We start from the raw sequence: 144,179 nt of genomic DNA, 5'->3' as shown, positions 1-144,179 counted from the left end.
AACCCCAGTGAGTGAGAGGTGCAAAGGGGTGCATCATGTACTAGTCCAACTCTGGCAGGAAAGTGTGGGGAGGAGGAACCTCCCCCAACCCCCACACTACATGGGATTTTTGTGGGTAGGGAATGGATGGACCCTATAACAGAAACTGAGATGAACACCCTGAGGGCAAGATGGGGCAGAGGCCAAGGAGAGCTCTGGGGAAGAAACACCTTTCCCTTGAGAAAGGAGGGAACATATGTAACAGTGCTGAGGGCTAGCAGTTGAGCCAGCACTTGGGTCGCTAGGACCTGTTTGGTTCCCCTAGAGAGGGCCTAATTGGAGGCGCACCTGATTGCCAGGCTAGGGCCAGTGAGCCCCGTAAGAGGGAAGGTGTACAAAAGGGCACAGGAAGGAGTGTTGCTGGGATGAGAAGGAGAGACACAGAAGGCTAGGAGAGCCTGGCAAAGGGGGTCCTCTGACTAGATACCTTACTCCCCTGACTGCCATTTGGAGAAGGGGCTAGAATCTCCCATTGAGGTCTGAGGGCAGTCCAAGGGAGTCAGGAGGGCAGGATCAGCCCTTTAACAGAAGCTCCTAATGTGATCACTGCACGGTGCATTTACCTGTGATCTAGTGGAACGCTTAATCCCTACGGTATGCTCTTCTCCCTGTAGTTTAATTCTGCTCAAGGATGGCTCCAAAGCAAAGCTCCAAGGATGCTGGACCAGAGGACAGGACTTGTTGTGTTCCATGATGAATTCCTACTGTGCTACGGAAGCAAAGTTTTTATGTAACAGTCTTGTATCCTAGCGAGAAGGATGAATTTTAAGTTTTGCAAAACTTCTTCCATCGGTGCTGAGTTACAGGAGCACCATTTCCTCACACTGGTGCTAGTGCAAGTCCCTGTTCTCCCCCGTGACAATCATTCAGACTACGTGGGCAGTGCGTCACTTCCTTTGCTCCAGGCAGCTCCCCTCATCTCCGCGTTATTTCACTGCATGACAGCTTTCACCAGAATATGCTCAGTACTGAGTGTGCCAGCAGGTTGTGGAAAGTTGATTGTGGAAGAGGTGTTTAGCTTATTCATGACCAGGGCCAGGCAGTAATACAATTACAGGCATGATCTGCTGCAGTATGCAGGAAGAAAAGCATGCAGTGGTGATCATTTACATTTTTATCAGCATTTTGCTGTAGGTCACATTGCACACCATTGCATGATAGTTAGATGATGTAGCTAATCTGCAGCAGAAGTGAACAGGAAAATCTCACAAACTGATTCATATACTGTATTGTTCGTGAATTATCTGTTCACACATTAGAGGTGGTTGGGAATTTTCCATCAAAATCTGTGTTTTTTTGGGATGGAAAATGTAGTTTCCTTAAATTTGAAATTTTTCTGCAGAAAACTTCATTGTTGCACAAAAATTTCAAAATTGAAATGATATTTTAGTTTGGGATGTGTCAGCATTAATCTCTGTCTGTCCTGGAGCAGTGCTTCATGGGAGCTGTAGTCCAGTCTCCCATCTGATTGAACCAGCACAGTGCACCCTTGAAGTCCCATGTTTGTGGTGCATTGTGGGAGATCCAGTCCAGCCAGTCCTGTGGGGAAAATAACATGTGGTCATGAGATAGTCTTTAATTACCTAATGCACAAGGGGTAGGAGTGGAGGGCGAGTTAAGGTTGCACAATCAACCTTAATTCTGGCATTTCCTAATTTTTGAGCGCCTGACTTTGCAACCTGAATATTATTTTAATGTACCTCTTCCGTAGATGTGATGGGGTGTGTAAACCCTACCCTGAAGCGACCACATAGGGTTTAATGAACAGTTGCTTCCCCAGCAATGACTGAGTAGTTGACTAGCAACAACCAGGATAAAGGCTGCAGCTCCGGCAGAGCAGGGCAGCTGCTAGAGACTAGCCCAAGCAGGTTCCTCGGCGGTAACCTGGCAAGAAGCCATCGAAGGACAGAGCCAGAGGTCTGCCAAGGGCAAAGGGGATAAGACTACTGGTTAATAGAGGGACATTTCTTTCCCTACTACCTTATGAAGGTGGGAGAGGGGGCCAGGCTTCTGGAGGCCCGTGTTGTCAGGCCTCGGAGAGGCTATTATAGGGTGAAGGAGTATCTGGCAGAGACCAGGAAACTGGTCCCTGGAGGAATTCTGCCTAGAAAACTTATGCAGACCATGGTCTCTGCAGCTGTACTTCCCCCGTTCACCAACAGATGGGAGAAGAAAGCTGCTCGCCTAGAGCATCTGTGGACAGGGGTTACAGTTAGAAGGAATGAGAGAGGCTCCGGCCACTGACTGGCCTGCCTCTCTAGGGAAAGAGAGAGGAATGCAGACAGTCTGAACTGGGGTCTGGGTGAAGAAGATGCACAGCAAAGAAAAAAAGGAGAGAATTCTGTTTCAGTGGATTTGTGACCTGTATTTACAATCCCCTGGTTCTGGGATATAAGTGGATGCCTTTGTTATGGAGAAACCCTGCATTCTTCTATCTGACTGCAGCATTTCCCATGTAAAGTCGGTTTCCTGGGCCCTGTATCTCTCAGTACGAAGCACTCGGCTCAGACTTAAGCACTCAGTTACTTAAACTGTTAGTCTCTAAGGTGCCACAAGTCCTCCTTTTCTTTTTGCGACTAACACAGCTGCTACTCTGAAACCTACTTAAACTTTGTCACTCTCAATTGTGTGTGTGTCTGTTTCTACTCAAAAGCAGACACAACTTCCATTATATTTAATCTGCCTTAAACCTGCAAGGCAGACGTACCATCACTCTGCATTAACCTAGTGCCTTGCACAGGCACAAGGGCCTGAATTCTAATGGCAAGTTGAAAGACATGGCTGCAGTAAGGAGGATGTCTGGATTACCGACTGAAGACAGGGGTGGCTTGCTGGTAGATTAGACAATCACGCAGGTGATCCCAAAGCAGCAGTCACTTCACTCCTGCATGGATGTTTAAAACAAAAATTAAATAGTGGATCAGCTATCCATGTGCAGTAAAGAAGAACTCGGTCTAGGCATTGAGTGGATGATAAAGCTTATAGCCACCCTACGATCTCTGTTCTGTGGCACAAAATCGCCTAGTCTCCTATGGACTACAATACTTTGTGGTGTTGGGTTGGGTGTGCGGATGCTGGGTGGTGTGGGTGGCTTGTGATATACAAGAGGTCAAACGAGATGATCTGATGGTTCCTTCTGACCTTAAACTCTAGGACTCTAGGCTGTAAAAGCACCGTAATAAAAACAGTGTTACTGCTAAGTTGTAATCAGAATGGAGCTCTGCTAGAATAAACGCTAATTCATTCATGTCTGTAAAGTTCTCTGGAGATTCCCTCAGGGCAGGTGTAGCTACTGCTGCTGATTATTGCTATCATACAGCAGTGATGGGGCATCCCCCCCGTCCCCCTCCCCACTCTAGCCTTGGAGGGGTTAATACAGGCAAGAGAGGCTAGTCAGCCATAGGCTGTCCCTGGAGGGGAGCGAGGAGGCTGAATGGGGGATGAAGCTCACCTGGGCAGGCACAGAGGGTGTGTCTGTAAAGTTGGGAGCTGGCAGCAGGGAAGGGGGCCCGCAGTGAGGACGCTGCAGACACCCTCCCTGGTACGAGGGGGGAGAGTGGGAGCCTGTCCCAGGAGTGTGGGGAGCAGTCCAGGGAAGGAGCAGTTAAGGGCTGGGAGAGGGTCCCTGGATTGGAGCCCGGTGTAGAGAGCAGGCCCATGTGTTTCCCCTACAAGCCACTGCAGGAGCAGGGCAGCCTGGCGGTGGGGGTGCCAGGGATAGTTTGGAAGGAGACTTTGATAATACCCTGGAGGGGGGGACTTGAGTGTGACTTGGGCAGAGGGCTAAGCCCCGAAGAGGAAAGCGCTGCAGCTCCGGGAGCACAAGAGCAGGCACAGGGTGAGCGAGTTGGACAACGGGCTGAGTAACTGCAGCAAGGGGCGTCAGACTGTGTGGGGAGCTAAGCCCCAGATGGGCCCTGTTACACCACCTTTCTCGGGTTTGTATATGTATGGGGGGCTCCTCGGGGGAGGTCTCTATCTGAACAAAAAGAGAGCAGGGTATGGGCTCGGAGAACAGATGATTACGCCCAAGAGATGACTTTCACACTGCAAATATCATTTGGATTCAGCAGAACCTGGTGCAACAGATGATTTATAAAGGACAGACCTTGTGTTACGAGGCTGACTTGGATCCAGTCTCTCTTCCCTGAGCGTTCAACTTCAGAAACGTCATTCCCTCTCTCCCATGGTGCCAACGTTGTATTGAGCGCCAGTGCATATAACAAGCAAAGATCCAGCGAGACCCTCTCTCTGCAGCAATTTCCAGAGCAGGGCCAATGAGGGACTGGAGTAGCTGAACACGCTGTCCTATGTCAGCCAACTCTCACAGTGACTGAAACAGGAACCCCCCCCGCCCTCCCAGAACAAGCACCACAGCTCAGCGTATACGCCATTGGCCATGGCCATATGACTGTCTAAATAAAAACGTGATATGCTGAGCAGCAAAAGATAAGAGTTGATCTGTGAGTTCCTCAGGGTATGGGCCATTCCTTCCTGTGAGTCTGGAAGTGCCCAGCATGCTGGGTGAGGGCCTGCCATCAATACACAAATAACAATCATTGGAACATGGCCACCAGTGACCTGTCCAATGGGCCGCGTGCAGTGATTTCAGTGGCAGTATCCTGATTTATGCCAGTGAAGGATCTTGTCCAGGGTGTCATCCTAAAGCTAAGCAATCACTGGACAATCAGCAGGTTCCATTTCCAAGATTTAAAAAACAGCTTGTAACATCAAAGGCTGATGCCTTGCCCAATCGGGTGATAAAGGCAGGACGACCGCCCCGTTTGAACCAGGATGTGAAGCAGCTAGTGATGGTCACCATCAGCATAGCAATAACTCATTCCACCATAAAGCCCCGAGATAAGGTGGGTTCCTGTGGGATGCATGGACAGGTGAGCTGTATGCCAGAGGAGCTTCCATCCCGATCCTGGATTTTCCCAAGAGCTTGCGGTGGCCCCAAAGCCTGGACAGGTCCTCTAGTCCAGTCCCTTGCACTCAGGGCAGGACTAAGTAATAACTACACTGTTCCCCTCAGGTCTTTGTCTAACCTGCTCTTAACGACATCCAGTGACGAAGATTCCACATCTCCCTGGGCAATTTAAACATTAGAACAACCACCCTGACAGCACGGGATGTTTTCCTAATGTCCAAACTAAACTGAAATTTTGCTGCAATTTAAGCCCATTGCTTCTTGTCCTAGCCTCAGAGGTTAAGGAGAAAAATTTTTCACCCTCCTCCTTGTAACAACCTTTTATGTACTTAAAAACGGTTATGTCCATACAAGGTTGTTACTTCCACTTCACCTTGCCAGGGAGGTGTAAAGGGACCTTAGTGTAAATGAGAATCAGCCCCTAGTTTCCAAGAGAGTCAGTAAATATTTGGAGGACTGTGTCCTGTGGGATATAACCACTAACTCGAGGACGGGCTGGTTCTCAGTGGAAATTCGCAATGCCCCCTGACTCATGCCTTGGAACAGAGTGTGCATTCCCAGGTTCTCTTCCGTGGTGGATGGAAGAAGTCCAGATGGAGACAGGTCACCTGAATGTAAACACTGATAAAACAGCATAAAGGGAAAATATTTGACAACCGTAGAAGGGCGTCCATCGGTGGATGCACACTCTGTGCCTTCCTCAAGCAGCTCAGAGTGTGTGTTCTGAGTCACAGGCTAGGGCACAGCTGGGTATATTTCATTAACTGCAGCACTGACTGGGAGATTTACTTAACTGCTGTTGTGGCAAAGAGAGATGGATGTATCCTAGAGAACAGTTAAGGGTTGATTTAAAGATTTCCTTTTCCAAGCAATCACTCTCATGGTGTGGCACACAGCGCACCGCGATGGATAACACTGGATGCTGAAATCCTTCACAGACAAAAGAGAAGAGCTTCAGGTGAGCTTGCTGGGATCAGACGTGCTCTTTGGTAGCCCAAGACGACCTTCAAAATCGCAGACAAGCCAATGGTTCAATGCAAACACAGGGTGATGTGTTAGCTAGAGTGAACAGTGAGCTTGAAAGATGAGCTAGGACAACATGGAGTGAATGGAACTATGCTGATTTACACCAGCTGAGGATCTGTCCTTAAAGCTAATTATAAAGCCATGTTCCTGGTCATTATAAAGTACTTGACAGGCAGACTGGATTGTAAAGAGCACCACACGCTGTGTGCCTTTTGTGTGAGAGAACAATCAGCTTTGCAGAAATGGCCATAGAAACATAGCAGAACACAAGGCTGCAAGGGACCTCTGGGGTCAGGGAGTCCACTCCCTACTTGTCAGGCTGCCTGACCGTGAGTGCCAATGTCAGGGCAGACTGTCAGAAAGAGGGCTGACACCCCAAACTGGTGGTGTGTCCTATAATTAGATTTCACCAAGCCAGTAACGAAGTGAACTCCTGGATCACTATAGCAGTGTTACCATGGAGTCAGACAGTCTCCTTAGACTCTCCAGTCTGTCTTGCCACCCAGGCAAACTGGACTTAGTGATAAGGGGTCACACCAAAAATCACACCACGTTCAGATTGTTTTCAGTCCCAAGAGACCAGTCAGTCACTTACCCCAGATCAATTGGTACTCGAGATCTTACACCAAAGACAGCGCCTACAGCCAATCCTGTAATAAACTAGCCAAGGTTTATTAACTAGGAAGAAGGAAGAAGAGTCAGGCCCTGTCTACACTGGCACTTTACAGCGCTGCAACTTTCTCACGCAGGGGTGTGAACCCCCCCCCCCCCCCCGACCACTGCAAGTTTCAGCGCTGTAAAGTGCCAGCATAGGCACTGCCCTGGCGCTGAGAGCTATTCCCCTCCTGGGGGTGGGGGTTGGTTTTTTACAGGGCTGGGAGACGACACAGCCATTCTTCTTTACAGGTGAAAGCCAGCAAACATACACGCCCCAATGCGTTACCATCTCAATCCTGAGTGCCAGACCTGTGGTGATCTGTCCACGCAAAGTGTCTTTCAGGGCAGCCCCAGGAGGCAGCCCCTGGGGATCTCTGGCTTCAGTTTAGAGTCTCTGGCCCTTCAGAGTTCAAACAGCCAACAAGATAAAAAAATCTTCACATCAATTATTTTTATTCTCCTCTTCCAGCATTCAAAGCGATGGAACGAGGCCTTCTGCACGCTCCCGGGGGTGCCAGAGGGCCGTTAACCAACCCTTTACATTGCAATGATCCTTGATGGCCCATCTGCTGTCGATGATCCTTCTGGACAGGCAGGGGGAGCATCCCTATGCCTGGGCTCACAAGTTCAGCGCAAACGTTTCTGAGTTATAAAGCCAAACGTGCATTTTCCCTACCGCCGGGAACAGCGACATTACACGTGAGATTAGTGCCGGCAGGAACTTACGAGTATTTCAGAGTCTGAACACTAAATACAGTCTTCTACAAGTAACGTCCAGGGGACGCGCTCTGGGCTCCACCTGCGAGGGTGTCAGTTCTCAGCTAATGCCTGCAGCCTGGGCTAGAGCTGGCATCTGGCATCTAGAGCTAGACATGGCTGCCTCCCCCACCATCTTCTGCAATCCGCTGGAACACCTTCCTTGTCCTGATACCGGGAGATCTTGCTACCAGCCTGGGCTAGAGCTGGCATCTGGCCTGTGAGTGTCACAAGCCGCCCCGGCCTATGGTCCCATTCATAAACTTAGCAAGCTCCATCTTAAAGCTAGTTATGCTGTTCACCCCTCCTGTTGGGGACTGTTCCAGACCCTCACTCCTCTGATGGCTGGAACCCTCCTTTTAATTTCCAGCCTCAGTTTACCCAGGCCAGTTGGTACGCATTTGTTCTTGTGCCAACACTGTCTTTCCACTTCAGTAGCCCTTCACCCTCCCTGGCGCTTCTCCCTCCCTCCCCCCATCTATTTACAGAGAGCGTCCGATCCCCTCTCCGCCTTCCAGTGCCTGTGCAATGGCATTAACGCTTCCCTCTCTCTGCTGGAAATGCCTCGCCTGACGCATCCCAGGCTTGCGTTAGCCTTCCTCACAGCCGCAGCACGCTGGTGGCTCATAGCCCTCCTGTGACTGACTCATACACCCAGCCCCCTTGGCTGCGGTCAGGCCACTCTGTAGCCTGTACTTTAAGGCCACCTGTGTATGTTTCGGTGCAGCAGGGGGCGGTTACGAGGCGGATGGCGTGGCTGGCACGTCTTCGCTGCGTGCGGCCCTTGTTCTGGGCTGCGGCTGCGGGGATGGCTAGTGAGCCAGCCGCATGGCTCTCTACCCGCAGCCGTGTACAGCACAACCGAGTCCCCAGGGCACAAGGTCCCTGCCTTGCGCTGCTCAGCCTCTGCCTCCTTGCAGTGAGTTAGGGGTCTGCTCCCGCTTGAATCTCCTCCAAGGTCCTGCTCTGTAAAGATGGGCTGCCCTCATTTTAACTCAGGCCACAAAGAGACGTCAAATCAGGGACAGGCTCCGCTTGTTCTGGGGGCAGATAAAACAACCCAGCCGGCATTCCGGGGGCGGGGAGCTAGGAGCCTTGTGCTGATCCCAGGAATGACCTGCCCCCGCTGTGCCGGCGCCATGAGACTGTTCTCAGGCGGGAGCCCAGCTGGTGCCAGTCCAGACTCTGCTGGGGCTCTCGGGGCCCAGCGGGGCTGGCAGATGCAGTGAGAGCGGGCGCTCTGGTGGGGCGGTTTCTGTTCTGAGTGCGAGACTTAGCGCCTCGCCCCGGCTCAGCACACGCAGGGCCAGGGCTGGGCCGGGAGGAGGGCTGTCCTGGACGATCAGCCTCCTGTTAGCAGGTGAAACCACACGCAGATCTGCCCTTGGCTCTTGGCAGGTCAGTAAAGAGGGAAATGACTTTGAAGTAGCTTGGGTTTAGTATGTATTGATTTTGTACATTTCAGTGCCATGAATATCAGATCTTAACGACTTGGTTTCCTAAACAGTATCTTAAATGTGGATAAAGGATTTTAATAGTAAAGCCCGGATAGTTTACATTGCCACGAATAGCGTCTGTCCTGTTGTTAATGGTGCAACTTAGCATGACCTGGTTAGTGTGGAGTGGGCATTTCCAATAGCAGTAATACCCTTCCGTTACCGCCAGCTGGTTCTAGGGAGCAGGTCGCCCACGTCTTGTGAGCAGTGATGTCCTGCGGCCCGCTGCCACTTAGACTGATTGATTGCAATGAGAGATTATCTCAAGCACTGAGATCTTACCCTGAACATTTAACAAAACGCGTTTCTTGTCCTTTCCCTCTCTGGCTATGTGGGCAGATCAGCTAACTGTTTACAGGAAGAATAATTACCCCAGCATGGTCCTGAGCTAATGTTATTCTAGCCTTGCCAAGTTTTCCACTTCCCTAGATCATGCCTTTTCCCTTGAAAAATGATCAGATATCACTAACACCACCAGTAAAGAAAAAACCCATAAATAGCGCAGGTGCGTTTGGCATGAATGAATTACAGCCCTAACACCATCATGGCTGCCGCCCTCATCATTTCCCTGGTGCTCGTTGGCTCTGCACTGTTGACTTGCTGGCAGTGAGCTGTGCTGCAGTTCAGGGACCAGCCAGCTTTAACCTCAGCTTTATTTTTCTGTTTTTTATCTCTGGTCCTTCTGAAGCAGTTTCTCCTGGCCTTTAGCAGGATCCTGAGTCCTCCTGCCATTGTTATCAGTGGCATGTTCAAAACACCCTGGGTACAATGCAATGCAACGCAAAGATACATCTCCGAAACAAGTCCATTGAGCAAATATTCCCAAGCGCTGACTTGGGTTTCCGCTGTCCCTTTCTAACCCTAATTATGAACAGGGACCGGGGGGAGAATTTCAAAGGCACGTGGGGGAGCTGGGAGCCCAGTGCCTGTGGGAGCTGGCCTCCTGACTGCCCTTTCTGTCTTTGACACTCTTCCCCATTAGAGCCCTTCAGAGACCATTCAGTGAAACAAAGCAAGCCTGCCAGGCCGTATCTACGCTACCGGCTTGGGGTGTGATCCCCCTGCTTGTGCACACGCCGGTGGAGAGCTAGCGCAAGTCACAGGGTGGCTGCAGGGGCAGGGCTAGCCGCAGCGGGGGCAGAGCTGAGCCGGGCCCAGGATTTACTCGCTGGAAACTGGTGAGTGAGTGCTTGGCACGACTCAGCCGTGTCTCCGCAGCCACCACTCGTGCTGCTGCAGCCAGACGGCTACTCATCCTCAGGGTATCTCGCTGAGAGCCAGCACCAGTGCGTGCGTGTGAGCAGGGGAACCGCACCCTTTGCTGGCCTTGTCGACGTAGCTGAAGGGACAGTGCCCCCATGCTCAGGGTCCCCTGCTGATCTCACGCTGTTCCCTCCATCTGCCTTCTCTCGCTCCCTCCAAACGCTCCACTGGGCGAGAGCCTTCTGCACTTGGGAAGAGGCTGTTTAGAGTCAAGTTACAGTAGGTAGATTTACTGGTGACCTTCATTCTTCTGGTTCTCTGACAGGAGCTATAAGGCAGATGGCCAAATGTCTGCACTAAGCCAAAGGATATGATTATATATATATAGCATGTCAGCTCTTTGGAGCAGGGAGCATGTGTTTGTACAGCGCCTAGCGCAGTGGGGTCCTGGGCCATGACGGGGGCTCCTAGGCACTACCACAATAAACATAAAACACATTAAATACCCAACACAGTACGTGCCAGGTGTTATTGCTTTCCTAACTCAAAATAATTATAACCATTTCATAGGGAAAACACAGTTTTAAATTATCGAAACATATCTATTTTTAAGTTCTTATATTTTTTCCACTTTTTAAGGAATAAGGAAAGTCCCACAGATTCTGAGGATCATTCCATGAGTCTTGTCCTTCGAGGATCTGGGCCTGCAGCCCTAGCACGTGTAAGTACTCCTTATTCATGCAAATAATCCCGTTGGGGTGAGTAAACGCTGCTACTCACTTAAGTAAGGGGTTGCCATGTCAGGCGTATCCTCAGCTACTGACTGTCAGCTCCTGTTTCAAACAATGAACCAGGGAGAACAAATTACATGAAAGTTTTAAACCATCAGCACTTTAACATTTATTATAGTTTTACTGACTCTGCGTCCGTTTGCCCTGGAAAGCAGAACTCGAGACAGTCATCAGCTGAGAGTCAGAAGCTGGTTATTAATTTAAGATGCTGCGTGCTTGTAGACATGAAAGTATCATTCTCCAAAACGTCCCTAAGGTCTGGACTATAGAGAAGAAGAAGAAAATGTAGCCTGGAAAGCCTTGTTAAATCCTTTTGGTTGTTCCCTTTTCAAAGAGCTTAAAGGACAGAATCTTTTATTAAAGGTTCTTAAACATGCCCCTTATGACTAAACCCGCTACCTCTCTTGGAGCCTTTCCTGTTGGGTGAATGAATTTAAAAGCGATTTTCAGGCATGCATTATTTACTTAAAAAATTAACATTTCATGTCACTGCATTAGATAGGATGGGCCGGCGTAACCAGGATACAGATGGGCATGGCTGAAAACTGTACACAAGTTTCAAGAATTCATATATTATTCATTTAAAGGGTTAGAAAATTAGCAGTAACCAGCATTGGGACTTTACTCTTAGTTTTATACACAACTACTCACTAAGGGCTAAAGCTGGTCAAAATGTTTCCAATGGAAAGGCTGATGTCAAAATCGAAATGTTCCATGGGAATGTGGCAATTCTGATAAAATTTTGTTTAAAAAAACTCCCAGAACGAAGCCCTTTGATACGGTTGATTAAAACCTTACCAGAGCAGAACGTTTCAATTTTTCATTTCAGTCATATATTTTTACTTTTGTATTTTATATTAGTATTTTGTAAAGGATCCAAAATACAATTTTAAAATATCTAATACAGTAAATATACAAATAAAACAATGTCAAAATCAAAACAAAACCAAAAGACTGATCCTGATTGCCTAACGGTCAGATGAGCTGCAATTTTCCTTTCTATTTGTCTGTACTGTAACCCTACAGCCTCAAGGGAGGAGAGGACTGACCCAAGAGAACTCAAACCCCTTTAACCATATGGAACACAGTCTGATGGACAGTTCACTTGTCTTGAGGGTTATGTATCACTCTGTGCAAACAGAGACTGGGAGAAGTTCAAGCCATTATTTTTCAGGCCCTTCCTATTTATCATGATGGCCAAGGCTAAGGCAAGGTAGAAGCAGAGTGTATTGTTTTTGCAGGAAGTATGAGATTTGTTGACAGTGGACCTGCCTCATCAGCCTGAGAGGTTTCATACCAGATTAAAATCAAATGATTGTTTATTGGGTTTGAAGATTAATGTTAAAGTCATTTACTGTAATATGTACTAAAGCCCCAGGGTATAATGGCTGGCATGCTCCTCGATACATGACAATATGCTTTTCAGTGAGATGGATAACTAGGCTACAGTATTTATTACCCTCAGTGGCAGGGTCACCAAAGTACATTAATTAAATGAGCTTCCAGCTAAAACGTCTCTGCTTCAAAACCTGCCTCATTATCCACTAAGAGATTTTTCAAATTCCTCCTATCGGAAATGAATCTGCCAAAAATTCCACTATGCAGGGATCAATATATTTGTAATGGAAACGACCTTGATATCCCTGCAGGATAACAGCAATCGCGTGCACACATTCACACACTTCCTTGCAGTGAAAGATCGCTTTTCAGTTGTCTCTGCAGCACACAACTGAAGGATTTAATTCAAACTGCCTGCAGGGCATGGCTGGAGGTGCTCTTACGTAATTCAAAGCATACCAAATTAGGTCCCAATCCTGCCGACAGCTATGTGCCTGCCTATCTTCATGTGTGAATAGCCCCAGTGAAGTCAGTGCAAGAACGATTCAAGGTCAGGGAAACATGCCTTACAATGAGAGAGTAGAACAGCTCTGTGTATTTAGATTCGTGAAGAGAAGGTTAAAACAAGAGGCAGCTTGATCACAGTCTGTAATTACCTACGCTGGAAGAAAATTGCTGACGGTGCAGGGCTATTTATCTGGCACGCAAAGACATAACAGGATCCAGTCCGTCCGTCATCCCTTGGCGTGTTCATCGGCCTTCCCCGCTGCAGCGGCATGGACCAAAGACATGTACGCTCGGACCACCTTCTGCATGCAGTGATATACCTCCACCTCCCACCCCCATCCTCGCCCTCCACTCCGCCTCTCTCAGGCCACCGCTCCCAGCCCCCACCGATCCCCCACTGTGTTGCTCTGCTCTCTCGGGGGGGTACCCGGCCCACCTGCTCAATGCCTTCCCTGCCGCCAGACCCACATTGGACAGGTAGATTAGCAAAGGGACTCACCCGCAAGTGGCCAGTGAGCAGGGCGCTCCCAGGGGAGGGGGAGCCAGGAGCTGAGCAGCTATGTGAGACAAAAGCCTCTGGAGCTAGGGCGATTGAGTAGGCCGCAGAGCCCCCTGGTCTTGGGCCCAAAATGTCCTGCACCAGCAGCCGAACACGAGCACTGGGTAACAGCTGCCTTGTGACCGGGCTGTATGAGGTGGGTGAATGGGGCTGTTTAAAACGTTGAGCTTGAGTCATTTCCAGCAAACAAGGGGGTTGTTCCATGACAGGTGCGTACGCTGAGGGTTTTCACGTTAGGTTGCCCCGTCCGTCCCATTCGCGCGGCATTGTCTGGCCGAGGGGATTTCTTCAAAGCAGACAAGACACAAATCACTGTGGCAGAACAATCAGGCAGCATCGTCTGTAGTGTCTGGGAACAGCAGGGCAGACAGAGAATGACACAGTCTGTTTTCTTCACCAAAGAACGAGCAACAGGGATAGATAAACATGCAAGATCTATATGCACAGCTGTCTCTGTCCCTGTGGTTAGAGACCCAGGGATGTCTCATGGAAAATGTTGAAAGACTCTTCACTTGTATTGCCTACTGACTGCACTTTGCTAACCCCTCCTTTTGTTACGATGATATTTGCACGAACACAGCTTCTTTATTTTGGAGAGTATCTCGGATCCTTTTGGTTATAGGCCTCTGTGATGCCGACATCTCACGTGGCAGAGGGCGACTTGCAGCTCGGGGTACGCAGCAGGAGCCGGGGAACTCAGACAAGCATTGAGACTTCACGGTTCCCGCCTGCGCTGGTTGCAGAGTGGAATCTGGAGGGGACAAACGTCTCTGGGGGAGCTCAGGCCAGTAGCATTCCCTGAGGTACTGGGTGTGCTGGGGGGCCTTGTCCCACAACCTCCCCTTGGAGCCATGCCCCTCTGGGATGGCGAAGGCAGCAGGGAAGTGCTGGGATCGCTGCTGATGGAGATTGTCCCTGCTTCCCGTCGATAGGAGCGGGCATCAGCATCACCCAAGGGAGCAGTTGTGTGGTGGTTGCTCAAGGTGGCAGCAGGTGCGGCTGGTGGCCTGGCTAACTGTCACCCGGAATCCGCCCTCGGTTCCTGGCTCAGCCTGTACAGAGAGTGCTCACGGCAGAGTACCCAGAGGCCCAAGCTGGCCTTGGCCCGCCAGGCTGGCTCCAGCGCTGGGCGTGGCACAGGGGTGCTGGGGGAGGATCTCCGGGTGACGGATGGAGGCCAGATCTCCCTGCTGATGCTGTCAGGCCCCTCGGCAGCGCTGGGCATGAGGCGCTGGTGAGTTGCCCACAGCTGGCGTGGGACGGGCTGCTCGTTGCTGGTGCTGCTTTGCCCCCGAGAGGGGAGGCGGTGGGCAGGTCGCTCCTCCTCCCTCGGGTGCTGGCAGGTGGGGTTCTGCGGGACCCGGCCTCTCTCCCCTTCTGGACACCGGGTACCTAGGCAGCTCGGAGGCATGGGCTGCCAGGGAGCTGATGTCGCTCAGCTCTGCACCCCGTCGCCCATGCCCCAGCCAGCGGCCATGCAGGAACGCCTGGCCACAACTGCAGTGTGCCTGGGGCGTGGATTCGGGCGCGCGGGCTGATGCTCAGTCCAGGCGTGGCGGAGGTGATGCTGGCCAGAAGAGATGGGCATGCCGAGGTTTCTCTTTCCAGCCATTTGTCACTCACGTTGGTACGCGGGGGTTGTGCTGCATCTCCACGCTGCTGTTCAGCAATCACAGAGCAGCAGCATCGCCCATCTGCACCAGACGAGGCAGCTGGGACCATTTCCTTCGGTTCATGGCCATGCAAGATTTCTAGCAGCGAGGCAGAGCTGGTCCTTGGCGCTGGCCCGGGGCCACTCAGAAGGGACACTATAACACCCTGAGGCCCTTCAATGCTTCTGCTCAGCCATGGGGGTGCTGTTGATGGTGGTAGAATAACACCCACCTACTTGTTCTGGGGGCAGGGGAATATCATCTCTCTGGCCCACGGGACAAGCAGGAAGCCACTGGCCTGTGCATGCTCCGTGGTAGCCGGCACATTGCAAAAATACAGAATAAAGTACAGTGCAATGCGAGAAATGAGATCCTGGCAACGTACGTGGACACCTGACTCTGAAACACCAGGGCTTCTTTCTGGCCTGAGGGCAGGGGACGGGACCCACTGAACACCAAACCACATCCATATGTCGGCTGAGAGCATTCAGGGTTCCAGGGACTCTCGCCATGTGCCCTGCAGAGAGCCATGCCAACAGCAGCTGTGCGAAAGCAGCAGTCCAGCTGCGGGAAGGGGCTTCGGGAGAGCCTGGAGGCCTTTGGCCGTGGCAGCTTTGTCCCCAGCTTCCAGGATTCAGCTGGGCGAGGGCTCCACCACTGGTAACCAGCAGAACAGCCCTGGCTGTCCTGGCAGCATAAGAGTGACATGGCTGGTCCTGCTTCAGTCGTCTCCCTAGAGCATGCAGAGAAGATTGTCACCACTGCAATCCTGCCGTGGTAGGGCAGTGGGTTGGGCTGTACTTTTAAAGGTGCCTCAATCAGTGTTTCCATGTTTTCCCCTCTGTTTTGGGTGATCCATCCTCTACTTTCCCATCTGGAGGCTGTTTGCCAAAATCTGTCCCAGCTGCTCTCTTGCAACCTCTTGCATAGCTCTAGTCATGATGATGTTGAATACTAATAAAGGCCTCCAGGTAGCTTAAAACCCTGGGGGCTGCCAGGGCACCATGATCAATTATTATTATAGTTATCCTTGGACTCCGAAGAAACCCAGTTATTTGGCAGCTGAGACCCAGGAGAGGTTTTTAATCATTTTATAAAAAGATCAGCATATTTTCTGACTGTGGAGATTCAACAACTGCCGTGTGTTACCAATATAATCAGAAGCATATTCCACCTCGCTTACTGAGCATCTAATCTGTCTGACTGATACTCAGTCTGTCTGGTATCTTGTGACTCATTCAGAAAAGCATGCAAATGCTCTGCTTATAAAGTCTGAATGTATCATTCTATTTTCTGCTCAATAAATGCACTTGATTTTTTCAAAGTTCTTTGTTGGAGCTCTGTGTAAATGTCGGGTTTTTTTTTTTTCATTTCTCAAGTGAACTTTACCAACACCAACAAACATAAAATCATAGGAATGCAGGGCTGGAAGGGACCTCAAGAGGTCACCTACACTACACCATCCCCCTGTGCTGAGTGCGTTCTGTGTACACACTGATCTCTGTGGCACACCACCTTCCTCTGTTGTACGTCGGGAAAACAGTTCCTCCGGCAGAATTATTTTTGAAAAGAACTAACATGCCCCATGTCTTCAGACACAGCTTTCTTACCCTCATCATGAAGAGCGCTTGAGTTGAATTGTTCAGCAGCGATGGACAAGCCTCCAAGACCTAGTGCATTTGTAAATTGATCAAACATTTTTGTAGCAAGCAAATTCTGCTTTATGGTCCTCTGGCCAAGCTGCTATGGCTCACATGTGGCTAAAAGCAATGAATGCTGATGTTGCAACCTAACATCTGACTTGATTATCGGAATAATTCCTCTTCCCCCAGTAGTCCTGGCATCAGAATTATCACCTGCTCAAACCCCGCCCCCCCTTATTAGCTCCAGATAGTGATGAGAAAACTGGTTTAGCAATTCCCATCCAGGACAGGGGTGTTAGTGGCGCTCCTTGCTCGCCCCCTCCTCACCACCCCCCATACCTTTCCTATCACCCTCTCGCTGCATTCAGATTCCATGACTGGCCCAAAGCAGAGCACAAGTCTCTTTTCAGAATCCGCCCACTGCCAAAATATCCCGGCTCTCCTTGTGTCACTTCTCTTACCCCAGAGGGACAAGGCGGGGGAGGTGATATCCCTTGTTGGACCAACTTCTGCTGGTGAGAGAGACGAGCTTTTGAGCTTACGCAGAGCTCTTCCGGGGAAGGAGCTCCCAGCGTCACAGCTAAATGCCAGGTGGAAGGGATTGTGTAGCACATGTTCTACGGGACCATTCAAGGAGGAGTGGCCCATTAACACCACTGCAGTTATGGGACAAAAGGGGGGGTTAGTGGGTTACAGGTCGTTGTAATACTCCATAAATCCGGGGTCTCTGTTCAGTCCATGATTTTTAGCATCTAGCAGAGTAATAAATTTAAGCTCCCAGGCTTGTCTTTTGAAAGTGCTGTGCGGATGAGCCTGTCATATCCGGCGAGGTCCTGCAGGGGTCAGTCCTGGGTCGGGTACTAGTCAATATTTTCACTAATTACGTGGATGATTGAGTGGAGAGTATGCTTATAACATTTTGGGATGACACCAAGCTGGGAGAGGTTGCAAGCACTGTGGAGGACAGGATTAGAGGGTTGGCGGATCAGTCTGATGTCAACAAGATGGAATTCAATAGAGACAAGTACAAAGCACTACTCGCAGGAAGGACACATCAAATGCACAAATACAAAATGGGGACGAAGTGGCTTGGCAGTCGTACTCCTTAAAGGGTCTGGGTTCCAGGAGCAGGCCGACGGGCTCCTGGGTCTTCCACCTCCCAAATGAGTGCCCCGGACACCAGCCTGCAGAGTCATTCGCACCCGGTCCCTGCCCCAGTGACTCCTGAAATGGTTCTGCTGTGAATAAATAGCTGGCAGGCCAGAGGGCGTCCCCCATCAGAGTAGCCCCTAGGCCTCAGGCAGAGGCAGGTACTGAGGGTGGGTTTCCTACATCCCAGGCAAGTGCCCGAACCACTGGACTAGAAGTTATAAGGTGGCCCCTCCCTCTCCCACCTCCTCCCCTGGCTGTTTTCTGTGGAGCGAGGCAGGCACCGAAGCCGCCTGGCCCCAGGAGAGAGCTCCCCGCCTCTTGGATCATGGGCAGAGATGGGCACCTCCTGGCAGCCTGGATTTGGAGCCCTGCTCCGTCAGAGGAGCAGGATTGAGGACACTGCCCTCTCGTCGGCATCTCCTGTTGGCTAGCATGAGCAGCTTCCCTCGAGCACGCTGATTTTTGTGGATCACACCTGTAGGCGCCTATTTCCCCCAGTCACTGTACGGGAGCCCAGGCCCTGAGCCTAGGCTCTGTGGATCACAGCAGTGTTCCTGTGACTTTCTAGGCAGCTAACAGGCATTGAACCCCTACGTCCCTTTGTGGAGCTGGGCCACAGCCTCCAGTGAGATCAGTGGGAGCTGTGGGGCTATATCCCCTCGCAGGGTTGAGCACCTCTGCCTCCAAGGATTTTTAAGTCGACATGTAGGGCTGTGAACCCAGCCTCTCAAAGGCATTTAGGCGCCTTACTCTGAGGAGCTGGGCCGTGCCGGAGTATTTAGGTCCCAGTGCACAGGCGTGGCAGGGAGCATGGCCCAGCAAACGCTACCTAGGTCTGGGAGTCGGGACACCTGGGTTCTATCCCCCCCTCTGTCCTGGTTTGCTGTGAGGTTGGGCTAAGCTGGGTCTCGGTTTCCTCACTTGTAGGTGGGTCTCTGTGTGCAGTGGGAGCTAGTTTGGCTTCTCTCGGTCGGGTGCAAGCAGCGCAGCTGGTGTACAGGGCTGCGATGCCATGGGCCGGTGGCAGCATCCTGCTGGGGCTCTGAGGAGAGCAGGAGAAACGGGAGCTTTGTCAGAGCATATGTTTGTGCTCTCCGGAAGACTGCCTGACTTGTTCGTAGGTGCCCACACCAGCCTCTGCAGCTCTGAATCCCTCCTGAGGTCTCTCTGCGCCTCCCAGGGGGACAGATCCTGCGCTAGGCCTGGCCCTCCAGGAGCCCCTCCACACCCTCCCCGGGCCTGTGTGCTGGGGAGGCAGGCTGAGGTATTTCCCCTCTTTTCCACGGGGGGCGGGGGAGGACAAGGGCTTTATTCTCCATTGGGCTCCCTGCGTGGAGTTCCAGGCACCCTTGGGATCTAAGGCTGCAGATGGGGATATAGACATTGCCCATCCATCTTCCTAGGAGCAGCTTTCGCTGCAACTAGCAAAGCTGGGTTCGCAGTGCGCCCTGGAGGCTGCACACCAGTCACAAGAGTAATTAGTTGAACAATTCACATTAATGAAACTGACTCTGGGAGCCTTAAAGAGAATGGCTACCGTGGTGTCCGTCAGAACGTTTTAGGAGCCAAAAGACCCATTTCCCCAGCAGCAATTGCCCTGAACTAGACCAGTGATATTATTAAAGTTTGCCCAGAGAATATTTTAGCAGCTCATTAAACATAGCTGTATATTATATGCAGCATTAAAGCAATCCACTTAGTAATTAACCAAATGTGTGATAAGCCTTTTCGACTAACGTTGCTTATAGTGTGTCTGCCATTAATCATGCATCTCAATCTCACATTGTTATACACTCAGCGTAGAGATGGAGGGATTTCCCCAGCACCTGTTAGCCCACGGGGTAAATCTACTAGCCGCGATGAAAGTAGCTGTGCTGTCACTCCCCACAGAGTCGGGGCCCTGACGTATGGAGGAGCTGCCCTCCTTAACTCCAGCACCCGCAAGCAGCTGTCACGCATGCAGCTGGCCAGACGCTGCGCTTCATCCCCTCCCTTCTTCTCCCCTCTTCTCCTCTCCCTCAAACACAAATCATGGGGCTTTCCGGCTTGTGCCTTCACTCCCCCGCTGCCCACTTAGAACCTCCCCACTTCCTTCCCAGCGCTGAGTTCCGCTCCCCGCCTTCTCCCTCCCTCTCCTCCCACTTCCCCCTAAAGATCTGGCTCTCTCTGCCCCTCGCTCATTTTTAGTGCATCCTCCCCCTTGTGTACCCACCAATGCTGGGCACCTGCCACTCGCAGGCACCCGCCAATTGCCGCGTGCACCCCTTGCTCTCACACCCAGACTCAGGTTCAGCCTGGCACGGCGCTCTCTGGGATTCTCCTGCACCCTCCACGGGGTCCCTGCTCCTCCTCCCCTCCTGTGGTGGTACCCTGGCTGCTCTGCTGCCAGATTCCCCCTTCCTGCCTCTGAAAGGGCCCCTGGCCCTTGGGCTGCTCTGCTCCCAGGTTGTTCCCTCCCCTTGCTACTGAACCTGTCTCAGACCCACCCCATGGCCCCACAGGCGTCCCCGGCTCTTCCACAGCTGCCCCATCACAGCCAGAGGCGTTGCTGGCGCCCGGAGACGAGCAGACATGACGTAAGCGCGACCCCAGCGACTGCTGCGTGTGCCTGTCGAAGCCCAGAGACGGAGGGACTTGGCCCAGCTCCAGCCTCATCTGCAGAATAACAGCTCTTCTCCCGCTATCCCTGTCCCTCTTTTACTGTCCTGTCTTGTGTTTCTACCTCCTTGACACATGTTCTTTCAGTGCTTTTCCCCTTTGCCTCCCTCATTCCCCTTCTTCCTTTCCCTGCCTGTCTCAGCTGCTGTGGGAAGGTAGGAGAGGGAGACGAGGTTACACACCAGGAATCTTTGAGCAGTGACCAGGCAGACCCCTTGCGCAGGGAGATTTTTCAGGAGCACAGACAGCAGGTCAGCAGCAGAGCTGTCCAATGGCCCCGTTTCTAATTTCTCAGATAATCCTACTCATCTCCAACTGCTGGCATGGGCTTTAGTTTCTAAGCCATCCGTCCTAGCTAACATGGATTTATTGAACATTCATTAATGCACAGAGCTTTCCCTCCAAGCTCCAGGTCACCTCAGTAACTCTGACATCTGAGGTTTGTGGTTCATCCTCTTCAGGCTCCGTTTTCTTGGCCATATCAGTGATGAAGTTTTTGCATTGAATCACACCTGCCCCGTTCTCAGACTGCAGCATCTCAGAGAAATGCTAGAAAACTAGAGTCAGTACCACAAGAGATTATCAATATCCAGGCCCAGAATGTGGCTGGAAGATGCTCTCTTTAGACATCTTGCCGTGTAATAGCCCAGTGATGGAGACGTTTCTAGGGTTTGTGGTCCCACATAGATGACTTTTAAAGGCATTCCTCAGTTTCTTCCCCGCATGGTGTCACTCACAGGTCAGAATTAAGGTGCCTTAACAGCGGCAATTGCCCGTACACTGTCTGTAGCCTGTAGATTCATAACCATTAGAAAAAAATTCACACTTAGCTGAACTAAGTTGAGTTCTTCAAATGTAGCCTAGGCATAAGATTTCAATCAATTTCAACTATATTGAAACTGTCTTAATTCATTACTGAGACCTGACACAGATGCTAATTTCTTAAAGGACCCATTTTTAAATTAATTTTCACTCAGAGGCTAATCAATGGATTTACTTGTAAACTCTTAGACAGTTCATTCTGTCCTCAGAGAGTCAGTGCTATACATTTGGGAGGGACCTGCTTTTATTGTTTGTACATTACAAAGAGTGTAACTTTTACTTGCACCTAGCTATGGATCTCCATAATAAAGAGAAGTTCTTGCTTTTTAATGTCATTTTTATTGTTCATAAATTATCCTCCATTGGTTTAATTCATTCTAAACAGATGTGTGATCCGGGGGTTACCATTTCAAAAATGGAATATTATATTGTACCACAATATCCACCTTTCCTGCAGTATTGCTGGTGTTCCCTGTACTTACATTGGAAAACCCCCAAGGCACCGTGCTGAACGTACCCATGTGGGTAGTAATACCCACCTGTGCTGGCTCCCATTGTGTACTGTTCAACGTTAATAGGGGAGTGTAGCTGATACACAAGATTCTACGCTCTGGTTATTAGGGCTGAGCAGAGAAGTTTTTTTTCCACCCCTCAGGAAAATGTTCAAGATTTTGAAGAATGTTCCCAACCAGAATCAGGACAAAAAGTTGAAATCTCGAAAATTTTCATGACCCAACAAACTGAAGGGAAAAACAATCAGTTTGGGCCACATTTTGTTTTTATAATTTCAAACCGTCGTGTTTCAACGTTGACCTTTCTTTGTCTCTTTCTCTTTTTTTTTAAACTTAATTTATATTTAAAAAAAGTTAAAATTCAAAACAAAAAGTCACTTTTCAGTTAGGCAGTGTCAAAACACCCTGGTCTGACAGTCTGAAACCTATTTTCCAACATTTTTCCAGCTGGGAAATCTGTCGAAGTCAACCCCCCAGGTTTGGAAAACATCAACATTCTTCAGCAAAAAGACATTTTGACAGACGATTCCTAGCCAGCTCTGAGGGCTGCACTACTGTGAATCCAGGGTAGCCCCACTGGATTTAATGCAGTTTTAGGGCCCCCTTTCACTCTTTCCCAGCACCTTGTACAATCATTTACACCACGGTAAAGTGTGTGGAAACAGTCCCAGAGCAGAATGGTAGCATTGTACACACACTTTACGATGATGCAAATGCCTACACAAGGTGTAGGGCAATGGTGACTCAAAGACCCGCAGATTGATGCCACTGTATCAGAGGTCAGAATCTGAGCTGGTACTTCACAGTTTTGTTGAGCCTAAGTTCCCATAATAAACTTGGTAGTTTAGCAATTATTGTTTTAGGCCGCTGGCATGTGTTTTTCCTGTAATGAAGACATTCTACAAAGTTCAGAATTTAGTAAATACAGTAACAGAGCAAGACTCGGAGCTTTTTATGACAAAAGTCTTAAGTGTTTAATACCATTTGGTTGCTAGCCTTTAGCTTTCTTCTGTTTGATTCACGCATGGTAATGATAAGTGGTACTATCCACTAAGAAGCACTTAGATGCGGATAAGTCATTACTTATATGGGTTAATGTTCTGTTGGGTATTAAGCTATGAAAATGGCGCCCTATTAACTTTCCAGGCACTGACAGCACCATATTACCAGTGAACTGTTGTCGAGCCATTTTTTAAAGACTCTGAGTCAAGATCCAACATGCAAACATAAAGATTCTAGGAAGTGTCATTCTAAGAATCATCATTAGCAGCCCTCATTTACTAACCAGTTGATGAAATGTCACTATATTTGATTGTGAGTGGGCAAACTGGATTGTATGAATATTAATAACTATCATTTATTTCAGCTCATCCCAAGGTTTGATTTTTCTCTCTTGTTAAATGTACGAAATGTAATGTGTAACTATGGAAACCTTCAAACCACGGATTGCAAGTTCCTGGGGGAGAGAAAAGGATGGAATTATACCGGCCTGCAGATTTCTCACAGCTCACAAATGCTGGGACAACTTTCCAGGGAAGACCGTTTTACTGGTGACTTTTGTTTATTTTTAAATTGACATAAAATGTCTGCCCATGCCTGAACCCTGCTTCCGTTCAAAGCGTAGGCTGGTGACTACAAATGAATCATGACAGGTCAAACCCTGCCTCCTCTCCTGCGTAAGAACCTCCATTGGAGCACACCACGTGCTCTTTTATGGAGATACTTCGTTTTACCCTGTGCACTTCACCAGCAACTTGTATATAGTCAGTTTCACTATCTTCTTCTTATGAATTATTTGTATTACAGCAATGCCTAGAGGTCCTAACAGAGATCAAGGGCGCTTTGTGCTAGGTGCTGTACATACACGTAGTAACAGGCAACCCTTGCCCTATAGAGCTTACGCCCGGATCCACAACGGGACGTGGGATGCTGAGCATTGTGCTGCCTGACTTTTAGGCACCTAGAAAATCCCAGGAATAACACTGGGATCCACAAAGCCTGAGCTGGGCACCTGGGCTCCCTATACAATGTATGGGGAGAGAGAGGTGCCTGAGGCTGTAATTCACAAAGATGGGGAGCCACTGGGAGCTACTGATGAGAGGGGTGAGATGGAGATAGGGGGTTCCCTGCAGCCTGCCCTCAGGTGCCTATCTCTGATAGCAATCCACAACCCAGGGGAAGATAGAAGCTCCTCCAGCCAGGGCATGGGCAGGGCCCAATCTGCTAGGTGAACTCAGAGGCTGCCTAGCTCCCTATAAAACAGCCAGGAGAGGGGGGAAAGAAGGACTCTCCCTTATAGCCCAATGGCAAGGGTAGTCACTTGGGAGATCCCCATACCACTCCCCGCTCTGCCTGAGGGGAAGAAGGGATTTGAACAGGGATCTGCCACCTCTCAGGTGTGTGCCCCGGCCACTGGGCTGCACAGTGACTCTCCTACTGTCTGGCCCAATTCATGTGCCATTCGTCAATTAAAATGAAACAAGTTCAGCAGGAGAGACTGAGGCAGCCCCAAACCAACCTGTTCCCATAGCCCTTGTGAAATCCCTTCTCCTCCTCAGGGAGCGGGGTATTTGAACTAGGGTCTCCCCTAGCCCAGGTGGTACCATAACCCCTGGGCTATAAGGGAGTGCGCCCACCCCTCATTTTGGCTGTTTTGTGTAGTGCTAGATGGCCTCGGCCATGCCAACTGCATCGGGGCCTCCCAGCCCCTGTCATCCCCTGGTTCTTGGATTACTCTTGGCCTTAGGCAGGAGATAGGACTCCAGACTCCTAGAGGGAGGCAGCAGTGTGCATGCTCAGAGGGAGAAACGCAGACAGGGAGGGGACTTTTCCTGAAAACCTTAGTTGCCGAGTGAGGTTAGGTGCCCACAGGGTGAGGTGGCAGCCGAACGGAAGTTTTGTGGATTACAGTGGTGCCTAAAAATGGGACATAGGCACCTAAAGCTAAGTAACGTTGTGGAGCCAGTCCCTACAGGCTAACAAGACAGCCAGAAAAAGATGGTGATAGGGAATGAATAGAAGTGATCTTGCAGGGTGGCTGGCCCTTTAAAGGAAGCAGGCCCAGTGACCTGGGCCAGGACAGGTGCTCACAGTTTGGCCAATTAAGAGGGCAGGGCTGGCAGCACCTGGTGCTATGCAGGATCAGGGAGCCTGAGCAAGGAGGAGGCCCCTGGGGAAGGCAGAAGGTAAGTGAGGGGTTTGTGGGGTGACCTCCCTAAACTGGAGGGCCAGGATTGGGCTGAGTTGAAAGCAGCAGAGAGAGTTGCCTGCTGGCTTCCAAGCCAGAGAGGGCTAAATGCAGGACTTATTGCTGGCCTCTCCACACTGGAGAGCTGGAGTGGGCTGAGGGGCAGGGTCCGCTGGACTGAGCTGAGAGGCACAGCAGGAGTGAGGGGTGCTCCCCGTCTGAGGAAGAACTGCCAGCAGAGCAGCTGGGGGGTTCCTGCTGGGAAGGGCAGGGATGTGCTCCAGGTGGAGGGGCTGGCTGGGCTGGGCTGGGTGTCCTGATAAAAGGCCAGGAGAGGATTGGAGAAGAGCCGGGGGTTGAAGATGCTGGAGTGTGATATATGCCATGGCAGAGGCTCTCAAACTATGGTCTGCGAGCTCCATTCAGGTGGTCCGTGGATAGTTCTCTCTAAGCTGTACGTCTGGGTGGCCACACATGAGAGAATAAAGGGCCACCCACCTAATTAGTGGAGCCACGCAGGCATGGCTCTGTTAATTAGGTGCCTGGACCCTGGAGAAGATGGACATGGGGAGAATCTAGGGTAGGTGGGAGGGGGCAGTGGAGTGAGAATAGGGGTTGGGGGGAATTTGGGACGTGCAGGGCTGTGGCGGCCAGAGGAAAAAGGTGACTTTCCCCAGCTCCAGGGCTGCCGCTGCTGGGGAGAGACACCCTCCTACCCCCTTTCCCAGCCCTAGCTCAGGGGCTGTTGCAGCGGGGGAGAGAGGGAAAGACCCCCCCCCCACTCCTTCCCAGTCCAGCTTGGGGACTGCTGCAGCGGGGGAGAAAGGGCACATCCATCACATTAGAAAGGCAGGACTACTGATATTAAAATATGAGTTGTGTGCTTTTATTTGTAGAATAAAAAAAGTTAATTAGTATTAAGGTTTTTTTTTATATAGCGCTTTTATCCAAAGAGCTTTACAATATTTAGCTAATGGTACAAACAACATTTGGAAAGATCATTAAGTGGTCCACTGAGACCCTCAGTAATTTTCAAGTGGTCCGTGGAAGAAAAGTTTGAGCGCCATGGTGCTCTGGTGACAGACTGCACACTGAAGGTTATATGCGCTGGGTGTGATAGATGGACAGGATGTTTTGAGGCTCTTGCCGTGGACTCTTTGCACTAGGTTTTGATACAAATTATCCCCAAGCAAGGGTTTTATTGTGTTAACGGGACTTGTCATGGCGTCCTTAGGGGCCTGAGCGGGAAGTGGGGTGGTAACCCTGGTGTTAGGGTGCCCAGCTGCAAGGGGTGCTTGGGAGGAATTGTTGACAAGCACAGAGATGGGTGATGTGCCAAGCAAGTCAGTTGCAGAAGCCAGAAGCTGAACCCAGGTCTCCTGACTCCCAGCTCAGTGTGCTATCTATGGGATCATGCTGTGTCTCTGCTGACAGAATATCAGACAGGAAATGCAATTGGCTGCCATGGTCACCTTGCTCTCTCACATGTCCTCGGTGGGGTGCTCTCATGCATGTTCTTTCCACCTGCAAGATACTGCAGCATAAAGCTGAAGCTGAGCAAGCCATCACAAGGCTATGGGACACTTTCATGATGGAAAACGCAGCAGGTACTGTGATGCTCAGTGTGGTGGGATTACCTGGATTGAAAATAGGACCTAGTGACTTCGTTCTTTTATAGTCTGGCTCCCTTTCTTTGAATCAGAAAAAACACCTGTTACATCATCTTCTAAAGGAGCAGAGGACTACCAGAGTTTTATTAACTGTTAAATACAGTTCTCAATCGCTATACAAAGGAGGGTGGGCTTATGCTGCTTCCTCCTTAGTCTTCTTCCAGTGGCACTGTACTGCCTCTTTAAGGATGTCTGCCTGATATTTGCTTTTTGGTGGTGTCTGGGTTTCCATGGAGATCATATTTTGCTTTCTTATGAGAAGCTCTTGCTGGGTGACAGTGGGAAGCCTGGCTAGGGTATCTGCAAAATCGCTTTGCATCTTTTTTCCTTCTTTAATGGGGTTAAGTCTGGCTTGGATCCCTGCAGGGAGGGAGGTAATGCAGCTCTGCTAATGCACACCTGAAAGGGAAAGAGCCAGTGTGGTTCAAAGCTGCTTCTGGAGCTGAGAGAAATTTTCTTTCCTGTCCATGCTGCTTCCCCAGTGGCCAGGGAACTGCTTGGAATTGTTTTTCCTTCACTCTGAAGAGTTTGTGTTTTCACTGTACCCTGAGTAACAGGAGATCCCATCTGTGCTACGCCAAAGACCTGGAGTTAGTCTGACTTTCTGAGGGAGGGAACTCTGTAGCTTAGTTGCTTACACCCAAATCCTCTTCCTTGAAGGCAGGATCATACCCAGGCTGTTCTCAGGACTTCCTCCTCCCTGAGCTGCAGGCCATACCTCCCGACTGACCATCCGGAAGTTGGTGGGGAGCTCCCCCACTATGGCTGACTAGTGAGAATGTTAAAGAACAGATGGCACAGAAAGCAACTCTGCAATAAACTGCTCCAGGCTTAGAACCCTGCTGTAGGGTGGGGGAATGTGAACCCCGGAAAGCTGCAGCTCCCTTGTTCTGCAAGCTGCTCAGAGTAGCCTCAAAGCCCATCCCATGTGGTGCTGAGGCCAACTCTGGCAGCCCTGGACCAGGAACTCAAGTAGTTCAAGATCTGAAAAAGAACCTCCCCTGGGTTCTTTCCCCAGGAAGGGACGCTGCAGGGGGAAAGTGCAGGGGCCCTGGCACCAAGAGTCCTGCACTGTCAAATGGCTTTCCTTCGCGTGGTAAGTCCTAGGGATCCGCATTACTGGAGGGCTGGAGCCACCCTCGGAAACCAGAAAGCTGGAACAGAGACATCCCTGGTGGTGATTCCTCCTCCTCTGCCACAGCACTGAGCGCCTCGGCATGGAGAGAGACTCGGAGCGCCCTGTCCTCTTACCGCTGTGCTCCAGGGAAGGGCCGTGAAGAATTAAGGATTCTGCAAAGACTGGGCCCGGCTGAGACCCAGCAAGTGCACTGATAGTAACGCACAAGGTATTACACCTTCCCCCCCAGCCACCTGCGGAGAAACAGAATATACAGACAGGGCTTCTTCCTTTTCTGGGGGAAACACAGGAAAGCAAATACAAACCCTTCCAGGGTGTTGGATACAAATCTCTGAGTTTCCCCCGTGTTTATGGCATGCAGTGCTGATTGCACGGCCGTCAGAATGACACAACGCTGACTTCATTGGAGGAAGTCATATTGGAAGAGAAGATTGAAGGTCTGGAGCAACAGATAACGACCCTGCGTTGCATACGAGAATCCGAGGATTTTCTGGACAAAAGTCAGGATATGCTTCTCTGGGCACAAAGCTCTAAAGATTTAGAGCAGGTTGCACAGCGGAGCCAAGAGGCCAGTGAAGAAGCTTGGCAACATGTGACCTCCAGAAGAAGGGGGAATGTCCGGGTTCCAGCAACGCGGACACAGGTAACTAACCGCTTTCATGTTCTCTCCACAGGTACCATTGCGGAGAGTGGACCAGATGATACGTCTTGGGGGAGAAAGCAGAAGGAGATTCCGCTGGTTGGAAGGCATGAGATGCACTGTCCTGAGGTTGGGGGTTCCACGACCACCACTCCCAAGAGAAGGAGGCGGGTGGTGGTGGTCGGGGACTCTCTCCTCTGGGGGACTGAGTCATCTATCTGCCGCCCTGACCGGGAAAACCGAGAAGTCTGCTGCTTGCCAGGGGCTAAGATTCACGATGTGACGGAGAGACTGCCGAGACTCATCAAGCCCTCAGATAGCTACCCCTTCCTGCTTCTCCACGTGGGCACCAATGATACTGCCAAGAATGACCTTGAGCGGATCACTGCAGACTACGTGGCTCTGGGAAGAAGGATAAAGGAGTTTGAGGCGCAAGTGGTGGTCTCGTCCATCCTCCCCGTGGAAGGAAAAGGCCTGGGTAGGGACCGTCGAATCGTGGAAGTCAACGAATGGCTACGCAGGTGGTGTCAGAGAGAAGGCTTTGGATTCTTTGACCATGGGATGGTGTTCCATGAAGGAGGAGTGCTGGGCAGAGACGGGCTCCATCTTACGAAGAGAGGGAAGAGCATCTTTGCGAGCAGGCTGGCTAACCTAGTGAGGAGGGCTTTAAACTAGGTTCACCGGGGGAAGGAGACCAAAGCCCTGAGGTAAGTGGGGAAGCGGGATACCGGGAGGAAATACAGGCAGGAACGTCTGTGAGGGGAGGGCTCCTGCCTCATACTGGGAATGAGGGGCGATCAACAGGTTATCTCAAGTGCTTATATACAAATGCACAAAGCCTTGGAAACAAGCAGGGAGAACTGGAGGTCCTGGTGATGTCAAGGAATTATGACGTGATTGGAATAACAGAGACTTGGTGGGATAACTCACATGACTGGAGTACTGTCATGGATGGTTATAAACTGTTCAGGAAGGACAGGCAGGGCAGAAAAGGTGGAGGAGTAGCACTGTATGTAAGGGAGCAGTATGACTGCTCAGAGCTCCGGTACGAAACTGCAGAAAAACCTGAGTATCTCTGGATTAAGTTTAGAAGTGTGAGCAACAAGAGTGATGTAGTGGTGGGAGTCTGCTATAGACCACCGGACCAGGGGGATGAGGTGGACGAGGCTTTCTTCCGGCAACTCGCAGAAGCTACTAGATCGCATGCCCTGGTTCTCATGGGTGACTTTAATTTTCCTGATATCTGCTGGGAGAGCAATACAGCGGTGCATAGACAATCCAGGAAGTTTTTGGAAAACGTAGGGGACAATTTCCTGGTGCAAGTGCTAGAGGAGCCAACTGGGGGGGAGCTTTTCTTGACCTGCTGCTCACAAACCAGGAAGAATTAGTGGGGGAAGCAAAAATGGATGGGAATTTGGGAGGCAGTGACCATGAGTTGGTTGAGTTCAGGATCCTGACACAGGGAAGAAAGGTAAGCAGCAGGATACGGACCCTGGACTTCAGGAAAGCAGACTTTGACTCCCTCAGGGAACGGATGGGTAGGATCCCCTGGGGGACTAACATGAAGGGGAAAGGAATCCAGGAGAGCTGGCTGTATTTCAAGGAATCCCTGTTGAGGTTACAGGGACAAACAATCCCAATGTGTCAAAAGAATAGTAAATATGGCAGGCGACCAGCTTGGCTTAAAGGTGAAATCCTAGCGGATCTTAAACATAAAAAAGAAGCTTACAAGAAGTGGAAGGGTGGACAAATGACCAGGGAAGAGTATAAAAATATTGCTCGGGCATGTAGGAATGAAATCAGGAGGGCCAAATCGCACCTGGAGCTGCAGCTAGCAAGAGATGTTAAGAGTAACAAGAAGGGTTTCTTCAGGTATGTTGGCAACAAGAAGAAAGCCAAGGAAAGTGTGGGCCCCTTACTGAATGAGGGAGGCAACCTAGTGACAGAGGATGTGGAAAAAGCAAATGTACTCAATGCTTTTTTTGCCTCTGTCTTCACAAACAAGGTCAGCTCCCAGACTGCTGCACTGGGCATCACAGCATGGGGAGTAGATGGCCAGCCCTCTGTGGAGAAAGAGGTGGTTAGGGACTATTTAGAAAAGCTGGACGTGCACAAGTCCATGGGGCTGGACGAGTTGCATCCGAGAGTGCTAAAGGAATTGGCGGCTGTGATTGCAGAGCCATTGGCCATTATCTTTGAAAACTTGTGGCGAACGGGGGAAGTCCCAGATGACTGGAAAAAGGCTAATGTAGTGCCCATCTTTTAAAAAAGGGAAGGAGGAGGATCCTGGGAACTACAGGCCAGTCAGCCTCACCTCAGTCCCTGGAAAAATCATGGAGCAGGTCCTCAAAGAATCAATCCTGAAGCACTTACATGAGAGGAAAGTGATCAGGAACAGTCAGCATGGATTCACCAAGGGCAAGTCATGCCTGACTAATCTAATCGCCTTCTATGATGAGATTACTGGTTCTGTGGATGAAGGGAAAGCAGTGGATGTGTTGTTCCTTGACTTTAGCAAAGCTTTTGACACGGTCTCCCACAGTATTCTTGTCAGCAAGTTAAAGAAGTATGGGCTGGATGAATGGACTATAAGGTGGATAGAAAGTTGGCTAGATTGTCGGGCTCAATGGGTAGTGATCAATGGCTCCATGTCTAGTTGGCAGCCGGTGTCAAGTGGAGTGCCCCAGGGGTCGGTCCTGGGGCCGGTTTTGTTCAATATCTTCATAAATGATCTGGAGGATGGTGTGGATTGCGCTCTCAGCAAATTTGCGGATGATACTAAACTAGGAGGAGTGGTAGATACGCTGGAGGGCAGGGATAGGATACAGAGGGACCTAGACAAATTGGAGGATTGGGCCAAAAGAAATCTGATGAGGTTCAACAAGGACAAGTGCAGAGTCCTGCACTTAGGATGGAAGAATCCAATGCACCGCTACAGACTAGGGACCAAATGGCTAGGCAGCAGTTCTGCGGAAAAGGACCTAGGGGTGACAGTGGACGAGAAGCTGGATATGAGTCAGCAGTTTGCCCTTGTTGCCAAGAAGGCCAATGGCATTTTGGGATGTATAAGTAGGGGCATAGCCAGCAGATGGAGGGACATGATCGTCCCCCTCTATTCGACATTGGTGAGGCCTCATCTGGAGTACTGTGTCCAGTTTTGGGCCCCACACTACAAGAAGGATGTGGATAAATTGGAGAGAGTCCAGCGAAGGGCAACAAAAATGATTAGGGGTCTGGAACACATGACTTGTGAGGAGAGGCTGAGGGAACTGGGATTGTTTAGTCTGCGGAAGAGAAGAATGAGGGGGGATTTGATAGCTGCTTTCAACTACCTGAGAGGTGGTTCCAGAGAGGATGGTTCTAGACTATTCTCAGTGGTAGAAGAGGACAGGACAAGGAGTAATGGTCTCAAGTTGCAGTGGGGAAGGTTTAGGTTGGATATTAGGAAAAACTTTTTCACTAGGAGGGTGGTGAAACACTGGAATGCGTTACCTAGGGAGGTGGTAGAATCTCCTTCCTTAGAAGTTTTTAAGGTCTGGCTTGACAAAGCCCTGGCTGGGATGATTTAATTGGGGATTGGTCCTGCTTAGAGCAGGGGGTTGGACTAGATGACCTCCTGAGGTCCCTTCCAACCCTGATATTCTATGATTCTCCATCTACCCAAATGCTTCCCCATCTGTAAAAACCAAAATCCTGAAAACAACCCCACCCAACAAGAGGTTCTACACCGGACGCACAGAAGCGCCAGAGCCTCCATGAAGTCCATTAGGGACTTCCCTATTGCTTTTGAGTTTATATGGAAGGCACTCAGACGCTCTCGTGGCAGGCAGCAGTATAAATCCTAAGACGGATGTCAATGTCTTTAAAAATTGTGACCTGAAAGACCTGTTTACTAATCACTTCTTAGCATTCCCTGAAGTGTATGTATCCGCCACAGATAGAAAACCTGTCTGAGCTGAAATCATTTTGTTGTCAGGGTGGGTACGGGGGGACCTTTTGGTTGGGCTGGATCCAGGGCCACAAAGTAGGATGTTAATCAGCTCTGACCACCTTCTTATACTTCTTTCATTGTAGGTGCCAGAATGACATTGAGTGACACTTACACAGCCCCTCCGCTGACTTCCCCCCCCTGCCCCAAGCTCTCTGGCACTGTTGGCTCAGGCAGAGTCCCAGGGGAAGTAAGAGATAATAGTATAAAATTCAGATTTGGCACAGGCATGTGTCTGGCTTGGTGGACACTTTTCTAGGACCGGGGCTTGCTTGCCATCTAAACGTACAGGGATCCATTCACCCACCAGTGAAGTGCATCCACCTCTGAGTGGGAAGGTGGCATCTATTTAGGGGGAGACAGCAACCCTACACAGCCGTTCCAAACGGAATGTGAAAAATACCGAATTTAACAGAATATGGGGGGAATGCTGTGTAGGTCAGTAGAACATAATCAGCCCTCTGGAATTTTTGCCAGAATATAAGAAGAAAAACCCTGTGTTTTTAGGCAAAAAAAAAAAAAAAAAAAAAACCTTGAAATTCTAAATAGCTGCAAAGAATTACACAAGTTTCATGTCTCAGCATCACCAGGAATACAGTGCTCGTTAGTACCGCTGCCGTAGTAGTGGCTGTAACCAAGGTCCTGGTAACCCATGGCCACTAAAATGCTGTTAGTTTTTGCAGGAAATCCACCGTTGGCTGCAGTATCTTGATACCAGTCCAGTTCAGTGGCCATACTGTGCCACTGATTATTCCCCCCAACAGAACTCCCCACTGAGATCTATGTGGGATTTCTGCTTAAAAATTGATGGTGCCACATGGGGTTGCCAGAGCTCCAGGACTGCCCTGGTCTCCAGAAATTAAAAATTAATCTTTAATTAAAGATTGTCATGTGATGAAACCTCCAGGAATATGTCCAACCAAAACTGGCAACCCTAGTGCCACATGGTCCCAGGTAACTACATTATATCTACTAAAAATGTCCCTGTCACTTTGATTAGATTTTTTAGGAAGGTATTGAAGAACAATTTATCAGCAGTGCTGCTGGAGCAGAGGTAGCTGAGTTTCAGTCATTGGAGGGTCACCAGCTCACGCTGACAGATGGAACCTTCTTCCAAACCCGCAACAATGCTCTAAACGGAATGCTCAGCATAGGTAAGCATGGAATCTGCCTCCTTGCCTTTGCCTTGATGTTGAGAGCAATGCTTAGGTGTTACAAGACCCCTAAATTTCTTTCCTAGATGGTAACCCTAATGTTTATCTATTGAGCCATTCTATAAGCCTTTATGGCAATGAAAGAGAGTCAAGAAAAACTGATGTGGAAACAAAAACCAACAAACTTTCAAAGCATTCCTGCTTGATCCGGCAACTTTCCCTAGGAAGAAAGAAATAGAACCTTCCCTCATCCCCATCTAAAGTCCTAAGGGCCTGATCCAAAGCCCGTTGGAGTCAATGGGAGTATATGTTAGCCCAAGCCCTGGTTTAGAGATACCACATTCCTTCTTGCACATCTTAAATTGCTATTAAGGAAAAACAAAGGCAGCATAATGCATCTAGTTTGCAATACAATTATTATAACAGAAAAGTGTTCTTCAGGAAATAGCTTTAAAACAACATACAGATTTACAGACAATATACAATACAAATGAGCATTAATGTTAGCAGTTGTCAAAAAAATTACCATATTGCCAGAACAAAGAGCAGAGAGAGAAACACTTGAGTTAAGAAATACAAAAACCTAATCCAAATTACACTGAATATTGTGTGTGCTGGCATTACAAATTCCACTCTTCATCCTTCAATGGAAAAGACAGGCTGTCTTTGAATGTTTTTCTAACTCCATTATCACACTCTGTTGTGAGGAATACAATTCACACATCAGTCATTAATACTATTTTAAATTGGCATAGCACTTCAATTTTCATGCTAAAAAAAATTAGATCAAACTAAACTGCAAAAGTTATATGCCCAGACAACAACCTTACTGTAACTGATTTAGTTTTTCATACTGTCGGGTCATCAACTGTAATTGAATCTCCATCTATCAGGCTACTGAAAATAAATAGCTGATAACATAATTGTGCTAACACTGTTTCAATATTCACCAGACAAAAGGATGGAGATAGGGTTGGTGCCAAACATCCCCAGCTTCTCTTTGTGCCTTACAGGTGTATCTGCATATCAGAGAGCTCTGACTGCAAATCTGCCCTCTCCTTCCACAGCCCCACCTTTTGATGTTTGGAGGTGGCTCTCTCATCCAGTCAAATAGAAAGTTAATCAGCCCAGTTAGACCAGTAAGAGGCTGACATTCCTGAAGCCAAGAGACAGGTATTTGAGGGGGGGAGGGGACAATAATTGGGTGGTCATGGATGAGAGAGTGCAGGCATATTGAGCTTTTCTGATTTCCCCATAATAATCACAAGTTCCCCACGCTCCCCATGTTGGAGATTCTGTTCTTATAATGGGGACTGAATGCTTCTCAGGGTCCCCCCCACCGCCCTGCCCTGCCCTGACAGCATCAGAGTGTTCAGCAGGCCTCCCCAGGGATAGAAGCTATACTTCTACTCTTTGCCATTTATATGGACATGAAATGGAACCAGTTATACTGCTCCCCATCCCCCAGGTGTGGTTCTGCAGGGTTAGTCAGGTGAACCTAACCTTTCCCCTAGGCCAGTGGTTCCCAAACTTTAACAACCTGTGAACCCCTTTCACTGAAATGTCAAGTCTCGCAAACCCCCTCCTAAAAATGAATATTTCCAGGGATTTTCTCCTTTACCTGAGTATAAATTATAAAAGCAGGGATCTTGGAAATATAAAATTAGTTTTTATGACATGCTTATTACACACTATTTATTATTAATTAATTATTATTACAGTATTTTTATTTATGAAAATGGCAACACGCTTCCAAGATCTCACTTTCGTAGCTTGTATCACTTTGAATAAGCCTGTTATAAGACAAGGCTCCTAGGTTTCATCAAAGAGCATCAGATGTGAAACAGCATGAAGGTGTTTAAGAAGCCAACTCAGAGTTCCTCCTACACAAGCATTCAGGTCTTGAGCAGTCCAGGCAAACAACACATGTTACAAGGAAGCTTAAACTTGTTCTTCATAATAATTTTACAAACAATACTAGCTGCCTAATTAATTTTAAAAACAGCAAAAAATATCCACCTCCATTTCTTATAAGGAGTCTTGAAGTTTAAATCTCCTCCGTATGAGAAAGAGATGCTTGCTTTGATCTGCGTAGCTCTTGGAAGTCCAGGGGCTCCGTGCTGCTGGCCCCATGCTGCCTGGGGTCCCTAGGTTCAGCTCTGTCCGCCATTAGGGAATTTTTTCCCAAGAACCCCCTGTAACATTTTGCAAACCCCCAGGGGTTCATGAATCCCAGTTTGGGAACCACTGCCCTAGGCTACAGAGTAACAGCCGTGTTAGTCTGTATTCGCAAAAAGAAAAGGAGGACTTGTGGCACCTTAGAGACTAACCAATTTATTTGAGCATAAGCTTTCGTGAGCTACAGCTCACTTCATCGGATGCATACTGTGGAAGCTGCAGAAGACATTATATACACAGACACCATGAAACAAAACTTCCTCCCACCCCACTCTCCTGCTGGTAATAGCTTATCTAAAGTGATCATCAAGTTGGGCCATTTCCAGCACGAATCCAGGTTTTCTCACCCTCCGCCCCCCCCACAAACTCACTCTCCTGCGGGTAACAGCCCATCCAAACTGACCACTCTCCCCACACTGTGCATGACAATCAAGGTGGGCCATTTCCAGCATGAATCCAAGTTTAACCAGAACATCTGGGGGGGGGGGAGGAAAAAACAAGGGGAAATAGGCTACCTTGCAGGGGGGCAGGAAAGCAGGATCCCAGGGCCCCACAGAGCCAGGGGCCCAGAGCGCAGCCCCGCCCCCAATGAGAGCCCGGGGGCGGGGACTGAGCCTGCCCCACAATCCCCTCCCCCAATGAGAGGCCGGGGGCGGGGTGGAGCGAGCCCCCGCCCGCGCCGTCTTCCTTCGGCAACCTGTGGGGGTCACGTGATTGAGCCGGCGGCTGCGGGGGGTCACGTGGAAGCAGGTTAACCATCCTCTGTGCGGGGCTGGTGGGGTCCTGATGCAAGGCCCCAAGGAGGGCTGTCCGGCCCGCTGCCTGTAGCCCTCGTGCGGGCACTGTCAGGGGAGGAGGCGGGCCGTTGTTTAACCCGTTTGTCTTTCCCCGGTCGCGGGCACAGTTCGCTGCGACGCACATCCGCTTCCCCCCCGCCGAGGTGCCTCTCCTGTCAGGCCCTGGGTGGGCCACTGCGTACGGCGGCCGAGCCGGGCGGGAGATGGCGGCGAGCTGGCTGTGTGGCTCCGGGGGCCTGAGAGCTGTGTGGAGAGGTGAGGCCCCTCGGGCCGCGCCCTGGCGGGGTGGCAGCGGCTCCCGGCCCGGCGTCGCCCGCACAGGCCGCCCGAGCGCGGAGCCGGTGTGGGTGCGGGGCTCGGGGACCGGGACCGGGCCCGCCTGGGGGCTGCCCCGGCGCGGCGCTGCCCTGCGGGCTGTGGGTGGCCCGGGCTGAGCGCGGCCGGCGGCGGCCTGTCCCCAGCGGCTGCGGGGCGGACCCTGCCCGGATCCTGCTCTCGCGCGGGGCCGCTTGGCGGGGGGTGCAACGGGCCCGCCGTGGACGGGACCGCGGCTGGGTGCGCTTCGCCCGCCCTGGTGCCCCCGCCCTGCCTGTCCTGGTGCCCCCCTGCCCGGTGCCCCCGCCCTAGTGCCAGCCTGTTGCCCTGCCTGCCTGTTCCTCTGCCCTAGTGCCCCAGCTCTGTGCCCCAGCCTTGCCCGCCTGCCCGCCCGCCTTAGTGCCCCCCTGCGCTCCAGCTCTGTTCTCCTTCCCATCTGCGCCCCAGCCCTGCCCCCCAGCCCTGCGCCCCAACTCTGTTCTCCTGCCCGCCTGCCGCCCTGTCCGCTTGCCCCCCTAGTCCTGCCCGCCTGTGCCCCAGCCCTGTTCTTCTGCCTGTCTGCTCCCCAACCCTGCGCCCTGCGCCCCAGCCCTGCCCGCCTGTGCCCCAGCGCTGCGCCCCAGCACAGTGCCCCCCGTGCCACAGCAGTGCCTGCCTGCGCCCCAGCCCTTCCCCCCAGCACAGTGCCCGCCTGCGCCCCAGCCCCGCCTGCCTGCACCCTAGCCCTGCGCCCCAGCGGTGCCTGCCTGTGCCTCAGTGCTGCACCCCAGCACAGTGCCCCCCTGTGCCACAGCAGTGCCCGCCTGTGCCCCAGCACTGCGCCCGCAGTGTGCCTGCACTGCCCACCTGCGGCCCAGTCCTGTGCCCGCCTGTACTCCAGCTTAGGTTGGTGTGCACTCCAGAGTTCTCCAGACTTGCACTGTTTGAGTGACCGACATAGAGAAGTGCCCGCCACTGTTTTAATTCGGTCCTGTGTTTTTAACCTGCTTTCTCAGCCTTTTATTACTGGGGCTGAAATGCTTGAGTCCTGATGCTGGAAGTAATCCATACAGGTGGAGCCCCTTTGACTGCTATGGCACGCTGTACATGTGCACCCTGCCTTGAAGGATCAGCTCCTTAGACTTCATCCGTGTTTCATTACGAGTGGCTGAGGAGACATCGTCTCTACTTGAATTAAATTCATAGAAAAAAAAAATCAGATTTTTTTCCATGCATCTTAACCTTTGAAACTTCAAATCTAGTCATAAAGGAATCCTTTCAAAGAACAATGACCCAGAACCTGCAGTGAATTCCATGTGGGCAAAAGGGTCCGCCTGCACTGATCTCAGTAGAGGATCAAGGCCTTGGCTAATCCTAAAAGGAAATTGGTGTGATATGCTAGTTACTATAGTCTAAGGCCTGGTGTACACTACAGCATTAGGTCAACGTAAGGCAGCTGCTTTAGTGTGGAGACAAAGACAAAAATGTCTTCACCCAGCACCCAGAAAAGATTGTGAGGAAGAGAAAGCAGAAACATAGGCATAGTTTGACTGCTATATTTGGGGGGGCAACGCGTGGGCACACATGCACGCACGCACACACACCCACATGTGCACACTGAAGCCTGTTCCCTTGGCTCCCTGACTGCAACTAGAGACCATTAGTCCTTGTTCTGTCACTTGCTACCACTGAGAACAGCCTAGATCCATCCTCTTTAGAACCCCCTTTCAGGTAGTTGAAAGTAGCTATCAAATCCCCCCTCATTCTTCTCTTCTGCAGGCTAAACAATCCCAGTTCCCTCAGCCTCTCCTCATAAGTCATAGGCTCCAACCCCCTAATCATTTTTGTTGCCCTCCGCCAGACTCTTTCCAATTTTTCCACATCCTTCTTGTAGTGTGGGGCCCAAAACTGGACACAGTAAGATGGGGCTTCACCAGTGCCAAATAGAGGGGAATGGTCACATCCCACGATCTGCTGGCAATGCTCCTACTTATACAATCCAAAATGCTGTTAGCTTTCTTGGCAACAAGGGCACACTGTTGACTCATATCCAGCTTCTCGTCCACTGTAACCCCTAGGTCCTTTTCTGCAGAACTGCTGCCGAGCCATTCGGTCCCTAGTCTGTAGCAGTGCATGGGATTCTTCCATCCTGAGTGCAGAACTCTGCACTTGTCCTTGTTGAACCTCATCAGATTTCTTTTGTGCCAATCCTCTAATTTGTATCTACTTAGTATCTTAAAGGAATGCCTGTTAACATTCTTTACTTCGATTTTTATCTAGAGTCCTACTACATGAAAGTTAATACATGTACATTTTGTGGGGAAAAGGTTGCACCTTTTGCATAGTGATAGTACTGCCAGACACTGAGACTAAGGCTATGCCTATGCTGCCACTGAAGTCGGGATAATTTACATCGCTCAGGGGTGTGAATAAGCCACCTCCCTGAGCAACATAAGTTACACCAACCTAAGCACCGGTGTGGACAGCGCTTTGTTGGCAGGAGAGCTTCTCTCACTGACAGCTGCTGCCGCTCATTGGGGTGGATTAATTAAATTGACGGGAGAGCTCTCTCCCGTCAGCTTAAAGTGGCTACACTAGAGATCTTACAGCAGCACAGCTGCATTGGTGCAGCTGCGCTGCTGAAAGCTCTCTAGAGTAGCCCTAGCCTTAGTCCCAGCTGAATCCTAAAAGCCAAATAAAGAGGGGAAGCACGCAAGAAAGCATTATCAAAGTTATTTTAAACAGTGTTTCGATTTGTTGTTGTTCTTTGAAAGGGAGAGCCTTGAGGGGAGGCTCCAGCACACCTTTCTCTCTGGCGTCCCGCTTTGGACTCGGAAAGCTGGGCAACCAGTGGGTACTTTCCTGCCTTTCTGAGAGTGCTTCCTCCCCCTCTTCAAAGGCAAAGTAAAGTTTTCAACTAGTTTGGCTACAGCCATAGTTCTTTGGAAGCTTCCAACAAAATGAAACAAGGCTGTTAGTGAATTGCTGCTCTTTCTTCATCAGAACTGTGTACAATAAAGTAATGCCAATCCTGTAGCGAAGCTGGAAATGATCGCAAATCCACCAGGGGACTTGCAATCAGGCCAACTGTGTTTCCTTCGTTGGGGCAAACCTTCCCTCTCATCTGGTCACACTGGGTTGCTCATCCATTTGTAGGAACAGACCTCTTCCTTAGAGGTAGTCTGGGAAGGCTGAATGGCTTCAGCTGCTTCCTAGATCTGCTGATTAACGCTTGCCTCCTCATTGTGGAGCTTCAGGGTTTTCTGACCTGACCATCCTACTGTCCCCTTGAGGCCCCACACAGGTGGTGTACTCTGTCACATGCTTGTGTTTTAAACTTGCATTTCCTAAGGAGAAGGCAAATTGCTCAAGTTTCATCATAAAAGTTCACGTTCTTAATTAAAAGGAAGAGTTTGTACCAGTGGGCTTCAAAGCTTCACATTCATTGAGCACTTGTGACTTTCTGGAGGGTATGAGATGATGTAAAAAACTGCAAGTTATTGTGAAATAACTGCACAGTTGTGGATAACTGCACTGGGCGTTACTTTGGGACTTCGGTGCTTAGTGTATTCTTTGTGTTCAAAACACAACAGTGTGCGTCTTGGTTTCTGTGCAGATGAGATATGGTAGATAGTTTCAAAATAACTATGTTGGAATTTGATCAGTACATTAACTTCTTGAACACTGGAGTTATTTCAGACTGGAGCTTTCCATTCAGAACCCTGGAATAACACCTAGCCAATTTTAACTAAGCAATAAAAATCTTGATAGCTCTTTGAAAAATAAATCTTACCAATGGAGATCGTGCTGCTTAAACCAGCTTCATGCAGTCTTTCTTCTTACAAGGACAGACTTCGTTAAGAATGGTTTTCTGTATTTAATTTGTGTAGAAAATAATTAAAGCAGCAGAGGGGATTATTAGACTGCTGCTGACTATAAAAATTAATTAGTGCTCAGATTCTGCAGAACACCACATTCCATAGTGAAATAAATTTCCTGAATGTTGAATACATTTGCTCTCAAGAATATATTGAGATTCTAGTTAGAATGAAAAGCGATTTACAGCCTGCAGACATTACATAATCCTTATGACCAAATTCCTGGATCCTAAGTATTAAACAGATGTACTGTTAAAGTAAAGGCCGATATTACATAGCTCAGGGGTTCTCAAACTTTTTCTTTCTCAGGGTCCCACAACATGCTATAAAAATTCCACAGCCCGCCTGTCCCACAGCAACTGTTCTTCTGCGTATCCAGTAGATTAAAAGCCAGGGCTAGCATTAAGAGGTAGCAAGCAGGGCAGTTGCCCACAGCCCCACACCATGGGCTGGGGCCCGCAAAACTACATTGCTTAGACTTTGGCTTTAGCCCCAGGTGGCAGGGCTTGGGCTTTGGCTTTCCGCCCTGGGCCCTAGCAAGTATAACCCTGGCCCTGCTCTCTGGTGTATTTGGTGGACCCCCTGAAATCTGCTTATGGCCCCCTGTGGGGGCCCTGGACCCCCTGGTTGAGAGCTGCTGCCATAGCTTACAAGGAAGTGGGTGTGGAGGTAAAACAGCCTTTCATCAGAAAGACAGCTTGTGTTACAAAGCGGATTCTTGTGGATGTCACTTTGCATAAATAATAGTTATTTTCTGTATGTTTTCCCTTATCCAGATCAGAATATTTTTATTCATCTTTAATTTTACTCATGTTTGTACATATCTTGAGACTAGATTTTCAGCCACTGCTGTTACTTTTGGGGGAGAAAAATTGAGTAGCAGTGCTTTTATTAAGATCATTTTTAGCCTGGAATGCTTTTTCTACTAAGGAATCATGGTGCATAAGGGCTTGTCTTCACTGCATTGTTAGCCTGACCCATACAAGATTTTCCCATAACCTGATTCCCGTCCACACATAAAAGTCTGTAGCTCAAGTTAAGTGATGCTTCAAGCTCGAGTTACCTGGCTCATAAGGGGGTATGGGTTGAAGCGGAAGTGCTGCTGACACTGAAGTTTACAGTGCACTGCGGATGCAGTAACTTGAGTTACAATTCATCAGCTGCTAATACAAACGCTGTGGGTATGTCTACACAGCATAAGAATATAAGAATGGCCATACTGGGTCAGACTAGTGGTCCATCTAGCCCAATATCTTGTCTTCCAACAGTGGCCGGTGCCAGATGCTCTATAGGGAACGAACAGAACAGAGCAACTATCTAGTGATCCATCCTCTGTCATCTAGTCCCAGCATCTGGCAGTCAGAGGCTTAGGGATACCCAGAGCATGGGGTTACCTCCCTGACTGTCTTGGCTAATAGCCGCTGATGCACCTGTCCTCCAGGAATGTATCTAATTCTTTTTTTGAATTCAGTTATAGTTTTGGCCCTCACAACATCCCCTGACGAGTTACACTGGTTGACTCTGTGTTGTGTGAAGAAGACCTTCCTTTCATTTGTTTTAAACCTGCTGCCTATTAATTTCATTGGGTGACTCCTTGTTCTTGTGTTATGTGAAGGGACAAATAACACGTCCTTATTCATTTTCTCCATCCTTTTCATGATTGTACAGACCTCTGTCATATTTCCCCTTAGTCATCTCTTTTCCAGGCTGAACAGTCCCAGTCCTTTTAATCTCTCCTCATGCGGAAACTGTTCCATGCTCCTAATCAATCATTTTTGTTGTCCTTCTCTGTACCTTTTCCAATTCTAATATATCTTTTTTGAGTTGGGGTGACCAGAACTGCACACTATTTAAGATATGGGAGCAGTATGGGTTTATATAGTGGCATTTTGATATCTACTGTTTTATCTGTCCCTTTTTTACTGATTGCCAACGTTCTGTTTGCTTTTTTGACTGCCACTGCACATTGAGTGGATGTTTTCAGAGAATTATCCACAATGACTCCAAGATCTTTCTTGAGTGGTAATGGCTAATGTAGACCCCATCATTTTGTATGCATAGTTGGGATTATGTTTTCCAATGTGCATCACTTTGCATTTATAAACACTGAATTTTGTCGGCCATTTTGTTGCCCAGTCACCCAGTTTTGTGAGATCCCTTTTGTAACTCTTCACGGTCAGCTTTGGATTTAACTGTCTTGAGTAAATTTGTATTGGCTGCAAACATTGCCACCTCACTGTTTACTCCCTTTTCCAGAACATTTATGAATATGTTGAACAGTACTGGTCCCAGTACACATCCTTGGGGGGACCTCGCTATTTACCTCGCTCCATTGTGAAAACTGACCATTTATTCCTACCCTTTGTTTCCTAACTTTTAACAAGTTACTTATCCAGGAGAGGACTTTTCCTCTTATCCCATGACAGATTACTTTGCTTAAGAACCTTTGGTGTGAGGGACCTTGTCAAAGGCTTTCTGAAGGTCCAAGTACACTGTATCCGCTGGATCATCCTTGTCCTCATGTTTGTTGACACTCCACCCCCAAAGAATTTTAATAGATTGATGAGGCATGATTTCCCTTTACAAAAGTCATGTTGACTCTTCCCCAACATATTGTGTTCATCTGTGTCTGATAATTCTGTTCTTTACTGTAGTTTCAAACTGTTGGCATGATACTGAAATTAGGTATACTGGCCTGTAATTGCCAGGATCCCCTCTGGAGCGTGTTTTAAAAATTGGCATCACATTAGCTGTCCTCCAGTCATCTGGTACAGAGGCTGATTTAAGTGATAGGTTATGTACTGCACTTTGTAGTTCTGCAGTTTCGTATTTGAGTTCCTTCATAGTTCTTGGGCGAATACCATGTGGTTCTGGTGACTTATTACTGTTTAATGTATCAATTTGTTCCAAAACCTCCACTGTTGACAACTCATTCTGGGACAGAGCCTCAGATTTGTCACCTAAAAAGAATGGCTCAGGTGTGGGAGTTTCCTTCACATCCTCTATATCAGTGAAGACCAATACCAAGAATTCATTTAGCTTCCCTGCAATGGCCTTGTCTTCCTTGAGTGCTCCTTTAGCATCTCTGTCGTCCAGAGGCTTCATTGATTGGTTGGCAGGCTTCCTGCTTCAGATGTATGTAAAAAAACTTTTTTTGTGAATTTTTGTGTCTTTTGCTAGTTGCTCTTCAAATTCTTCTTTGGGCTGCCTATTTATGCTGTTACACTTGACTTGTCAGAGTTTATGCTTCTTTCTGTTTACCTCACTAAGATGTTACTTACAATTTGTAAAGGATATCTTTTTGACTCTAACTGCCTCTTTTTATTCTGTTGTTCAGCCTTGGTGGCATTTTTTGTTGTTGGGTTTTTTTGGTCCTCTCTCTACTTTTTTTATTGTGGGTATACATTTAATTTGAGCCTCTGTTACGGTGTTTTTAAAGTTTCCATGCGGCTAGCAGGCATTTCACTTTTGTAACTGTTCCTTTCTGTTTCACTAGCTTCCTCATTTTTGTGTAGTTCCCCTTTTTTGAAGTTGAATGTGTTACGAATTACACCTGGTAGGACACGCACACCAATGCTGCGAATTACACCTGGTAGGACACGCACAGTTCGAATCTAGGCTGAGGCACAGAAATAAAGTCCACAACTGCAGAGTTCCCAAAAGACACTAAGTTTATTACGCTTGAGTGTGGTACCCCCCCTGCTAGCCAGGAGGGGACCCTGAATACAGATTATACAAAGGTTATATACTTTTTAGCAAAGCATGTTGCCCTCGTGCATTGGAAACCTTAGCCAATAAACAAACCCTTGTCTTATCTACCACCTATCCCTGCTTGGTGCATTCTTCGTGCTATACCAGTATGTTAATTACACAGCATGGTCCTAAAGCCATGCATCAGTAACCTTTATTATCAGGATGGGAGGCCTCACATCAAGGCCAAGAGACAGGGAGTTAGAGACTGACAAAAAACAGATACTGGGAGTCAAGGCAGGCTGGAGACAAGGAGGAGGATTTTTACAGGGATTCAGTATCTAAGGATCACTCCTCCTGGTGTATGATGTGCTGGCATTTAAACAATGGTGGGCCCCAAACCAAAATGGAGTCACATGTGCTAACGTTTCCTTAACAAATGCTACTGTGGTGGACTTCTTTGGTATCCCACCCCCAGGAATGTTAAATTTGATTAAATTATGGTTTCTATTACTGAGCAGTTCAGCTATATTCACCTCTTGCACCAGATCCTGCGCTAAATCAAAAGTTACCTCTCCCCTTGTGGGTTCCAGGACTCACTGCTCCAAAAAGCCGTTATTAATGGTATCTAGAAATTTTATCTCTGCCTCCTGTCCTGAGGTGACATGTTCCCAGTCAACTTGGGGATATTTTGATCCCGTATTATTATTGTTTTTTATTTTTGTAGCCTCTCTAATCTCTGTGAGCATTTCACAGACACCATCCTGGTCAGGTGATCGGTAGTACATTCTTAGTGCTCTGCTCTTACTATTCAAGAATGGAATTGCTATCCATAGAGATTCTATGGTACCGTTTGATTCATTTAAGATATTTAGTATATTTGACTTTGTGCTTTCTTTCCCATAGTGCCACTCCCTCACCAGCACAACTACTCTGTCATTGCTATATATTTTGTACCCTGACATTACTATGTCCCGTTGATTATCATTGTTCCACTAAGGTTCTGTGAAACTTTTTAGACCAATATCTTCATTTGATAGGAGGCACTCAAATTCACCCATCTTAGTATGTAGACTTCTAGCATTTGTATACAAGCACTTATAAAATGTGTCAATATTTAGTAAGTGCTTGTATACTAATACTAGAAATCTAAATACTACCATGGGTGAATTTAAGTGCCTGGCAGGATGCTTCCCAGCGCCAGTAAACGTACATGCACTATTCTGCTTGAGGAAGTGGCCTAAAAACAGCAGTGTGGTCGCGGTACCTTGGGCTAGCCACGCGAGAACATGGCAAGGTGGGATCATGCGCGGGTGGCTAGCCTGAGCCACTGCAGCCATATTTGCTGCTTTTAGCACCCTAGCACAAGCAGAGCTAGCACGTGTCTGCCTGCCCACGCTGGGAACACGAACCCTAGAATTGTTTTGTCGTGTGGTCACTTTTTCACTCACTAGGCTAGTTCCAGTGGACTAACAAGAGCAGGGCGTTATTTTTTTGTCAAGTTCCACATTTCCTAGTCAAGGTCCAGACTCCAGAGACACATTTTTCACACTGCAATAACAGTAGTGATGATGATAAGTAAATAAAAAGATTTCACGGTCTGTTCAAAAGCATCTGGCAGTCTGGCTTTGGCCCCTGATCTAGCGAATACTAACTTGCACTAACTGTTGCTGTGAAGACAGGCCTTAAGATTAGTGCACAACCTTAGCTGCTGTATATTATGTTTACAATCTAGAAGTATGCAGTGACAGCATGTTTTTTGGCTTTTTTTATTATAGAGCAGAAAACCCATCAAGTATGCATTCCTTTCTGCTCTGACTTGTTCTCTGCTGGTTAAAAGCAAAGTGTTGCTTTCTTGACATGTGTCTCCTTTGTCTCAAGAGAGCCAGGGTCCCAATTAAATGCTGAATAGTTTGACCATGCGTAGGAAATGCTTTAGTCTGAAAGAATTTTTAAAAAAAATAAATCCAGACATAGGTGCTGCCCTTTTGAAAAGTTACAGGAAGTAGTGTGTACGACATGGCAACTAATGTGTATAACTGCATTTCAAAATGTTTTTATATAGAGATGTGACTTTCCAAACTATTTCCCCTGCACAAATATTTTTCCTGTTTTGTCTCTGCTTTTTAAAATGTCTGTTCTCTCGGTGGGAGTATGTGCACAGCAGTGTGTGGGTATATTAAATACCAGCATTCAGAGATTCAGGACGTGGGAATGATGCTTTTCTGCTGTATCGTCCTCTGTTCCACTGCAGTTCAGAGACCAAAATATTCTGAATATTGTCATCAAAGCCACTTTGGGTCCCTAGATACCTAATTTTGATTTTCAACGCAAGGCCAGAATTCTCTAGATGTAAGGGCTTGTCTACGTTTACAGTGCTGCATCGGCGCAGCTGTGCTGCTGTAGCACTTGATGCAGATGCTACCTATGTTGACAGGAGAAGGCCAGCCGTCCACATAGTACTGTCTGCACCAGGGGTTAAGTCGGTATAACTACGTTGCTCAGGGGGGTGGATTTTCTACACACCTGGAGCGACTTGTTATACCGACATAAGTTCCTAGTGTAGACCAGGCTTAGTTATCATAAATTGCACCCTGGTAGCTAGCTGCCTCTGTACGAAGCATTCGGGGGTGAAATCATGTCCACATTCAAGACAATAAGAGTTTTGACATTGATTTTAGGGGAGCCAGAATTTCACCCAAGATGCTTAAAAGTGCTGCTAGGGGTAGGGAGGGCCAAGAATAGTACCTTCTCTCCCCTGGCAGCTGGCTCCCGATCACCAGGCCTCCTGAGACCAATCAGACTTCTCCCATGTCCAGTTTCCTTTTATTGCTATGATGCCAGTGTTCATCTGGTTTCTTTTCTTCCCTCTTTTGAGGCTTGACTGACTTTCTACTCATCTGCATCCTCCTGCTCTCATCCTAGCTGAATTCAGTTTCCATATTGATCACCCATCTGGGTCCACTGCCTGCTGCTTTCCCTTGCTAATCTAGTTTTTGAGATTCGTTTTTGGGCTACCTCCCCTGTTCACTTTTAATCCTTCTTGAACTGTTTTTTGTTTGTTTGCTTTTAACCAAGCACTGTTATTCCCTGATCTCATTGTCTTTGCATTCACTTTCTTTGACTACCATGAGCCCTTTAGCGTTAGCATGAAGCAGACTGTTATTTCGCGTGTGGAATTTTCTTTTTAATAGATTTAAAATCTACAGAAGCAAAAAAACATAGCAGGGACGTTTTTGCTAATGAATGTGCTTCCTTTGCTCTTCTGTGATTTGTTTTCAAATGAATGCTTTTCATTTTTCTTGCTGTGCTCTACAGTACAGTGTCATGATCATTTTGATTCGTGAAGGACATTTACAACCAGACTAATTAAGATGCAAATGACCAGTACCACACAACAGCTTATTCACTCTGATACGCAATCTAAGAACAAAATCTAGCCCCAAATGTCTGTGCTGCCCTAGGTCCCAAAGGCTGTTTTTTAATCTATTGATTGGACATCCCTCTGTGTGCGACTAAACATAAAATACTCTTGATTGTGTTCCCACAAACTGTCCAAATAAGGCAGCTTTTTTGCAGAAGTGAAAAATCGGAGTTTAATTAAATGCTGATCATCATTTCTACTGAGGAATTTTTTTATCAGTAGAGAATGTGCTCAGGTATATGGAAAGCTCATTATTACTGAATTGGAAGAACTGTAAAGTTTGGAGAAGAATTAATTGTTCTATTGGTGAAGTAGTACTTGAGGTGTGACAAGATTCATAAACGAAGTAAGAGGGCAGGATGGTATTGCAAACCATTTTGAAATGGTTTTATTGGTAGCAGTTTACAGCTGTGGAAGATTTAGGAGTGTAACAAGGGAAATTAGAAATATTACAACAATATGAAATGAAATTAGTTTATAGATTAAATGACTAACTTTTTAAAAGTAATCTCTCTCATTTGCATGAGACTCAAAGATAAAATAAATCATTCGTATAATTGCCATGAGCAGTTGTCCTAAGATGAATTGTTCATCTAATGTAGATTTACTGCTTGCCATTTTCAAAAAAAAGGGGGGGAAAGGAAGCAGCAGCTTGAAGATACAAAACTTTAGACCAGAAGTAGGGGCTTTTGTTTAGTTCAGGTTCTAGTAAACAGATTATTTAATTGAATATTATCTTTACATACCCAACACACCTATTAATTGAGTAGGACTTTGGAATGTGTAAGGAATGCAGGATTTGAATGTTAGCCAATATATCTTGTGTGCATTTCATATTATGCTTAATGGGTTATTTTAATACGTTTGACTTACACTGGATTCCCTAATGACTTAATCAGGATTTTAAGAATAAACAGGTCACTTTTCTATTGCTATTATTTTTTTAGCATCTGTTTGTGGGCAGCTTTTTATTTTGCAGAAATTTACAGGAGCTCAGAATATTTTCATAATGGACTTTTTAGCAATCAAACAAATTTTCCTCAGAAATAACTTATTTTCGTTTAAAGAAGACTTAAAGTAACATATTAATTTATATAAAATATTAAGGAATTTTTTTAAAAATTTGCTGCTGATACAGGGCCCAGGTAAATTAATAAATTGTCAGTTGTCTAGGTGAATTAATTACCCTAACTTTGAGAAATGGACCACTAGATCAGTAGTATTGGAAGATAATAGTATATGGCAATGATCAATGCTTATTTTGTACTTTTAAAATCTAGTAGGAAAGATTGAATTTAAGAATCCAATTTCTTTATGAGAAAGTAGTTTGTTTTGGATTTAGTTCATTAATGAATAGCTACATTTGAATGGTCTCTTTCAAGGTCAGTACACCTGTCCCCATTTTTATTTTAGTTTCTTCAAAATGCGTACTGTTTTGGTGTATGTGGTTTATTTTAGAAAGAAACAATAGCAAATTCAAATGACCCAGGTCAGCTCAAATTTAAAGAAATGTAACCCCATGCTAGTGTGTAAATAAAAATATGCTCAACTTCCATTACTTTGGGCAAAAGCCTGAGAGAACAAAACTTGTCCTGTATCCTGAAGGGTCAGCAGACTTAGGAAGTGAATTCAAGTCATATACCTTCCTTTGAAAAAGCTCTGCCCCCTAGACCAGACATTCACATCTAGGGGCTCTGGGTGAAGGCAAGTCTGTTTGGCGGATACTATATAGGCATAGCCCTGTAGTGTCGATGCATCACACAGCGACAGAAAGGGTTTTTCCAGTCCATGTAGGAGCACCACCTCCCCAGACAACATTAGTTACGGCAACGGAAGCACTTTTCCATTGACATGGCTGCATCTCTACTGGGGGTTATGTCAGTCAGAAATGTGGGGGTTTTCACTCCCCTGACAGATGTAGCTATATCGATGTATCTGTGGACTAAGCCAGAGAGGTAGAGTAGATCAGATGTTGTCAGTTGCTGTATGGCACCGTCTCTTGTACCTAGGACCCAAACAATGTTGGGCTTTAAAAATCAGTACCAGCACCTTGACTTGCAGCTAAAACCGAAAAAGGAGGCCAGAGCACTCCCTGGATACTGATTTAATATGCTCCCTGTAGCTAGCACAGTTAATAAAACAGCTGCTGTATTCTGCATCAGCTGCACCTCCTGAGCAATCTTCAAGATATGACCCCTTGTGCAGTGCATTGCATTAATCCAGTCTGCAGGTGACAAGGATGTGAATAATTGGCTAGGTCTGCATGAGAAAGAAATGGTCACCTTTGTACCAAACGTGGGGGGGGAGGCATTTTTGGCCACTTGAGCTACGGGTGGATCTGGAAGCACAACCAAAATTGACAAAAGGTGGGAAGGGCCTTTCAGTTATGGGGAGACATTCTCCTGCCAGATTTTCTAAATGTTCCCTCTCAAGCTGTGTTGTGATATGTAACCTATAGGATTCCTTACTAAACTGTGATATGATCCTCATTAACACTTTAGGAGGGCATTAGAATAGCACTTTTCAATGGGCTGACTTTGTCTTCAGATTTTCTTTAGAGGGTGCCTATATCTTGGAATGTGTTTATTATTTACCATTGTCATATACTTGATGGATGGAGAATATCACTCCTTTTCTAGAGGCTGTTTGTAATCTCTGCCAGTGATATGGAAGAAGTCCTTTGCTGATTATTTTTAAACATATCGATGTGTGTTGTGTGGTACCTATCTTTACTTTCCCTTCTCCCCAAGTACCTCACCTCATGCAGTCCAGGGACAGAAGGTGGAAGCCTGCTGAGATAATTGTGGGTTTCTTAAAGAAATCAACCTTTTAAAGTCTTTTTATGGCTGATACTTTCCACCTGAAAATAAAAATATCTTCACAATTTTGCATCTTCCTCCACAGGCTGTCTCTTGTTACCAGTGAATAGGAGTGGCTGTCGCTATACAAACCTGGCATGGGCTCTACAGACACGTTGTTACATTTCTGCTCCATGTAGCGTGACAATTCAACAATGCAGGCAAAGCAGCTTTTTCAACAAATGTAAGTCTTGAAAAAAGACCACATTTTTATAACACGAGCAGTTTGTCTAACACTCTTCTGTTTTTTATACTGACTCTGTCAACATGAAAATCCCATTTTGTATTAACATTTTGCATCTACAGTAGTTACAAACATCAACTAAGATTACTACAGCTGAAAAGCTAATGGGAGACAGGGGAAAAAAATTTCTTTTTTTTCTTCTTCTCCATTTACTTTGTACATTGGACAGTGTCTTATTCATAGGGTCAGTTTAATAGTTTTCCCAGTGTAGTCAGAGTCCAGTCCAACTCCCAGTGAAGTCTTTGGATTTTTTTTAATCGATTAAAAAAAAAAAAGGGTGACAATATCCATCTAACCGTCTGCCCAGCTACAATATTAGACCCCAACCCTGCAAAGACGTACACATGTGCTTAACTGAATAGTTCCACTGGAGCCAACAGAACTGCTTGCAGGGCATTAAGTTTATCTTGCACATGTGTTTGCAGGATCAGGTTTTAAGTAACTGATTGGCTTATCGCCATTCTTCTAATTTATACACACTTCTGCTAGTAAAATGATGTATTTATTTTAAACTGTTTAAAGTGAATTAATATGATAAAGATGTAGCATAACAAGCTATTACAGTGTGATTATTTTGTGAATTAGATATGTTCTTAGTTTCCTACATATTGATTCCATACAAATCCATGATTAGATGTTTTCTAGGATAGAATGTTTTTCACTAGCAGCTATTTCAGTCTTAAGGTGACTGGATTTAAAAAAAACCACTGCTTTTATGACAGCTTATTGTTTGACTCTGTACGTTCTGAGACAAAATGAACTTTGACTGTTTTTTTAAAAACAATTAAACTAATTAATATCTAGTAAGAGAGAATCTCCTCCAGAATTTAAGCATATAACTCCCTCAGGCATCAGATGATTGGGTGCATCTGATAGCCAGCAGCCAAAGTTGCAGTCATTCCTACAGCCCAGCTGGCTGCATAAAATATGGGGGGTAGCTACATGTGTGGGTGTTGCATGAGATGCCGGAAGTCTGGTGGTTCTGTAAAAAATGGTGAATTGAGTTTTTAAGTTGGCCCTGTCAGTTTGTAAGACCCTTAATGGTGTAGGCCCTGGGTATATTGCAGACTGTCTCCTTTTGCCTCTTCCAGAGGCTTGCCTGCATATTAGGAATGCTTTTGCTGCTACTTATTATCATCGGGCTTTCAGTAGCATGCCTTGCTGTGATGAACTTTAGGGTTTGAAACTTCCTCTCATTTCATATTCATCCTAACCCATCTCTCCTCTCTTTTAAAATGTCCCTAAAATCTTTTTTCTGAAAAAGAAAGTAGATGGCTGCTGATCCTGTAGTTCTCTCCCTCAAAATCTTTTTGCCGCTTTCTCTTTAGAAGACTTCCTTGATTAGCTTAATCAAAACATCTTCAACATTCAAATTGATTAATGTGCTTTGTACATTTAACATTGTACAGTGCCCAAGTCCTTTGGCAGTTCAGGTGTATTAGAAATAATATTTAAAATGTAAATATGAACACTTTTTATATAATTAAACACAATTTTCAAGTGAAATGTCAACCAAAATGACTGTCAGTGCTGTTCCGTCTCATCATTAAAGGGTTACTTCTCTCACCACATATTTTTAAAAACATGAACATCCTAGTAGCAAGATCATCTGTACCTCCAGACTAACCTTTAAAAATTGTAATTCCATTTAAGACAGAGGAATTGCAATTATCTTAGACAGCTTGAAGTCCAAACCCAGACAGCTGGTTACCCCTTTCTGATCGTACAGCATTTAGGGTTTTTGTTCCTGTCCACTGGCACATCTCAGTGAGTTTATGATAAGGTAATTTTAAAAGCTGTGTTGTGTTGTCCCAAGTTTTGCCTTTCCCCCTTGGAAAGCAGTTAGGTTTTCAAATGTGCCTAGTGATTGTGCTTGCCCAGCTTGAGACATTCTGGAAGTATCTGATTTTCAGAAAGTGCTGAACCCCTGCCCTCTGGAAAGCAGGGCCCTTTACAGTATCGTATGTTTGGCACCCAAAATTTGAGCCACTCTAGATCAGTTTTCAGAGTAGCAGCCATGTTAGTCTGCATTCGCAAAAAGAAAAGGAGTACTTGTGGCACCTTAGAGACTAACAAATTTATTTGAGCATAAGCTTTCATGAGCTACAGCATGAAGTGAGCTGTAGCTCATGAAAGCTTAATCTCAGATAAATTTGTTAGTCTCTAAGGTGCCACAAGTACTCCTTTTCTTTTTACTCTAGATCAGCAGTCCCTGTATATAGTACATCATGGCTACTGGGATGTAGGTCAGTGCAAGGCACTCAACAGTCTCTGGTTTCCTCCTGTACTGTGGGTTGGCTATGTGGATTCTGAGCTTAGGTTACCACCATCCTGTCCGTCAATGAATAGAATCTCTTTAGGGGGATGTTTGTAATCCTTTGAAACAATTTATTTTCATACCCTTAGACATCAGTATGAATCAGCGTTAGAAGTTGCCTGTAGCTATCACGCTCATTACTAAAATATAGACTTGTAGGTACAAAACTGAGTCTCTTTATTCAAAATAGAAAGAGAATTGTCTCAACAAAGTTTTAATAAATATTCCTTATGGGCCAAAATCTGTGTGCTTTATATGTCAGAATTCAAAGATAGTAACCCTTTCAAAGCCTTTGTTGTAGGTGCCATCTGGATACCAAATGGAAATTATTAATTGAACACAATTTGCTTTTATAATAATTATAAGGCATTGTCTAGCCATTCTTGGAGCACAGTTCTGGCAACAATGAGGAGAAAGCCTGGCCCAGTGATTAGAAAGTGAGACAAGGTATCAGGAGTACAAACTGCTGTCTGACCTTAAACAAGCCACTTACCTGCTCTCTGCCTCAGTTTTCCCATCTGTAAAAGGAAAGGAAATAATTTTCACCTACTACACGGGGGTATTTTGTGATGCTCAGTTAATTGTAAAGTGCTTTCAGATCTTTAGGTGAAAAGAGCTACAGAAATTCAAAACATGATAGTAATTTAAGTATGAAAGCTGAAGTTGATTATATGCGAGGAAGAAGTTTAAAATTTTGTCAGGCTGCACAGAAAGCAGATCATTCAGAAATAAGGTTGCTTGGTAGGGTCCCAATTCTGTACGTTATTACAATGCGCGGGCAGACCCTCTTGCACCCACATGGAGCTCTACTGATCTCAACCGACCTTCTGCTACAGAGAACATGATCCAGTTGGTCACCACACATACACATTCTGGAACAGCCCAGAGACCCCAAACACTCTGAATGCATACGCAAGCTTACAGAAAAATCTTTGACATACATCAATAAAAGCTCAACCTGGTACATTCCGGGGGACACTTCCCCTTGTCAGCTCTTCATAACAGAAAAGAGTGATATTTAACAGCTGCAAGCAAATGCATTCCTATATTATAGTCCATGAAGAAAATTCTACAACTGAATTGTGATCTCATACCTTGTATGTTCTTTAACAAGTCACAATTCTAATATGACTGAGAATTGGTTCGAAGACCATAGGGCTTGAGCTGATGCAGCTATAGGCGGCAAAGACAAGTAACTGCAGCCTAAACACTAAAACTACTTGGCAATACGCCCAGAGAGAATATCTCTCTGTTATCCAGAATTATACCTGTGCAGAGTGACTTCAACCCCAATCAGCCATACCCCTTCAGTTGCTTCAGCAAACACATCTTCCACAACATCTCCTTGTGTATCAAAGTATAATGCTGCAGTGAGCACTCATGTATAACTGTGCTACATAAAGAATAGGCTTTTCTGTTTGTATATAAAATTATTGCTCTGTCATCCTTAGGGGGGGATATGGGAAAGGGGAAAACGTAAAACTTTTCATTACTAAAGTATACCACTCTCCTAGGCTATATAATACATGAGAAAGATGGCCACCTCCCTGGTTTCTAAATCAAGTGGGAATAAATCAGCCCAATCGCTGGTTCAGGAGGCTGTGCTAACTAAAAGGAATTTTATTTGGCATTTGGGTTCTTTCTAGAAACATCAGTTCACCTATCTACTTTTTTTATTAGATTATACTCTAAATATCTCCTTTTCATCCAGATGAGCTTTCTTTGGGCTAATTATTTCATTTGTGTCTGACCCAACTTAATAAGGAACAGAATCTGGGAAAATAGTAATCATTCCTTTCCATATTAAAAGTGGAAAGTTCTTTTGAGAACAGAGCATGTGTACTCCCGATGGACTTAAATTGTTCCAGTGAGGAGAGAGACAGTTCCAGACTACTTTTATCAATAATAATAATAATAATAATAATATAAACAACTACATTTGTTCAACACTGAAGATCTCTAAAATCAGGAAAAGCCAGAGTTAAATTTCAGCAGTGATGTTGCACAATCTGCTGGCTTTATGTATATTGATTTAAATGCTATATGTTTAGTCAGAAAAACAGGAATGCGGGGAAAGCCCATATTTATAGCTGAGTTAATTATGCTGTTGGAACCTTGAACTTCCTGACTGATTTTTGCCTATGCAAGCTAACTTTGTGTTAATAGTTCAGTGCATTTCAGATTCTTTTAAAAAGGAAAAGGACCCTATTGCAGACCTAACTAATGCTACAGTGCCCAAATCCCCTTGTTGGTGTCAGGGAGGTCACTTCCTTATCACCCTTTATTTAAATAAATAAATCTTAACACTGGAAAGTTTTAACAATCTTTTTTGTAATGGGGTCAACCAGAGTGACCTTCAGAGTATTGTACCATGAGTACAGCATCCATTAGTGAAGTTCAGGATCCCATTTTCTATTTTAAGCTGCTATTCAGAAGTAATAATATTTTTCAACTGTTTGACAAAGTAAAGTATTCATAGCAGTTTTCATTTGTTATTAAAGTGACAAGAGCTAGGATATAGCTAGATAGGCTCGTAGTTGGATTTGATCAGGGTTTGGATTATGGTTTCAGTCTTTACATTTTTAGATTAAGAATTCAGTCTCTAAATAGCATTCCCTTTGGGCAAATCACTGAACCTTTAATGTTTATAATGAGCTTTGATATCCTCAGATGGAACTGCTATTGAAGTGCAAAGTATTGTTCATCTACAGTGGGGCAAGATTATTCACTGTGCTGCATGCAGGAGCAGGAAAGCATCTTTTAGGATAGCTTTTTCCAACTCTAAAATCTTCTCTGTGATAAGTAGGAAGTAGCTCCTGGGCATCAGGAAATTGCCCACAACTCAGTGAGAATAGTTTCCCGTAGGTAATGTAGGAACAATAATCAGCTAGATTTGTACAGAACACATCTGTTTTAGACACATTTAGCAATCATACCTAAACTATAGTTATTCAGTAAATCAATAATGAAATCCAGTTATTTTTTTTAAAAGTGACATCACTAAAGTTTTATAAGCAGGCAGGATTATAAACGGTCTCCATGACACCTCATCAGGATGCAGAGAAGGCAACTCAGGTTTGTCTGTATGTGAGAAGCCAGTGGTAATCAGGGTAGACATTATTAGCAACGTATCTTCTCTGTCTGCAAGGTGGAGAGTACAGGCATTCTCACCCCACAGAACCTCCTGCCAGGCAATTAGTATAGCAGTGAATGAAAACAGACAGACAAAAAAGCAGGTGCTCAGCATGTGACACTGAGGAATAGCAGCTAGTGTCCCGATCCTGCAAAGAATTGTGTGCATGCAGACCTTGCACCTGAACAGTGCCCCATTGACTTCAGTGTGGGGGAGAGGGCCTCCTGGGCATTTGGACTGAAGGGAAGTTAAAGTATGCTGTTTAAATACAGTTCAAGCACTTTCATAGTTCTTCTGGTGTCTGGGATTTGATGTGGGTCTTCACCCCCCACCCTACCCGCAAACAAAACAGCAACAAAAACTGTTTGACACAAGGAGTTATTTTCTGTTCAGTTTTAGAATTGTCATGGAAATCCAAATAGTATTGGATGAACACCTCATGTTTAGGGAAAGAAGTCTGCCATTAACTTTTAGGCTGCAATGGGCAAACCTCAACACATGGCGGTTTCATTCAATATCTGGGATTAATGCTTCTTATGTTTCAACCCCATCAATCTCTAGAAGGCTCTTGTTCTTTCCTTCTTACAACCCTGCAGTAATCCTCCGCTTCCTCAAACTTTCTGAATATCGAGAAGCTTTGCCAGCCCCTGGGGTATGCCCGAGGTGTCCCTATGTGCAATTTTTTAGTGATTTGGCAGAATGCTGTCTAGAATGTAATGTACATTCCAAAGTCTCTTGGATAGACAATAGGGGAGATGGCCAAAGATGAGCTCTTCAGAGATCTCCAAAGCTATGCAATGAAATCTTCAGAGGTTGAGTGGAGTCACCAGAAAAAAAAAATGGAACAAGGCCATTTTGAGTGTGTTTTGTGTCTTTTTTTTTTTTTTTTTTTTTTTAAACTTTGCATTTTATAGCAGTTTCCATCTGAGGAACTCTCTAAGTCAGTGGTTCCCAAACTTTCTGAGGCCCCAATCAACTGCATTTTTTCTCTCTTCGTGACTCACAATTACACATATTTGCCCGGTGCCCTGACACCAGACCCCTAATCCTGGCCTGATATGGAGGGAAGCCTCCCAGAGGTAGAGGGTGTTTGGAGGGGAACATAAGAACAGCCATACTGGGTCAGACCAAAGGTCCATCTATCCCAGTATCCTGTCTTCCGTCAGTGGCCAATGCCAGGTGCCCCAGAGTGAATGAACAGAACTGGGCAATTACTGAGTGATCCATCCCTCGTCATCCAGTCCCAGCTTCTGGCAAACAGAGCCTAGGGACACCATCCCTGCCCATTTTGGCTAATAGCCATTGATGGACCTATCCTATGTATTTTCCACTGAATGCATCCGATGAAGTGAGCTGTAGCTCACGAAAGCTTATGCTCAAATAAATTGGTTAGTTTCTAAGGTGCCACTAGTACTCCTTTTCTATCCTCCAGGAATTTATCTAGTGTTTTTTTTTTTTTTTTAAACCCTGTTATAGTCTTGGCCTTCACAACATCCTCTGGCAGGGAGTTCCACGTGTTGACTGTGCATTGTGTGAAAAAATACTTCCTTTTCTTTGTTTTAAACCTGCTGCCTATTATTTGGTGACCCCCCCCCCCTTAGTTCTTGTGTTACGAGAAGGAGTAAAGAACACTTCCTTATTTACTTTCTTCACACCAGTCATGATTTTATAGACCTCTGTCATATCCTCTCTTAGTCGTCTTTTTTCCAAGCTGAAAAGTCCCAGTTTTATTAATCTCTCTTCATACGGCAGCTGTTCCATATCCCTAATCATTTTTGTTGCCCTTTTCTGAACCTTTTCCAATTCCAATATATCTTTTTTGAGATAGGCGACTACATCTGCACGCAGTATTCATGATGTGGGCATACCATGGATTTATATAGAGGCAGTATGATATTTTCTGTCTTACTATCTCTCCTTTTCTTAATGATTCCCAGGATTCTGTTCACTTTTTTGACTGCTACTGCACATTGAGTGGATGTTTTCAGAGAACTATCCACAATGACTCCAAGATCTCTTTCTTGAGTGGGAACAGCTGTTAGCCCCCATCATTTTATATGTATAGTTGGGATTGTTTTCCCATGTGCATTACTTTACATTTATCAACACTGAATTTCACCTGCCATTTTGTTGCCCAGTCACCCAGTTTTGAGAGAGCCTTTTGTAGCTCTTCGCAGTCTGCCTGCGACTTAACTATCTTAAGTAGTTTTGTAACTAGGAACTAGTGCTGCAGGTGAGTGCACTGTGTGCTTGCTTTCCAACTCGCATGCCTCCAGGGTCTCTTCTCAACCCACTAAAGTATTTTAAAGATTTCCACAAGCATCTTTAAATAGCCTTTGAGAGCGCTTCACAATTAGACTGCTACTTTTTAAGAATCTAGTTTTAAAGATTTCTACTTAATGCTTCTTTTGGGACTAGAACAATCAAGAAGAGTTAATGTTAGCTGGCTAAGTTTTTTAAAATCCTCTAAAGGGTAAATCTGTGCTTATCCTTCCTCAAACCTCCACGGGGAATTCTGCAAACAATTTTGGGTTATTACCCCAGGATTATGGAGGGAAATAGAATCAATCCACATCTTTGTCTGTTTTCAGTGGTAGGCTTCCGTTCTTGGATCAGACATTTAGTGTAATGATAAAGCTAAGTATTGTGCTTGCAAATAAGCATTTCATGTGCAATTTAAAAATGACACTTAAATCATTTGCTTCAGAATTATTCTTGTCTATTCAGTTCAGAGATGATCTGTATTATGCTTTGAGTTTACTTAGCACCTTTTATCCAAAGATGTTAAAATGCTTTACAGATGTGAATATAAAGGGCTTCTCATGAGTGGGAATGGGGAACCTGAAGCACAGAAGCAAAGGCCCAGATTATAAAGGCATTATACATTTGCTCAACATTCCAAACCTTAAGTGATTTAGGTGGTCAACTTCCATTTTCAGAAGTGGCTTCAGTGATTTAGGCTTAAGTTCTTGAGAGCCTGTGTCAGTCTTGAAAATGGTACTTAGCCATCTAACTCGCTTAGGCTTTGCATTGCTGAGTGGAACAGTGATTCAGATTTTAGAAATTTGGGTTTGAGTGATTAGCTGACAGTCACACATGAAGCTAATGTCAGATTAAAGAATAGAAAACAGAATTCTTGATTCCCAGTCCCCTTTTCTAATCATGCAGATCTGTCATATGCTATACTAGTAGTGAGAATCAATCAAACACTACTCTCTCCTGTACTGACTCTTCCCCGCTGTAGGACTTAAATAGAACCAAAAGTTAATTAGTTTTTTTTTTTCTGGCCAGCTTTGTTACTAGTGTGTGGTGAATGTACCCCAGAATTCAGGTGATCTAAACAACTTCAGTGGCTTTGAGGTCACCTTACTTGGACTGCCAGCAGTTTCAGGCCCCATCAGCACTAATTTCCACCATCTTAGAAAACCATAATTAAAAATAGCTGCAGTTAACATAGATGTGTTGGTTACGTGGACTGGCATAATGTGGTATAAACTGGGCTCCCAAGTGTCATGCATTTGGCAGCCCTGTCACACCAGAGCTTCAGTTATGTCTTCTGGTTGCTAGAAGCCACAGTAGCACCTACCAAGTGGGCTGGTAGGCTCTCTCTCATGCTTCTCTCCTTGCTGGATCCAAGTTCTGGGAGAAGTGAAGGGTTGTCAGCAGCAGCACACGGTGACAGGTCTGTCCAGTATTGGCACCCAACTCTCTCGCCTTGCCTGCTGCCTTCTGAGCCAGCTGCATCTGGCTCTCCCCAAGAAACGCCCCCCCCTCCCAGTCCCTAGGAGGAGTCCCAGTACCACCCCGGCAGCTACCCATACCCTAACAGCCAGACACTCCGCTCTACCATACCATCCCACCCACACAGCTGCCTCACCCTCCCCCGGCCACCCTACTTGCCGCTGCCAAGTTTGGGCCGCTCCATGCTGAAGTCACTGCTTGGAGCAGGGTGTGTTGACCATAACCTCAGTCCTCTTATAGGCAAACTTCTAAATATGCAAATTAGCTCACTAAGTAATTTGTATAAAATGTTACACAGGGAGCTGTGGAAAACTTGGCAGCTATGTAGTGATCATCTAGAATGAAAATCAGTCTAGAGATGTCGTCTCTTGTGTGGTGTATTCTGCTGGCAAATCCGTGTTGGCTGAAACGGTATTTAAAAGCTGTTCCAATGAGGAGAGGGAAAGTGTCAATCGGACTTTGAGATGATCGTGTCTTTCATGATGATTTCCTTTTAATCTTTTTTTTTTAAAGTATGCACGTTAATGGAACGTTTCCACAATTTATGTGTGTTTAATGCTGTTAAATTAAAACTAAACATTCTAAAGTCAAGTGTTTTTCATCTGTGCCTTTCCTGGAGTCATTCAATGAGGTTTATAGTATGGTGTTCTCTACATTAATCTGATAAACAGCTTTATTGCTGCTTGTTGGAATACAGCCTCTAACTACAGCCTTAGCTTTTGCTAAGAATGGAAAACGCTGCATTTCTTGCTCCGATTTTCCTGTGGTGGGGCAGGCTCTGGTTTACTGAAAAATCAAACTAGAAATCCGACATGTTACTGGGGTGGCCCTAGTTAGCTCTGTTTTGATTTCCATTTCAAGCTTTGCTTTTGCTTTTTATTGCCTTTTCTTACAAATACAATAATCATTTCAGTACTGTTGTTGGTTTGTTTGGTTTTTTTGGTAGTGTGACTGTATTTGCTGCCACCTATGGGCTGGCCTGACAGAGCTTTTAATTTCTGATTTAAATATTAGAAATTTTGCTCTGATTGCCGAATCTATTGTAACCTCTATTCTATATATTTATCTTTCTAGATCTAGGTTTAGAATTCTATTGGCACACTGTCAGCAGCATTCTGTGAGGAAAGGGAAGAGGCATTTCACTAACTTTGCTTTTCTAACCAGGAGCGGTCAGGAGATCTTTTGTTCTTTACAGCTCTCTTCAGGGATTTTAGTAGGCGGGACTCCAGAGCTCCTCTCTTGTGAGGGGAGGATAAACTTTGGACATTCTGGACTAAACTAATTGTAGGTTTAAATCAACAGGCTTTCCCAGCTTCACATCTGAGATTGATTTGGATCACTAGCATCTTAGTATGTCTGTTATGAGACATTTCAGAATTTGTTTTCTGACTTGTTTGCAGTGTTGAGGACTGCCAGATTGTCTCCTGGTATTGAATGGTATGTGAAGGATAATACAGAGGCAGAAATAAGGTTGTTTTTTTGACTTTAACTGTTCATTTCCATACTTGCCAGTATTATACTTATCTCTGGGCATCAAGACTATATAACCTATAAATGTTGACACTTCTTAGATTATAGTGATTTTTTTTTTTTTTTTTTGCTTGGGTAGATTCCATTTTTTTTCCTCTAATAGGATTATATTGTACACTCAATCAATGCCTTATCTTAGCTTCTGCTTTTTGGTTTATGCTTCTCTTTTGATGTTGCTTTGTTTCCTAACTGCAACATTTTATATACCAAATCTTTTGGAGTTCTTGGCTCTTTATATTGCAAATCTGATACTTAGGTCCATTTTATGTTGGTTGTATAACAATAAGAAACTAATTACAAATGGAAAAATAAATCACAGCACATATACACTTAGGTCTCCGTGGAAAAATTCAGGACCTTCTGCTGTTTTTGTAGCTAGCTAGGAGATCTAATTCTCAGATATTAGATAAGAGAATCAATATTCTTAAAAGCACTCTGTACTGTCACAGTAGGAAGTGCTTTGTCAGACCTGGAGCAGCAGTTCCTATTGTGGCAGTGTACTGTTAGAGGGAACTGATTCTCTGATAGGCTTGTTACTGTAGAATAAAGAGGAAATCGACTGTTTTTAGTGATTCATGTATGAGATGGCAGGTGGTGTGACAAGTGGATCTGTGGATACAGCATGCAGGGGTGTTAAGAGGAAGTAGCTGTGTTGATAAGGGAAGGAAATAAGTTCACAGCTGCTGAAAGACAAAATGAGGCAGTAGTTCTGGGGAGTTGCGAACGTGTGTGAGAAGCTGGGGAAGCCAACCGAGAGCTGCTGGGGGCAGTAGAAAGGGAGAAGAGCAGAGATTTGAGAGATGCACATAAAAAGAATTATTGTTCACAGCATTAAGGAGCATTAGGAGGGGCTATATGGAATACTTGTGCACAAAAGATGTTTACTCCTTTAGAAAAGACTAGGGCAATTTAAACAATAAGTACCCCTCTTCCATGTTATTGCCCCGAGGTTTATTCTCTTTGTCAAGCGTGTTTTTATTGCAGTGCATGGGACTTCAATTATGTGCTCTGTATTTTTGAGTGTTCTTAAATGGTGCCTTTTAGAAGCATTTCTTATGTACGGTGCTGCTTGGACCATTGAAATACTGTGCTGTACAATAAAACCCTACTGCACTGCTGCAGAAAGCTTACCAGAGATATGTAAATTCAAAATGGCCACAGCTTCAGACTCTTGAAAATAGAGCCTTGCAATTACAATAGTCTTAAATAGAATGGTGATGGATACAGAAAAATCACTTGTTAGAGTGGAGGATATTGCAATATATTCTGTAGTTCATCCTGCCGACCCATTTTGTCCTTGAAGTAGAATATACACCCCGCTACTTTAGAATCATTGATTTTTGAACAACTCTTGATTATGGAGAGGCCATTTTGAATTTTTGAGCATTTACTGTGGAACTTATTTATTGGGGTGATATACCAAGAGTGTTATGACATAATATTTTTGGGCATCAAATTTGGTGCATACATAAACCTTATGGGACCTTTTGTAGATAGGACACCATCTTTAAATTGTACCTGTAAACTTTAGTGCTAGTTTACATCCATGTATATTAGAACCATTAACACTGAGACACAGTAATTAATTTTGTCAGACCATAAACATTACGCCATTTCTGTGAAATATAGCACTTTACATTTTCCAACACTGTAATACCCCACCCTGTCTCTGAATATTAGCTTGCTAACATAAAGTATCACAGCTAGGATGGATTATGTGCTTACAGAAAAAGGGCCCATCATTGATCACCTCTTAGCAGAAGCTGGAAAGGTGTGGTAAGATTTATGTGCAATCTTGCAGTTACTGTCATTTCTACTGTATCTGTTTTGCAACTCTTGGGGTATGTCTTCACTAGAGCTGGAAGGTGTAAAATCCAGCTCAAGAAGGCGTATCCAGAAGTGACTATTTATCCTAAAAGTCCTTTCTTTATCTCTTGGTCTCTGGAGAATTCAGTTTGAAGCAGTATATGCAACCTTTTCAGGAGGTGGTACCTCTTGGGAAGTGTTACAACCTGAGTGAATTCGCTTAATCACCTTCCACTGATCTTAGTTCCTGGAGGAACTGTGGTCCTCCTCCCCCATGGAATTACATATAGTCCCTGGCCCACAATGGTACATACACTTAATATAGTAACATCTCCCAAAGATATTGCAGGAAATTGCCATTCATGTCACAGTTATGGAAAATACTATAAATGCAAATTGAAGAAGTGATCATGCAAACTGGGTGTGTTTTGCATTAAGAACAAATGAATAGGGGTTTTCAAGGCTCCTGGTGAAAGGAATTGCTAATATTTAGAACCACCACAAATTGTTTTGACTGTTTAGCTTTGGTGGGACAAAGTTACCATCTTTTGAAGATAGCTTTTTCTGACATTGAGATTGTAACAGTTCTCTTTGATTGGAATAGTCTCACGCTATCTGTGCACCAGTGGTAGGACTATTCAACACCTTCCTTGAATGCAGATTATTGATTTGAGGGCAATTAAATTGTGTCAGATAGAATGCGTATATTAAAAATTAAATGCAGTGTAATGGTCTCATTAATTGCACATATGCATAGTAAGTAGCAGGTATGTAATGTAATTGGTAGAAAGGTTAAGTATACTAGCTAACATTTAAATCTCAGCAGATTGTTTTAGAAAGATTTGTGAATTTTTAAGTGTTCCTGTTAGGTGCCATGACCACTTTGGAAGCTGAAATCCTCTTGTCCTTTCCCCACTCTTTCCAATTTGTAACCTCAGCTCTGATCTAGAGAGCCACCTCTGTAGATGAGTAAGTTACTCATTTCATACTCTGGCAGTACATAATCTTTTCTGAATCTGTCAGCAAGGCTGCCAGCTGTGGTGATGGGCTGTGAAAACCAATCCTACTAGGAAGCAGAATGAGTCCGATCACCTTGTTTCACTGTGATCCCTGAACAATGTCTGGTAATTCTGTTCTGTATATGCTCTTATACCATGCTCAGCACTGTAGTATCCAAGCCCTTTTCACTAGTGCATTAAATAACGTGACTAACATCTATCGTGTTCTCTCCTCCTCTCCCTAGGTCGAAGAAGTCGCACAGTGGGGGGTGGGGGGGTTACACACAATACTATGTGTTGTTTAAAGAATGCAAGGTCAAACAAATGCACCTTGCACTTAGAGGGGAAGGTCTTTCATTCCTGTGGGAGTTCATTCCACAGTCTTGGGCCAGCCCTTGAAAAAGCTCTGTCTTGTCTTTGTTATTATATATCTGGACCCAGAGTAAACCAGTATCAGTTACCTAAAGATTCTATATCCCATTACAAAGCATCCAAGCAACCTATTGCCTCTAAAGACACAATGTCATATTTCAGCTAACGACTTGTACATTGTAATTTTTTTGAATCCCCTTTTATTTGTTTCGGGGGATGGGGGTGGAGTATTTGAAATGAAAAAATGTAAGGGAGTTTTGTGTGTGTGATGACGTATAAATATTTTAGCTGTTTGTAAACTTAGAGTAAATTTGTCCATAAAAATGTATTCTTAGCTAAAGTTGATAAGGTTGCCCTAGAAATAAACCATTTGTTATAGAACTCCTATAAAGATGAGTTTATAAAGATAATATAGATTTCTAACTATAATGGCACTAGCAAGCATTACTACTGTAGAATAAAGCACATTTATCATGGCATGTTCACTAACCTTTTTAAAAAATGTATCAACAATATTAGTTTCTTTAAATCCCTGCTGTTAAAATCTGCTACGTGACTGATTTGGCATCAGACAGTATTCAGCAAAAGTTGTTTTCAAGTGGAAAAAATTCAACCTATTAAACAATGTTTAAATCGTTCTATGAAATTAACCATTTTGCTCCCAAGTATTAATATTGATACATGTGTGGTTCCCTCCACTTCCTCAACTAATCTTTCTTTTTTGTTTATGCTCTGGGGGAGCTGAGATTCTTCCTTTTCAAATGAGCTGAGAAATATGCCTTTAATCTTGGTAGACTGAGAGATTGGACTGTAAAATTGTGGTGATGTTTGCAGAAAAACTATCCTAGATAATGTTTGGGTGTTACCAATTTGTGTTCTACTTTTCCTCTCCCTCCAAAGTTAGTACAGCTAGGCTTGTGGTCCAGGGACAGTCTGGTGTCAAAAGATGGGATATTAAAAAATTTGACCTGGGTAAAACCACAAATGAATAATGCACCCTTTAGCAGCCCATGGCAATAAACCCTTTATCGCATACCGTATCTATGTATTGCATCCTGTTAACGTTTTTGTGAAAACGTGTGGCTTTGCAACCGGAGCTGTTTTAGCAGTAGGAGAGTGAAGCCAGCACATACGAGTCTGATGTTACTGAATTTAAATAAATGCAAAATAAAGATAAGGCCACAAATCGTTAGGAAGATGCGTGTGTATCCTCAGGAATTACAAATACATAGTATGAGTAAAGGCAATGGCAGGTTATGGACGCTCCGTGCTGGCTGCACCCTTGCTTTCTGCATTGCATAACTTCACTGGTGCCATTGTCTGGGGATCCGTGGGCCCGGATTGAGACTAGGGCAGGGTGTATCTTTCAGTAATTTGGGATCTTCCGCAGTTATTTTGTGTTGCTTTTTAGATACGTCGCTTCAGTCCAACTGAACTATTTTTCCCCTCTGATTGCTGGTATTCAGACTGCTGCTTTAGAGAGAGAGGAGATGTCATTTACAGCAACGATGTCTCTTGCGAGCTGAGGCGTTTGAAAGATGTTTCAGGTCACTGTTGTTGATCAGGCTCATTCATTCTCAGGAGCTGAAGCAATTGTCTGACTGTATTCCTGATTATCTTCTTTACTGGATTCTGGCCTAGTTGGGAGAAAAACTGGCTTTATACCATGTTGTGAATATCTTCATCACATCATTTGAGTTTTAATTAACAAACAAACAAACAAAAAAACCAACGCTGCCATTTTGAAAAGCCCCGTGTTTCAGCTTTATGTAGTGGTAGCGTAGTAACATCAGTTAGTAAATATGCATGCGAGCCGTGTATCAGGTCTTGGTCTGAACGTGAAGATGGTTACTTCCCATGCCTTATGGCACAGCAGATGTGCCCAGACAAGATATACAGCAGGCTGTGAAATTAATTTGGTTTTCTGAATGTATCTTGTTCAGTTCTATGATGCTCTGTAAAGCATCACACCTCAATGAGGGGTGGAAGGAAGGATGTAAAGTGTGGGAGAACACAGTATTTCATCAGTGTATGAAAGCATTAACTAATGTAATGAAAGGAGCATAAACTTGGGAAGGCAAGCATAAAAGTGTAATTAGGCAGGCCAAAAAAATTGAAGAATAACTAGTAAAGACAAACAATGTAACAGGAAAAAAAATGTTAAGTACATTGGAAGCAGGAAGCCTGCTAAACAGTCATTGGGGCCACTGGATAATCACGGTGCTAAAGAAATACTCAAGGAAGACAAGGCCATTGTGGAGAGGCTAAATGAATTCTTTGCATCAGTCTTCACTGCAGAGCACGTGAGGGAGATTCCCACACCTGAGCCATTCTTTTTAGTTGACAAATTTTAGGAATGCCCCAGATTTTAGGGGTCAATAGAGGAGATTTAGGAACAAATTGATAAATTAAACAGTGTTAAGTCACCTTCACCAGGTGGTGGTCCCCCAAGAGTTGTGAAGGAACTCAAATATAAAATTGCAGAACTACTAACTGTGGTGTGTAACCTATCACTTAAATCACCGTCAGTACTAGATGACTGAAGGATAATTAATGTGACACCAACTTGTAAAAAAGGCTGCAGAGATGATCCAGATAATGACTGTAAGCCTCACTTCAGTAACAGGCAAATTGGTTGAAACTGTAGTAAAGAATAGAATGATCAGACACCTAGATGAACATGATATGTTGGGGAAGAGTCAACATGGTTTTTGTAAAGGGAAATCATGCCTCACCGTGCACAGCTCCTTAAATATCATCTGTACGTATATCTCACAATGATTGAGAGGATCAGTATGCCAGAAGCTTTTTTGAGAGCTGCCACATGACATCGCTTATGAATAAATACCATGGAAGTGGTGTGCTAGGTGTAGTGATTTGGTAAGGCCTGTTAGGAGTTGCTGTTACAAAACAGCAAACTCTTTGCCAGCTGGCACCAATGGGTCTCGGTGTCACAGAGAGCAGTTGCTGCTATTGCCCATGTCAGTTACGAGTGAATGATCTTGTTTTGCTCCTGTCTTGTGCTACCAAGGCCATTAAAACATTACACTGTCTAAGAACGGTGTTGATTTAAAAACAAAATTCAGAATAGATTTTAAACCCTGTGCTCGCCTGGGTACCTTCCTTACCACGGTACTTATGTGGTTTCACCTCCTTTGCAGTGGCAATGCAAACCATGTTGGAAACCATTGTTGTTTTGAACAGTGTTTAAACAGAGTTCCATTAATTTGCTTTGAGACCCAATGCACACAGGGCCCAAAAGAGATGGGGGCAGAGGAAGTAGTGGAGAGAGAGAAGGATCCAGGCAGAAGAATACATGTTTGCTTAAATGGGCATTAATGGGGGGGGGGGGCGGTGTTTATGAATTCCCAGAACGGATCAACTAAGGGTTAGCGTCTTGAATATTTTGTTCAGTAATGTTACCAATATTAATTATTCTGGTACCATACTTACGAAAGCAATTTCATTACAGTGACAGCTAATGAGCTGTGGAAAGGGGTTTTGGCAGAGACTGGTGCTGGAGCAAGGAAGGGAAGAGGAAAGCGAACCAAGAAAAAGTTCAGGAGGGATCTCAATAGAGGCCAGATCATTGGTGAAGGTAAATGCATCAATAACCATAGGACTGGTAAATGTGTTGCTTTTACCATTCATAGTGTTTTTGGTTTGTAATTAGGGTTGCCAACTTTCTAATTGCACAAAACCAAATCCCCTTTCCCCGCCCCTTCTCCGAGGCCACACCCCTGCTCACTACATCCCCCCCTCCATCCATTGCTCGTTCTCCCCCACCCTCACTCACTTTCACCAGGCTGGGGCAGGGGTTTGGGATGCGGGAGGGGGTGAGGACTCTGAGATGGGTCTGGGGGTGAGAGGTTTGGGGTACAGGAGGGGGTGTGAGCTCCGGGAGGGAGTCTGAGTGCAGTAGGGGGCTCAGGGCTGGGGCAGGGTGTTGGGGTGCAGGAGGGGGTTCAGTGTGCAAGCTCCAGCCCAGCGGCACTTACCTCAGGCAGCTCCTGGAAGTGGCCGGCATGTCTGGCTCCTAAGCGGAGGGGGCAGGGGGTTCTGCGCACTGCCTGCCCCCGCAGGCACCACACCCGCAGCACCCATTGTCCACAGTTCCCAGCCAGTGGGAGCTGCGGAGCCAGCTCCTGGGGTAGGGGCAGCGCGCAGCGCCCCTGTGGCTGCCCCTGCGCCTAGGAGCCAGACATGCTGGCCACTTCCAGGAGCCGTGCGGAGCCAGGGCAGAGCATTCCAGTCAAAAACCAGACGCCTGACAACCCTATTTGTAATACTTGTTATAAACAGTGCAGTTAGCACATTGGCATTAATTTCTGTGGAGTCATGACAGCACTGAATGAATGCTCGCTCTCTCTCTCTCTCTCTCCTTTTTTCATAGGTGATTTTGATAATGATACTCCATTTCACATAGTTCCAGCTTTTAATACAAATTCTGTCATGTGGAAAGCAGTTGAAATATAAATGAACATTAAAACTTCCGTTTTATTAGATTCATCTTGTGTACCGTTGAGTTTTAATCTTTAATTTTTCATTAAATGTGAGGGAAATCTTTTCACGTTTTGCTTTTCTTAAGGACGTTCTGGTTTCCTTTGGCCTGGTCTCAATACTCCTGTGCTGAAAAGTGGGGCACTCCAGACAATTGGTCAGCGAGACAAAGAGGAGCAGGAGAAGGTGCAGTCTGAAATTATCCGGCAGAGGGATGAGTGGGAGAAGAGAAGAAAAACAAAGGTGAAGCGAGAGAGAGGCTGGACTGGAAGTTCCTGGGGAGGCATCAGTCTGGGACCCCCTGAGCCAGGTCCTAATGGAGGTAAGAAGAGGGAATGTAATTACCTTCTTAGAGAGAGGCATGGGAAGAAGAATCCATACTTTCCCAGCATTTTACATTTCTTTATAATTATTCTCCTCTATACTAGGAACTATAAGAATTTCTATACACAAACCCAGGCAGTTAAACTAAAGAGTTCATAATCTTAACTGGACTGACAGTTGTTACATTAATGCTCAGAGCTAATTGACTGCTTCTCAGTTAAGCTTTTGTGAGTCTTAAAATGTGAAAACACTTTTTGTGTGTCTTACATCAGCAGCCCTGAGTACAAGATGTAGCCATATGTTCCCATTAGCTTAGTAACAGAAATAAATATTTCATGTTAGCATAAACAAGTAAAGAATGGCTAATAAAATGTCATATTAGAAATACAAATTATAGGAGATAAGTATAAGGCTATCACCTCGCATATTTAAACCTCTTACGCAAACTCAAGGCCCCATGCAGTTTGTGGCAAGGTGAGGCTAAATTCTGTGTCCTGTCCTAGATCAGTGGTGGGCAACCTGCAGGCCGCATGTGGCCCATCAGGGTAAGCTGATTGCGGGCCGCGAAAAATTTTGCAGACATTGACCATCTGCAGGTATGGCCCCCCGCAGCAGCCAGTGGCCACGGTTTGCTGTTCCCGGCCAATGGGAGCTGCGGGAGGCGGCGGGCCACAGGGGCGTGCTGGCCACTGCTTCCCGCAGCTCCGATTGGCTGGGAACAGCGAACCGCGGCCACTGGGAGCTGCGGGGGTCCGTGCCTGCAAATGGTCAACGTCCGCAAAATGTCTCGCAGCTCACCAGTGGATTACCCTGATGGGTCGCATGCGGGCCGCAGGTTGCCCACCACTGTCCTAGCTTCTCTGCAACAGTCTTTTGTGGTAAGTAGAAATTCTACGACAGCTTCTTTCAGAACAAAAAAGTTTTTAACAAATTAAATATGAAAACAAGTAACTCTCAGCCGAGTAATGTCTGTGAAACAGTTAACGTTGACGTTTATATTGTCATGTTTAGGTTTTTCTGGTAATATTCCATTGAGATTTACCAGACAGTTCACATTTCTCTGCAGGATTGTTTCAAGCTGTCTGCAGGCTCAGATGTAATTGCACCAATTAAACTTGATTGATGTTTTCAAAGTTTTCTTCATACCCATAAGAGCCAGTAGCATAATTTCTTTTCCTAAACTAAAGTCTAGCTTCTGGAGCATATTTCTGCAGCAAGGGATAGATTCTGTGGCAAATGTAATGGCTGCAGAATTACATGGAGCCCTTCCCAAATTATGCATATTGAGGTTTTCTAATCTTCTCTCAGGTCACTTCTTTCAGCCCCCCCAATCAGTTTGTGGGTTTTTGTTTTGTATAAACTCCCTCCAGTTTGCCAATATTTTCCAGTAATATGCTTCATGGAATGCCATATAATGTTCCAAGGGTGCATTTGCATGAAAGCCATGGAAACTGGAACCATTACTTCCCTGTTCTGTGAGGTTATGCCTCAGTCTGTTCAGACTTTATCTACAGGTTGCCCACCACTGCCTTAGAGGTCATGGTGGATCTTCCGTTACTCAGAGACTTTAAGTCAAGATTAGACGTCTTTGTAAAATACACACTCTAGCTCAATCAGAAGGCTTGATGGAGGGCTCCTTGCGTGACCTTCTCTGATCTGGGATGTTCGGATCATCCTAGATTATCAGAATGGTCGCTTCTAGCCTAATCCAAACTTCACAGCTAATCACTGGGGCAGCATCTGTTTTGGCCATGTATACGTTCTCATACCGCCATGTAAGGTGGTGGAATGACTCAACTGGAAAAATAATTCAGTCAGCAAGGCCTTTTCCTGAGGGAAGGTTAGGAGGGTGGGTTATTTATACCTTTCTGTAGAAGACAGGGATGGAGGGCCATGTGTTTGCCCTCACTGCCAAGTGCTGATCAGACAGGTTCTGCAGCCAGGTATGTGCAGTATGGCTCTGTGCAGGCAATGCATTAAGGACAAGAATTGCTGCTGGTAAGCAGCAACGTTCTTCTTCCCCGTGTGTCTTGCTCCCTGCTGTCTGATGCAGCCGTCTGTCGAAGCTTCGCTCCGCAAATGCTTGTTTAAGAGCGGTATGTTTTTCGGGTTGTTGGTATATGAAAGTTCTCTCACCTGCCATATGAGAGGCCTGGTTTTGATTTCTGAGTCAATGCAGGAATCAGTCTACTGACTCCTTTTCCTTTAGAATGTAAGCTCTTCATGGCAGGAACTGTGCCTCTTTCATGGCTAGGAAGCATACAGCTTGTTATGGGCATGACCAGAAACAAATTATTATTAATGTTTACAGTAGTCAGATAAGGGAGTTAATTAGGGTTCAGTAAATTCTGAAACAGGAACTTTGGCAAAGGTGTGTCAGTCCTGTTGACAAGGTCCATCACCAAGAGAATTTGTTAGATTTTATAAAGTGAATCTTGGCATTTGCCAAAGGCTGTGCCAGAAAGACTTGCTTATTGTTCCTTTCTGCAAAGTGGGTGTTAGAGCACAGGCCAGTCAAAAGGATCTGACTGCATTTCTGCTTTGTTTGCATCCTTTCTGCCCTAGCTTTCATGTGCCAAATGAGCACTAGCAGGGGATAGTGGTACAGAATACTCAAAATTCTGTCATGCTCGTGTATTCGCTTTTTCTCCCTTCTGAGACATTTCTGAAATGGAATTCTGTTCAAAAGTAACGTGCAGAGGGGAAGCTTACATTTATTCCTAAAATGTATATGGAGAAAAGGAGGGGCATGCACTTTGGTGCCCCAAGTGTAGCATACACCTGACCAGTGTTTTCTTATCACCATTCTGAAAAGACTAAATCATGAATGTTATGTGAAATGTTTAGTTTTGTAAAGATTGCTTTCTGATTCCTACAGGGCAGAAAAATGATGCTGTAGCTGCATTTGACTGATTACAGAGAAATTTTTCAGGCCACCCTTTAAATTGAATGCCCTTTAAAGTATTGCACTAACATATTATGGTTGATTTGAAGTGGCAAGATTTTTTTCCCTGTAGTTGTATAGAAATCTTTATCAAATACGTCTCATGATTGCTTGCTTGAATCATTATAGATTGTCTAATATTATATCATTCAAAATATTCTAAAATATACTAGATAATAGTGTAGACATGGTGGAAGTGAGCCATTTATAGAATTGTTACATCCTCTAGCAATATGACAGCCTCCAATCAATGCATATATGTTCAGTTCACTTTGGGTAGTCATCTGAGTAACGGTTATGCAAGTAGGCAGCTCGTGCATGCAAATGATGAAATACACGAATGGATCATCACTGGAACACACTGTGCACACCTGTTCACTCCCCCCAGCTCTTCTTCAGCAGTGAAGAGCTAGGAAGAAGAGAGTACGTAACTTCGGTCCTGGAATAAATACAGAGTTATGACCTCTCAAGAATTGAGTAATGGTGCCCCAAGAGTTTCAGATTTAATTGAGAGGGGAAGGCTGGCCTTGTCATCAAGGCACTGTACCGAGTTTCAGGATCCCTGGGTTCAAGAGAGACCAGAACCAAACACCTGGCCCTAAACTAACTGTACCCAACAAGCTACTAACGTACAGCTATGTAGGAAGCAGAGCGAGGGAAGGACGTGAATCACTCAAGCCTGGATTCACTCTGACAGCCCTCGCTGGCATTACGGAGGAACTGAGGTGGGCGGCTCCGCTCTGATAGAAGACTGCAGCGGCGTATGGCAACAGAGGGTGCTCGAGCCACCTCCTCAGATACTGCTGAGGAAAACAAATCTCTGATGTCTGTGCCCGGGGTGCATACACGCCTGCCATGGCACCGACATTTGCAATCCCTGGAAAAAGAAGTGAGGCACAGAGCGGTTAAGTGACTTGCCCAAAGGCACTCAGTCTGGGACAGAGCTGGAGCCACCCTTTTTTCTTGGTACTGGGACCAGTACCAGAATGATGCCTTGCTCATCGGGGTTTAAGTTATGCAGGATCTGCACAAAGCCTGTGCCAGTCAGTGACCAGCATCCATCCTGCCTTAAATGTTTGGGAGAATCCCACATTAGTGACAAATGTCACATCTGGAAAAGCTTCAAGCCCTCCCAAAAAGCGAGAGAGCAGTGAGGCTTAAGGGCTTGTTCATGGAGCCAGCACTTCGACCCCCGTCGGAGTCGTCACACAGGGAAAGCGCCCCACCTACATCAGCTTTGGTACAGAACACCCCACCAGACATGTCTGCAGTTCCTCGGTCCCATTCTTCGGTACCGAAGGAAAGACTCGGACCTTCCTCTAGCTCTTCTGTGTCAGTACCAAAGCAAGACAGAGGCAGACATACCACAAAGCATTTGGGAGAAAGGCTATCCCTGGAATGCTCATCACCTCCCAAGGGGGATCTCCACCTTTCGGGGCCTGTGTCAGGTCTGTCAAGGTCTCCCCTAAAGGATGTTAACAGAGCCAGCAGGCAGTGCCGCACCCAGCCACCCCAGACACATATGCAGGTGCAAGAAACATGTTTAGTCACTCAGTACTGGTATCATTGGCAGCAGAAGGTCTGCAACCCATGCCGATGCCTGCGGCTCATAGCTCACTGCACTGAGATCCTGCAGCATGGTTACCCAAGCCTCCCCTGAAGCCTGTCTTGTCAAGAGGAAAGCTTCCTCTATTTCCCCGCTACTGCCATCCCCGGGCTCAGGCTGTCTCTCTCTAGCCCCTTCTGCATCAGCCCCTCCTCTGTCAGAGGCATCTGACTCCTCAGGCTCAGAGGTGAGGTCCTTTCTGTCCCATCCAGGACATAGCACGTTCCCCCCCATCAGAGTCATTGGCACCACGGTGCCATGTGGCAAAACCAACGTTGGGCCCCAGCTAAAGGTCAATGCCCTGGATAAGGAGGGATCCCAAGCCCATACCCATGGCCATTCTGGTCACTGTGGGGCATTCCCCCTCCAGCCAGCCAGGTCCTGCCCTCAATCCTCCTGGCACACTGGAGACAAGGGCACCAAAAGCACTCCTCCCTCCCACCCCCCGCCGAAACCAGAGACTGGTTCTGGGCACCAAGAGCACTATTCTCCGATACCTGCTACTGAGACCGGTACCGAGCAGGTGGTACTCATGCGGGCTGCCTCCTCCTTCATCGTCCACTGAGGCTACTGAGCCCTCAGGTTACTCACCACATCAGAGGACCACAGAGCCCCTCAAGAGCCTTTAAAAAGTGGCCTCTGTACTTGGCGTTCAGGCAGAAGAAGTGTCTGAAAGGTCTCAACAGTTGATGGACATCCTGATATCAATGACCCTGGCTAGGGTTGCTCTACCAGGTAATGCAACCATCCTGGAGTCAGTCATCGCTCTTTGGCAGGCACCCTCCTCCCTGTCCCCCACAGCAAAATGAGCCCAGAGGAGGTGCTTTGTCCCCTCTAAGGGCTATGAATATTTCTACTCTCACCACCCACTCCCCAGGCTCTCATGTGGTGGCAGCCATCAGGAGCAGGAAAGGCAGGGACATCAAGCTTCCACGCCAAAAAGCAAAGGCTCAAAGAGGCTGGATCTGTTTGGTTGCAAGCTTTATTCTTCAGGAAGCCTGCAACTCAGGATTGCAAACCAGCAGGCACCCCTGAGTCGCTATGACTTCACCTTCTGGGAAAATGTTAAGTTCAAAGACAAGTTACCAGAGGAGCGTAGACCAGAGGTTTTGCAGTGATGAGTGAGGAGGGTAAACTGGTTGCCAGAACTGCCCTCCAAAACATTGCTGGATAATAGTTTGGATACGAGAGAGGTGTTCATGGTTGCAGTCAACTGGGTTTCCCCTAGAGGTCCAACACACGATCCAAGACCTCCCTTTTGAAGCCCCCGTCTGTTTTCAGAGAAAATGAACGACAGGATTCATAGCCTCAGAGATTCCAGGGTGACCGACACTGAAATCCCTTGGGATCTATACTCCAGTGACAGGGGAATGGGGGAAGCAATTTCTTCCACAGCAGCCATTCTGACACCAGAGTTTTGCTCCCCGATCCCAAAATCCACCAAAAAAAAATAGAAAGGGATTATAGGAGGTGTCCACCATTGCCCTCTTCAGCATCAGTGGGCTCATACCATCCACCCGCCCCCTTCCAAACAGGCATTTTGAAGGGATACTCAAGGACAGTGTACCAGCCACCTTAGTTCCATCTGTTCCCTATCTTTTATTTACCAATCGCTTATCTCATTTCATAAGTGGTGGGGCCACATAACATCAGATTGGTAGGTCTCAAACATGGTGGAATGAGGGCATGCCATCCAGTTGATTTCTGTCCCTCCCCATCCCTTTTCAGGGATCACCGTCACAAGATTGCCTTTCAACGGGGGTCCAGTCTCTTCTTCAGGCAGGGACCATAGAGGAAGTTCCATTTTCCTGCAGGGGAAAAGGCTTCTATTTCCACTACTTCCTGATCCCCAAAGCAAAAGGGGGTCTCAGGCCTAGTTTAGATCTGAGATCTGAACAAATTCCTGAAGAAAATAAAATTCTTTGAGTGCTGGTCCGTTTGTAGATTCCATACATGGGATATGCGTGCACCTAAATCCAGAGATTTTAACAAGCCATGTCCACTGGCCCAACACCTGTGCATGGGGTGCATGCAAACCTACAGTGAAATGGACATATATCCAAAACGTCTACAAGAACAACAGTTATGGGAAGGTAGGTAACCAGTTTTCCCCATCTCTACAATGGAGATAATTCTACTTCCTTCTTCCACTCTGTCTTGGCTATTTTGATTTATAAGATCTTTGTGACAGGGACCATCTCTTAGTTACACAGTGGATCCTGGTTTTGGTTGGAGTCTCAAGGCATTAGTGTAAAACAAATTATTGTTTCGGAGAGATATCTGTTATTAATTATAGAAGTTAAAGTTACAATAACTTACAAGTTTGCCATTTGATCTGGCATTTTCCACGCTTAGTCTCAGCCCAGATGTTTCTGGGGAAGGGGGGGAAGGAAACGGGAAGAAGTTCGAACCAAATCTGTTTTACTGTTGAGTTGTTACAAGTATGGAGGGGTGGGGAAAATGTTTGTTCCATTTAAGTAAATGTCATGGTTTTTTTTTTTAAACTTTCACAACTCTGTAATTTTAAATTTTCAAGATAATTTAGGACTAAAACTTTCCGTGTTTTTACAAAAAACTTGATGCTGACATCTGAAGTTGAAATACATCACAGTATTGTAGTTAGTTATAACCGTGGTTCCAATGCACCACCGACGTCAGTGCAGAAACTAATTCTGTACTGATGTCTTTGTGCAACCATAGAGCTTCCATGCTCTGCAGAAGGACGCTGCTCTCCTCAGTGTAGAGATGTGTGCTGAGTGCCCCAAATAACTGGAATGAGATAAACAGTTAGTACATTTATAACACCTCTGTTCCATTTATACTGTAACTCGCCATGCATCCCCACCTTCTGCTCCATAAGATACCCCAGTATGTGCTTTGCTTCTGACATCATACTACAGAACCTTGCTGACAAGGCAAGTTCCATGTTGTTTTTAACAATAGTGAATGGCTCCAAAACTTTATATTTTATCATACCCAATGGGATATAAAATAAGATTATTAAGAAATTTACGGAATTATGCTGTATTATAAGCAAACGGGGCAAAACCTCCCAGGATTGATCTTGTCTTGTTAGGCTTGTTTCAGTGAGGTTGCACGGCAAATTGGGTTATCAGCATGATGCGTGCTGGGGTTTCCCAAAGGGCAGAGACCAGTAATCCACAACCAACCTGAACTTTGTGTACCCTGAAATGGAAAACTAAAGGTGCACGTTACTCTATAAATGTGCTGAATACCTATCTTACTTTGAATTTAGGGAGCATACATTTCTAAATGAATTTGATCATTTAAAAATATCTTCACACAGCACTGTAAAGAAGACAAGCAATGGACTTTAGTGTACATAAATTGCAAGCAATGCTCACAGAGTCTACATTAGGGTGACCAGATGTCCTGATTTTATAGGGACAGTCCTGATTTTAGGGTCTTTTTCTTATATAGGCTCCTATTGCCCCCCAGCCCTGTCCCGATTTTTCACATTTCCTGTCTGGTCACCCTAGTCTACATGCTGCAGGGATTTTAAATTAGATTTGTATAAGAAGCTTTGTCCCTTTGTAATATTATATCACCTGTCATCACAGATCACTCTAGTGCTGTATTGATAATTAGGAGCAAATAAATGAAGTAGGTATTTGTTTCTTTTCTCCCAACAGAAACTTATGAAGACTTTGACTCCAGGGTAATTGAGGTAAGTGTTGCAAAAATCTTCAAGGAGTTATATTTTTAAATATAAAATAATGATGTTTAAATCCTACACTTTAATTATTGGCCTCTAATAAATCAGCTTTATTGTGATGGAAGCTAGACGGACTGAGGGAAGTATGAAACAATGTTCTATTTCAGATGCACAATAAAATCTGCCATTCTTTTAACCGATGTTTGATCTTCTGTGCTATACAGATAGTACCTAATTCAGAGGCAGCTTTGTATGACATTGAAAAGACAAATGTTTGAAAATAAAGCTTGTGCATAGTTCTTCCTTAAGCAAGTTGGTTGAAGAGAGTACTTCTTCATGTCCCCTATTATCTCCTACTACAAAACAAAGTTCTATATAGCAAATACCAGTGGTTCTCAAAATGTGGCTCAGGACCCCAAAGTGGGTCACGACCCCATTTTAATGGGGTCACCAGGGCCTGCATTAGACTTGCTGGGACTCAGGACTGAAGCTGAAGCCCGATCTCCACCCCCACCTTGGGCAGCAGAGCTCGGGCTCCCTCCTCCCTCCCTCACCCCCCTTCCCCCAGTCAAGTAGTAACTGTTGTCAGAAGGGGGTTACGATGTAGTGAAGTTTGAGAACGCCTGGCAAATACAATAGCTCCATTTGTGAAGAAACAGAAGCAAATAGGCAAGTCAATTACAAGAGGTGTGCATGGTCGGTCCCCTCCCTCTTTTTAAAACCAGAAAAGCCCAGGAAGTTTTGTTGTTTGTTTTTTAATTTCCCAAATGCTTTACCTGATGTGCCTCAGACCTCCTAGGGAAAACGCTAACCTGGCATAAACTCAAGCATGTGAAATTTCAGGTTGATTAAGGTGGTGTTGGTAACCACAATCCTAAGGCTGATAATGGAAGGTTAGCCTTAGTATCATAGAATATCAGGGTTGGAAGAGACCTCAGGAGGTCATCTAGTCCAACCCCCTGCTCAAAACAGGACCAATCCCTAACTAACTCATCCCAACCAGGGCTTTCTCAAGCCTGACCTTAAAAACCTCAAAGGAAGGAGATTCAACCACTTCCCTAGGTAACCCATTCCACTGCTTCACCACCCTCCTAGTGAAAAAGTTTTTCCTAATATCCAATCTAAACCTCCCCCACTGCAACTTGAGACCAGTACTCCTTGTTCTGTCATCTGCTACCACTGAGAACAGTCTAGATCCATCCTCTTTGGAACCCCCTTTCAGGTAGTTGAAAGCAGCTATCAAATCCCCCCTCATTCTTCTCTTCCGCAGACTAAACAATCCCAGTTCCCTCAGCCTTTCCTAATAAGTCATGTGTTCCAGTCCCCTAATCATTTTTGTTGCCCTCTGCTTTCCAATTTTTCCACATCCGTCTTATAGTGTGGGGCCCAAAACTGGACATAGTACTCCAGATGAGGCCTCACCAATGTCGAGTAGAGGGGAACAATCACGTCCCTCGATCTGCTGGCAATGCCCCTACTTATACAGCCCCAAATGCCGTTAGCCTTCTTGGCAACAAGAGCACGCTGTTGACTCATATCCAGCTTCTCGTCCACCGTAACCCCTAGGTCCTTTTCTGCAGAACTGCTGCCGAGCCATTCGGTCCCTAGTCTGTAGCAGTGCATGGGATTCTTCCGTCCTAAGTGCAGGACTCTGCACTTTTCCTTGTTGAACCTCATCAGATTTCTTGTGGCCCAATCCTCTAATTTGTCTAGGTCCCTCTGTATCCTATCCCTACCCTCCAGTGTATCTACCACTCCTCCCAGTTTAGTGTCCTCTGCAAACTTGCTGAGGGTGCAATCCACACCATCCTCCAGATCATTAATGAAGATATTGAACAAAACCGGCCCCAGGACCAACCCTTGGGGCACTTCGCTTGATACCGGCTGCCAACTAGACATGGAGCAATACCCTTTGAACCTGACGATCTAGCCAGCTTTCTAGCCACCTTATAGTCCATTCATCCAGCCCATACTACTTTAACTTGCTGGCAAGAATACCGTGGGACACCGTGTCAAAAGCTTTGCTAAAGTCAAGGAATAACACGTCCACTGCTTTCCCCTCATCCACAGAGCCAGTTATCTCGTCATAGAAGGCAATTGGATTAGTCAGGCATGACTTGCCCTTGGTGAATCCATGCTGACTGTTCCTGATCACTTTCCTCTCCTCTAAGTGCTTCAGAATTAATTCCTTGAGAACCAGCTCCAGGATTTTTCCAGGGACTGAGGTGAAGCTGACTGCCTTGTAGTTTCCCGGATCCTCCTCTTTCCCTTTTTTAAAGATGGGCACTACATTAGCCTTTTTCCAGTCATCCGGGACTTCCCCCGATCGCCATGAGTTTTCAAAGATAATGGCTAATGGCTCTGCAATCACATCTGCCAACTCCTTTAGCACCCTCGGATGCAGCGCATCCGGCCCCATGGACTTGTGCTCGTCCAGCTTTTCTAAATAGTCCCGAACCACTTCTTTCTCCACAGAGGGCTGGCCACCTCCTCCCCATGCTGTGCTGCCCAGTGCAGTAGTCTGGGAGCTGACCTTGTTTGTGAAGACAGGCAAAAAAATCATTGAGTACATCCTCTGTCACTAGGTTGCCTCCCTCATTCAGTAAGGGGTCCACGCTTTCCTTGGCTTTCTTCTTGTTGCTAACATACCCTGAAGAAACCCTTCTTGTTACTCTTAACATCTCTTGCTAGCTGCAACTCCAGGTGTGATTTGGCCTTCCTGATTTCACTCCTGCATGCTTGAGCAGTATTTTTATACTCTTCCCTGGTCATTTGTCCAATCTTCCACTTCTTGTAAGCTTCTTTTTTGTGTTTAGCCTTCAACCTTAATAATAAAGGTGCTCTTGTGTCAGCATATATTCTCTAATTGGATAAGATTTTAGTACCTTTTAAACTGTTGAGGAAAAGATGTTAACGCCTAGCTATATTTACTTCCACTGGTCTTTTTATCTCCTCTTGATAAGCAAGCTACAACACTGGCTGTAGTTCCCACTCTACTTCAGCCTTGACACTGTAGATTCCCTCAGACCTACCTCTCAGTCTTTAGTCATGGTGAAATATTTTGGAATTGTTCTGAATCTTCAACTTCATGATTGGTAGCTTTTTTTCAACATCTTTGGAATTTTTTTTAACAGCAGTTACATTAAAATGCATCCTGTATGTCGTAAGTACTTTCTGAAGTCAGTGAACCACCTTAACAAAGGTTAGAAACGTTTCCCCAGTTGCCTTTGCAGTTTTTGGTAATGGTGAATGTTAGTGTGGCAGCTGAGTTCAGATTACTTTATAAAAATAAAGTGATCCAAAAGCATGTGTGAGGAAAAACTCATGTATAATCCTTACTGAGTTCACACCACAGCATTTTAACACTTCTGAGGAAGATAGAAACAAGAACAGTGATACAGTGTAATGTTGGGGATCAGGGAACTACAGAAAGTGTTAAACATTTATTGAGCCTTCTGCACTACATCATATTATATAGAGCAGTGATTCTCGCCTCTGAAATGTGGTGTGGGGATGGAGAATGTTATAGCCAAGGAAAATTACATGTGCTATCTGCAATTACGACCTATATCCAAGAATTCAAGTTGAAGGGCCTTACAAGCTATTTTCAGAATGGTTCTCAAAAATAAGTTGCGTGAAATATGTACATTTGTTAGATTGTTTATTTTCTGCATTTTTTGTGTGTGTATTTCTATGGAAAATATTGTTGGTTGTTGTAAGGCTTAATGAGTTAACATTTGCAAAATTCTTTGTGATCCTTGTGTGCAAAGTGAGGAGGTAGTGAGAAGTGATATTGGTTACTAAACCCATATTGCTATCGAAATGTTCCGTAACTGATGGCAAAACTTTAGGCTAAGGGTTATCCATCCAAGTTCCTCACCAGCCATGGTTTTAGGGAACTGGTAGGAGAAAATGATTTTAAAAGATTTAAAACTTAATTTCAATTTGAAAACAAAATATTACAAAAATGGAGACTTTGTGGTGGGGAGGTATAAAGTTTTTATTGCACAGGTCTGGAATGACCTCATTATTTATCAATGGTGAAGTTATTAATGAATTATGCAATTCATCCAAAAACAGTGGACGTTAACGCTTAGCACCACACAACACCATGCCATCACATATCATGTTTATGCCCCCCCATTTGTCTTATATTAGTCTCTCTCTGTTCCATTTGAAATGCTTTAGTTGCTATGGAAACAATGACATTGCATAGGCAATATTTAGTGATATCCTTAGATACAGAACAAAGTCGATGTCTGTGACTCATTTGCCACCAGTTCACATGCAGGTATTGTGTCCTTCAGAATGGATATCAACTGTTCAAATGCCAAAAATGTTTTGCCTTCTGTTACCATGCTCCCCCTTTCTCCCCTGACTGCAGTGAGGCTGGGGCAGTGACAGCAGCCTCGCCACTCGGACCTCCATCAGAGCTCAGTAGTTCTTGGACAGCTATGCCCTTAGTGTCTCAGACCCCTTGAGAGGGCCTGAGCCACCTGCCTCTGAAATTGGTCCTCTTTAAGGTGTCTCAAGTTGGGCACCCAAAAACTCAGCTCACAAAATCACTAGTCGCTTGTGAAAATCACGGCCTATTTTTATTCCTTTAAAATAGTTCTGCTTCTCCTTCATGGGTAAGTAAGGAGGGAAGGTCAATTTATGTGCTGATTGTGGCAGCTTACTGTAGGCCAGTGAACCAGCCATTGGGGCCACATGAAATGGCAGGTTCTAGCAGCTTTTCAACTCGGTGAACTATGCCGGTGATCCTTTTATGGGGCTGCACATTGGGACCTGACAGCTCTGAAGAGAATTTTTCAGAGGGAGTTTCCAGCAGGAAATTGGGAGAGGAAAAGGTACTGCAAAGGCATAAACCATCACAATGGCCTCTGAAATCTTGTATTTTAAAATGCTGCATAATTACAAAAGCATAATCTTTTTACTGCCACTTTAAAACAAACTTTCATATGTTATTTTAAAAACAGGTAAAAGTGCTTTCAGTTCCAAGCTAACTTTATGTTTATACATCCATTATCAACACCTCAGAAGAGAGATAAATAATGGAAATTAACAGACTCTGAAGTACAGTGGAGCTGACTGACCTGTAGCAGGATCTGTGCACATGCATAAATCTTTGATTTTTAATTGCAAATAAGTTCTCTTCACCTCCATTGGAATTCTATATGTGATTACAAATTTCACAGCATGTGTTTTTTCAGAAGAATTTAAGCTAATGACCTGATCCAAAATATATATATTGTGACAAAGTTCCTCCTCTGCCTTGGTGGGTCCTGCGCTTATTGGCAGATTTGCTCTCCTCAGAGATTCACGGCATCCCTCAGTTTGGCCACTTTTGCTAGTGGCTCAAACCTGCCGTTCACTCAGCTAACCTCATCACTGGCTAGCATGGGGAAAAGGAAGGAGAACAATCCCCGCAGTCTATGCTGATCCACCTAGTGGGTCGGGGGACAGGCCAGGGACCTTCCCCTCTGGTGGGACCCGCAGTCCAGGTCAACTCCTCTTATATCCAATAGGGGGATGGGGGAACCCGGGCCCGCCCTCGACACCGGGTTCCAGCCCAGGGCCCTGTGGATCACAGCTGTTTACAGTATTTCATGTAACACCTGTGTGACAGCTACAACTCCCTGGGCTACTTCGCCATGGCCTCCTCCCAACACCTTCTGTATCCTCACCACAAGACCTTCCTCCTGTTGCCTGATAGCATTTATACTCCTCAGTCCTCCAGCAGCACACCCTCTCACTCTCAGCTCCTTGCACGCCCCTCACTGACTGAAGTCCTTTTTAAATCAGGTGCCCTGATTAGCCTGCCTGTATTAATTGATTCTAGCAGCTTCTTAATTGGCTCCAGGTGTCCTAATTAGTCTGCCTGCCTCAACTGGTTCAAGCAAGTTCCTGATTGTTCTGGAACCTCCCCTGTTACCTTACCCAGGGAAAAGGGACCTGCGTAATCTGGGGCTAATATATCTGCCTTCTATCCCTCTCCTATATTACTTGGTTTCCAGGTCCTGTGGATCCCCCTCTTAGGCTGAGGGGGGGATCCTTTAACAGTGGGCGAGCTTCCGCCCATCCACTTCCTGGATCCCAATAGGATCACTCTTCTATAGCCATCTGGCCCGACCCTGTCACAATATATATATGAAGCTTTTAAAGACACACCACCATTGGGCAGCTGCAGACTCTGGCACCATGGAACGCCCTATAGAAAGCCTTCTTTCTGTCCTGCAGCTGGGAGTGGGATACATACTCAGAGGAAAAAGAACCCATAGAACAAATTCCTTGCCTGCCAGAAGGCCTGTACTTCAGTTCCCCAATGCGCCCAGCTCCTGGAGCACCTGCAGTAAGTATAGTTGAGATCCCCTATGGGAAGACAAATGTAATTGACAAATTTACCTGGGAAGGAAGAGCAGAGTCTTTGGTACCATCCCCTCTCCATAAAATAGTACTCTGCAGCTGCTGACAGGTTCCCTATAACTGAGTGCTTCCTTCCCCACGTGAATAGCTTTCCCCCGTTTGGACCAGGGCTGGAGGGACACTCTCATTCCCATGACTGAGTGTGATTTCCATATATGGTGAAGGAGTCTCAGCAGAGTCTCTGCTGCTGCTGTTCAAAAGCAGGTGGCCTCAGGCAGCTGCAGAAAGCTGTGCAGAGTCAGCAGCCAGGGAGGTCCTGTGGTGCTGGATGGGCCCTGCGGAATGTGACTAGCATAGCTTTGGCATGTAAATAATATAATAATAAGTACCAAGAATGAATCTAGTATTTTATGATAGCATGTCATTCTGGAAAGCTAGCTACAGGCTGCAGCTAAGGGTTCTCTTGATGCATCTTCCAGCAATAGTACTGAACAACTGCGGTGGGATGGTGCTTGTCAGTGACTTCTGGCCAGTTAACTACATAGGAATTTCTGCAGCTGAGATATTTTCTAACTATAGTTGTGCATCGGCCTCTTAGACATAGGCCCAATGAAAAGCTTGTGTCTCTCCCAGACCTATCATAGTTTTCGATACGAGAACATTCCCACTCGATTAGTATCCAACAGTTTCGTTATTAAATTTAGTAGATTTCTAACTCCATTTCCAATCATGATCTGAGGTCTGGGGAATAAGCTTAGGACATTATACACGCCTTAATCCACAGCAGGTCTCTTTGAAGACTTTGGGAGATTTGCACAAAGATCAAGTGTAGAATATGGCTCTTACACCTGGGTTCTAGTCCAGGCTGTGCCACTGGCTTGCTTTGGCAAGTCACGTACTTGCTCTGTGCCTCAGTTTTCCCATCTGTAAAGTGGAGATGATGATTCTGACCTTCTTTGTATAGCATTTTGAGATCTATAAGACCTGGGAAGTAGTAGTATTCTGATAATATAGTAACTAAACTTGCATCCGATGAAGCGAGCTCTAGCTCACGAAAGCTTATGCTCAAATAAATTGGTTAGTCTCTAAGGTGCCACAAGTTCTCCTTTTCTTTTTGCGAATACAGACTAACACGGCTGCTACTCTGAAACCTGGAGTTTACACCAATGCAGTGTTGTCATCAGACTCAGCAAACAGCCTGGAGCAGCAAACTATGTGAGGCACTCCGTTACCCCATTCATCTCCCTGGGATATTAATTGTAAAGCCTACTGTGGACATTTAACTATTTCACTGCTGATCATATTAGCATATAGAATGAGGGAAGAGTGCAGGAGGGAAGCTTATAGGAAGGAAGTGGGAGTTGCTGCTTGGGGGAAAGTGTTGAGAGAAGAAGACAGACAGGGAGGAGGAAAGGAAGAGAAACAAAGGGCAGAAACACAATGATGGTCCTAAAAGCAAGCCTTGTTTACCGCTGAATGTGACGAGATACTTAAATAAGTGACGGGTTTCAGAGTAGCAGCTGTGTTAGTCTGTATTCGCAAAAAGAAAATGGGAAAGTGACTGGCTATTAGACTGTTTTGTCTGTTCTCATGTGAGGTCTTCTGGGGGACCTGGGACCTGCATTTTCAGACATGCTTAGAATCCACAGCTCTCTTTGACTTCAGTTGGAGTTATAAATGTTCTGCACATCTGAAAAGCCAGCCCAAGTTGTCTCAGTTGGACATCCAAAATCGGAGCCCACTTTTGAAAATGTGGGTGACTGTTCTGTAGTCACACAGGAAGTATGTGGCAGAGATGGGAATAGAACCTAAGAATCCCGACTTGATATTATCTCCTTGTTTACTTGTATTCCCTACTCTGTCCATCTGTCTCTCTTCTAGTTAGATTGTAAGCTCTTTTGGGGGCAGGGACTGTCCTTTTGTTCTGTTTGTGCAGCACCTAGCATGGTGTGGTCCTGGGCCGTGACCAGAGCTCGTAGGCACTATAGTAATAAGCCACTAGACCATGCTTCTTCCTTCTCTGTTTCAAGGGAGGAAATTTAAAAATCGATAACTCCAGATTTGGAAACATTTTAGAATTGATTTGCACCTGAAGTGAGCTTCAGTAGCTGTGTTCCCAACTCTAAACTGGGAGCTCTATCATAGATGCATTGACAAACTCTTTACTACTGGGTGGTGAAATAACACACTAGAATCGTTCCATTCCTTTTCTTCACTAAGAAGAAAATAAGCCTATGTATGTATAAAAGTTCGCAAATGTTTAGTCTGCACAGATTGCCAGATAGCCTATATGACTTACATGAAATATCTTGATTGATTAAAGCGTTGTGATGTTTTGTCAGGTTACACAAAATAGTTTTTTGCTTTATTTAGATAGATGATGTGTGTCCAAAAAGAGTTGCTTCACTGAGTTTTAATTCACGTAGCCCTTGTGAAGTTTTTGCTGAACTGCTGTTTTCTGAAGATATTTCATCTTTGCTGTTGTGAGTAAACTAACTGAGGATTCATCATAGACTGTGGTATAATCAATAAATCATATGCCAGATGTCATCATTCTGCGCGTTAAGTCATATTTTATACCATTGGGTGCAGATTGTAGACTTGTTTTTCTGGGTTATAATTGCTAGACAGTTAAGTTCCATCTGTTTTCCCCCAAAGGAAGGGGGATGAGCAGAAGTTCCCTTTGACTTAACACTTTTGTGCCTTCTATTCCGTTGTGAAGGCAATTCTTGCTCCTACGTGGTTCCCTGAAATAAAGAGTCTTTGTTCCTGAGAATAAATGTGCATGACACGTTGGTCATAGCAGTTGATCAGTTTAGGATTTCCCCCGAGAGCATTAATGCTTTGAGAGAGAATAATACGAATGTGTGGTCTAAAAGGCTTTAGCTGGTAAATGAAGATCAGTCCCAACGCTAGCAGTACCTCACTTTCTGTGACTCTGTTCACCTGTGTGTGATTGCACAACCCTCGTGTAAGAGGAGCTCAGGCTCTAGGGGTCCCCACAGTGGTGACATGCTGTCTCGCTCCTCCGCTTTGCTTGCATGTAGCCCCACTCTTTTATACTTTAGCAGAAAGTAATGAAACAGTGAACAACATGTCCTCACTCTGCTGAGCCCTAATTTCACTGCACGTAAACCGGGATCCCTTAGCCCTGGTCTACACTAGGAGTTTAGGTCGAATTTAGCAGCATTAAATCGATGTAAACCTACACCCGTCAACACGATGAAGCCATTTTTTTTTACTTAAAGGGCTCTTAAAATCGATTTCCTTAATCCACCTCTGACAAGTGGATTAGCGCTTACGTCGGCCTTGCCGGGTCGAATTTGGGGTACTGTGGATGCAATTAGACGGTATTGGCCTCCGGGAGCTATCCCAGAGTGCTCTACTGTGACCACTCTGGACAGTACTCTCAACTTAGATGCGCTGGCCAGGTAGACAGGAAAAGGCCCGCGAACTTTTGAATTTCAATTTCCTGTTTGCATGGTCACCTGCAGCTTGCCACGCTGACCAGAGCTCATCAGCAGAGGTGACCATGCAGAGCTCATCAGCAGAGGTGACCATGATGGAGTCCCAGAATTGCAAAAGAGCTCCAACATGGACCGAATGGGAGGTACGGGATCTGATCGCTGTATGGGGAGAGGAATTCATGCTATCAGAACTCCGTTCTGCTTTTTGAAATGCCAAAACATTTGTCAAAATCTCCCAGGGCATGAAGGACAGAGGCCATAACAGGGACCCGAAGCAGTGCCGCGTGAAACTGAAGGAGCTGAGGCAAGCCTACCAGAAAACCAGAGAGGCGAACGGCTGCTCCGGGTCCGAGCCCCAAACATGCCGCTTCTATGATGAGCTGCATGCCATTTTAGGGGGTTCAGCCACCACGACCCCAGCCATGTTGTTTGACTCCTTCAGTGGAGATGGAGGCAACACAGAAGCAGGTTTTGGGGACGAGGAAGATGATAGCTCACAGCAAGCAAGAGGAGAAACCAGTTTTCCCAACAGCCAGGAACTGTTTCTCACCCTGGACCTGGAGCCAGTACCCCCCGAACCCACCCAAGGCTGCCTCCCGGACCCGCCAGGCGGAGGAGGGACCTCTGGTGAGTGTACCTTTTAAAATACTAAAAGCAAACATGTTTAATGATTAATTTGCCCTGGCATTTGCAGCTCTCCTGGATGTACTCCCAAAGCCTTTGCAAAAGGTTTCTGGGGAGGGCAGCCTTATTCCGTCCACCATGGTAGGACACTTTACCACACCAGGCCAGTAGCACGTACTCGGGAATCATTGTAGAACAAAGCATTGCAGTGTATGTTTGCTGGCGTTCAAACAACATCCGTTCTTTATCTCTCTGTGTTATCCTCAGGAGAGTGATATCATTCATGGTCACCTGGTTGAAATAGGGTGCTTTTCTTAAGGGGACATGCAGAGGTGCCCGTTCCTGCTGGGCTGTTTGCCTGTGGCTGAACAGAAATGTTCCCCGCTGTTAGCCACTGGGAGGGGGGAGGGTCTAGCCATGCGGTGGGGGGAGGCAAAATGTGACCTTGGAATGAAAGCACATGTGCTGTGTATGTAATGTTAACAGCAAGGTTTACCATGAAAGAGTGTAGCCATTGTTCTAGAAAATGTGTCTTTTTAAATACCACTGCCTCTTTTTTTTTCTCCACCAGCTGCATGTGTTTCAATGATCACAGGATCTTCTCCTTCCCAGAGGCTAGTGAAGATTAGAAGTCGAAAAAAACGCACTCGTGATGAAATGTTCTCTGAGCTCATGGTGTCCTCCCACACTGACATAGCACAGACGACTGCGTGGAGGCAGACAATGTCAGAGTGCAGGAAAGCACAATATGACCAGGAGGAGAGGTGGCGGGCTGAAGAGAGTAAGTGGCGGGCTGAAGAGAGGGCTGAAGCTCAAATGTGGCGGCAGCGTGATGAGAGGAGGCAGGATTCAATGCTGAGGCTGCTGGAGGATCAAACCAATATGCTCCAGCGTATGGTTGAGCTGCAGGAAAGGCAGCAGGAGCACAGACCGCAGCTACAGCCCCTGTGTAACCGACTGCCCTCCTCCCCAAGTTCCATAGCCTCCTCACCCAGACGCCCAAGAACGCGGTGTGGGGGCCTCCGGCCATCCAGCCACTCCATCCCAGAGGATTGCCCAAGCAACAGAAGGCTGGCATTCAATAAGTTTTAAACTTTTAAAGTGCTGTGTGGCCTTGTCCTTCCCTCCTCCACCACCCCTCCTGGTGCTTCTCTCCTCCACCACCCCTCCTGGGCTACCTTGGTAGTTATCCCCCTATTTGAGTGATGAATGAATAAAGAATGCATGAATGTGAAGCAACAATGACTTTATTGCCTCTGCAAGCGGTGATCAAAGGGAGGATGGGAGGGTGGTTAGCTTACAGGGGAGTAGAGTGAACCAAGGGGCGGTGGGTTTCATCATGGAGAAACAAACAGAACTTTCACACCGTAGCCTGGCCAGTCATGAAACTGGTTTTCAAAGCTTCTCTGATGTGCACCGCGCCCTCCTGTGCGCTTCTAACCGCCCTGGTGTCTGGCTGTGCGAAACCAGCAGCCAGGTGATTTGCCTCAACCTCCCACCCCGCCATAAACGTCTCCCCCTTACTCTCACAAATATTATGGCGCGCACAGCAAGCAGTAATAACAGTGGGAATATTGGTTTCGCTGAGGTCTAACCGAGTCAGTAAACTGCGCCAGCGCGCCTTTAAACGTCCAAATGCACATTCTACCACCATTCTGCACTTGCTCAGCTTGTTGTTGAACAGCTCCTGACTACTGTCTAGACTGCCTGTGTATGGCTCCATGAGCCATGGCATTAAGGGGTAGGCTGGGTCCCCAAGGACACATATAGGCATTTCAACATCCCCAGTGGTTATTTTCTGGTCTGGGAATAAAGTCCCTTTGTGCAGCTTTTGAAACGGACCAGAGTTCCTGAAGATGTGAGCGTCATGTACCTTTCCCAGCCATCCCACATTGATGTTGGTGAAACATCCCTTGTGATCCACCAGTGCTTGCAGCACTATTGAAAAGTACCCCTTGCGGTTTATGTCCTCGGTGGCTTGGTGCTCCGGTGCCAAGATAGGGATATGGGTTCCATCTATGGCCCCACCACAGTTAGGGAATCCCATTGCAGCAAAGCCATCCACTATGACCTGCACATTTCCCAGGGTCACTACCCTTGATATCAGCAGATCTTTGATTGCGTTGGCTACTTGGATCACAGCAGCCCCCACAGTAGATTTGCCCTCTCCAAATTGATTCCTGACTGACCGGTAGCTGTCTGGCGTTGCAAGCTTCCACAGGGCTATTGCCACTCGCTTCTCAACTGTGAGGGCTGCACTCATCTTGGTAATCTTGCGCCTCAGGGCAGGGGAAAGCAAGTCACAAAGTTCCATGAAAGTGCCCTTACGCATGCGAAAGTTTTGCAACCACTGGGGATCGTCCCAGACCCGCAACACTATGCGGTCCCACCAGTCTGTGCTTGTTTCCCAAGCCCAGAATCGGCGTTCCACCGCATGAACCTGGCCCATTAGCACCATGATGCCCACATTGCCAGGGCCCCTGCTTTGAGAGAAGTCTGTGTCCATGTCCTCATCACTCATGTTACCGAGCTGACGTTGCCTACTCGCCTGGTTTCGCTTTGCCAGGCTCCGGTGCTGCATATACTGCTGGATAATGCGCGTGGTGTTTAATGTGCTCCTAATTGCCAAAGTGATCTGAGCGGGCTCCATGCTTGCCGTGGTATGGCGTCTGCACAGAAAAAAAGGCGCGGAACGATTGTCTGCCGTTGCCCTGACGGAGGGAGGGGCAACTGACGACATGGCTTACAGGGTTGGCTTACAGGGAATTAAAATCAACAAAGGGGGTGGCTTTGTGAGAAACTGAATGGCCCCCTCAAGGATAGAACTCAAAACTGGGTTTGGTAGGCCGTTGATTTCACAGAGGGAAGGAGGAGAAAATGAATGCAAACAAATCTGGTCTATTTCTTGTTTTGAGCCACTTCATCTATCTTTATACATCTTGCTGGCAGCAGACTGTGCAGTACGACCGCTAGCCGTCGTCATCTCCTGGGTGCTCGGCAGAAGACGGTGCAGTATGACGACTAGCCATCCTCTTCTGCTGGCTGGAGGTTAAAAGACAGTGCACTGCCGGTAGGACTGAATCGCCACAAGACGAAACTTAAAAGGGAAATGACCTGGCTGAGTCACGCCCATGTTTGCCCAGGCGCCCGATTAAAAGAGCACCCAGGACTAGGTCGACGACGGCTACCAGTCATACTGCACTGTCTGCTGCCAAAAGGCAATAAACTGCTGCTGTGTAGCAATGCAGTACCATGTCTGCCAGCACCCAGGAGACATACGGTGACGGTTAGCTGAGCGGGCTCCATGCTTGCCGTGGTATGGTGTCTGCACAGGTAACTCAAGAAAAAAGGCGCAAAACGATTGTCTGCCCTTGCTTTCACAGAGGGAGGGAGGGAGGGAACAGGGGCCTGACGATATGTATCCAGAACAACCTGCGACAATGTTTTAACCCCATCAGGCACTGGGATTTCTACCCAGAATTCAGATGGGCGACGGAGACTGTGGGAACTGTGGGATAGCCATCCACAGTGCAACGCTCCGGAAGTCGACGGTTGCCTCGGTACTGTGGAAGCACTCTGCCGAGTTAATGCGCTTAATGCACTTAGAGCATTTTCTGTGGGGACACACACACTCGAATATATAAAACCGATTTCTAAAAAACCGACTTCTATAAATTCGACCTAATTTCGTAGTGTAGACATACCCTTAGACAGGTCAAAACCCCACTAAGAGGAGCCACCCTGACAGGCTGAATTGAGGTTTTAAAAAAAGCAAAACAATACCTAGCAGGAAATGTCCTTTCTGTACTCAGAGTTGGGCAGTTACCCAAGCAGCCAAAACGAAGAGGGCACAAGGAAACATCCTCCCCTTTGTGCTCGCACAGCTGAACCCTTTACTGACTTCTCTGTGCTCTCTGCACAGTTCTGTATGGAGTGGAAGCACCTGCTACCAAGTCAGGAACACTTTTCCCAGCATTGCCGGGAGAGGCATCATCTCACTTTCCTCGCTGGTCCGCCACCACCCAGGTGGAGCTCCTCTGTAGCAACGAAATAGACCACGCCTTCTCATATGGCTCTTCAGGTCATGACTATCCTGGGGATCAGCAACGCACAAAATTCTTAAAAACCATGAGATACATTTTTCTTACAAGTGTGGGTGGCAGTTTGTGGATTTCAAAGTTTATTTTCTAACAAGTGTGTCAAAATAGAATTTATTTTAATTTAGTCACACCTCTGTTGCAGTAGTTAAACTAAAATATTCTAACAGCACCCGAGAGTTCTTTGCTTTTGTTTAGCTTCATGGCGTACTGTTGCAAGTGGCTTTTGCTCTTACAGTTCCATGCCCCAGATGATTGCCAGTTTGGACGTGACAGAGAAGGTGTTAGGTAATGTTGGGGCCTTCCGTGTATGTTAGATGGGTTTTTTTTTTACACTCAAGGTATAACTATCAGATTAAATTGTAAAACTAGCCGTGGCACCACACAGTACTATTGCAGTTAGTCTGTTTATGTCTGCTTCATTTGAACAGGAAAAAATGTTTTTAGGAGCAGCAGGAGGCTGTGTGGTTTTAATAGAGTATTATGAATTTTAGCTGATAATGGTAAGAATGGTGGGTCATTTAAAAGAACTGTCCGCAGCAGCAAAGATTGTTGGTCTCCAAGGCCAGCTATAAACCGAAGTAGATAATTGAGTCCCATCATTTATATGGTAAGGAGCCTGGGTTTTGAAGTAAACAAGTCTTGTTAGTATTCATACTTTAAATAGATGGCATATCTAGTGCTTCATTTGTATGCATTTCCCATTTTTGTCATTCAGTATTATTCTGTGCTGCTGCTGTCAGGGTGAAAGGACAGGGTGAAAGCTAACCCGGAAGGCTGTTTAATGTTATCCTGCTTTTGTCAGCAGTTCTCTGGAAGTTAAATATACTGCTTTGAGAGAACCTTTTTATGACCAAAGATGCAGCCTTACCAATATTTTGTGAACAACAAAATGTTACCCTACTGTGAACACTGGCTGTTTAGCTACTGAAAGAGAGTAGTACTATTTGGAGGTAGTGCCATTTAGAAAAAGAAAAAGCTGGCTTAACTTTTCCCTAAATGTGAATTAAGATACAAACGTGCTGAGGTTTCCAGTAAGCCAGCTCAGAGATCATCACAAAGAAATACTGGCATACTCTGAGTATTAACACATAGGACTGGGTGTTGTTGCAAGATGTGATTTCTAGTCCTGGCCCTCCTGTGTGATTTTGAGCTAATGACTTAAACTCCCTCCCTGTACCTCACTTTCCCCATCTGCCAATAATACTTCCAGTTTCACAGAGATGTTGTCAGGCTCACTTCGTTGTTTACTGAATGCTTTGAGATCCTAGACTGGAAGGTTCAAAAAAAGCTCAAAATGACAGTGGTGCTTATTAGTTAAATTTTGAGCTAATGAGGATTAATAGCTACAGTTATGCTTGACAGAGAGTACATGTGCTGCTATTAACGCCTGTAAATGCAAGAGTTCTTTTCTTTTGTCATCTATAATAAAATTAACTCGTTTTCTTTCCTCACAACATGGGGCCTTCAGTGAACCGTGTGGCCACTTAGTAAATGCAGTGCCTAACAGCGTTCTGCAGTCCTGCAGTGTCTTGTAGTTTAGCTCGGTCAGAATTAGAAAACGAGACCTAGTATGCATGAAATAAATCAGGGTGGCATGAAAGCTTGTAAGGTGAGGTCAGAGTTCTTTTGACTCTTGCACACAGGCAAGGGGAAGCTTTAGAAGGAACCAGAGTGTAGTAATAAACAAATGCCCTCTATCAAGGGCAGACCGGTGGTTTTGCTTGGCACTGAAGCTGCCTCTGCCATTTGTAGAAACACTCTGCCTTTTGGTCATTTGCTCTTGTTTTCAGATTTTTCGATGCTTCTCTTCGATCATTGTCAATTCATTTGAGGAATTTTGTATAGGTCTGGCCATCTTTTAGCTGGGTCCTAGGTCAATAATGCAACCCCTCCAAAATGCTGAATTCTTTCTACACATGTAATAATCCTTTTCAGTGAGATACAAATCTGAAGGTTTCAGCAAAGCACAGTGATGTTTCTTTTCTAATCATTGGCTTATGTTTCAGAGGGTTAGTTACAGGGAGGTATGCATTTGAATAGGCAGTTTGGTACACAGAATATACCTAATATTATACAGGAAAATAAAGTATACAGGAAGCAACACAAGGATATTAACAATAACACACTCAAAGCAAGAAGCCAACCCTGTATATGGTAGAAAGCAAACATGCAAATGTTGCAGTCTGTATATGGAGTTTGGTATGACATAAGTTAGGGCTTGTCTACATTAGTTTGCACTAGAATGGGTGTAATTTCTAGTGCATGCTAGCATGTTGCACACAAACTGGCCAGTGTGGACCTTGTTGGCACACACTAAAAGTGCCTGATTTCCCACCCTTTCACTTTCAACAGTTCAGTTCCACTGGTGGAAGCAACAGTGGCCAAACACCCAGTATTTTAACCAGCATGTCCCCTGCTCAGAGCAGGTTCAAGACTACTCTATCGCTAAAATGCCAGCAGCCCCTGGCAGCATGTCAGCCCCAGCGGAGCTGCACTGCTGATAGTACAGCAGGGGGAATTTTGAAGAAAACTGCTACATGAGACTCTTATGCATAATTCCTGTAGTTTTTTGGACTACCTTGAAATACAAAGCTGAGTAGTCTGTGGATGCAACATGAAAATACAATGTCAGCATGCTTTAGTCCAGTATTTCTCAATCTTTTTGATACTAGGGACTGGCTTGCTGCCTTCCTAAACTGTGTCAGGGAGACCTCTGGGACTGGTCCACAGACTGCTCGTTGAGAAACGCTGCTCTAATCTGCATAACATTGTTAACAAAACCTGGATCCTGCATTGTTCTAATCATTCATGTCTGCATCTTCTAATTAGAAATACATTTTTGATATGCTATAAAAGATTGTTACTGTGATGTAAGTTAGTGTTTAAAGGTCATTGTTTCAATTAACCTTGAGCCACCTAGCAATAATTAGCATGTGTTTATTTAAAAACCTAAAACATGCATTTTAATCTATCTGGTAGACTAGGTGGGGTTTTTAACCAATTTTATTACTGCTTCTCCCACAACAGGATTTTTTTCTGGCAAAAATGAAACTTCTTATTAACTATTTCATTATTAATGCATAGAATCACAGATTTTAACTTTTTTGTAAGTCACTGAAAGTTAAGGTTTTCCAGACAATGCTTTTACAAATGGCACAATGAAAGAAAAATATTGCAGAAGTGAAATGTGGCATGAAATTGCAGTGTCTGCGATGTTTGACATTTTTGACTGAAAAATTATAAGGTACACATGAAATTTCTTGAGTAATAATTCACTTCAAATGAGATGTTGGCTCAAATGTGCTTTTCAAATATCATAGCTTTGGGATTGGCTTTAGAATAAATGGAAAGTTGTCTTTTCTCTGGATAATGTTGACAATGTCCGTCGGAGACAGTGAAAAGCATTTCCTATGGGTTTTTTTTAAGCCACCTTTGAGAAAAGCACCCAAAATGTTATCAATAAGAGAACAAGAGGTCTCAGCCATAAACTAAGGTTTTTCAGATAGTTTGGGGGTTAGAATTTGGTCTCTCTGTAAAGTAGGGTTTTTCTGATGCCAATTGCAATTTGTATTTTTATAAACAAATCTTCCTACTTTCATCATTCAGCCTCCCAGCCTATAAATCATTGGTTTGGGATGTCTGATATATTATGAGTGGAACATTAAACTATGAAGTAATTTGCAGTTTGGTAGCCTGGAATGTGGTTCTGACTTATAGATCCTCCTATGAAAATAAACCATAACAATTTCTGATATTCCTTCTATGGGTATGCCTTCAGTGCTGCATTAACCCGATGATCAACACTTGGGTTATCCCAGCTCAGGTGTGAGCCGGCCACACTCGAGTTACTGGGTCCACCCTGGTGCTGCACTTACTCATGTGTGTCTCTAGGACTTATGTGGGCACATTACATAGTTAGTGCTGCAGCGAGCTGAGACACTCTTGATTCTTTCCCAGCAAATTGTGGGAAAATTTGTCTGTCCTGGGCACGCAGGGGGAATTGTAGGAAGGCATTGGAGGACTGTCAGCACTCGAGTACCTTAGCCTGCATCCTCACTGCAAAGTGCATGAGTTACCAGCCCTGAGCGAAAGCAGCACTTGGGCTTTAGTCTATATTACCAGTCAGGCCAGCTAGCCTGAGTTGAAAACACCACCACACTTGGGTCAGAAGTTTATTCTGTTGATGGGGCTAGAGGCAAGACCCAAATGAGAGCATGAGTTACTTCTGCAGCTTCTCTTTAGGCTATAGCATCCCGATTTGTACTGCCGTTATTCCTCCTTTGAAACTGTTGCTGTTCCTTCCTTTTTATAAATAAATATTTTATGTGGTTTGGTTTGGTTTTTCAAAGAGGTGCTCTGTTTTTTTTCATTTCTCCAGAGAACGCTGAATTTAAATTTGTTAGCACTGAATAATGAATGAAGTGAGGCGAATCAATTCAAGATACATACACTGTGACTAAGGTTGAACATATATCAGTGTACAGATTTTAAAGGTTAGCATTAAAACTGGGTTGAATCAAGGTCTAATAATTGGGTAACTGACTTGATTTCAATTGCTTTTTTTGAGCTGTGTTGTTTATAAAAGTGACAAGCTGTTAATTCTGTATTAATTAATTCCGTTGTCTTATAATGATGTGCTTTCAGCTGCATAGTCTAACTGCTAAGTAGGAAGGGGAATACTGCGGACTGTGTTCCGGAAAAGGGATGAGTTTTTTGATTTAATAAGGCAAAGGGAGAAAGATAGAATCTAAGGACACTGATGTTCTAACAGTCATGGCTGTCTGTTCAAATTATCAAGCTTGAAAGGCCTTTACAGAGTTTGAAGAGAGATGGGTGAACTCTGATGCTGACGGGTGACTGAACACATTTTCCTTCAGAGCTGCTCAGAAACAGCTGACAAGTACAGTTTTCGAAATTATTCTTCTTAAGGAGCCCATTCCATGTGTTGTGATTGCCACCTCCTGGATAAGGGAGAAAAACAAGGTCTTCATAGATCCTTGTAATCCCAGAATTCCATCTTTTTGAGACTATGCATATCCACCTTTGTACGTGCACGCATGTGTTAAGAATGTGGTGTAAGCATACACACAATTGAATGCAGAGCAAACGTATATTTTAGATACAGCTTGAAGAGCAGCTTTCATAGTCAGAATCATAGCGTTTAAGGCCGGAAGGGACCACCAGATCTGGTATGACCTCCTGTAGATCACGCGTCACCAACACTATCCAGCACCCGCTCACTAAACCCAACAACCAAAATTAGACAGAAGTATATTATTGCCCACAGGAGAGTAGGCTATTATGTGACACAGAGAGAGAGTAGGAGGGGCTGAGGTGCACCTTTCATTCTACTTCAGCTCGTTTTCTGTTGTTCCATATTGCTACAGGGTTTCTTTCCTATGTCAAACTGCGTGCATGGTGTCTGTCTTTCTGTCAAGGGTCTTTGCTGATCAGGCCATTCCTGCTAAATATAAGTCAAAGGGAAAATGACTAACTTGTAACAAGCTGTTAGTAAAGCTTAGGGTATGTAAAGATGATGCATCTCTAGAATGTGTGCATTTTGAATTTAACATAAGTACTGTAATGAAAAGCAAGGACAGAATGAGGCCAACACGGAGTGCTTTTTGAAAATCCTCACCCAAATGTTGCTGCCACGAGGCTGACTCCTTGAGACACTGGTACAATTACTAAAAGGGTTGGTGCTTCGTGGACTATGCTTATATTAACTGTAATTCAGCTGTCAGTGCGATACTGTAAAGGAATCACATTGGTGTTTCCAGAAGGTGTACCCTCATACAGGGTATCTCTTTTCCCCCTCCCCTTTTTCAACAGGACAAGGAAAGCCTATCCTGGGAAATGAACTGCAAAAAAAAAAAAAAAAAAAAACTCTCCGTGCAATATGGTAATAGTGAGGTACTAAATCAGGAAATACCAGTAGGTGATTTTAAAAAAAAAAAAAAAAAATCTCAAGTAGCAAAGGATGAGAGAAGGGAAATATGACCCCATTTTACAGGTGGGAACTTGGGCACAGACATTAAGTAATTTCAAGAGGGAGTCGGGCAGAGCCAGAAAGTGAATGCAGCTCTCCTGGGTTCCATTACAGTACTTAGCCACAAGGCTGTCTTTCCCCTGCAGATTTTTGTGTCCAACTATTCCAGAATAAGTGGTATTTTCACTGTACATGGAAGTATGTGTGGAGTTTGTATTAGTATCTTTACCCCTGGAAATCAGATTAGCTGCCACTGCCTCCCTCAATAAGTAATTTGGGATTCTAGTCTTCAAATGGTATAAAGTAATAACCTGCCTTGAGCAGTTTATATGAGAGAGCTTCTAACATGTGTCAGTTTGAGGTGGGAAGCAAGATGTTAATGTCTCTTTACATTTTCATTAATTTTTTTTCTTTGCTGTGATATTTCTTAAGCAGAGTGCTTGAAATTAAGTGTGAAGCTGATCGTAATACAGGATGTTCATTTATTATGTAACTAAACAGTACAGAGGAGATCACAGAAAATGTTCCTTTTGCTTTAGTGAAGCCACACTGTAATGCTTATTTTATGTTGTTGTGCACTAGTTAATACAGTAACAGAATTTTTAGCAGATTTAAATCTTCAAAGTCAGTTCCCATTCCATATAGTATTCATTCACGAAAATGTAGTATGTGTCTGAGGTCTTCTCTTACAAATCTAGCTTTTTAGTAAAGTGATTTTTTTTTTTTTAAAGAAGACAAAGTGCCTCATAGCAAACTGCTTTGGTTTTTTCCATCAGGTGAAAAATGTATTTAATATGACAGCAAAGGAAGGAAGAAGAAGATCAGTTAGTGCCCTAGTGGTTGCTGGAAATGGAAATGGGGCTGCAGGTAAATGTAATTATAATGTACTTGAAAGGTGCCAAGTGAATGATGCTTGGGGTAGGGCTGTGGGAAGCGTGTTGTTCAAAGGAATGTTGTTAATCTGATTGTTTTTAAATACCAAATTCATTTGGGGGATGGGGGAATATTAACATACATATCAATATACCAAGAGAAAGAACAGTAGAATCAAGGTTTACAATGGGAATGTACGATCAGTGATGATTATGAAAAAAATGCCCATCAAGGACACTTCTCTTCCATTTTCTTTTACACAAAACAAAGTAATATAATAATAAGATTAGAGTACAATCGTCAGTTATAACAACCACTCTTATTTAATTCCTGAGTGACAAAGGCAATATCACTGGCAGATATCATCTCTATCAAAATGGAGTATGTGATTTCCTTTTTATGCTGTTCCTTTTTGCTTTGGGACATCACATTATTTATGATTAAAAGAACCTCCAAAGCTTTATGATGCTGAGTGGTTTGGTGTGGTCATTAGAACAATTAAAGCCATTAAGAAAGGGAAACCAAACTGATCTCAATTTCCATGTTTTGAAAATAGGTTTTACCTTCTCTAGTACATGCCACACTTGCTGTAACCATTTTATGGCAGGGTGGTAGGACTGATTTCTATACCCTTACGTGTTTTTTCCCAGTTAGGTAACTGGATAGAAGGTTATTTCTTTTTATTTTTCTCACTCTGTACCTCAATATAATCTGTCCGAAGTATTATTTTTTCCAGCTGAAATTTAATGCCTGATTTACTTTATTATAGGATAAGTCTGTAACATGTTCTAAGCTACCTTCTTGCTCACAGTAAACTTTGTTACTTTATAGAAATTTACTCTTTAAAAAAAAAATCCAGTTTCTGATGGAGTTCCCTTTAAATAGTACATCCAGGAATGTTATTGAAAAATAAAATACTTTGATGAAACCCTGGCCCTATTGTAGTCAATGGCAAGACTTCTGTTGACATCAGCAGCTCAGGGTTTTACCATTTTTGTTTTTCTCCTCCCCTGCAGATACTTATATCGGTTTCTTCAACATGGAAGAAAATTACTATGTATTAGGGCATCAACGAAACTAACTGTAGATAAAGTGCTATCAGTTGCACAAAGCAAACTGAAAAAAATAGAAACCTCAGATTGTGAGGGGTCTAATAACTATTGGCTGTGGGCAGGTACATTTGCAGACAAGTTTTTACAAGCTTCTCAATACAAGAAGGAAAGACTAGAGACTGGCTAGAGGGGCATGGTTGGCTTAATTTTCCTCAGAGTGGGTCTCAGCTTTCAAACGTTTGGGGAAATGCTGCATTAAAGTCACAGTGAAGATTCCTTCTTCAAAGGAGGCATTAGCAATCTAGGTCAGACAAGGCCCCAATCACACATACGTTGTCTTTGCAAACAAAAGGGGAAGAGATCTAGCATATTAAGTCTCCCTGTGTGGCCGTATGGAGACCAGAGAATTTTAGGGAAAATATCCCACCAGTTCAGCTGAACCAGTGTTAGCACTGATGGGAGCCCTAATGTAGACAAGGCTCCAATGGTTTTTGATGCCTTCAACACTGCATTGAACTTACTGAGGAGAAGGGCTAATTAATAAAGGTAAAAAATGCTGAAATCCACCAGAGACTTGTCTACCCTTGAGCTCCTGCTACTTCACTGGACTGGAGAGCAAACCTCTTCCTAAAATTATATAGGGTAGGCAAAGGCAATGTGCCCAGCACTTCATGTAGTGTGAATGGGTGTCTCGGGAATCTGGCACCATGCATCAAGAAAAACCCTCTTAACCTTTTTTCGATCATTAAAAATAGCTAAAGAAATATTCCCATTTCAACCCCCTTTGTGCTGCTGATGTTACTGCCTAGTGAATGGAAGTGACCTCTGATGCCAGGTCAACAGAGATTTTGTACTGCTATCACGGTCATGCAGGAGGGTGATTTTTACTGATATGGTCAACCCAATCCAACCCGTAGAGTGGATTCAGTTACACCGGTATAGACGTGCCTTATGCGGGCTTATTCTTATTCCACTTCCCATATGGGAATAGCTATACTGATATAAAGGGTGCCCAGAGGTGCTTTATATGCGCAGGAAGGTGCTATGCTACTTTAACTGTACCACTATTCAAGCCCTCCTCGCCTGTTTGCTTTGCCCCATCGAAAGAATTATTTTAGAAGAGAACAATAAATCAGAGTACTCTTTACAGCACGCTTTTTATGTAAAACAATGGGGAAACATTCTATACAGCTGTTAGGTCTATAAACACTTGTATTTTTCACTTTGTATTTTCAAACTTAGATGTCAGCAGACAGTAAACGTGCACTGGAAATATAAGGTTGAGCCAGAAAACTACACCTCCTCTCTAAATAAATGCAAGTTTCATCTCTAAAGGTTCTGTTTCATCTGGTCAGTTACAAAAATGTTACCCATCCTTCGTTTAGCAGTGCCTGCTCACTTCAGTAGCCAGGGTTTGTGTGAGACATTTGTTGAAGCATTTGACTAAACTGTGAGGACAAAGTAATACTAGACAGACTTAGTGTTTTGTCATAATGAGATCTCCAAACGGAAAACCGCTGCCCTTTGTTACGCTGAGATTATTTATACTTTGCCAGTTCTGCTTCATGGGAATTAGCTGTTCAGGCTGACTCTTTAAATGATATAATAAAAGAGTTAGCCTTTTGCGTGCAGGACAAGCTTTATTTAACAAGCATTCTTGAAAATATAATGCTATCAATTGTTTTCTTCTTAAAAAAAAAAAAAATCTTTTGTTTCCTCCCCATCTTGTGGGTGGTTACCCATGTACATTGGGCTGTAATTGGAATGCCAAAGGGACTTTGAGAGAATAGAAATGGGCGGAATTAAACTGAGATGCAGCCTGGAAAATGCAAGCTCATGGTTTTGGTAAATAACCCAAAATACTCATACCTAGCAAGACGTATGAACCTGAGGTGCACTGTAAGGGTGGCAGCGGACAGGGCATTACATGTGAGTGCATTCTTACCTGGCTGCAATAAAAGCAGTTCGGTTTTGGAGACGTACGCAAAGAGTTCACGTCACAGAAGTAAATAGTCTCATTTTATTGTGGGCAGAGCAGGTAGCACCCCCTATTATTAAGGTTGCCTGGTAGGTCCCCGTATAAATCCCTATCTTCAATTGCTTATAACTTGGCTAGACTCTAGCCATTTAGGATGAGATATTCCTTGCTGGGTGTCTATCTCGGGCTGAATATTTTTTTGAAAATTACAGCCAAAGTGCTTCAGCCATTTCCCAGATCAAGGCTAAAGGAAAATACTTAGTTTTGCCCATATTGAAATATGCTTCTGGCCCTTCCATGCTGCTGGCCCTTCCATGATCAACCTAGTACGTGATCATTCAATTAAAGATGGTTCCATGATGCATACGCACCACAGCGCCATTGGTTCTGGCATTCCCTAGCTTTTGAATCCTTAACTTTGCAAAGTTCATGTGTGTATGTCTAATATACATACACAAAACTACATTACACGAACATTAAGGTAGCAAAGTCCAGCACTCAGAAGTTAGGAAATGCCAGAATTAAGGTGCATCCATGGCATCTGCACAAAATTAAGGCCATCTGGAATCAGATTGTGATCGTACGATTTTCTGTGTCAGAGGCCAACTTTGACCATCTGATTATTCACTTCTCCCATACCTATCTCCACACTTTCTTCTGTGCTGCCCCCTCCCAACTGAGTCCACAAAGCTGCAGCCTGCTTCAGATCCTCTCTCAAGACCCACCTTTGCTGTGATACATGCAAGAAGTCAGTCAACTAATGATGAGTGGTGGGCCTGATCACACTGACTTCAGTGGGCTTTGGGCCAGGTCCTAGAGCAGGGTTACAACCCCCCATCGCCTGCCAAAACAACAACAGCAGCAAAACCCAAAATATCCCAAATCCATTACTTTGGAACCACCCCTTGTGCACGTTGTCAGCCTGTGTAATTGTAATACAGCCTATAACCCTCATCGTCATGCTCAGTTGTCTTCTCTTAAGCTGACTCTGTGCTCTTTGGGACAAGCATTGTCTGTTGAGTGCTACCACAATACTAATAAAAGTGTGACTAGATCCCGGAATTCAGTGAAGTTCTTGTACTAACTTTTTTCTGTGTTAGCTATAGTAACAGCATGTACTAGAATGTAAGATGAAGGTTCGGTGTTTCTTACCTTAACTTGTTTATGTGCGTTGCTGCTACTTCTCTCTCTGTGGGTAAAACTTGATTTTCATATTCCCCAGGTTTGGCTCTGTACAATCACCCTGCTATTTAGCCACACTTACCTCTTGTTTTTGGTTCCACTCTTTTTTTACTATTGCAGCTATTATGCCTGTTTTGTTTTCTGTTCCCCCTGCCTCCAAAAAGTTGGCAGGTGTCTTGAAGCTCTTTAAACAGAGGGGTCCCCCTTGGACACAACAGTAAGGTTTGAGGGATTGGTTGGAACAAATGGATGCGGGAAATTTCTTTCCTTGCCTAACTTGACTTGACTTTGATTGATACAACAGTACTGCATCCAGTTGTTAGATACTGGTAAATGTTACATTTTTGGGGTCTTTTTCTGGTCCATTTCTCTCATAGGTCTAATTCAGTGGAGTGGAAATAACAGGTGCTGAGGGTAAGGTGGTGGAAATGACATGTTTAATCACATAGCTCTCGCTGAACCCCTGTAAGAGGAGTAAGTATGTACTGTTTACATGTTGTTTGTTTTTAATAACACATCTACTTGTGTGTCTCAGGTTTTGCCGTGGGGAAAGCAAGTGACAGGATGACAGCTTTAAGAAAAGTATGTAATTTTAAAAGTAAATGTAAATATTTCATACCTATTATAGTTATCAAATATAGAAATGTTTTTAAGTATCCGTGTTTAGTACACACTACTAATAAAGTTTTGCCTGTATGCAAAATAAATAGTTTTGTTCCTTTTAGTAATACAACAGCTGATAGTATGTTGTATTGTACACTCTAACTCACTTATAAGTGGCTGTCCCAAATTGGACACTATTGATACACACTTCGTCTCTTGCAATTGACATGTTGTATTTTGAAAAACTACGTGAGCAGGGATGGCTCTGGTAACTTTATGTACATTGTTCCCAGTTACTTTCATTTCAGAGTTGCAGTATCTTTGTATTAAAAAATCTAATTTTAAATTTAACTTTCTTCTTACTGCGTTTTTGTATGTGTTTTTATTTTGGTTAGGTGGTTTTTGTTGTTTGTTCAGTTTTTTAGGACAAATGCTCTTGTCTGTGGAGTCCCAGGTTACAGTATAAGACTTCTAATGCTCAGGCACCCCAGTCGGCCGAGGTTTTTGTTTTTCTCTGGAGCATAGTGGCTTTCTCAAGTCTTCCCGAGGCTTTAGAATGACACGTGGTTTCCAGGAATCCTGCTCATGTGTTCTAACGCCCAGCGGTCATCAAACCAGTAATGATAAAGTAACCAAACTTGGATACCCCTGTTACTGAGTGAAGATGCACCTGCGTGGGACTGCATCCAGTTAGTTGAAAACATTTTGTTTGATTAGAATTGTTGAAATTCAAAATGGCATTGAGGTGGACGAAAAGAGGCTATCATTTTCCTGAGGCTAGTTTTGTTTGGCTGAACAGCTGCAGATTGGAGTTACTCCAGTCAATGTAACTTTAACAATTATTGTAAGAAGAAATATTTTGCTTGTTTGTTTTCTAGGCAAAGAACAGAGCAATTCACTATTTACACTATGTAGAGCGATATCAAAACCACACAAGTAAGTATTAAGGGTTTTTTTAGACTTCTTCTTTAAAAGTTTCAAACTGGTGTTAAAAACACCAACCTGCAGCCAGCTGTTGCAAAAGGAAACCTATTAACTAAACTTTTTCTTGCCTGAATGTATTACATTGTAATTCTGCTTGTGTTATTTCATTCCTTCAGTATGTTCTCTTAAATCTTAGCCCCAGACTATTCTGGCTAGACGTATTGATCGTGTCAGATAGTTCCATGCAACTGCTGTGCAGAAATAGTCACCATTATCTGGGATAAATATCCAGTTTACTCTTTATTTTCATTCAGTCTCAAATCAACAACTATAGGAAGATCAACAAAGAGAAGTCGTGGCTTGGACTCATAATATGGGCTACTCTTCCCCATGTACTAAACTGGGAGATATTTTTTTCCCCAAATTTAAAATTTGAATCTCGAATGCCTAAAAGACGCCAAGACTTTCAGACTCTTTAAGACTCTTATAGCATTTGCAGCTCGTGTAGATCTGTGCAAGCACAGTTTGACCTCTGCTGGGCCGGTACCTTGTATAAGCCGCCTACTTCCTATAGCAGACTTGCTGGCCCCATGCCCTTCCCAAACCACTTCACTTTTCCTAAGCACCCAGCAAGTCACGGTCTCTTCCCGCAGGCCTCTGGAAAAATGGGAATGTTGGCAGCTGGGGCATTAGGGCAGGAGAAGCTCAGCGTTTGACGCTCTTTGGCAGCTCCAGCGTAACTCAGGTTCTCGGGAGATGAGCTCCACTCCTCCTATATGTGTGTCCCATGCTAGCACCGTGGGCCTGATCCTGATTGGGGCGCTGGGCATTACTGTGAAGAGAAACAATCTTCCTGCACACCTCCTGCCACTTTAGGGGAGAGACTCCGCCCAGCAGAGCTCCTGAGTGTGCAGGAAGGAATCCTGGTGCTGTCCAGGCAAACTGTTGTGGATTATAGCATTCAAGTGAACTATGGCCATCGCTTTGCAATAAGCAGGTTTCAGAGTCTTCTAGTGTGAAGCGACATATGATTCTTCCTCGTGTTCCGTTTTCTCTTTAAAAGACCCAAGGAATTCTAGACAGAAAACAACATTAAGAGAACATGAACGTTGCATGGTTGAACGTTCAAATATAAAAAAAACAAAGCCAAAGCTCAGGTTGCCCACAAAACAGGCTTCACTGTTGTTGTTTCTCAAATAATACAATTTAATGTTGTATAAAATATTTTCTAACCTTGAATACATGTGTAGACTCGTCTAGTACTGTGTACTGCTCTCTTTATGCCAGACAGTCAGTGAAAAACATTAGTATACAGCTCTGTAGAATAAAACATTATTACACAATGTATTATACATAAGGCTACGATTTTGTCCTGTGGGTCATGGAAGTCATGGAATCCGTGACTTTCGCCTCCGGGGCTGGGAGCTGCAGGGTCCTGATGCCTCCCGCAGCAGCAGGGAGCTGTAAGGTACCCCCGCTGCCTGAGGCAGTGGTCCCCCAAGCTCCCAGCCACCATGGGCTGGGGGGGTACCCCACAGCTCCCTGCCAGCCTCGGCTGTCAGGAGGATCCCCGCAACTCCCTGCCAGCTGTGGTGATTGGGGCACCCCGGCAGCTTCCCCCCGCTGCTGGGGAGGGGTTGGGGGAACCCTGGAGTTCTGAGTCCCCATAGGTGGTGGGGGCCCCAGCCACCTGCAGCTGCCCAGTCCCTTCCCATTTTATCATGAATATTTTTAGTAAAAGTCAGGGACAGGTCACGGCTTCCGTGACTTTTTCTTTATTGCCCATGACCTGTCCCTGACTTTTACTAAAAATATCCATGACAAAATCTTAGCCTTAATTATACAGACCAAGGATGATGATAAAATATTCATAATAGTGAAAAATGGACACTGGTCTGTATAGGCTGCCTACCCTAACATGCAGGTAATTGTCTTGTCCTTGAACTACATCCGGTGAAGGCTGTACATAGGTAGGGTGACCAGATGTCCCATTTTTAAAGGGACAGACCCGTTTTGGGGGACTTTTTCTTATATAGGCCCCTACTACCCCTCACCCCCTGTTCCGTTTTTTCACAGTTGCTATCTGGTTGCCCTATACGTAGTACACGGGTGCTGACAAAATTATGACCATACGTACCGTCTTAGAGATAATAGGCTTTGTAATTGAAAAAATAATACTGGACCATGTTGACAGTGACAGTAGTGTAAGTATATGAGAGTGACAAAAGTAGTGTGCAAAGATGCTATGCTTGTGTCTAAGGCTATCCAAAAGGCTGACATCGTATTTATGAAGTCGTGTGTTTACAGCAACAGTCCTAATGTATGTGTACAAAGGGCAGGATGAAGATTGCTCAGGCCACCTTCACTTTTGCACTTTCTGATTTTTGAGTGTTTCACTGTGCAGCCATAACTTTCTCACTGTAGGTGTTTCGTGTGAAGTAGATACTAGGTTAGTGACCTCAGTTATTGCTCTTCTCAGACTTTTTTGTTCCTAGTTTGGGACAAGCTTTGCCTTTGTACGGATATGTGCAGCTCCCTTTAATGTCAGGGAGTGTTGCATTTGTGAAACCAGCCTTTGACTTCTGTAAATCCAAGGAGAGAGAGACTCTGCCCCTCTGCAGACCTCACTAAGGGTCTTGCTATATCATGGACAAAGATCAGCAGTGGCATCACACCCAGAGTTTTAGGACACAGGAGCTACTCACTAGTCTGGCACCTGACATCAGTGTTGTTAGTTCCTTAAACCTAGTTGTGCACCATCCTGTCACAAATGGAGATGGGTAGCAGGGTTTTGGAGGGTAAATTAGATGCTCCAGTTAATAAGAATGGGAGGAGCGTCAGGCACATAAGCATTCAGCTGAAACTTCTTTCCCCTTCTTCTCTTGCCACTCTTTTTTTATGGTTTTCCAATCACGTTGACTTTTAAGAAATATTTTTCTCTGAAGTATGTTGTGTGAAAGGCCCTTGGCAGCAGGAGTAATGGACTGTACATCAAGCACTGCAGAATGCTCAAAAGAAACAACATGAAAACATGGAAGAATCTCTCTCTTCCAGTTGTCGTAATCTTGGGTGGTGGTTGTATCCGGTATCATTTAAAAAAAGTCAGACAGAAGTGATTTTGTTAAGTTTACCATGTCCCTTTGTCAATAAAATAAAGCTATGGGGGTCCCCTTGGAGCTTATTCCGTGGCCAGTCATAATTCCACAGCAGTAGTCTGGGGCCGTGTTACCAGCTGGCAGTTCTAGACCCTGCAGAGCAGCACAGGGCTCTTCTGTTGAGCCATCTTAGCTCAAGTGCTAGAACTCTCCCTAGAGATGCTGAGTGGGGTACGTCAACACTGCATTTTAAAACCATGGCAGTGAGTCTGGAGCCCATGTCTACCGACTCAGGCATGCAGTACAGCACTAAAAACAGCAGTGTAGACGTTGCAGCTCAGGCTCTGAAACCCACCCTTCCTCGCCAGACTTCATGACCCGAGCGCCAGCCCTTCAGCCCAAGCCAGCTGTCTTCACAGCTGTGTTTAGTGCCATAGCATGAGCCCAGCGAGCCCAAGTCTGTAGACCCAGGCTCTGAGACTCAGTGCCACAGATTTTAAAAGGCAGTGTAGACCTATCCTCTGAGGTTAGGTCCTATGTGTCCAGCTAGCTCCAGGCAAGCACAAGGGGATTTGGATTGTGTCTCAGGAATAAAGCCACCTAAGGACTTAGTGACTAAGTGGATAACCTGCAGGGAAACCCTAGGAACAGCCAAGCTTGGGGAGAAATCTTAGGCTGAGTGTTTTTCAAGGGTTTTTTTTGTTTTGTTTATGGTTTGTTGCGGGGGTTTTTTGGTGTGGGGTAGGAGGTTGGTTGGTTTGTTTGTTTGTTTCCACTAAGCCTAAATCCCAGGAAGGAGGTAAGTTTGTGCCATATATAAACACTGTGCAAGTCAGGGTGGGATCATAACCTGCTTATTAACTCTCTTTATTTTGCCAGTGACGGTCGATTCTGTCTATGTAATATTGCAGTAATATTGGCTGTTGTAAAGAGTTAATTTTGTTTTAGAATTTTATCTAGATGTGTTCTTCTGCTAAAATTCCTAAAAGAGAGTAAGCTGTGATCTCCTCATCAGAGTTCTGGATTCTGTATATGTTGATACCCTGTAATTTAGTTGAACTGAATAATTCTTAGAGAATTATATTGTAACCATATTATTTTTATTTTCAGTTTACCATGATATTACAACAACTTTTAAAAAAACAACCATCCGGATGAAGAAGCAAAACAAAGGTAACTAAAAACGGGCTTGGAGCTTCTAAGCATTATTTACCAGCTCATTCATGTTCCTGTGACAAAGGAAAAACGTACATACTGAAGTTAATTATTCTTTGATGTAATGCCGTCCTAGAGATACAGCCATCCTATTTTAACTGCTGTTTGTTGCCAGTGCCGTACAGTAGGATTACCAGCCATTGCCATGTCACTATGGTATATTTAAATCATTGATCTCCTCTCTTCCTGGTCCTGTTTCCCTCCCACCATCCCTGCCTCTTCCTCCTCTCAGCACCCAATTTGTCTCCCCCAGCTACCTCAGTTTGTTCTCCCTCCACCTTCCTCAGGGTCTGCTCTAGGCTACCTGGGTGTGGGAGCTGCTCTGGTGCTGGCTGGAGGTTAGGACTATTTTCTGCCAGCAAACGATTAGCGACAAAGACCATTAGAGCCAGTGTAGGGGCCACCCAATGAAATGAATGGGCAGCAGGTTTAAAACAAATAAAAGGAGGTGGTTCTTCATTCAGCGCACAGTCAACCTGTGGAACTCCTTGCCTGAGGAGGTTGTGAAGGCTAGGACTATAACAGGGTTTAAAAGAGAACTGGATAAATTCATGGAGGTTAAGTCCATGAATGGCTATTAGTCAGGATGGGTAAGGAATGGTGTCCCTAGCCTCTGTTTGTCAGAGGGTGGAGATGGATGGCTGGAGAGAGATCACTAGATCATTACCTGTTAGGTTCACTTTCTCTGGGGCACCTGGCATTGGCCACTGTCAATAGACAGGATACTGGGCTGGATGGACCTTTGGTCTGACCCAGTATGGCCATTCTTATGTTCTTATATACTCTCACCACCTTACCCACTTGGTTTGTGCTCTGGTAGCATGTCATCCCAGCTGTTTGCTCCCCTCTCCCCTCCCTTAGTGGGTGCTCTCCTAAGCCACCTCCTGAACTGTATTAAGCTGGCATATTGATGCTCTTCTTTGAGATTTGGATGTGCCTCATGCATGAGAGATTGGAGTCTTTTGAATAGGACTGTCCATCAGGGCCACGCATGCTCCTTGCTCCTCATGTTTCCATGCAAGGACATAAAGGGTAGGGTGGCTCCGATCCTTCCTTGGGTCCCTCTTACTGCCTGTGGCTGTGAGAGAGAACCTGATGAGTGTGCAACCTGCTACTCTCTTCTGAGCTTCAAAACTTGTTCTTTTTGTCACTAATTTGGTCAAGAAACTTTTGTCTTCACCCCTCTTCTTCCGCATATTGGATGTTTCCAAAACAAAGAAGCAGAAACTCTGCACTACCCCCGTATAATGGGTTTGGGGCCTCATGCTGGCTGCCACATCTCATGGCTGTCTAAGCCATCAGGGTTCCTCCCCATCTTCAGATGAACTCCTCCCCGTCGATGATAGGCACAGCCAGTGCTTCTCCTGCCAGGGAAGGACCATATACCTTTTTTTGTCCTCAGGGACCCACACGTCCAGGGGCACTCAGATCAAGTTACACCTGCTAGAACAATCCATGTGAGTCACTTTGGACCCAGAGGAAACAGCAACCACAAAAGCAGACTTAGAATGAGCATCCACCTGCATTCCCTGGAACACACACCGTATCCTGGGATCAGGGAGGAAAAAACAGCAAAAAACAGTTGTTTGTCATCAACAAAGCCCCAGCAGTAGGTGCAGCACCTATGCCCATGATGCAAAGGCAGATGCCGAGAGGCCAAGCCAGACAACATAAAGACCATGCAGAATCATGTAGTAAGAAGGGTATAAAACACTACTTCTCCAAAGACAAAACATCTGAGACCCTCCATCAACACTGGAATGGTTCTGGAAAAAGAGAGCCAAAGCCAGCCCAGTGCCAAGGAGCTGTCTGTGGAGGAATTGGTCTCTGGAGGGGACATCCTCTGCACCAAAGTGAGGACGAGCACTGAGCCTGTCACTCTCTGGCACCAGCATTTGCAGAGACATGCTCCTCTTCACCCTGCCGACCTACTCCTCCTCACTGGCATCAAGTGGGAGTCCCTCTCCCCTACCCTTAGAGGGTGACCCCAAGGAAAGTGATGAAGAGCCCTCATTTAAAGCCTGGAGCAGATTGCCTTTTGCACATCCTGATCAAGGAGGAGATCTTATTCTCCAGGGGCATCGTTAGCCTGGCCACCGATGCAGGAGCCAGCCATTGCTCCACACTCGCAGGAGATAGTAGAGAGACAGCTGCAACCCCCATCTCCACCTGAGGACCCAGCCTCATTGCCTGAGAAGGCAGTGACACCAGCCCCTACACTGAGAACTGATGAACTCAAAGCATTCCAAAATCTCCTGTCCCATATTTCAGAGATCCTAGACTCTAAATCAGTGGAAGAGAGATACCAGGTGTCATGAAGGGCTTTGAACATTTCTAGGTCCACTCAAACCCAGGATCTCCAGTAGTATCATCAGTGCAGGAGAAGTCAAAGTCTGCAAAGGGCATGGCTAAGGGTAAAGACCTCTTTGGGCATAAAGCATTCTCCTCTGCCTCACTGCCGCGCCGGGTTGCAAACTACCAGACCTTGTTTGCAAAACATAACTTCCTCACTTGCATGTGGGTCACTCCCTTCCTGTCTCAGATCCCACAGGAGAACAGAGAGAAGCTAAAAGAACTCATGAGTGGCCCAAATGGTCACTAAAATCGTGGCCACCATCCGACACAGCTGCAAGGTCAGTGCCCATATCTGTGATGATGAGGCAAGATCATGGATTCTAACGTCCAGTATATCAACAGCAGTTCAAGCCCCCAGAGGGATGGGGAGGTCTTTAGCAGCAGAACAGACAAAGTGCTGAAAGACTCAAGGGCTGTGCCAGTCTTAGGTGTTTAGGAATACCGGCTTCCTCGTCAGAAACCACATAAACCAAGCAGAGCCAGAGGATATCACCTTACTGTTGGGGCTGACAGCCCAAATTCTGACCCAGAAGACCCCGGCATGCCAAAGGCCACCTGTTACTCTCCTCCACTGTACACCCTGTGCCCTCACAGGGGCAGTGGGGTTGATGGCAGGGCTGGCTAAGGCTGCCACCGCCTTTGGGAGCAGCCTTGCCCCTTTCTTTTAACTGATTGATTCAGAGGGAACTCTGAGACCCTTTGGAGAGCCACGCTCACACATGCTGGAAGAAAAAAACGTTGCTTACCCTACGAGTTCTGCGAGATGTGGTCGTCAGTGTAGGTCCCACAACCTGCCCTCCATTCCTGCTTTGAGTCCTCAGCTAACCTGGGCTTCAGTCTGTGAGGGCGCTGAAGGAGAGTCCTGTCCTCCGCCAGGAGGCACAGGCCACGTGCAGCCATGACACACGCCGCTATTCAAAAGACTCTGATGTTGCGTTCATGAGGCGCGTGCACACCTGCCGCGGGATCCACGCTGCCTGCAGCACTTTGAAGAACCACAGTTTTATTGTAGGGCGTTCTTTCTCACGACTTACCTAATTCCTGGGCCTAGTGTACTTATACCAGCCCCTGTCCATGTCTGGATGCACTCCAGCGGTGTGTTCTGTCGTCTTGCTAACGTAGCCTGTAACACAGATATCTTTAGGAGGGGCTTGTTTAAACTCTTAGCATTTTAACATGCAGCCATTCAGCTTGTTGTTTATTTTCAACATATTTAGTTTTATATTCTAAGTACCTTCTATTTTAAAAACAAACAAACATACGTTATGTCATAAGTTGGTATTAAAGGTCAAATTTATAGTTTCCGGCATAGACATGACTTCATCTGGAAGGACTTCATTTATGAGTTGTTTATGACTGCTTTCAGAGGTGAACAAATACAGTCAGCAAACGAAATCGCGTTCACACAGGACCGGTTTAGACTGTTGCTGAGTGACTAATCGGTGCTCTAACTTTAATATGCAGTAGGGATATAAGTACAGCTATATGGTCCCTTTTTTGTTTATAACCCCAATTTCACGGTAGCAATAAGACTCCAACTACCAGTGTGTTCCCAAGGTTTGTTATGTTTCCTGAGTGGTAGAAATCACTCGGGGGTTGGTTCATAGTGAGCCAGAGGCCTGCAGTAGTCCAGAAATACTACCCATTGTGTTCAATTGCTTAATTATTTCAATATTCGCAGATTAACAATATTTTTAGTAGGCTGGTACACTGAAGCTTTGCGAGTACCATTTGATTTTGTTGCTTACGTGTTGTTCTATTACAACAGTTGCTAATTATACAAAGTTATTAGCATAACATGCACTCTGTTAGCATCTAAAAATTAGTGTGAACCCTATACTACTTTTCTAGGGAAAAAACTTTTTTCTTTTTTCAGTAAGACTTCTGTTAGTGTGACTGTGAAATCTTAATGTGGGTTAGAATATTATTTATAAAGCAGCAGATACAGAGTCAAATTGTCCCCGCATTTAGATTCCTACATCTCCATTGAATTTAATGAGTTTATAAGTTTATAAATAAGTAAAAATTTCCCTGTAGTGTTCCAGGCTAGTCGGTACAAAGAAATCTCAATATATCTTGCAATATTTTAAAGCAAAAATATCCAAAGACCAGCAGTAATGCTACTGAACTAAACACTTGAGCAAACTGTTATGAACAGATGCTGTTATTAATGTAAAATATCAATGTAAAGCTCTCATTTGGAACAATTAGATTCTCCCAATGAGAAACAAAACAAGGCATTCCTTCCTTATCTCTGTCATGCTGTCTGGAGTGGCTCACAACCATGAGTGTCTATCTCAGGGCAGACTGTCAGAAACAGGACTAACACCCCAAACTGGTGGCGTGTTCTACCATTTGATTTCACCAAGAGAGTAACACATGTGAACTCCTGGATCACTCTAACAGTCTTACCCTGGAGTCAGACAGTCTCCTTAGACTCTCCAGTCTGTCTTGCCACCCAGACAAGCTGGACTTAATGATAAATGGTCACTTACATAAAAAATCACACCACATTCAGGGTGCTCCCAGTCCCAAGAGACCAATCACTTACCCCGGGTCAGTTGGTACTCTAGATCTTACACCAAATACAGCGCTTATAGACAATCCTATAACAAACTAGCTAAAGGTTTATTAACTAGGAAAAAGAAGTGTGTATTTACAAAGAGCAAACACATACACACAAATGAGTTGTGATTCAAATCCTAAGAGTGACAGATTTGTAATGATCTGTCAATTTGAAATGTCTTTCAGGGAAAACCTAGGGATAAATCTCGGTGACCTCTCGGTTCAGTTTAGTGTCTCTGGCCCTGTAAGAGTTCAAACAGCAAAGCTGTAAATTTCTTGTGACCCTGTTTTATCTTTTACAGTCAGGCTTGGTGTACACGACAGAGTTAGGTCAACATAAGGCAGCTTACATTGTGAGTGTCTACATACAATGCTGCTTCCGCCAAAGTAGGTAGCCCTCTACACCGACGTCATTACTCCACTTCCATGAGAGGCGTAGCACTTATGTCACTGTAGCTTGGGTGATGCAGTGTTTGTGTAGACACAGCTTTGTTTGCACTGGCTGTTGGCTGTCAGCCCCAAGCGGGACTCTCAGCTGCCTCCCCGCCCACCCCAGCACTGACAGCCGAAGCTAACAGCCGGGCGCAGGCTCACAGCTGGAGCCCCCTCACCCATTTGCTGACAGCCTGAGTCTTCCAGTCTGAGAGGAGCTCCCTTGCATGTAGCATTTCCAAGGTGTGATAGGGCCATTCACCAAACCATTGTGTCACAATGTTCCTTCGTGGCCTGTTTAGTCGACAGGCCTCCTGAATGCGGGCTTGGGGGGAAATTCCTATGCTTGGGTTCATAAGTTCAGAGCAAACATTTTCAAAGTTATAGAGCAAAACTTACTTATTTCCTTATAGCCTGGAATAGCGACATTACACGTGAGATTAGTGCAGGCAGGAACTTACAGCATTTCATAGAGAGTCTAGATGCTAAATATATTCTTAGAAAATGAAAACCTATTTTAAACAAAACTGACATCTAGATGGGCTGGATTGGTTTCCAGCTATTAGCATGTAGGTTCTTAGTAAACGCCTATGGCCCTGACCAGAACTGGTGCCACAATCGCCATTCCAGGATGGTCTGCAGTACCACATTTATGTAACATATCCAGAAGCAAGAACAGCAGGGGGCCCCTAGTAAACTGGCATTTATTCTCAGATGTCCTCCTGCATTATGATTAGTAGATCGCAAAACAAAGCCTAGCCTTTTCACCATCTAATGTTTCTTCCAGAAATGGTCCTCCAGTAGTTTAACCTCTGATTGACACCCTGCCCTGTAGTCTATCCCCATTCCTCATATATGCAATAACCCCTGACTGATCATGCTTATAGCAGGAAATGTAGATGTTTGGGTTTTGTTCTGTGTACATAGGTGTGTAAGGGGGAGATGGGTGCCATACTCCCATTTGTGTCCTTAAAAACCTCCCCCTAAATGTATACATCTGCCTGTGTCCCACATTAAACAGTATGGCCTGTTCTTTCCCAATAGGAAGAGATCATGAGTCCATAATAATGCTTTTGTACCTTTGGATCATTTGGTCTTCCTCCTGACCCCAGAATGGTACCTACCAGTTCTTCCATAACACTTCTCTAGAAGAATTCTAGATCTGGTTATGAAAAGCAAAGCCCTATTCTGTTTATAGTAAGCAAAAATATCATTTACAGTGGAGTCGCATCACACGCACATTTAACTTACGCAAATTCAACTGTACGTGCTCGGCAAAAAAAAAGAAAAACAACAATAACTCGCGGCAGTGAAGTACTGTACAGGAGTCGACGGGAGAGCGCTCGGGGGGGTCGATTTATCGCGTCTAGTCTAGACGCGATAAATCGACCCCCGCTGGATTGATCGCTGCCCGCCGATCCGGTGAACATCTCGCCGCGCTGTGTGTGATTTCTAGCATTTAAAGATACGTATTTTTCGTACAACATGGCCCCTAAACACAAGCCAACTACTTCATCTGGTGCTCAACCAAAGAAACAGCGATCTGTTCCAACGCTGGAGGAGAAACTGGCTGTGTTGGACTTATTGAGAGACGGTATGTCAGTCTCCAACGTGGCGTGTAAATATGGCCGCAACGAGTCTAGCATCCCTGCCATCAAGATTCGAGAGAGAGAAATTCGTCAAGCCGTGGCATCAAGTGCTCCAATAACCGCTAAGGTGACGACCCAGGTGCGTGATAAGACTTTAGTGAAGACTGAAAAGGCATTAAACTTATGGCTGGAAGACATGAACCGTAAACATATGCCTATCGATGGCAACACGTTGCGAGAAAAGGCTCTTAGCCTCTACGCGCTGTTCAAACCTCCCGCCGAAGAGGGACAGCCTTCTGAGGAGAAGGAATTCAGAGCCAGCCACGGTTGGCTTAACAGTTTTAGGAACCGCTTCGACCTCAAAGACTAGTGGTGAAGCTGCATCTGCCAATGAAGAGGCAGCAAAAGCCTCCCCCGAACAACTAAAGAATGTCACAGAAGAAAAGGGCCATCTTCCGGTACAAGTTTTTAAAGCTGACGAGACTGGGCTCTTCTGGAAAAAATGCCCAACCGCACTTACACTTCGAAATCAGAAGGACAAGCCCCTGGCTTCAAAGCAGCTAAAGACCGCGTGACTGTGTTGTTTTGTGGCAATGCGGCTGGGCATTTAATAAAGCCGGGCTTGCTCTACAGGGCTGCAAATCCCCGTGCCCTAAAAGGCAAGAACAAAAATCTCCTGCCCATGTTCTGGCAATCAAATAACAAGGCTTGGGTGACAGCAGCATTATTTCTGGGTTGGTTCCACACATGTTTCATTCCGGAGGTCAAGCGCTACCGCGAAGAGAAAGGACTTGACTTTAAAGCGTTGCTGCTCGTAGACAGTGCTCCTGGCCACCCTGCGGCACTCCGGTTTGCACATAACAACGTTGAAGCCGTCTTTCTCCCTTTTTTATTCTTTCATTCTTCCGTGTCTCTCTCTTTTTGACTATACGCGATTTTCGCTTTACGCGCTGACTTTAGAACCTAACCCCCGTGTAAGATGCGACTCCACTGTATTAGCAATTTACAGAGTAGAAAACATACCAGAAATAAAAACTTGATTAAGAAATATGTTTTAGAACCCAGCTTATGAAAACTAGCTCTGATTTTGTCTCTAGGGCAGTAGAAGAAAAAGATTACAGAATGTTTCTCTTATATTTGGCCTGTCCATGTGACATTTCATCCTGGAAGGAATGCGAACATGCACAGCTAGACAACTTGTATAGTATTCCCTCAGCTGTCAGACAGTGTCGCTCGTTGCGATACACAAGTGTTTGACTTCAGTATTGCTCTAGCAATGCAGTATCCATTCCTTGCTCTGAAGCATTACCCAACAGGACATTTACTGCTCTTTGGCTATTTTTAGAATACATAAGATTTCATTTTCTTTCTCATCCAGTTATAGCGTTTGTTGATTTTTCTGCTATTCGATATGCTTAGTGTTATATCTTTTTGTATTGTGTCAGCAGTTCTAATTGCACAAAACATTCATACATATTGAAGTATCCTTTGCTAGAGAAAACAATCTCCTCTTCCTGTTTTTTAACTGATTGGTCTAGGTCACACATTTCTTGAAGCGTTTTCAACACTGCATGAAATATTCATGCTAGTGACTACTATGTTCTGGACAAACCCTATTTGGGATTAAATTAGAAGTATAATTCTAATTGAACATTTAAAATACTATATCAAATGTATAGATATAGTTAAATTGTCAGAATGTTGTTGTAAATCACGTGTCTATGCTGGTTCCTTGGTCATATTAGCTAATGGGATCTTTGGGGTTCTATAGATGTTTAAAGTCCTACTATTCATATCCTACCTCAGCCCATGCTTAGCATTACAGAAGCTAAATCCAAAGCTATAGCAGAGTAAGCTTTCTTCTCCCATTAAAACAGTCATGATTGTAACCTACAAGAATAGTCACAGTGAAATAGGTGCATGACTTGTAAGCTAATTTCTAAGATTAACTGAACAGGCAAAATGCCAAATAATTTGTAAAATGCAGCAATAAGGCCATGAAGCACTATAGCAATATCCTATGGCTATCTTTAGTATAGAGGAAAAGTTACAACACTTCAAAACCTCCACTGCAGTAACAATGCCATGAGGCAAGGCATATGCAGATTCATCTTCCATTAAGGTATCTTTTCTCCCTACATGGTAACAGCACTCTAGCTCCTATTTCTCTGTCCTGAAGCCTCTTCTTATGCAGTATCAAAGTTGGTGAGGTACTTTATAAACTCCTTCCCCACTAATTTACAGCATTTCTCTCAATAAATGGTCACAAAAGACAAAGATTTTGAGATTTTTAGTACAAAATTTGTAAAACTAAGCTCAGTATTGTTTTGAGTATATTAGTTTTTTCTCTTCTTAACTTCTTACTTTCCTTAGCTAAGCTACCTTCATAACTGTAATTTGTTATAACATATATGTAATATATAATTCTCATAGTCTAATAGTAAATATTAAACAATCAAAAGTCTGTGGTTAAAGAGAAGTTTGTATTATGGAGACAGTTAAAACCTAAATGCAAACTTTGCTTTAAAAATTTCATTTAAGTTATGTTTGAGGATGCCACTATTTTCTTATCTGTTGATCTGTATTTGGTTAGTTACCCAGAGAATGTAACAGTTTATTCCATTAACATGTTGTACTTGAGTTTTATTACTTAGAGCCCTGAAAGTTTATTTAATTAGCAGGAGTTAACGTCAACTGGCTTCCTTTTGTGCCTAGCTTATATCTTTGTTTGGCATGTGAAAAATGTTCAGTAGTAGGTAGGCTCCTTTAAAAGCTACGCTTTTAAGTGGCTCCGCTGATTCAACTACAATAGCATCATGTGGAGCTCTCCAGAGCCCATCCCCTCCCTCACACTTAGAGCTGCAGCTTTGCGGATGGAATACTTGTGCTCAATTTATGCTGGGAACAAATCTTGGCCGGTAGTTGATTGTCTAAATTGCAAGACTGTGTTTTTCATCCATTAAAAACCTACGGAAAGCTGTGTTTTGACTACGGTGGGAGAAAGACAAGAAGCAGAGCCATGGAAATGGGAAATTGTGGACCATTAACAAATGAAAAGCATTTATAACCTTTCAAAGACCATTCAGATGTAATCGTATCGAAAACTTGATTCTGTCTTTGAGCATAAAATCAACACTTTCTCAAACGTCGGAAGAATAGCTTCAGATGATTGTCATTTGTTTTCCGATTATAGGTTAGAAGAAGAAGAAAATGTTAATGTAGTAAAGCCTGCAGTACTGGAATAGATTTTTTCACCCCATTTACTCAGCAACAAGACTGTCCCGCAGAGTGGAGTAATCTATAAGAGCTGTCTTCGCAGGTTTTAAATACAATTATTTAAATCTATGGCACATAGGCTTTTAAAGATTTATAGACCTAGGTCACATGAAACAGATTTTACTGGAGAACTAGCGCAAAATTAAAAAAAAGAAAAAACCTTTCAGTAAAATATGGCAAGTTTTAGTAAAACATTTGCAATTAGTTCCAATGCACTATAATTATGCAATAGAATCAATACAAAGTTTACATCCATCCACCCAACTACTCAGCTTGTTTTTCTTTAAATGCCTCGCCAATCTACTAGAATTCTTTGAAGGGGTCAACAAGCATGACCCAGTGGATATTGTGTACTTGGACTTTCAAAAACCCTCTGGCAAGGTCCCCAAAAGCTCTTAAGCAAAGTAAGCAGTCATGGGATATGGGGGAAGGTCCTCTCCTGGATCAGTAACTGATTAAAAGATAGGAAGAAAAGGGTAGGAATAAATGGTCAGCTTTCATAGTGAAGAGAGGTAAATAGCAGTGCCCCCCAGGGACTGTACTGGGACCAGTGCTGTTCTACATATTCATAAATGATCTGGAAAAGGGGTAAACAGTGAGGTGGCAAAATTTGCAGATACAAAACTACTCAAGATAGTTAAAACCCAGGCAGACTGCAAAGAGCTACAAAAGGATCTCACAACACTGGGTGACTGGGCAACAAAATGGCAGATGAAATTCAGTGTTGATAAATGCAAAGTAATGCACATTGCAAAACATAATCCCAACTATACATATAAAATGATGGGGTCTAAATTACCTGTTCCCACTCAAGAAAGAGATCTTGGAGTCATTGTGGATAGTTCTCGGAAGACATCCACTCAATGTGCAGCAGCAGTCAAAAAAGCGAACAGAATGTTGGCAATCATTAAAAAAGGGATAGGTAATAAAACAGAAAATATCATATTGCCTCTATAAATCCTTGGTACGCCCACGTCTTGCATACTGCGTGCAGATGTGGTCGCCCCATCTCAAAAAAGATATATTGGAATTGGAAAAGGTTCAGAAAAGGGCAACAAAAATTATTAGGGATATGGAACAGCTTCCAAATGAGGAGCGATTAATAAGATTGGGACTTTTCAGCTTAGAAAAGAGACAACGGGGGGGGATATGATAGAGGTCTATAAAATCATGACTGGTGTGGAGAAAGTAAATAAGTGTTATTTACGCCTTCTCATTACACAAGAACTAGGGGTCACCAAATGAAATTAATAGGCAGCAGGTTTAAAACAAAAGGAAATATTTCTTCACACAACGCACAGTCAACCTGTGGAACTTCTTGAGAGAGGATGTTGTGAAGGACAAAACTATAACAGGGTTCAAAGAAGAACTAGATAAATTAATGGAGGATAGGTCCATCAATGGCTATTAGCCAGGATAGGGAGGGATGGCGTCACTAGCCTTTGCCAGAAGCTGGGAATGGGCGACAGGGGATGGATCACTTGATGATTCCCTGTTCATTCCCTGTGGGGCACCTGGCACTGGCCACTGTCAGAAGACAGGATACTGGGCTAGATGGATCTTTGGTCTGACCCAGTATGGCTGTTTTTTTGTTCTTATTTACATCAACGTGACTGTGAAGAATATAGAGGATAATAAATCTGCAATATTTTATCCTCAAAAGAAGATTCTGGATGCTTTTGCTCTTCACAATCTAATTCCATGCCATTTTTAGGCTACCACTGGTTAGTTTGTGGTATCCAAGTTTTTTTATTCAAGTTGTAATGATTTTATTAGCTTTCACATAATGTCATTCACATTTGATTTTTTCCAGGGCATGGTCTTCATTGCCATCGAGCCATCATTACCATCTGCAAGCTAATTGGGATTACAGACATGTATGCCAAGCTTTCTGGATCCAACAATCTGCTTAACCTCACCAGAGCTCTCTTTAAGGGTTTAGCAAAACAGGTAAATTTTAGTCTGTACTTGCAGTCATATTTGCAATGGTCAGAAAGTGAAATATAATCAATGCTTTGTGGTATAGAACAGAGTAAATTCTAGGTTCAAAAAGTAACAAAGTTCAAATGAGTTCTACAATTCCAGGAGAAAACAGAGTTTGAATTTCAGTCTCCTCTTTCCACTCCCTCAGCAGTCATTAGTCACTTACAGGTGTCCATCAGTAACTCTTATGCATTCAAGTATAAAGTGCCTCAAGGGGAAATCTGAATTTGTGGGATTGATTTGCTTTTGTCAGTGACATTTAAAAAGCGCAAGGAGATAAAGCCTTAATCCTACTTTTATTGCTGTTACTTCTTCAGTCACATTTTGGGTTGTCTCTGTTGGTGTACTGAACACAATCATTACCGCTCCTGAGCAACAGTGCCTGAGAACTAGTGGGTAGGAGTCTGTAGTCCTGACTGCTGTGGGCCAGTCCATAGTCAGCTGACATTTTAAATGTAGTCTGCAAAAAAAAAAAAAAAAAAAAAAAAACCTCACATTTTCTACTTTAATCTGTTGCTAGTCTAGTTAAAGAATTGCAGATGCTTCTTTCAGCTTTTTTTAAACAATTCTGTTGTAGATTATCCATCTGTTGTAGGAAGCTCAAGTGATTTAGGAGCGTTAGCCCTATTGACTGAACCACTTTTGGAAATATGTTCCTTAGCTAGCAGGACTGAAAAGTAGCAAAATGTTTGTGTGAAAGGAAAGAGAGGCCCATTTGGTGCATCAGTGCTTTAAGAGATGTGTATTAAATGAGTTCTTCGAGTGCTTGTTCACGTCCATTCCACATTAGGTGTGCAGGGCCGCATTCACAAGCGTCGGAAACTTTTTCCCTTAGCGGCTCCGGGCGGTCCGGTGGGGCCCCCCAAGTGGTGCCACTGCGCCATGCATATATAACCCCACCGGCCCGACCTTCTCCACTTCCTTCTTACCGTCCGTGACGACGTTGGAACAACCTCTCTCGTAGAAGAGCAGTCCCTTAGCCTTTAGAGTAGCTGTTATCAGTTCATTAACATATCTGTTGTGGACACTTAAGTCGTTAGGTGCTTGGAGGCCTCCAGCACCCGCCCCGGGCCACAGGGCATGCCACAGGCCCACGGCTTCAAGGCTTGTGCCACGTGCTGCAAACCTATGCCAGTTAGTGACCCCCATGACTCGTGTCTACATTGCCTGGGGGATGGACATCAAACTGAACAGTGTAGGATTTGCAAAGCATTTAAGCCAAGGACAAGGAAAGAAAGAGACTTTTGTCTAAAGCAACTGTTAATGGAGGCAACATTGCAGCCGCCAGGCCCGGAGCACCCCACCCCACTCAGGCTTCCTCGGTGCATAGTGCCCCAGAGCCGTCAAGAGACCCGGCACCGGCTACAGACCATAAACTGTCGGCCCCAGAGCGCCAGGCTAGGCCCCGGCACCGCTCGTCCTCCCCGGTGCGGCCCCTGGTGCAGCCGAAAGGAAGGCACGGTTGTTCCCCGCACAGGAGGCCGGTGCCTCCCAAGGCCCGGAGCGCCGATAAGAGCGGGAAGGCCGTGGTACGGCACTGACAGCAGTGGTCCCGGTAGCACAAGCCCCACCGAGTGCAGACCTAAGTGAGCTTAGTGCGGACAATGGGCTCGAGGGCATAACGGATCACCCCTCTACGCCTGGCACCTTTGAGGCTGCAAAGGACCTCATCAAGCTGTTGGCGGTGAGCCCCCTCCCATATGGGGAGAACCCTCCGGCACCCATGTTTCGGGTGCCATCGAGGGGTAAGCCGGCAATGGTGTGCCGCTCAAGGACACCATCCCGGCACCGCTCCTGGAGTTGGTCCCAGTCGAGCTCCGACTCCACGGACTCACTCTTGCCAGCGGCCCAGAAAGAGGTTGCAGCACCGGCAGCGGGTCAGCGCGAAGAAGCACCGGAAAGGGCACGCCGCTCTCCGGCACCACCCAGAGACCAGCACCAGGAGGAGTTGAGATGGTCCTCGCCAGAGGACTCCCGCAGACAGTCCCGGTCCAGGGAACGCTGGCCCCGGTCCAGATCCCGGGCCCGGTTCCAGTCCTGGGGATACCGGTACTGGTACCGCTCCCGCTCAGCCAGGAGCCACTCATTTTCCTGCCGGTGCAGATCGTTGGCATTGCCGTGGCCTTCACAATTGGCGTCACCGCAGTCTGACACTGACTCCAGCCGCTATAGCTACTCGCACCGGGACCCCGACAACGGGAACCCTCAGGGGAGCTGGCAACCCCAGTGGGGGCTGCCAGGCCACTGGCCCTTCTGGACCCCCTGGGCCTATCAGGAGCACCAAGGGGGCCCGTCCAGGGCAAGTTACTCGGTGCAGACAGTGCTGGAGGCTACAGTATCTAGGCCTCCAGCATCCCCCCAGCATAAACCTGAGAGACCGGCACCGAGCCTGGTGCCATCCCATGGACTCCCATCCCGGCCTGAGCCGGAGGCCCCTCCCACAGGAAAAGGGGAGCAGGAGGACCAACCGGAGGGGGTCGAGCAGCAACTAACCTCCTCGTCTTCCCCCAAAGAGGTGGTGGCGGTACAGAGGTGTCCAGCCGTCCACTGATAGACCATAGAGCTGCCCCAGGGATTGCTGCACAGGGTCGCCCAAAACTTGGGGTTGCAGGCCGAGGAGATGGTTGAGCAGAAGGACCCCATGGTGGACATTTTGAGCCCCGAAGGACCATCCACAATAGCGCTCCCGCTCATTAAGACCATTCAGTCTAACTATAAGAGTATATGGCAGACCCCGGCCTCCAGCGCTCCAACGGCTAAAGGAGTGGAGCGTAAATACTTTTCCCCATCTAAGGGCTATGAGTTCCTGTTCTGCCACCCAAGTCCATGCTTCCTAGTAGTCTCGGCGGTGAACAAAAGGGAGCGCCATGGACAGCAGGCCCTGGCCCCTAAGGCCAAGGAGGCAAAACACCTGGACCTTTTTGGCAGAAAGGTGTACTCGTTGGGGGGCCTTCAGCTGAGGATTGCGAACCAGCAGGCCATCCTCAACAGGCACAATTTCAACTCCTGGGCGGCGGCGGGAAGTTTAAGGACAACCTCCCGCAAGGTTCCCAACAGGAGTTCATGGCCCTGGTGACGAGGGCAAGGCAGTAGCCAAGACCTCTCTCCAGGCCTCCCTGGATTTGGCAGATGTGGCGGCTAGAACAATTGCGTCAGGGGTGGTCATGAGGCGCTCAGCGTGGCTCCAGGAGTCAGGCCTGCCCCCCCCCCCCCTGAGGTCCAGAATACGCTCCAGGACCTCCCTTTTGAAGGGTCTGGGCTCTTCTGGGACCAGACAGACACGAGGCTGCACAGCCTTAAGGACTCGTGGGCTATGCTTAAGTTGCTGGGTATACACACCCCGGCGACCCAGAGGAAGCCCTTTAAGCCGCAGCCTCCCCATCAACACCAGTACCAGCCTCGCCGTAGGCATGAGCCTTACCGTAGGCGAGGCAGGGATAACAGGCAATGGCGCAACAACAATAATAATGCGCCGGGCCAGAACCAAGGCCAGCACAAACCCCCGCCGGGCACTAAGCCAGGCTTTTGAAGATGCACTCGAGGTCAGCGTACTAGACCACTCACTGGATCCGTCCCTTTGTTTCCTGAACCGCCGGTCCCGTTTCTCCCGTGCGTGGTCCACCATTACATCAGACCATTGGGTCTTATGCATGGTGCGGAACAGGTACTCGCTGCAGTTCACCTCCCTCCCACCCCTCTTTTCCGTCCCTCTTCAGGGACCCCTCTCACAAGCATCTCCTAGAGAAGGAAGTCTGCTCGCTGCTAGAGGCGGGGGCGGTAGAGGCAGTGCCGCACAGCCTAAGGGGGAAGGAGTTCTCCTCCCGGTACTTCCTCATCCCCAAGGCCAAAGGGAGCCTTCGCCCCATCCTAGACCTGCACGGGCTAAACAAATTCCTAGTCAAGGCCCGGTTCCGCATGGTCTCTCTGGGCACCATCATCCTTTCCCTGGATCCAGGGGACTTGTACGCTGCCTTTGACATGAAGGACGCGTACTTTCATATCGCCATCCACCCAGCACATCGGCGGTTCCTACGCTTCACCGTTGGCCAAGAACATTACTAGTTGCAGTTCTCCCGTTCGGTCTAGCCACAGCCCCACGGGTTGTTCTCGAAGTGCATGGCGGTGGTGGCGGCCTTCTTACGAAGGCAGAGAATCCGGGTGTACCCGTACCTCGACGACTGGCTCCTGGCGGGCCAATCCAAGGCAGAAGTGTGGGGCCATGTGGAGGTGGCCCTGAGATTGTTCCACGAGCTGGGACTCCTGGTCAACGTCCCTAAGTCCACGCTCATACCCACGCAGAGAGTGGAATTCATGGGGGCAGTCCTGGACGCAGTGCAGGCCAGGGCAAGCCTTCCGGTGTCCCGATTCCAGGCTATCCAGCAAGCGGTGGCCTCCCTGCACCAGTTTCCGACAACAACGGCCAGATGCTGCCTGCGGCCAGACTGAGACTCAGGACTCCGCAGGCGTGGCTTGCTCGGGTGTACCACCCAGGCAGGGACCCCCCGGACTTGGTAGTGACCACCCCAAGGGACATGCTGGACTCCTGGCTGTGGTGGCAGTCCCAGCCTGTAGTTTGCAAAGGCATCCCCTTTGCCGCCCCACTTCCAGACCTGACACTGGTGACGGACGCATCAGACCACGGATCGGGGGCTCACCTGGGGGACCTCATGACGCAGGGGTTGTGGTCCAGAGCAGAGTGGTCGCTCCATATCAGTGTGAAGGAGCTCAGGGCAGTTTGTCTCGCCTGCCAGACCTTTCACGCCACTCTGAGTGGTTACAGCGTGACAGTTCTGACAGACAACACTACTGCCATGCTTTATAAACAAACAGGGCGGGGCCCATTCCTCGCCACTCTGTCGTGAAGCTCTCCTCCTCTGGGATCTTTGCATAGCCCATGCAATGCACGAGTGGACGCTCAGGGCGGACGTCGTGCTTTTGCTCTTCTGCAGGTGGGGGTTTCCCCGGGTAGTCCTGTTTGCCACCAGGGCCAATGCCCAGTGCCCGCGGTTCTGCTCATTCCAGGGCCACAGCCCAGGCTCGCTCGCGGACGCGTTTGCGATCCCATGGAGAGGGGGCTTGATGTATGCCTTCCCCCCTGCTCCTTTTGGTGCACAAGGACCTACTCAAGGTGCACAGGGACAGGGCGGCAGTGATCCTCATCACCCCAGCCTGGGCGCGCCAGCACTGGTACGCATCGCTCCTAGAGCTGTCGGTAGAGGCCCCAGTAGTCCTGTCCCTGCACCGGGACCTCATTACACAGGACGGCGGGCAGCTTCTTCCCCCCCGACCTGCAGTCACTGCACCTGACGGCGTGGAGGCTCTGTGGCTAAACGCCCTGGAGAGCCAGTGCTCCCTTCCAGTGCAGCAGATTCTGCTTGGCAGTAGAAAGCCCTCTACCAGGGCAGTGTATACGGCCAATTGGAAAAAGTTTTTGGGTTGGTGTGAACCCTGACAGGTGTGGCCGGGCCAGGCCCCGGTGCAGGCCATCCTGGAGTACCTCCTGCACCTCAAGCAGCAAGGTCTAGCCCTGTCCTCACTCAGAGTGCACCTGGCAGCCATCTCTGCCTTCCATCCAGGGTTCTTTGGGGGCTCGGTGTTTTCCCACCCAATTGTGAGACAGTTCCTTAAAGGGTTGGAGAGGGTGTTCCCATACTCCCACCCACCAGTCCCTCCATGGAACCTTAATCTGGTCCTCTCTAAACTCATGGGACCCCCTTTTGAGCCCCTCGCTTCCTGTTCCCTCCTCCACCTTTCCTGGAAGGTGGCATTTCTGGTTGCCATTACCTCGGCCAGGAGGGTGTCCGAACTGAGGGCCCTCACCTCTGAGCCATCATACACAGTATTTCACAAGGACAAGGTGCAGCTCCGGCCGCACCCCAAATTCCTCCCTAAGGTGGTTTCCCAATTCCATTTGGGCCAGGACATCTGTCTGCCGGTGTTCTTCCCAAAACCCTGTATGGACCCGAGTCACCGCAGCCTACACACCCTGGATGTGCGTCGAGCACTGGCGTTCTATTTGGAGTGCACCAAGCCCTTTCACAAATCCACGCAGCTGTTCGTGGCTGTAGCCGAGAGGATGAAAGGCCTCCCAGTGTCGGCGCAGCGGATTTCGTCTTGGATTACAAGCTGCATCCAGGCGTGCTATGAGCTCGCAGGTGTTCCGGCCCTGGCGGTCACGACCCACTCGACCAGGGTGCAAGTAACTTCCATGGCGTTCCTGGCACAGGTCCCGATCCAGGAGATCTGCAGAGCAGCCTCCTGGTCCTCGGTGCACACCTTCACAACCCACTACGCGGTCAACCAGCAGGCCAGAGAGGACGCGGCGGTTGGCAGAGCAGTCCTCCGAGCAGTTGTTCCGTGACTCCTCCCCTCCTCCAGAGGTAAGCTTGTGATTCACCTAATGTGGAATGGACGTGAATAAGCACTCGAAGAAGAAAAAACAGTTACTTACTTTCTCATAACTCTTGTTCTTCAAGATGTGTTGTTCATGTCCATTCCACCACACACCCTCCTGCTGCTCTGCCGGAGTCGCCAGCAAGAAGGAACTGGAGGGCATCGGGCCGGTGGGGGTATATATGCACAGCGCAGCGGCGCCACTCGGGGGGCCCCGCCAGGAGCCACTAAGGGAAAAAGTTTCCGTTGCTCGTGCATGCGGCGCACACACACCTAATGTGGAATGGACGTGAACAATACGTCTCGAAGAACAACAGTTACGAGAAAGTAAGTAACCGTTTTTTCTTTTGGTACGCTGAATGGGCAGCAGAGGTGTTTGCTGCTATAAGTGAATACCTATTCTGAAGAATGAGGCTTTAATGACTCATTTTTCTTGGTGGTGGGGGAAAGATTGAAAATCAAGTGAACAGCATTTCCTTGAATAACGGAAATTACTACCTTGAAAATTGTGTGCTGTGGACAGCACAGGTACTTTGCTATTATTGAAGCAACAAGATTCTGTTAAACTGCCTTGTGTCTTCAGGCTAATGGCAAGCGTACGTTGGCCATGGGAAGCTTACCATACGACAGCTAACATCCAGTTACCTGCCCATCCGTGAGATCTGCTTCCTGGGGATACTCATGTAATTTAACTAATCTTCAGTCAGTTCTTGGCAGGGTAGGATTATTCAGCCCTATCACATGTATAATAAACAGTGCTTTTGGTATGTTGCCACATTTTGTTACTGTGTGTTGTTACTATCCCACTGCATGCCTTCATCATAGGCCAGTAGCCTTTCCAGAAAGCGGTACTGCTGGGAATGACCTTACAGTGCTAGCAAACCAGCAGTCCTGGGACTACAGCATTGCAGCCAGAAGCACGCAGCAGAATTCCCAGTGTTCGCACCATTCACTGGATGTTCTACATACGCTTACGTGTTCCAGGAATCATTTCTTTAGTTTACATACAACAGCTGAACAACGGACACTTTTTGTTGCTACTTATGCCATTTAAGCAGGCAAACGATGTTCAGAATTGGTATGGAGGTAAATACAGAATGGAAATTATTTAGATAGATCAATAGGCTGAACTTGTCCTGGTTCAATTCTTTCTTGTGACATTAATAGAATTTTTCTTTTTAACCTCTCAAACAGGAAACCCATCAAGAACTAGCAGATAAGAAAAGCCTCTACGTGGTAGAATTCCGTGAGGAGTGTGGCCCCCTGCCAATTGTAGTTGCTTCACCTAATGGAGATGTCAGGAAGGAACCAGAACCTATGGATGAGGTTCCCAATACCAAGCTGGAATGGAGTGAAGTGAAAGTAGCTCAAGGAATGAAACGTTCTTCCTGGGCAAATGTCAAAAGGACAGTGTGGTGAAGAGCTGGGATCTGTCCATGCCAATATTCAAAGAGGTACAGCAGCACAAACCCAGAGAAAGTCCAGCTCAAACCGGTGATTTGGCTAGATGTGCACTTCAGCAACATGTTGGGTTGCTGCTGCTCTGCCTTGGATGCTCAGCAGTCTAGCTGGCTTTTCTGCAAACGTCTCTTGCCATCCACATTCAGCTAATGAACAATCTGCATATGAATGGCTGATGTGCGTCCACGCCGATCTCATACGCGCCAGTGCTCTGCTGCTGTCCTTGGACCTGCTCTGTAATCAGGAAACCCTAGTTTTTTCTTTACAGATATTTGGGAAACTATTAAAAACGTTACTAAAATAAAACCAAATCATTCTCATAATTTAATATGCTGCATTTTCCCCCAAAGCTGCTTACATTTCTGTATGTGCTTTCAGAGTTCGACATGTTGTGCGAGGATAGATGTTAGTACATTGACTCTCCACACCTCTGTACCATGTAATCTAGTCCAGAGTGAGAGGGGAGGGATCGCTGTGAAATTAGAAGGGCAGAAGTATTGACAGGGAGGAGTGTAGGATGAAGGGAAGCCAAGGGCTGGGGCAGAGTTGCTGGAGGTGAGACAGAAGATTTACTTGGGGGAGGGGAATGGGGAAGGACAACGGGAAGAAGCAGAAATGGTTTGAGCCGTGCAAGAGAAAGCCGGGGGATGGGGAGATGGTTGGGCTGCAGAGTGAGGTGTGATGAATCAGTGGTAGGAGCTATCCGTGTCTAGGCCAGTGTTTCTTGAGCTTGTCGACCCCTCAGTCAAAGTAAATCATCATCATTCACAACCCCCTGATGTTTACCGTAAAAGAGCGATAGAGAGTTATCAGTGCTAAGCCAGTATCATTGATTTATGTGCTTGGTTTGGGAGGCTGACAAAGAATACCTGGACCTTGAAGGGGAAGGTTGCATGGGAAGTGGAGAATTCAGATTTTTTTTTTTATTTAGATTGTAATAAAATTTTTAATGATTCCTGACACGTGCCTTTCGTGACCCATCAGTGAGAAACACTGCTCTAAGACCAGAGCAATGAGGCAGGCTGGCTGGGGCACTAAGATGAGCTGCAGGAGAAGTCATTTGGCAGTCAGCAAGGCAACCAGGGAGCAAGTCAGTCCTGGAACCAGCTGGGGTAACTGTGTTAACACAGATGGGGACGTTTCACCACATGGTGAATAGTACAAATGTCTGAGGGTGATCCTTCCTCCCAAAACACCCTGCACTCCCCTCTGCTGCTTGAGAGAGCATCCTGCTTGGCTGGCTTTAGCAATGCAGCTTGAATTGGTACAGCCCACCCCACTGTCCACTCCCAGCCTAGCCCAAGCCTTCCTGGTTGCAGTCATCAGCAGGGGCTAAGTTTGTAGGTCTTCAAGTGCTGGTCCTGATCTGTATTCCACACATAACTATGCACATGCGCCCAAGTACGGAAATTCCTGTAAGCAGTGTCTATTGGGGCCCCCCCATTCACAGCCGGTCTCCTGTTCTCAACAGAGAGTATAATAGGCAGTGCAGGCCGACGCATCTCCAGTTCCTCGTTACCATCATGTGGCCTGAATCAGAATCCTGTGTCCTCCCTTCCTTCAGCTCCTTTGTAGACTCTGTAAATACAATTACCAATAGTTTTATCCTTCTGAGCCTGTTAGCTAGTAGTTTATAGTATAATTAGCATAGTATATTTTTCCCCCGTTCCTGGAGATTCCCTGCCTGGGTCTGGGACTATGCTCAGAGTCCCAGGCTTCAAGAATTGTCTCTCTTGCCCTCACTCCTTCCCTATCAGCAGCGAACATCAGCGCTGCCTCTGCTGTCTGGATGAGACGTGTATCTCTGCAAAGTGCAGTATTTGTCGCTTGTTCCTACCCAGAACTCGAGAATCTCCTGAGCTTCACCTGAGGAACTACCTGATGGAGAAGTCTGTGAGACCCTTCTTCAGTCCGAGCCGGGGGGAGACACTCTCCTGCCTGACCCCCTGTGCATCAGCCTGAACTTACAATCAGCACCCCTCTAAGTATGTGCTTAGGAGTTGAGCCTCCAGAACTTATTTCCAAAGACTCTTCATCTAGGGCTTCCCATGAGAATAGAGGGCACTCTAAGCCCAGATCCCTGTTGAGGACTGTCCAGAAGAGACATGTTCCTTCCCGTTGAGGTCAGGTGAGCCTTCATGCACAGACCTAAAGAACTGGCTCTGCTGAAAACGCCTGGACTGGACGGTGAAGTGCATAGAAAGAAAGATCCTCCTATTCTATCAGTCATGCCGGCACCAGAGTGGAAGGACCAACATCTACTGGTTCTGTCTAAAAGTGCAGATCCAGACTCATCATTGGTGCCATCTTGTTTGTTCAAGGACCACTCTGCCTCGAAGGGTGCAGCAGTTCCATCAGACTTGACTGCCAGAACCTCCCGGACATGAGGACGTACAGAGAGTTACACAACACCAGAAGATATGTTCCTCCCTTATCAGCAGTCTCCCCTCCTCTCCAGCCCAGCCCTAATGAGGGATGTTACTACACGGGAGAAAGGATACTACTTCAGTGTCCCAGGAGCCATATTACCCCCAGCTCTCTGACAGGAGTGCTCCAGGACTGACGGCCCCTCCGCTACCGGAGGAGCAGTTTGCAGACTCGGATGAGTCTGGTCGCTCTTGTATCTCCACGGAGGAAGTTGAGCCCTGATGGACGAGGAGTGACATACTCTATCCCTCCAGATCAGGCTTCCTCAGGGACCACTGATACTGAATCTTTTGGGGTTCTCCTCAGCCAGCTGCCCCTCTTTGTGGCCGTATTGCTCTAGAGGGCCCATGGGCTGCAGCTCCTGGGGCAGTGCTTTCCTGTTGTCCTTGGCAAATGACCTTAGATACGCCTTTCCTCCTATGCCACTGCTGCCACATGTCGTAAGAAAGGTACTTTACGACGGGGCCAGCGTCATTCTCCTAGCACCAAACTGAGCCAGGCAGTTTTGGTTCATGGAGCTCCTGACAATGTCTGCCTGTCTTCCCACCCCTACCCCAAATCAGATCCACACCTTCCTGAGCCTCCCAACTCAGGATAGGGGCAGAATCAAGCACCCCAATCCAGACTCACTCCACCTCATGGCCTGGTGTTGTGATGGGTGTCCGAAATAGAATGTTCCTGCTTGACTCTTGTTCAGGCTATCCTTACCCGAAGTAGGAAAGATTCAACTAGGATCTTCTGCTGGACAAATGGAGGTGTTTCTCTGCCTGGGCGCAGATCAGTCCATACTCTCCAGCCACTGCAAGCATTCTGATTGTTTGAGATTATCTCCCGCCCCAGGAGACCTCAGGTCTCTCCATTAGTTTGATGCAAGTCCCCCTCTCAGCAATTAGTGCCTTCCTCCCTCTGATAGATGGACACTGCTTTCACTCACCCAATTACAGTACGTTTTATGAAGGGCCTAACCAGGACCTTCCCACCACTGATCAAACCTACACCTCAGTGGGACCTGAATCTCTCCTGACAACACTCACCAGACCTCCGTTTGAACCCTTAGTGACATGCTCCATGTCCCACTCGTCCAGGAAGGTTGCGTTTCTGGTGACTATTGCTTTGGCCAGAAGGGTCAGCGAGCCGGGAGCCATCCTGGCAGACCCTCCCTCTACTGTTTTTCAGAAGGACAAAGTTTCCCTTATCTTGCATACTAAATTTCTCCCCCAGGTTGTTTTTGAATTCCACATTTGCCAAAGTCTCCACTTACCTGTCTTCTTTCCAAAGTTCCATACTTCTACCGAGGAGAAAAGACTTCACTCCCTCAACGTCCGGCATGTCCTGGCGCTCTACCTGCAAAGGACCAAACCAGTCAGAAAGTCACCAAAACTTTTTATCACCATAGCAGAAAGATTGCGTGGGCAAGCTATATCCTCTCAAAGAATTTCGAAGTGGGTTTCGGGATGCATTCGAGCGTGCTGCAGGTTGGCCCACATCTTTCTCCTGAAGGTGTCCGCTCACTCCACGAGAGCACAGGCTGCCTTTACAGCATCCCCACAGCAGGTTGTGGTACAAGGCTCCAGCCACACGTTCACGACACACTGTGCCTTAGGTCACACCTCAGCTGCGGACACGGCCGTGGGATCTGCAGTGCTGCAAACATCTTTACCATTGGCTTCCTCGTACCCACCTCCAGTCTGAGCACTGCTTGTCAGTCACCTGCAAGTCGAACACACATAGGGACCAGCCCTTCAAGAAGAAACAGAGGTTATTTACTGTAACTGGAAGTTCTTTTAGGTGTGTGGTCCTTATCTGCATTCCACTAGCCGCCCACCATCCCCTCTGCTTCAGATCCTCTTGGATTTGCAGTAAGATGAGGAGCTGGAGAGGTGGTGGCCCACGCTGGCTCGAATACCCTCAGTCAGGAGCATGAGGTGACCTATTGTCCTGTCTTAAGGCAGCATCCTGGACTCCTTTCTATTTCTAGGTGCTTCAGCCATTCCTGACGAGACAGGATCCCCCATGGACACTATGCACAATGGAACTAAATGTGCTGCATCATGACAGGGCCTATGTGGCTCAGATTCATCACCGTATCTTCAGCGGAACATTTGCAGGACCTCCTTTGGGGCCCTGGGTGACCAGTTTGGGGCAATCAGAAAAAGTGAGGGGCATATTTTCCAATAGACTAGGGACCCCATCTTGGGAAGTGTTCTCCTATCTGGCCATCCAAACTGTTTGGTCCTGGGGCTCACCCCTGAAATATTCAGAGCTACATGGTTCCATAGTGCTCTCCCAGACAGCCAGTGCTGGGCCTCCGTGTTTCCAGTCCTCATGCTTTTTCAGGGAGGTACCTTCTTTCTGTTTTGTGTTTGTACAGCACCTCACACAGCAGAGGCCTGGTTCATGGCTAAGGCTCCTAGGTGCTACTTCAGTAAAAATAACGGGGTGCCTGAGGCCTATTGGAGAAAGTACAATACTCACACCAGCCTTTGAATGAAGCATATTGGCACCCTTAACTCCACAGTTTACAACCAGAGGTACATGGGGAGCAGTTTCTGGGGGCGGTTGTGTGTTGTCCATGGTGAGCCGGCTGCTCATCTGGTGCTGTCTCCTGGTTTTCCAACTGCCCAATCACACTGGAAGCTAAAAATACAGGAAACACATTTGTAATGTGGCCTTTCCATGTAAGCAGTTACTGCTGCTGCTGCCATGAGGCCCTTACGGGGTCGCGAATGGAAGGGGAGGCGTCCATGACCTGCTGTAAGCCATTCTGTGAAAAAAGGTGAGAACTGACTTACTCGCCATCTGTTCCGTTCAGAACAATCACCATGGCTGAAACACACAGCCATTGTATATGCTCCATGTGTGCGTAGTGGGGGCCTCACTGAACCCCCAGAGCGTTTTTAGTGCACCTTGTCTTTACGGCCACAACCCCAGTGTTGTTTGACACACCTTTCAAGAGTATCCTGCGAATTTGTATTTGTGGTTCTGATACCGAAGGCATTGAAGTGGGTATGATACAAATGCTGCGGGCTCCCAAAGACTGCAGTGAGATGTGTGCATTTGGACTTGGTTTACTTAGTCTAGGCTTCTCCAGCTCTGGTTAGCTGAACGGTGAACACTCATCAGAATTCTAATCTATGGGATGAGCACCTTGCCGGATAGACTCTCTGAGCTTTGCTAGCTAAAAGAAGATATTGCAATCAGAATCTTTCCCGCACCATCAAACGTTGCTTAGCTGTATAGGTGAAAATTGCACCAATTGTATTTACTACAGATTTTCCCTGTGGTTTTAAGTACAACTGCTGGGGAAAGGCAATAAGAAGCAAGGGCAATGGCTATTAGTTTCACCACCGAGAACATTTGTCAGTTTTTCACCTTAGATTAGACCAAGCAGTGTAGCTAAAATTGCTTGGATGCACTTTAATTTGCCTCCGTCTTCCGCAATAACTGCTCACTCAGTCACTGCACAAATAACTTTATTTGAACCTGCTGATTTCAGCTATTTCCACTGCACCAAAACAACTGCATCATCCTCCCACTGTCCGATCCCCTTCAGGTAATGGAGACCGTGTAAAACACTCATGTAACAAGTGGTATGGATTCTTGTGACTTCATTTCCTCTTCAGCAGCAAATAGGAAGTAAAGAGCAGACTCAGGATTCAGACGTCTTCACTGAGTGATTGCCCATGTCCATTCCACGTCAGGGGTGTGAGCGCCCCGTGCCCTGCGGGAGATTTTCCCCTCAGCAGTACTTGTTGAGGCAGCACATGCACCCATTCTTGCCTCTTGCTGTTGTGCCAGATTATAGAGGGCGGAGCCACCTCGACCCATCTCGGTTCCTTCTCGCAGCCCAGGATGGTTGGTGGACCCTGTTGTCTTGCTTTTGTAAGTTTTCCTCCCGTTTGTCCATCTTTGCACATTGTTGGTGCCCGTTTAATCTTAGTTCGAGTGTTTGACGGTTTCAGTGTTAAGTTTCCTGGTAGAGAGTTCATACACTTCAGTTCCTTCTGTGGGTTCTGGTTCTGGGACATGCTTCAGTCACGGGGCTTCAAACCTGTCTTGTCTGTAAAAAGCCGTTGCCAACGCGTGACCCGCCCACCAGGTGCCTGAAGTGTCGGGGGAATCCTGTCACAGGTTTGTAGAGACTTTAAGTTGCGGACCAAGAGAGACAGGGAGACCAGGCTGACGCTTCTGCTGATGGAGACAGTGGTGCACCTTCCTGTCCCGAATGTGCACCAAGCACTTCGACTTCAGTGAGACACGCCCCTTGGCTGAGTTCCAGCGCCGTTGCCTGCCCCAGGACCAAGGAAGACACGTTGGGCCTCCAAGAAAACGTCCAGGAGACCGGGGGGGACGGATGGACTGGGGGTTTTGTTTTCAGTTTTGGGGGCATTTCAAATGGGAAGCTTTTTCAATAAAAGTGATTGTGGGTACAAAATGTGCATACCTGTGTGGAGTAGTGAGTATAACATTACAATAAAAAGCTATTTTCTAATTTTCTGGGAATGATCATCATGAACTTAATGGTTTCTGTAGCTGCAGCCTGTCAGCTGGCGTGTTAAGGCGGCGAGATCGGATATCAAAACAATTTGTTGCTTTTAAGTGTAATGGCGCCACCTTTTGCATTACAGAAAACAATTTAATTCAGCCAAGTAAAAGAGAAAAGCAAAGCGGAAAAGTAAATCACTTTCATAGAAGCATAGACTATCAGGGTTGGAAGGGACCTCAAGTCCAACCCCCTGCTCAAAGCAGGACCAATCCCCAACTAAATCATCCCAGCCAGGGCTTTGTCAAGCCTGACCTTAAAAACTTCTAAGGAAGGAGATTCCACCACCTCCCTAGGTAACGCATTCCAGTGTTTCACCACCCTCCTAGTGAAAACGTTTTTCCTAACATCCAACCTAAACCTCCCCCACTGCAACTTGAGACCATTACTCCTCGTTCTGTCATCTGCTACCACTGAGAACAGTCTAGAGCCATCCTCTTTGGAACCCCCTTTCAGGTAGTTGAAAGCAGCTATCAAATCCCCCCTCATTCTTCTTTTCCGCAGACTAATCAATCCCAGTTCCCTCAGCCTCTCCTCATAAACCATGTGTTCCAGTCCCCTAATCACTTTTGTTGCCCTCCGTTGGACTCTTTACAAGAAGGATGTGGAAAAATTGGAGTGTGGGGCCCAAAACTGGACACACTTCTCCAGATGAGGCCTCACCAATGTCGAATAGAGGGGAACGATCACATCCCTCGATCTGCTGGCAGTGTCCCTACGTATACATCCGAAAATGCCATTGGCCTTCTTGGCAGCAAGGGCACACTGTTGACTCATATCCAGCTTCTCGTCCACTGTCACCCCTAGGTCCTTTTCTGCAGAACTACTGCCAAGCCATTTGGTCCCTAGTCTGTAACGGTGCATGGGATTCTTCCATCCTAAGTGCAGGACTCTGCACTTGTCCTTGTTGAACCTCATCAGATTTCTTTTGGCCCAATCCTCTAATCTGTCTAGGTCCCTCTGTATCCTATCCCTACCCTCCAGCGTATCTACCTCTTCTCCCAGTTTAGTGTCATCTGCAAACTTGCTGAGGGTGCAATCCACACCATCCTCCAGATCATTTATGAAGATACTGAACAAAACTGGCCCCAGGACTGACCCTTGGGGCACTTCGCTTGATACCGGCTGCCAACTAGACATGGAGCCATTGATCACTGCCCGTTGAGCCCGACAATCTAGTCAACTTTCTATCCACCTTATAGTCCATTCATCCAGCCCATACTTCTTTAACTTGCTGGCAATAATACTGTGGGAGACGGTGTCAAAAGCTTTGCTAAAGTCAAGGAACAACACATCCACTGCTTTTCCCTCATCCACAGAGCCAGTTATCTCGTCATAGAAGGCAATTAGATTAGTCAGGCATGACTTGCCCTTGGTGAATCCATGCTGACTGTTCCTGATCACTTTCCTCTCCTCTAAGTGCTCAGAATTGATTCCTTGAGGACATGCTCCAGGATTTTTCCAGGGACTGAGGTGAGGCTGACTAGCCTGTAGTTCCCCAGATCTTCCTCCTTCCCTTTTTTAAAGATGGGCACTACATTAGCCTTTTTCCAGTCATCCGGGACTTCACCCGATCGCCATGAGTTTTCAAAGATAATGGCCAATGGCTCTGCAATCACAGCCGTCAACTCCTTTAGCACTCTCGGATGCAGCGCATCCGGCCCCATGGACTTGTGCTCATCCAGCTTTTCTAAAAAGTCCCAAACCACTTCTTTCTTCACAGAGGGCTGGTCACTTCCTCCCCATGCTGTGCTGCCCAGTGCAGCAGTCTGGGAGCTGACCTTGTTCGTGAAGACAGAGGCAAAAAAAGCATTGAGTACATTAGCTTTTTCCACATCCTCTGTCACTAGGTTGCCTCCCTCATTCAATAAGGGGCCCACACTTTCCTTGACTTTGTTCTTGTTGCCAACATACCTGAAGAAACCCTTCCTGTTACTCTGAACATCTCTTGCTCTTTCACATGAGACGGCTGAAATCTGACAGCCTCAGGAATGGTACATTTATTCCAATCTGCAGAGGAGACTGTTCCATAGCTATCAAAACCAATCCATCAAATACTTCTAGCAGTGCAGCTCCAGGGAGAGCTACGCTGAGAGTAAGGACTTCAAACCCTAAAAGCAAGGAAACTCCAGTAGCATCCCTGGCAATCATGACTTTGGGCTCCAAGAATTCCTGATATGTACAAACACAGGTCAGACTGGCAAAGAGTCGGCAAAAACACCCAGCTAACCTACGTCTCCATGTCAGCGTGAAGGCAGCAACGATCAGAGTGGTCACTAATTATCTCCAGGACAGCATCAGACAGCAGACATCACCCAGGAGGAATTAATTCTGTCATGTCCTGGCAACCCACATTACTATCCAATGAAATGGAAATAATTAACATCAGAGGCAGATGGGCTTTGTGTTAAATTTCACAAGTTCACACCTATTAAAGAGGTCCCCTGGGACTGGAATCCACGTTCCGTAGTCGCACTGAAGAACACGCAGGGACAGCAAGAGGAGAGAGCAGATGAGCTTGTTGTTCTGGCCCTGAACTCGGACCCAGGAGATCTGGGTTCAGATTGTGGCTCTGCCACAGAGTCCCTGAGAGACAGTGGGCATCTCACATCACCTCTGTGGGCCTCAGTTTCCCCATCTGTGAAACAAGGATAACAATACAGCGCTCGGAGTCCTCCTGCTGCAGAGCACTGGGTGGTGTTTGTTTCCCCTGTGCCTCAGCCCCACATTTCCACAGAGGGCCTAACGAATATTGCAGGCGTCTGCCTGTCCATTGAGCCTATGAGCTCTGCAGGGCAGTGACTGTCTCTTCCTCTAAGCACCCACCACAAGGAAGCCCTAGCCTCCAGCGAGGTCCATCCAGCCCAGTCTCTCCCACGGCCAGCACCAGCTGTTTCAGAGGAAGGTGCGTGTGTCAAACCCCGCAGTTGTCGACATGGGACGTCTCCGTTGATGCCCTGAGGCATGAGGTTTAGTATCCCTTCTAGGAGGGGTGCACATGAGCAGCTCTAGCGCTTGCTGTATGTGGATCTAGTATAACTCCGGGTGCAGCGGGAACAGTAAATCTCCCTCGGCCGGGTAGCTCCCCACCACCGCCTTTCCTAGCTCACAGCACCCCCGGCCTCTGCACACATTCTGACCCCTCATTTATTTGGGGGGAGTCGGCACCAAGGCGCAGACTGCACGGCATGCAACTGGAAATCCAGGCAATCGTTTAGGTTTCCTTGAGGACACACTCCAGCTAATGCACCTAGAAAATCAACCTGCCAAGTAACCAAATCAGAAGCACAGTCCCCTAAAGCAAACACTAGGAGCGTGAGCTGGCAGAGTGCTGAGTGCCTCCTGCTGGAATTGGGCCTCCTCTCTCCCAGTGAGCGCAGCAGGACTTGAGAGCCCTCCGCACCTCACAGCACAGGGCTCGGGATCAGGCCCTGTACCTGCCCAGTTGAACTTCCCATTTCCTGCTTGCAGCTTAATCATATGATCCATGATGCACCTGTCTGCAGGCTGGCTGCCACAGACAGACCACACACGCATACATGCACACGCCCCCTCTCCCTACCGACCTAGGGAGTATAACTAATCTCTGATTTCCATGACAGGCTGAAACCTCTCCCATTCGTCACAAGAGAGAAATGCTTGCAAGCAGCATGGAAACTATTTTAAGGGTAGTTACGCTCTGGAATAGGCTTCCAAGGGAAGTTGTGGAATCCCGCATCATTGAAGGTTTTTTAGAACAGGTAACACCTGTCAGGGCTGGTCTAGGTTTACTTGGTCCTGCCTCAGCACAGGGGGCTGGACTCGATGACTTTTTGAGGTAGAGGGTTCGGTATACAGCAATTTAATCCCCTGATAAAAAGCACCTAAAATCATGCTTCTCACACTGAGGATGTCCCTGTCCTGCAAAATAGGGTTGCCCTAACTTTTTATAATAATCAGAAATACTTTGTCCTTCCTGTTTAACATTATAAGCAATTCGTTGGGCCGTTAAAGATCCAGTCCTCTCCGCAAAGCAAGCGGTGTCCGTGTAAAACTCTGCTGACATGGCTGATAGAGATGTCAGCCAGCCTATAACCTCCTCAGCAGATCATAGAATCATAGAATATCAGGGTTGGAAGGGACCCCAGAAGGTCATCTAGTCCAACCCCCTGCTTGAAGCAGGACCAATTCCCAGTTAAATCATCCCAGCCAGGGCTTTGTCAAGCCTGACCTTTTGTTTGCTTTAATGTATTTTATCCAAGCCTGTGAGAGCTAATCCTCTCTCGCTTCCATCGTTCCGGTGGCTTCCCACAGCAGGTAAGTGCGACTAAACGTGAGCATCTGCGTTAGCTGGGTCAGACAGTCTCATCAGTTGGTTCAAATGCTGCAGCTCCCTATGAAGCACCACAAAGCTGCCTGTGTTGCCGTGGCTGGGGTGCTTGTGCTCTCTGCTGTTTCGTTCAGGGCTCCTTTCTCACACGGGTTCAGTAGGCCGCAAAGATGACACAGATTCAAATTCTCGATGGTCTTCAACAAAGTTAGCTTGTTCCTGTCACGCCATGCTTCTTAAACTGTCTCAGTCCCCTCCAGTTCCTCAGATCTCCTTTCAACATCACAGAAGCATTCAAAGAATCCTGCAGGTTCTTCCTCGGACCAATCAATTCGTCTCTGGCCTCCACTCGTTCCATTATTGCATCCTTCTCTTTTCTGAGTGAATCACTCTGAGCAACTCTCATGTGCACTTCTAACTGCAGGCACACGAAGGGTCTGTCTCTCCGTACAGCACTGCCGCGCGTCTGGTGAAGACGCTCTATGCCAATGGGAGAAAAGTCTCCCGTCAGCATAAAAACCCACCTCTGAAAGCGGCAGAAGCTCTGTCAGCGGGAGCAGCGTTCCGCTCGACCCAGAGCTGTGCGCACGAGGGTTTATGCCGACGTAGCATGTCGCTCGGGGGTGGTTTATTCACACCCCAAGCGACAGAAATTGCAGCTGCATAACCTGGAGAGTAGACAGAGCCTCATTGCTGTTTGCCTCTTTCCTTTCTCAAGGTTAAACAGGCGAATGCCAATGCCTCCTTTTCTTTCCTTAAGTCGTCTTGGTCTTGTAACAGCTCTTCATACTTCTGAATTGCAGTCTGATACTCTAATCCAGGGGTGGCCAGCCTGAGCCTGAGAAGGAGCATTTACTAATGCTCATTGCCAAAGAGCCACCGTAATATGCCTGCAGACCCCCATCAGCTCCCTCCCACCCACCGGCAGCCCCGCCGATCAGCATCCCGTCATCCCCCCCCCCCGCACCTCCCGATCAGCTGTTTTGTGGCGTGCAGGAGGCTCGGGGGTGAGGGGGGAGGAGGAGCGAGAGCACGGTAGGCTCAGGGGAGGGGTTGGGAAGGGGTGGAGTGGGGGCAGAGGCTGTGGCAGAGCCAGGGGGGAGCAGTGAGCACCCCCGGCACACTGGAAAGTTGGCGCCTGTAGCCCCAGCCCTGGAGTCGGGGCCTAGACAAGGAGCCGCCTATTAACGTCTAAAGAGCCGCATGTGGCTCCGGAGCCCCAGGTTGGCCGCCCCTGCTCTAATTCTTTCCCACCCAGCCTCCCGTACACAGAGTCCAAGGTAACGTACTCAGAGTTCCTTTGGCTGGTCCCTCCTGGGTCTCTCTTAGAATGTTTCGCGTCCAAGTCATTTCCCTGTCACTTTCTTGCAACCTCCTACCTAAGTTTGTCTGCAAGACCCCTACATTTCCTCCGAATCGACGATTTTCTGCCAATACACTCTCCGGTTCTTGTGACACAGATGCTAACTGATCTCTGTGCTTCAGATCTGCTTCTCTTTTTTCAGAACCGGGAACTTTTCCACATATGCATATAAACTCTCTTACTCCAAGGTACCTTTTATACTCTTTAATGAAGTGGCAAAATAAAATGGGTGTGCTACAACCTGGCTTTAAAGATTTATTTTTGTATATTAAGCAACCCTGGAGGTAAAAAATGTCTTATTCAAAACAGAGTTTGATTTTAGAAATATGACAAATGAATTTGGTATGATAAAAATGTTAAACTGTACCATCCTACACATGAAAGACCATAGTACTGACCTTCGGCTGAAGTTATTCAATGCATCAATGCTCGATTTATTCTGATTCTACTAAAATTCAAATAGTTGTACCAATTCAATTTTTCATATTTGATAAGAAATAATGCCAAGCCAATTTAAGTCCAGGCAATATTAAGTTTTAAGTTTGTTTTGTTTATAATTGTGATTTTTATGAACAAATGTCCGACCTTAGGTGTAATTGGCTCATAAAAGAGAGGGATTATGTTGTGACTATTGGCCCTACAAAATGTACCCCTATTGTAAACTTAAATGTAAACAGTGAGCAAAAGTTCATAAAATGTTACAATAACCTGTAATTTTTGCCCACTTAGGAATTAACCACTAAAAATAGGTCAAGTTGTTTATGATGTTGAATGTTATAAAAAGATACAAAGAAACTGGATTTGTCTAAACCAAAAAGGCAACGTTAATATAATCCAAGGACTGCTGAAGTTACACTTGTTAAAAACAGATGATGTACAGTCTGAAGTTAATGAAACAAAATTGGGGTGACAGATATTAGACCTAATTGGTGGACAAAATAATGAAGATTATTAGACTATGCTGCCCACTTTTCCCCTTTCTGGGTTTCTTAAAAAGAGACTTTGAAAAAAAATCCGCTCTCTCTCTCTCTCATCTCCCATCCCACCTTGCATCCCAGCTCATCTCAGTTCATCTCGTCTTCCCTGACCCCCGCCAGAAGGATCAGATCAGACGGAAAGACTTTCTTCCTTTAAGGAATTTGTTTTCACCAGTGAGTGCTGAAAGTCATCACCTCGTCCAGGCATCCAGCCCCCAGCCCACCCGTGGGGATCTCTAATTACCGGCACTGCAAAGGCATGTGAGTTCCTGTCTCATTCTCTCCCCTTGTTGTGGTGTTTTCTGCCCCACCGCTTAATCTTCCCGGCCTATTTCAATCTCGGCTTTTCATCAAATCCTGAAATCAATTACATGGCATTCATCCAAACCTGCCTTGTCTAAGGAGAAAGGCTCCACCCAGATGACCGCCCTGACCAGACCGTAACTAGCCAGGGTCCAAGCAGCATGTGTCATGGTCAACTTGCCAACCAAAGCATCCACTCGTAGCTAACCGGTGATCCCATGCCCCAAAAACATCAACAAAAGCCATATTTCCCCCCTCTTCTCTATCCTGTCTCTCCTCCACCTGGGGTCTTTAAGAACGGGATATGTGAATGCCCTTCAGAGAAAGACGGGGAGTAAAATTAACTTTTTCCTTTTCATCAAAGAAAAGGTGCTGTGAAGGTAAGAGAGACTGATCTATGGACTCCAGAAGGAACGGGGCTGTGATCGGGTGTGACTGTGTTTTGCAAGATCACTCAGCCCCCGTTTCGCTATAAATGCTTGTTTTAATCTCTTGTGTTCAATCAAACTTCCAATTTGCATGACTGCTTTTGGGTTTGTCAAGTAGCTGAGTAAAATCAGAGGCTGTTTAAAAATAACCCCGAACGGGCCTATTCCTGTGTAACGCCAGGCAGTGAACAAGTTTATGAACGCTTGTAACTCTGGGGGCCTTTAACATCACTAGCCCTACACCAGCACTCCTGGCTACTCGCCGTGGGCCATCTCTGGCCACATCAGGAATGCGTTGCCAAGCTGCACCCTGTGAGTCTCTGCAGCCCCACAGAGAAGGGAGAGTTGCTGCTTTAGATTGGCCTCTGGGCCTGTCAGTTGGACTTCACAGACTGGGCTGTTCTTTCCCGAGCCATGTGAACCCTACTGGTATTGCTCCTGGGGCTCCAGATACTGTCATCCCTTTGACAGTAAGAGCC

General features: G+C 46.0%; 2 protein-coding genes across 3 annotated transcripts; both read left to right on the top strand.

Annotated features, from left to right (window-relative positions):
- Positions 1 to 36,533: 36,533 nt before the first annotated feature.
- On the top strand, positions 36,534 to 129,623 carry MRPS5 (mitochondrial ribosomal protein S5). Of its 2 annotated transcripts, none has more exons than XM_074949873.1 (11): positions 36,534 to 36,748; positions 50,684 to 50,821; positions 68,251 to 68,355; positions 69,400 to 69,600; positions 77,806 to 77,840; positions 99,151 to 99,241; positions 103,995 to 104,041; positions 104,941 to 104,998; positions 109,192 to 109,254; positions 121,327 to 121,463; positions 129,084 to 129,623. In XM_074949873.1, exons 1-11 carry the CDS (start codon positions 36,697 to 36,699, stop codon positions 129,306 to 129,308), a joined length of 1,152 nt encoding a protein of 383 aa, XP_074805974.1. In that variant the 5' UTR covers positions 36,534 to 36,696; the 3' UTR covers positions 129,309 to 129,623. The 2 variants fall into 2 exon arrangements, with proteins under 2 accessions (XP_074805974.1, XP_074805973.1); XM_074949872.1 differs by having other exon boundaries at positions 36,549 to 36,748; positions 68,251 to 68,376; positions 69,367 to 69,600; positions 129,084 to 129,614.
- LOC141984278 (uncharacterized) lies at positions 87,649 to 89,494 on the top strand. Its single transcript, XM_074947218.1, has 2 exons — positions 87,649 to 88,288; positions 88,857 to 89,494. Exons 1-2 carry the CDS (start codon positions 87,904 to 87,906, stop codon positions 89,375 to 89,377), a joined length of 906 nt encoding a protein of 301 aa, XP_074803319.1. The 5' UTR covers positions 87,649 to 87,903; the 3' UTR covers positions 89,378 to 89,494.
- Positions 129,624 to 144,179: the final 14,556 nt, after the last annotated feature.

Source organism: Natator depressus, chromosome 3 (genome assembly GCF_965152275.1).
Source record: "Natator depressus isolate rNatDep1 chromosome 3, rNatDep2.hap1, whole genome shotgun sequence".
In the NCBI taxonomy this organism is placed as follows: Eukaryota; Metazoa; Chordata; order Testudines; family Cheloniidae; genus Natator; species Natator depressus.
Note: the sequence above shows the minus strand (reverse complement) of the source record. Positions and strands in the feature narration are given on the sequence as shown.

Excerpts from the sequence above, each read along its gene's own strand:
- MRPS5 (XM_074949872.1), top strand. The coding sequence starts at position 36,697 with ATGGCGGCGAGCTGGCTGTGTGGCTCCGGGGGCCTGAGAGCTGTGTGG. Across the intron at positions 104,042-104,940 it reads GGATGACAGCTTTAAGAAAA|GCAAAGAACAGAGCAATTCA; the intron begins GTATGTAATTTT and ends TTTGTTTTCTAG. Across the intron at positions 121,464-129,083 it reads TTAAGGGTTTAGCAAAACAG|GAAACCCATCAAGAACTAGC; the intron begins GTAAATTTTAGT and ends CCTCTCAAACAG.
- LOC141984278 (XM_074947218.1), top strand. The coding sequence starts at position 87,904 with ATGAAGGACAGAGGCCATAACAGGGACCCGAAGCAGTGCCGCGTGAAA. Across the intron at positions 88,289-88,856 it reads AGGCGGAGGAGGGACCTCTG|CTGCATGTGTTTCAATGATC; the intron begins GTGAGTGTACCT and ends TTTCTCCACCAG.